The sequence below is a fragment of the Equus asinus genome, chromosome 24 (assembly GCF_041296235.1).
Source record: "Equus asinus isolate D_3611 breed Donkey chromosome 24, EquAss-T2T_v2, whole genome shotgun sequence".
Lineage (NCBI taxonomy): Eukaryota > Metazoa > Chordata > Mammalia > Perissodactyla > Equidae > Equus > Equus asinus.
Window position 1 is genome coordinate 68,954,730 of NC_091813.1, and position 117,336 is coordinate 69,072,065.

The 117,336-nt window shown below is 48.4% G+C and overlaps 1 protein-coding gene and 2 long non-coding RNA genes across 6 annotated transcripts; 2 read left to right on the top strand and 1 right to left on the bottom strand.

Moving 5' to 3' along the window:
• Positions 1-6,323: 6,323 nt before the first annotated feature.
• Positions 6,324-19,902, bottom strand: LOC139041819 (uncharacterized). Of its 2 annotated transcripts, none has more exons than XR_011497792.1 (3): positions 19,805-19,902; positions 19,592-19,717; positions 6,324-19,507 (listed from the first exon to the last, which is right to left on the bottom strand). It is a non-coding gene; the product is annotated as an uncharacterized lncRNA (long non-coding RNA). The 2 variants fall into 2 exon arrangements; XR_011497793.1 differs by having other exon boundaries at positions 6,324-17,703; positions 18,844-19,717.
• A 9,764-nt stretch (positions 19,903-29,666) lies between these two features.
• TNFAIP3 (TNF alpha induced protein 3) lies at positions 29,667-44,081 on the top strand. Of its 3 annotated transcripts, none has more exons than XM_044754638.2 (9): positions 29,667-29,870; positions 32,601-32,909; positions 36,157-36,347; positions 36,978-37,125; positions 37,274-37,444; positions 38,237-38,417; positions 39,527-40,446; positions 40,989-41,185; positions 42,081-44,081. In XM_044754638.2, exons 2-9 carry the CDS (start codon positions 32,615-32,617, stop codon positions 42,360-42,362), a joined length of 2,385 nt encoding a protein of 794 aa, XP_044610573.2. In that variant the 5' UTR covers positions 29,667-29,870; positions 32,601-32,614; the 3' UTR covers positions 42,363-44,081. The 3 variants fall into 3 exon arrangements, with proteins under 3 accessions (XP_044610573.2, XP_014720097.2, XP_014720096.2); XM_014864611.3 differs by having other exon boundaries at positions 29,740-29,870; positions 40,989-41,170; XM_014864610.3 differs by lacking the exon at positions 29,667-29,870 and adding an exon at positions 30,107-30,219.
• A 1,167-nt stretch (positions 44,082-45,248) lies between these two features.
• On the top strand, positions 45,249-46,697 carry LOC139041786 (uncharacterized). Its single transcript, XR_011497704.1, has 2 exons — positions 45,249-46,055; positions 46,497-46,697. It is a non-coding gene; the product is annotated as an uncharacterized lncRNA (long non-coding RNA).
• The last annotated feature ends 70,639 nt before the right edge of the window (positions 46,698-117,336 follow it).

A 117,336-nucleotide genomic window follows, 5' to 3' on the forward strand; every position in this document is an offset into this window, starting at 1 on the left:
CACACCCGGACGAAGCCGGTGACGATTGCTCACCTCCACCAGGCCGAAGAACAGACCTCAGTGGTTCCTGTCTCCATTCCTAACCCTGCCCTCTTATTAGCTGACTCCTAGCCATTCAGCCCAAGGAGCACAGAGGGGATAATGTCTGCACAGGCTCTGGAGTCTGGGACACGGGGAGCCTCAACCAGCTGCCGGGCCGCAGAGCGTCGCTGAGACAGACACAGGAACTGCTGAGAGCTCCCCTCCAGCTCACGTGCGCCATCCTTGGTTGGACCCTCAATTCTCTCCTGTAATTATTTCATTTTTCCTTACTTAACTCGCTACCCTAAGCCCCCAACAGTGTTTCAGAACCTCCTTCCAAAGCCTCACTTTTCTCCTGCCTGAAACAAGGATAACCGTAGCATCTGCCTCGTCAGGTGTTTCGAGTGTTAAATGAAATAATGGACACAAGGCCCTAAGATGTGGTTTTGTAAGAACCTGACAAACGCTGCTATTATTCCTGTATCGTGTGTGTGTTGTTATATATGTATTACTTATGCTGTTGTTCTTTATCATGTATATGTTATTATATGTTATGTATGCTGTTATTATTATGTAAAGTTAATAATAATAAAATAACAAAATAGTAATTGTATTATTTTCTACTCAGAGTCAAGAAACATTTTTTTAGTGCCAACTATAAGCCTGCTATGGTGACAGGCACTGGCATTTTAGGACATTAACCAGACACAGTGTTTGTTCATCCACAGGGAGAGCAGTGTGGACTGCTTTAGAGTTGACATGATACTTTGATATAAACGCTCGCAAGACCCCAGCTCTCTCCCTCCCACCCCCGTCTCCTGGCCTTTTCCTTCCTTCCTGAGATCGAGGCAGGTCTACAGAAGCCCTTTGGTGTTCCCCTTCACCCCTGAATTTCTCCGCGTCGTCGAGGCTCTTGCTGTCCTCTTGTCACACAGACCCCATCCGCCCGGCTCCTCGGCCTGCCGCCCTGCCCAGTGTGGTGCTCCCCCCACGCCCTCTGAGTGCTGTAGCCCGCAGGTTTTAAATTGGGCCTTTGCTCTTGAAGAAATTAGAACAGAGCTGAAGCAACAGGAAAAAAAAAAAAGAAAGAAAGAAAGAAAAAAAACAACCTGCAAGATAGTTCATAACAAGTGCTGTATGAGTCATTCAGGAAAAAAAGTGCCACAGCCCTCAGCAGAAAAGAACCGCTGAGCTCCACTGACAAAGCACCATTCCCGACAGGAGCAAAGTGGCCTCCCCAAAACCTGGTAATCATATTAATAACACTTTAACATCTCACAGTCTTTACAACGTCACAGAAATTGTTTCCTTTAAGCCATTTAACTCAGTGAGGAAGGTTGAGAAACATTCTGCCCCGTTTACCAAGGAGGAACTGAGGCCGAGAGCCAGGCGGGCAGCTGCAGATGCAGCAGGCAGGACCCGGGCTCTCCAGAGCCCCTGCCCGCTTTTCCTCCTGGGGGTTGACATCTGTCCGTACGTGCCAGCACTAGGCTAGGAACTTAGCGCTGTTTTCCCACTTGGCCTTCACACCCTGGAAGGTAAGCCTCTCACCTGCATGTTAGACAGGAGGATAACCTTCGAGGAGGGGTTGGGGGAGCAGGAGCCTGTTAAGTAACTGGCACCAAGTCCCACTGCCGGGAAGCCACGAGCTGGTGTACAAACCAGGCTCACAAACCCAGGTTCCGAGTCTTCGACCACTGTACTCCTCGTGGGTAATGACTTTTGCTTGTGAGAACAAAAGATAACACAAAGCATGAGGACTAAGTCTGGAACAGGTGGCAGTGGCAGCAGCTGAAAATAGACAGGACAGCCCTGGTTAGGCAGGTTGTCCGTCCCAAGACCGGCCGGGTGCAGGATGGGGAGGAGAAGCCCCTCCCCCTAATGGCCGGAAATACTCAGCTACTTTCATAAACACGAATCCCTAAGTGACTTAGGAAAGGAAAGTGGTTTAGTTAGATTATCCCTCCATTTGTATGCTCTCTGTGATCACACGAGACCCTCTCCTAGACACTGCAGTGACCAAGGTGTGTGGCAGGGGCCTGTATGTCCATTCGGACCTGTCACTCATGTAGATGATCCCTAACAAATGACCTGATGGTTTATGTTTTTCAAATAAATTCAATTCTTTACGTTACATTAGACATCTTTAAAAAGCACCTTAATTAATTTGAAGCACAGGGTGTTAGCAAAAATCTCATTCAAAGAAAAACTGTAAGGATGTTATGAACTGGTTTAAAGAATATGTATTCAACAAAATATATAAAGATAACAATGCTCAATACAGTGTAGGAAAGCTTATGGCAAATACTTGATATGGCAGCCTTTTTGGAATTTCAAGTTTAGAAATAGTTCAATGGGTTGGATCTCAAAACTCCACAGCACGACTAAATAAATTTCTACTGGGTGTGCTGTACTTTTATGAGGATTTCTTCCTTTTTCTCCCTTTGTGTGTTCAGGCCGACCTGGGTGATGACTATGACTCAGACGATAGATTGACTAGTTGTGGTTTGAAGGGTATGCTTCAGAATTCTAATCTCTTTTGTCACAGACCATCCCTGGGGATTCCAAAATGTTACTAGCCTTAAAGGAACTCCCCTTCCTCAATGACCACAGCTCCCAACAAGAAATGAGCAACTTCTGGTAGTGAAAACGGGACATATAACTAAGAGTAAAACCAAGTGAAGAAAACTCTCTCTGAAACGCACTATTTACCATATTAGGAAAAGATGCATGGGAGACAGACTCAAGCTTCATAAGAAGTAAACTGGATTAATTCTATGAAAACCTTATTAACCAAAGATTTTTGTATTATTACTTTTCACCAATATTGCAATTCTCCAATATTGGAGAGGAGGAAAGAGAGGATAAATTATGACTGATTACCCCACTTTTTGAGATCAGACACAGAGAAAGCCATCATTCCTGGGCATTATTTAATCAAATTCAAGTCTGACCAACATTTACAAATACCTACCACATGCCCCCTGTGTTAACAGGTCCTGGGGAGTGAGCAATGCTAGCTCTGTGCCTCCAGGAAGCTCCTGTCTGTGGAGGAGTTCATCCTACGTTCACACAGCTTTGGACACCTATGATCAGAGCTGTTAGGGTCTTCAAGCTGCTAAGCACCTTGCTCCATCCTCGGAATGAATCAGTGAGAGGACCAGCAACACTTGGAGTCCAGTGCTTCCTCACGGCAGACTTCCATTTGTGGTTTCATACTTGCTTTTCTTAATCCATTTCAGGTAGGGACATATTCGTGTGTTAATAATACTATACGTACAATGCATGTATCCCTGAAAATACAACATACTTGTTTTCAACCCAGAACCGTAACTCTCAAAAAGTAGGAGACAGATTTAGATCAAAAAGGAGCCTGTCTAAAAATCAAGAGGGCACTAGTCAGAAAATCATCAGAGGGCCAAAGTTTTGGTTGATTCAGGCTGAAGTTCTCCGGGTGTGCCTTAGCGTCAAAACACAGAACGCACAGACTGAGACAGTTCACGGGTCTGTGCAAAGTGTTCTAGAAAGAGTACATCTTTTATAAAATGCTTGAACTTTTCAGATTCAAACTTCCCAAGTGGAAGAGGAATTAGGGACTTTTTTAAGGGACCGAATGACTCAGCTTGACTATCCGACTTCATTCCATGAGTGTTTAAAAAGCAAATAAACAAAACAAGACACGCACACAAAAACCTGCCTGGTTGTGTAGTTAGGTAATACACTGAAAACTTTCATGGAGTTTGTAAATCTGTAAATTATATCAAGTAGTGGCATGTGGAATATGATACCGAATTTTCTATTTCCTTTAACTCCCCCACAGTGACAAGCAGTCTCACTCCCATCACAGACACTCACACTGTGCATGTGCTCATGAATGGAAGAAAGGATGAATGAATGAATCAACCATGGCCTCTGTAGGCGCAGAGGTATGTGTGGGTACACGGGCCGGAGGGTTTGTGGACTTCACCTTCCAAATTCCCCCTCGGAAATTACAGTGAGCCAGCTCAATGCTCTGGCTGCTTATGAGAATCACCAGGGGCCAAGCATCAGAGGGGCCCGTTCCCAGCGCTTTGTGCTGGCGAGCCTGATTCCAGAGGAGGCCAGGAGTCTCCTCTGCTGACAAGAAGGCCCTGCCGATTCTCGCTACCAAGAGAGATAGGAAATCCCGGACCAATGGAGCCACGCTGCTCTGTTTACAATATTGTGTTTGTCCGGTGGAGGTTCTGTCTTTATTCTGGGCAATCCCGACGGCTTTTTAGGCCCCATTCTAAACCTTCCTACATCTTCCTCTCTGGGCGTCTCTTCTGCTCCCCTAGATGACTGCCCGGTCCCCATCTACATCCCTAGCCTGACTCTCCAGTGGTTCCTCATGGTCAGAGTAATACACGCTCATTTCAAGAACTTCTAAAACCTTGGAGAAAGGAAGCAATTTTATCATTTTAATGGACTTCAGGAAAATTTAGAAAAAAGAAACCAAAAACTTGAGGAACTGAAAATGTTTGAGGCCTGAGTCAGGGAATATACCAAAGGAACAGACCCCAAAATCTGTTGTTGACACTTCCTCCAGACTCACTTATAAATTACTTGCACACTTCTACTTCAGAGGAGGCTATTTTCTGCTGTGACCGAAGTTTTCGGGTGCTGTGGATGGCATTCACGTACTCTGAGCATGGCTGGAGGGATGTGTGAGTGTGTTCCTCCCACCAACACGGGACCATGTGAAGGAGTGCACTCGTTCCTTCATTATCACTCACTCGATAATTCACCAAATGCAAGTGCCTGCTCTGTGCCACGAGTGATTCTGTGAGCCAAAGACCAGCAAGAGGTCATCCTCACCCTAACTCACAGTTAACTGGAAAAACAGACACATAATCAAGTAACTACGCTACAATATGATAATAACATTCAAGGTGTACGTAAGATGCTATGAAAACAGGAAAATGCATTGTGGGTATGGGGGTCGCCTTTAGGGAGGAGCTGATAATTTTTTTTTGCAGTTTTGTATCACTAAGTCTGTCTTTAATTGTATAAACAATGTAACATTATTAAGGAGGACGTTTTGTCACCACTTTGCATGTTAACAACTTTCCTTTTCCTTTGTTTCCATCCAGTCTTTGTCCCTGTGATCTGAAAAAGCGCACATATGTATGTGCATATGAAGTGCATATGTGTGTTAGACCATATGAAATATACACACAACATGTATTGGTAAAATACATATTCACATTTATGTGTATATTAGAATATACACATTAGAAAGTTGAAATCTTAACATCTACAATTGTGTATTCCAAAATCTTGCATACATTTGACTGATGGAAACCTGAAATATGTTTTCCTATAAAAACAAAATTATTAAAAGTTGTTAGCTTTCCTGGAATAGCCTATTAATACACAACACTCTATTGCTATACTGTCATAGTTGTATGGTGATAGAGTAATTGGGTAGTAATTAGAAAAATATATTGTTTTTCTAATAAATTTTTCTGGTAAAAAAGAGAACAATAAAATTATTTTAAAATATTCTTTAAATGTATTCCAAATGCTCATCCTTGGGGCAGGAATTTATTAGATAGCCCGTGGCTGGGTAAGGGAGAGATGTCAACCAGATGCTGGTGGGATGGGCAGTTCTGTTCCCTCTGATAACATGACAGCTGGGGGCGTGAGCAGCTGAGCCCAGAGCTGGTGGAAGAGAGAGGAGAGCAGCTTGCTTCCTAATTTGGAGACGGAGGGTCTCCCCTGTGATAGGGGCAAAGATGAGCAAATACAGATTGAGGTCGACCTGGGCTAAGTGGGAAACTAGCCTCCTGAAAAGCTGGGCCTGTGCGCAGCAGAGCGGAGAGAACAAGCAGGCCAGCGGGCAGGTCCCCGCTCCAGACGGCTGGCTGGCATGAAAATGTTTGCCCTGCCTGCTGGCATCTACAGCAGGAAAAAACAGAATGACTGATGCAAGGCGTCCCCCATACTCTGGATCGGGGACCTGGGACCCTGGAACCTACTGATCATGGAATACCGTCGCCCCACAGCACTTTGGCTGGACAGGAATCGTCATTGCTGTGGTGGCCCCAGGCATCTGAGGAAGGGCACCCACGGAGGCCACGAGGGATGGCCAGCCTTCCCACCTCATTGCTACGTATATCATAAGCATGTATCAGGTGTCTTTGAGGTAGTTGCAAATTTGATATCTCAATAGAGGTTACATCTATAGATATGTACTTTGGATGTGTTTTCAGAGATATTTGTGTACAAGTCAACTTCATTGAAGACCAAAGCTTTAAGATAATTAAATTAAAAGGCATCTCTTTATTCCACAAATGTCCTACTATACCAGTTCAACCGTGAATCAAAAAATATATGTAGGCATATATGACGAATAATCCATTTGTCTAGAGCATAGCGTAAGTGAAGAAAGCAGGTGGAAAGTTAGGTTGGGACTATGCTGTAGATGGACACGAAGCTTTGCTAGAGAAGCCTGTGAATTGATTTGGTAGGCAATAAAAGGAATTTCGAATTAGACTTTTATAAAATTATAATACTAAGTCATGATCACAGTACCAAATTCAAACAATAGACTTTCTTACTGATCCTTCCAAAAGCTTTCTGTACCATCACAGTCTTTGAGCAGAGGCTCCAGGTGATCAGAACTGGTGTTTCAGGAAGATCGCTTCAGAGGTGACGTGACGGCTGGGTTACCAAGGAAAAGAGACGACGGAGGTAAAGTCAAAGATGTCACCATAGGAGAACTGACGGGGCTCGGTAACTGCTCAGTGGCGTGCCATGGAGTGAGGAGCGCTGACTCCCAGGATGCAAGTCCACGTTGAGGGGGCGCTGTGCTCCCGTTGGCTGGAACATGGAAGCCCCGAAGAGGGAAGTTTATAGATTTGTTTTTGAATCGTGGTGAATTCGGGGTTCAGTGAAACCCTCACTTGGAAATACATAGCAGGCCAACCTGGAGCTCAGGACGAGGCTGAGGACAGAGAATAAGGCTTGCAGCTCATGCTGGAGATCACAGGTGAAGTCTCTGGGATGGGCTGTGCAGCGTTCCAAAAGACCACTTCCCAGAGGACAAACGAGAAGCGAGTGAAGGAAGAGGAGCCGGAGCGGGAGTGACCAGAGGGTAGGAGGAAAGCCAGGGTAGCACGTTCTCCAGACACCAGTAACAGAGAGAATGTCAAGGAAGGTTCATCAAGTGCCACAGAAATGTCGGGGCCATGGGGCTTGGTAATAAAGAGGTCATTGGCACACTTGGAAACAGCAATTTCAGTAGAGCAACGGGTTAAAAGAACATGGGACATCCAGCATTCAGAGGAGTTTGACAGTGAAGACAGACAGACTCACTTACTGGTTTATTCAGTTGCTTATTCACTCATCCATCAATCGATCCAACAGATAAATAAAATAAACTGCTTCTGCACAGCCACAGTGCTAGACGTGGGGAGAGGTTTCTCTCAGGGAGCTTACATTCTAGTGGGACAAAAGTGAGTTAGCAGAAAAATAAAATAACACTGCTGTGATGAGTGCAATTAAGAAAATAATTAAGGGGCTGGCTCCGTGGCCGAGTGGTTAAGTTTGCGCGCTCCACTGCAGGTGGCCCAGTGTTTCGTTGGTTCGAATCCTGGGCGCGGACATGGCACTGCTCATCAGACCACGCTGAGGCAGCGTCCCACATGCCACAACTAGAAGAACCCACAACGAAGAATACACAACTATGTACCGGGGGGCTTTGGGGAGAAAAAGGAAAAAATAAAATCTTTAAAAAAATAAAAATAAATAAAAAAATAAAAGAAAAGAAAATAATTAAGTATGAGCCAGCCCTGATGGCCTAGCGGGTAAAGTTCACACACACTCTGCTTGAGGGGCCCATGTTCAGTTCCCGGCGCAGAACCACACCCCTCCGTCAGTAGCCATGCTGCGGCCTCGGCTCACGTAGAAGGACCGACAACTAGAATACACAGCTATGTGCTGGGCTTTGGGAAGGGAAAAAGAGAAAGAGAGGAAGATTGGCAACAAATGTTAGCTCAGAGCGAATCTTTCCCACCAAAAATAAAAATAAAATAAAATAAATAAATAAATAAACAAAGTAAATGGGAGTGTGGGGTCAGGGATGGGTGTGGAGGATGATTGGCGAAGAGTTGAGGGAGATGGGCTTGTTTTGTTTTAATAGGAGAGACAGAGGCCATTTGTAGGCTAGAAGGAAAAGTCAAGGTAGAAAAAGAAACCAAAAGTGGAAGGTAGGGGAGCAGTAACTTATGGGGCAAGAACAGGAGAAACGGGGCTGAGTTAGATGCGGGGCACCAGCTGACATGAACCTTGGAAAGGATCAGGGGCAGGCTTGAGGAGACAGGGGGCATAAAGATTTTTCTCTGGCAAGAAGGGAGCAGAAGGAGACTGAAGGGTCCCAAATGGGAAGTCACTGTCAATCAGGTAGACCAGACAATCTTTTGCCCAGATATCGGTCCAGTCTGGTGACCTTCTCTGAGCTGCCACTGCAGGTCAGGAGCCGTGCAGGCACCAAGCGTGAGAAGCAGAGTGATAACAGCTGCTGTCTTCAAAGGGCTTGTGACCATGGTGAAGAAGGGGGAGCTGGAAACAACTGCTGCTCCAAAGAAGAATCACTGCTCTGACAGAAGGACGCCCAGGGGCGTGGGGGCGTGGGGGCAGAAAAGATCAGGACCACCATGCAGGAGGGCGAGAAGGCGACGCGGCAAAGGCTTCCGTAACTTGTGAGCTGAATCTCTAAAGATATCCAGCGTCTAGGAAGTACGTGGGTGGAGAAAGACACTCCCCACAGAGGAGCCGGGCACCCGGAGGTCCACCACAGCAGGTGGGTGAGAGGAAGGAGGCCGATCGAATGGACACAGGGTGAGGCCAAGGGTGGGAGACGGCAGGAGAGGGAGGAGGCGCACCTGAACAGAAAGGTCGGGAGGTAGGCGAGGCCAGCCCCAGCCGGCCCTCTGTGTCTGCAAGCAGGTTGGACTTCCTCCTACAGGTAACGGGAGTCGTTGGATAGTTTAAAGAAAGCAATGACTAGGCTGGATTTCGTGTCTGAAGAATGTGGAAGAATGATTGGAAGAATTCCAGATAGAAGCAGGAAAACCAATTACGACAAGGAAAGCGATGACACTCTGGGTCTGACGAGCAGCTATCGGGAAAGAGAGAGGCTCAGAGGGCAAGTCAGTGGTACTGGTCCACTGTCTGAAAGCGAGAGGGAGGACAGGAGCCCAGAGGAGTCCCGGGTTCCTGGCACAGGAGCCCGAGAACGGTGCCAGTCCCTGAGATAGCAAGCTGATGTGGTGGACAGCAGGCTTGAGGGTTAGGACGATAAAGTCTGAAAGCTTGAAAGTGGTGTTTGGGAGGAAGGAAATAAGCAATCAACCGAAAATGGTTATCAAGCGTCATAAGGATCAGGTTGAAGCTGGCAGCACGGATCAGCAGCAAAGTCACCTGAGTTTCCCGGGAAAGCACAAGAGAGGAGCAGAGAAAACAGACTTACCGTTACTCTTCACTGAGCTATGGGAATCTGAGAGTGACGGAAGGCCAAGCAGAAGGAGAGCTGTCAGACACTAATGAGGGTTCAGTGAAAAGTGGACGAACTTGAGCTCGGTGCTGGGGTACACGCCAAGCCAGAGAAGAGCCTAGTGAACCAAGGGGGTGGGAACAGAGGAGGCAAGGTCTGCAAGGTCACACAGCACTTCAGTGGAGAAGAGGGCTGAGCGGCTGTGGTCAGAGCGGACCACGGGGAATTTCACATTTGGGATAATACAGGGGAGCACTTTCAGTCGACCTTGGATTCTAAGGTGTGCCCATGCACAGCGGCAGATCTGCACTGAAGAGATGCAGACAGTGTGAGGATTTGACATTGGAGGACAATGAGAAGGGATGCTGAAGTCACTGTGACTCTTGGCAGGGGTGGGGGAGGGCGCTCTTTGGGGAAGATGGAGAGCGTTGTGGACGCCCTTGTGGTTTGCAAGGCTGGCGCCATCGGCCTCCTCCAGGCGGGTCTCTCCGTTCGGTGCAGCCTGCCTGCGCTCCAGCCCAGCTGGCTGCCTTTCAGTTCCTTGAATGCTCCGGACTCTGCTTCACCTCAGGGTGGCCACAAGTGGAATTTCCTTTTCTTAGAATTTCTAACTCCCTTCAGTTCCTACTCTCCCTTCCTCCAGTCCAATCAGATTTTGTTTTGAATGTCACTTCCCCTGAGAGACTTTCCCCAAATCCTCAGGCCGCAAGTCTGCGTTAGAGCCCTCTGCTGACTTCTCTGTAGCACCTACTTCTCCTGGGCTCCCACCGCCATCGTAGCTCGCTGTTGCCGTAATCATTTGCTTACAGCCAGTCTCTCGATGGACAAGCTTTCTGAGTGCAAACACCTTACCTGCCTTGTCTACCAACAAATTGTGTTGTTTAGACATAGAGTACCCACTTTTGTATTTTTACCTACTCTTGGTCCAGAAGGACTGGAAGTGGCACCACACAATTGTATAAAATATTGAAACAATATTGCATGAGATAAATTTGAAATATTCGATAAAATCTCTAAGTGAATGCGAAGGTAAATGGTTTGTTGGGTAGCAAAGTAGCTAACCTCCAAACTAAGACCCGCCGCATATAAAGCACAGGAAGCTTCTACCAGACAACTGCCCGCCATCTCTCTCAGAGCACGCACTGCCAAATCCGTTTCCTTCAACCACGTTTCCATCACGGCACTTCCCTGCTTCAAGTTTCGCAGGCTCCTTTCCCTTCTCTGACAAAGCCAGCGTCCTCTGGTGACTGCAGTGGCCTCTCCAATGTCACCAAGACTCGTCTTGTTTCTGCCCAAGCCAAGCACATTTTTCACTCTCCCATTAACTTGCTGGGCTCATTTCCCACCTTTGTGACTTCACTTCCCTATCCTGGAAGGCCCTCAACTTTCCCCAGAACCCACTGGACATTGTCCCTGTCTTTGAAGACCTGGCTCCACTCTCAGTTCCTCCATGGAGCTTCAAGCTCTAGCCATTTCTTATCTTGTTGCTCTATCCTCCTTTGAATTCCTACAGCATTTGATAATTTGAACCACAAAATTGTACTTAATCCTACGCTGTCCTGGATTGCTCAGGACAAACTCTCGGGAGTCACACACATCTCAATGTCTCCTACTAGATGATAAATTCTTAACCAAAGGCAACCAACAATTTAAAAGAACCTCTATTCCCTTTGAGTCCCAGACTGTGAGGGTGGTCAGGTTGTCTATTTAATGTGTCCGAACACGTGCAGAAATCATTTTACCTCAAGAATTTGTTTTCAAATTTAAAATTTTTTAGAAAATACATTTTAGCAACCCTTTTTCTGTTTTTGTTTGTTGGTTTTGGTTTAAGCAAGTACTCATTAATGGGCTATGTGGGGTTGAATTATGAACAATCTCCTTCTAGAACACGAAATCAACACTTTGCCACCAGCCGTAAGAATCTATCCGGTCACTTGCTACACGTGAGGTGGTATTTATGAGTGAGGCTGGGCAGGGGACAGGAATCCCCAGTATTCCACATATTTTTCTAATTGATTGCACTGACTCTCATAACATATTAAGAAATTTCTGTAAAGCATTTTTAAAGCAATTCAGGACTTTTTCTATGACTCTCATTTAACAAAACAACTCTTTCCGATGATTTTCTTGGCTGCACATTCCATAGAAATTAGGCAAGCTCTGCCTTTGAGCCCCTAAAGGCATATTTCTTATAAAACAAATAGATCCCAATAAAAAAAGTCTCTGAGTATTAAATCAATAAAAAAGGAAACTGAATGGAAAACTACATCACAGATGCCAGTTCTGTGTCTGCATGAAGTCATTGTATTAATGACTACCATATTAATAAAAATACTATTAACATATATCATATTAATAATATTAATTAGGTGTAGGCTAGAATCCAAGACGTATCTGTTACTCTGTTGGCAATAACGCAGAGGCTCTTAGTCACTAAGGGTTCCTCGGACTCTGAGATTGTTTTGCTTGACTGGGAAAGCTGTCACTGATCACGGTCAAGGCTTGCGAATAGAGATATTTTTATATGCCATAAAGATATGCAGTTCATATATTATTCTTTATCCTTCAAAAAAGGTAATATAACATTTCTAGTTTCAGTGCTCCTCTTGCAAATAAAAAAAAAAGTGGTAAAGGCAATTCTGGAATATCCTGGAAATCTGACGTCATTGATGAGGAAGCTACCAAATATGGGCACACACACTGAGAGAATTTTCCAGTGCAAATTCTCTGAGGTATACAGAGTTGGGAATACCCTTATTAAAAATTACTTTTCCAAACTCAATTTTAAAACATCTATTTGATTGTTAGAATATAACTGATGGGAAAACAATAGCCACGATATGGGAAATCACCCGAAGTTTTCTCTAGACTCATAGGATCCATGTAGTCAGAGGCACTAATTTCGGGAGACCTGGTTCAAGTGGCATTTCTTTCTGACCCATAATGAGCATCTTTCTGTTTCATATTGCCTGTGCACAGTCCACCTGTGAGGCCAGGGTCGTCACCGACACAGATACGTGTGCCAGCCCACCTGCTTCTCAAAATGATGCTACATCAAGATGCAGAATACGGACTGACATTTAACCTCGCACCCACCGCCAGCTGAGTGGCAAGGGAGGGACTCTGGCTCCAGTGGTTAGTGCCTTGAACTACAGAGACAAGAAGAACTGTTTCCATTTCCATATGAGTCAGATGACTGTCTGTCATGACCAAGCAGCACAAAAGAACTGCAAATCCCCAGGGCCCCATCTGCTCCCTGGGAGAAGGCCCCGCCCCATGGTCCCCATGCCAGCCACGCTAACTTTATCCAGAGATCCTAGAGATCCTGGAGTGAAACTTGGTGCGTTGATGAAGAGCAGGGATGCTGGAGGCCGGCTGTGCTGCCACTTAGAGAAAGGGGGGCCTTGGGCGTGTTGCTGACCCTCTCTCTGCCCCTGTTTGCTTCTCTGTCGAATGGGCATGACACTAGTGCCCACTTCGTGCAGTGATGGTGGGGATTAAATAGATCACGGCTTATAAGACGCTAGGACATGACCAAGCACATGCCAAGTGCTGCAAGTGTCAGCTGTTAATTGTGATTATTAATCGGTACCAGCCCCACCTGCAGTCCTCTTGCGTGTTCCACGTCCTCAGCAGACATTTTCCCGGGAGCCCGACACCCAGTTCGCCCCCCTCTATCTGACTGTGCTTAGTTTTCACTTCCTCAGAGCATTTTCCTCCAAACTGGAGGATGGCCTACACCCACAGTGTGATGATCAGCAAAGTCTCTCTCGTGACCTTGGAGCTGGCCAGCCCGAAGGTCACACTGGGTTCCCGTGGGCTCCCGCTCTTATATCCCATTTCCATCATCATGCTCACAGCGCCACTCATCCCTGTGACACCTGCCACAAGTCACTGAAGCTCTATGTGCATCGGCTCATTTCTCTTTGTCTTCACAATAACCCTGTGAGGTAGGCACTCTCTCCGGTCCCACTTTGCACTGGGGGAAAATAAGGCAGACGATAATAGAGGGTTTCCCCACACCACCTCTCCGAACGTGCCGAAGCCTGTCAGAGAGGCGGCTCCGACGTGAAGGCCAGCTTGCCCCTGGCTCAGCCCCTGTCTGCCAGCGTCCTGGTTCCCCGCCATCTCACAAAACCTCAGACCCCGGGCCATCCTCTTAGGTAAGTTCCTCCTGCCGTGACGCCAAGGCCACTGAATTTCTAGACTGACTGGGAGTCAGGAAACAAGCTTTGTTAAATGGTTGAAAACAAATCAAAAGAAAAATAATGCGTTGTGATAGGTGAAAATTATATGAAATTCAAGTTTCAGTGTTTATAATAAATTTTTTAAAGGACTCAGAAATGTCTATTTCTTTTTTTTTTTTTAAGATTTATTTTTCCTTCTTCTCCCTAAAGTGGTACATAGTTGTATATATTTTTTAGTTGTGGATCCTTCTAGTTCTGGCATGTGGGACGCTGCCTCAGCGTGGCTCAATGAATGGCGCTAGGTCCGCACACAGGATCTAAACCTGTGAAACTTGGCCTTGGGCCCGGCCCATTTATAATGAATTTTATTGGACACAGCCACACTCTTCTGTTATGTATCGTGTGTGGCGGCTTTCGCGCTATGATGGCAGTTGAGTAGATGTCACAAGGACCATCTAGCCCACTGAGCTGAAAATATTTGCTATCTGGCCAACCCCTCTCCAGGCTCTTGATGCTCACTCGCGGCTCAGACTCTAATGCATCAGCGTCACCTGGGAGCTCACCAGAAGAGCAGAGTCTCAGGCTCTATCTCAGAATCCGAGCCAGAATCTGCATTTTAACAAGGCGACCGTCTGTACACTAGAGTCTGAGCAGCATGGTCCAGGGACGTTTGGAGAAAGAGGGTGGATTCTGGGCCGGACATTTCCTCTCTGCATAGCCTCAGCGGCAACATTGAACTCAGTCCTCAGGTTTCTCGTCTGTAAAGTGGAGCCAGTATCATCTACCTTTAAGGACTACTTGGAGGAACAGAGATTCTGTCTACAGTGGACCTGTCCCAGAACCAGTCCCAAAACAAGAGTTTAATAAACTGAAATGATCTTGCTCAGAAGATTGTGAACCCTGGACATCTGGGGCTTGTGACTTCCTAAGAAGAGCCTACCATCTGAGCTCCGTGGAAACTGGCAAAACTTTCCAGTTTGATGAAAAGCGAGGACCATTTCAGCGTGTGCTATGGCCTGAATGTTTGTGTTACCCCAGGTTCATATGCTAAAACCTGCCCCCTGCGTGATGGTATCAGAGGGGGCCCTTTGGAAGGTAAGTAGGTCCTGAGGGCAGAACCCTCATGAATGGGATTAGAGCCCTCATAAAAGAGGGCCCAGACAGCTCCCTTGACAGACATCTACCACCCAGGCCCTCACGCGACACCGACTCCGCCAGCGCCCTGATATCACGCTTCCAGCCTCCACAATGGTGAGAAATAACTTTCTGCTGCTTATAAGCCATCAATCTTTGGTATTTTTGTTATAGCTGCCCAAAAGGGCTAAGACAGTGTGTTTGATCAAAAGTGAAGATTTAACAATAAAGTAGAGGTGTCCAGAATGAGTAAGGAGCCCCTGCCTGCCCATCGCCCTCCTCCCTCCCCGGCCCTGACCCACCTGCAGGTTCAGCCCAGCCCTGGGCTCTGGGCTAACCACGTCCTTAGTCATCCCGTGTTCAGGTGACTCAGCATCGTCAGCCCCACTCAGAGACCTGCTCGCACCACGTGTCCTGCATTGAGAGACTGAATGCTTGCCTTGTGCCTCATATATTCACTCAACAAACACTTAGTTGAGTGTCTCCTGTGTGCCAAGCAGAGGGCCTCCTGAAGACAGTACAGCAATGAGCAAGACAGACATATAGTTCCCAGAACAGGTCTCGCCCATCGCCCCAGTGAGTTGGCCCTTTCCTGGAGTATCTCCCTTGCTAAAACACCAAATGCTCCACCTCCTCCCAGACCAAGTCCAGATTGCTCTCCCCGGTTCTTCTAGGAGTGCAGTCCCCTGACACCTAGTCCGCCAGCCTCTCCTGCCAGTGCTGTGACTATGTGGGTCTCATGTACCCCTGTTCCTAGATGCCAGGCCTTTCCCCCATTGGCCCTGCCTGATGCTGACCTTCCAGACGCCGCCCCACTCGTCCAGCGGGGGCTCCCAGTTCCCTGGCCCTCCACACCTGGCTGGATCCTCCTCTGACAGGGCACCCCTTTGTGTGTGTTGGTGACAATCCCTTATCCCTCACCACCGTGACCCCCCCAGCCTGGGTGGAAACAAGCCCGAGCGATGCATCGATGGAAACTCTGAAAGGTGCTCGGGCTGCGTTCGTTCACCTTTTTCAATCACGGGATAGTCCTCATGCTCTGTGACTCATGCTGAAGAGCCTTGCGTGTCCCCCTCCCTGGGAATCAGTTTCCCCTGATTCACTGGCCACATGCTTTTTTCCCTGGGGAGGAAGTAATTTTCTGGATCGCCTTTCACATTTGCTGGAATATTTCTCAGAAGTTGGACAGGCTACCTGGGAAAGGCCAAAAGGAGGTGTGACGCAAACAAGTTTTCTATCAAGTGAAGACATGAAAACATTAAGACCAGTAATTGAAAAGAATATCCTTCAGCATTGTTGCTATGGCACATTCAGATCACACGAAAATATAAATCTTGTTCCCTGAAAGCAAACGCAGCTGAAAAGACAGGAAATTTCTTCCCCAGGAATTGTCACCCTCAGAGGAAGCGTAATTTTGTTAACAAAAGGAATACTTACACCAATAACAGCAGCACGACAGCCTCAGACTCATCCTGTCCCCAGTGAAGGAGTGTGCTCTGACACGCAGTCAAAGAGCATTTCCGTTTATTTTACAGTTGATTGTGTTCAACTCATCCAGAATCTGCTAAATTAAGCCTCGTGGTTAACAGCACAGACTTTGGAGACGAGCAAATCTTCAAGAGCAGTTTTGCCAGTTTCTAGATCTGTGATGTGATGTTATTTTACTTGTAAATTGGGATGATGGTATCCACTCGAGAGGACTGAATAGAATAAAACGGTTGGCTCCGTTCCGAGCACACAGCGAGTGTGCTGTGAGGCGTGTGAGATACACAGACACGGGCACTGAGCATCGGGAGACGACCCTCCAGACTCTCCATTTGGTCGACAGCTGAGCTATCTTGACCAAACGCCTTCTATCCTACGGAGGGAGATGCTCTGCCTTAAAACAGAAATAAAATGGCTTTTGAATCTCTGCATCCAGCCATAGAGCTTCCTCCCGCCCCCAGCTGTGGAGAGAGGCCCGAAATTCACGTCCACCCCGTCGCCTCTTCGGGCTGCTAAGCGCTCCCCGGGCAGGCAGGGCAGCCATGGTCTGTTCCATGCTCACGTCCAACAAGGACTGATAGCTGCCCCGGGGACTTCTGGTCGCCCTGCCGGCCCTCACGGAGGTGAGCAGAGCCCAGGACGAGGGGCCAAGATAGGAAAGTATTTCTGTTTCAGGGCAGAACCGAGTATGAGTCACAGCCAGGGAAGTTTCAGATTATCAAGAGACTGTTTATCTTATTGGATTAGTCACACACATGCCAAGATATGGCAATAAAATGTACATTCGTCATAGGTTGCATTTCTTGAGCACGGGTAAGGGCCAGCGCTGTACATTATCCACATCTGATTGTTATAGTAACACTTCGAGGCAGGCACCATTATTTCTCCTCCTCAGGTTCTCTCCACTCCATGGCATGCGTATGCACAAACTTCTACTGCGGGACGTCAAACAGTGGAATGGAAAGATGTACCATAATCTTGAACACAAAAGTTCAACATCATAAATATATAGTCTTCCTAAAAAATTATAAATTTAATGCACTTTCCCCCCAAAAAAACTAATCAATTTTGTTGGAGGGGAGGAGCTAGATAAGTGGATTCTCATATGAAAAATAAACAAGCAAGATAGGCCAGGAGAATCCTTGAAAAACTAGAAAATAGATACTCTCTCAGATATTAAAGTATAAGGTTCTAATTATTAAAACAACATTTTTGTTTGCATAAGGACAAAAACATCAGTAAAAGAGTATGGAAAGTCCAGCAATATGTTAAATAAGCACAGAAATTTAGGATGTGACCAGGTCAGTTGGAGAATGATGTATTGTTCAGTAAACGGCACTGGAACAACCAGGTGGCCATCTGGAAAAATAAAATAAAGTAAAATAAAATTAGCTCCCTACTTCACAGCTTATAATAAAATAAAAGCCAGATGGATCAAGTTTTGAAATGTAAAAAATGAAGTCACAATATATTCAGAAGAAAAATTGGGAGATTTTAATTTCAGAGTGAGAAAGACCTTTCTAAATATGATAAACACCCAGAAGCCGGGGCCGGCCCAGTGGGGCAGTGGCTTAGTTTGCACCTTCCCCTTTGGCGGCCCAGGGTTCGCTGATTCAGATCCGGGGTATGGACCTACACACCGCTTGTCAAGCCATGCTGTGGCAGGCATCCCACATATAAAGTAGAGGAAGATGGGCATGGATGTTAGTTCAGGGCCGGTCTTCCTCAGCAAAAAGAGGAGGATTGGCAGCCGATGTTAGCTCAGGGCTGATCTTCCTCAAAAAGAAAAAACAAAAAAAAAACCCCAGAAGGCATAAAATAATTTTTAAAATTCTGCTTGGAAAACTAAACAAAGTTAAAAACAAATGAGTATACGTGTGTGTGTGTATTTGAGATTCATACAACAAAGGACTAATTTCCAGGTACATAAAGAGTTCTTATACTCCAATAAGGAAAAGACCAACACCCTAGAGAAAATGCGCAAAAGACTTGGGAAAGGAGAATAAAAACAGTTGTCTAAAAATGAAAGGATGCCCACCCTTACTCACACCAAGAGCAATGCACATAAAGCTACAGTGAGAGGCCATTTTCAGCTAACGAAGTTAACAAAGCTTTCCAGGAGGAAACAGCACATCAGGCACAGCTGGTGAGAGAATGGAGACATGACCACAAGGGAGACCCTAACTACCCAACTGTCTGATACAGAGATTTTCTCACCCAGGAATTCTGCTTACAAGAGTCTGTCTTACAGGGACATCTTCCCATGTGTGCAATTACCCTCCCACATTGCAGCATTGCTGCCCAGAGCAAAAGACTGGAAGAAGCCTAAAGGACCATCCACAGTTAAACAATGGCTCAGCTATAGAATGGCCTGCTGGGTAGCCACTAAAAAAGCAGTAAAGTAGATGGCATGTGCCGGTACAGAACAGCCTCAAGATATTTTAAGTGAAAAACTAGGTAAGCCCGAGAAAAGAGGCTTCGAGAAATTGAGTAACTCACCTAAGATAACCTTGCAATTAAGTAGGGTGTTGGTGCCAGGACTCAACTCTTTCTGAGTACACAGCCTGCTTGACTGGGCACGCGATATCGAACCTGAAGTGAGTTCACTCACCTGCTGCACAGCAAGCCAATCTCTGACACGGGGTGTGGTGGAAGAAAGTAGGACTTTATTACTGCACAGCGCTGAGCAAGGAGAGACGGCAGCTAACGCTGAAATCCCAAACTCCCCGAAAAGCTAAAAGGAAGGGTTTTTATTTGGGGTTTTAGGTAGGGGACGGGGAGCATACGGCCTTGCTGGTAGGACTTTCCCACCAGCCTGTCTTTGGCCTTGAGACTACTTGCAGAGAGGAGGGAGCCCATGACCTTGCTGGTCAGCAGCTTTCCCACCAGCCGGTATCTCTCTGTGGGGAGGAGATAATGAATCCAGGTGCTTGCCCTTGACAGTGTCTGTCTCCATGGAGGACAGTGGATTCTGGAGCCAGGAAGCCAGGGAGTAAGCAGGGAAAGAGTGCTTTGGTTTTACCCTCATATATGCTGGGTTTAATGTAGGGAAACTCTTATCAGCGTCGGTATCACAGGGGCACTGCTGTTCTGTGCTGCAGAAAAGCCACATTGCTGATGAGGCAGCGAAGTCAATGGACTCATCTTCTGGGACTCTGTAGACCTATTATTTCATTGGGCAGTTCTTCAAGGAGCAAGGGGGCAGGGAGTGGAATAGGGGATGACTGCAAGACTTTGAACCACTTACCAACTGTTTCTTGAGCAATTGACTAAAGCTTTCCCTTAACATCTGTCAGACGTGTCAGCACCAGCAGGAAAGGTATTGCTTATGGATTCCTCTCTGGGTGTCCGAGCAGACCTGAAGCTGAGAGATCTAGCATTGGGAAACACAAAGATTTGCCCTCTAACCCCTCGGCTCCTTGGAAAGCATTTTGTACCCTGAAGAAAGCCAGGTACTTACGGCAAAACTTTCCTGTTCTGAAGGGGAAAGCAAAGGAGGGCATTAGCAGTTGTTGAAAGGCATGTGGCAACATTGCAGTTCAGTTCAGCAGAGGAAATGAAGGCAGAGCTCTTATCTAATTAAAACAGCTCGGGGACAGAACGTGGGCAAAGTTTAATTACCTAACTTGGCGTTTGGCCCAGAGAAGAAAGCTTAGTATTTCTTTTCTTGCACAAACTGTCAGGAAACCTCAAATTATAGTGCTTGCTTTAGAGCTGCAGGGAATTCTTCGTCCCTAAATCCCTTGGTGCTTGACACACATGAATTACTTTGCCCTTGGGAGGCTTCCCACAAAAAGAAATCACTCGTTTTTCTACAGATGGGGAAACAAAACTTGGTTCTGAAGACTTTACCCAACAATCTGAGGGCCTCACCACTGGTATCTCGTTTAACTCCCAGGTTCTAGTCCCCTGGGATTAGTCTTCACTGAATTAACCAAGTAGAAGAAACCCTGATTAGCACAAATGCGTTGGCATGTCCTAGAGATCCTCGGGGTTGGCTGTTGTTGTTAGTGGGCTTGTTTCTGTGGTAGCAGGTGTGGAATGTGGTCTAGTGGGCAGCCAGGAAACCTGGGTTTATTTCTGGTCTGCTGTTAACCTGTTCTGTGCCCCTGGGCATGTCAATTTACCTCCCTCAGGCTTGGTTTTGTCATCTGTAAAGTGAGGAAATTTGTGTTAAATCAGATAAACTCTTACCAAGAACTGCAATCTATAAAGCAGATGGAGCAAAGCCAGCCTGGTGGAATTACACAAGAGGCCATGGGGGCCCGTCCTTCCTCACTCATCCCTCACGGCCTCGAGGATGACCTTCCTTCATTTCCAAAGAACTCTGGGGTTCCTGGGTACAGGAAGATGTTGGTCAAAAGGTACGAACTTTCAGTTATAAGATGAGCAAGTGCTGAGGATCTCGTGTACAGCGTGGTGCCTGTACTGGGGCAAGGAGCAGGGGAAAATGAGGAGATGCTGGCCAGAAGGACGAACCTGCTGTTATACAGGATGAGTAAGTCTAGAGATTAATGAACAGCATGACGACTGTAGTCAGTAATCGGCCCTGGACACTAGAAGTTTGCTGAAAGAGCAGATTTCAGGTGCGGTGACCACACACACACTAGACAGTAACTGAGGAGATGGGCAAGTGAAGCAGCTTGACTGTGGTAACCCCTGACTGTGCGTGTGTCTACCAAAGCACACTGTACACTCAAACACACACACTGTAGTGACCCCTGACTGTGCGTGTGTCTACCAAAGCACAGTGTACACTCAAACACACACACTGTAGTGACCCCTGACTGTGCGTGTGTCTACCAAAGCACACTGTACACTCAAACACACACACTGTAGTGACCCCTGACTGTGCGTACATCTACCAAAGCACACTGTACACTCAAACACACACACTGTGGTGACCCCTGACTGTGCGTGTGTCTACCAAAGCACACTGTACACTCAAACACACACAACTCTTACGTTCTGAAAAAGTCAGTTATCATGTGGACAAGAAGTCAATTCATTTACGTAAAAGCAATTAATCCTGAAAAAACACATTCGGAAATTAAAAATAAGAGTATTTAAACTAAAATTGGTTTACTGTTCTATTTTTTAATGAATCAAAAAGTTAAAATATTTTATTGAAAAATAATAATATTATATTGGATACTTGAAATCTGCCAGGAGAGTAGATCATAAATGTTCTCACCACACACACATACACACACACAAGACGGTAACTCTGTGAGATGACGGATGTGTGCATTAGCTTGGTGTGGTCATATTCCACAATGTGTACAAATATCATATCACCCCACCATATACCTTAAATATATACAATTTCTATTTGTCAATTATACCTCAATAAAGCTTGGGGAAATATTTATTAAAACATTCCCAAAAATAAAAAGAAAAGGACACCAAGAGTCATGTGGTTTCTGAAGCCGCATCACAGGCTAACATTCACTAGTTCTGTAAATCTATATTCTGTAATTCTATAAAGACCCAAGTAAATGAATAAAAGAATTCTTGAACCCACTTGCAAAATAAAGGCAATATTCTTCCCCAATAATATGAAAACAACCACGAAACACCTGTTGTATCTTTGAGTAATTCCAAGCAAACTTTGGAATAAAAAGATTCATCCTGTCACTAAAATGAACAAACAACAATAACTAGCATGACTACGTGCCCGTCAGTGTTCTAAGCCCCTCACATGTGTTGATGTATTTGGTCCTCCTAATGACCCTGGGTCCTGCGATTATCTCCATTTTCCCACTGCAGAACTGGATGCAGAGGAGTGAAATAACTTGCCAGTTCAGTTAGCTAGTGAGCGGCAGAGCAGAGCTTTCAACCCAGCCGTGTGAGTCAGACCTCGTCCTTGGATTTCTGTACTCAGTGTAAGCCCCTGGAATATTAATTCACATACAATGTTCCTGATGGAACCAAAGAAGGGTAAAATGTTGGAGTTAGAATGATTCTTAGGAACCACTGTATTCCAAATCTTTCATTTTATAAATGAGACCAAGTTAAGAAGGGAAAACATAATCTCTTGGCCCAGCTGAAAGTTTCACCATTTTTCCTAAAGTTTCTCCAAATGATTTCTATCAGAATTTGGAACTTAAAGACTTAAATTTCTTTGAAAACTAAAACAAGTATTAACTCAGAAAACATCAGACAAACAGAAGTTTTAAGGCTTAGAGTAAATGATCCTTAGCTTAGGCGGTTGTTTACATTTTGTCGTGGTGAGTTTTCCATTCAAATCTTCTGATTTAGCTCCAGAAAGGCACTTCAAAACAGCAGCATCCAGAGTTCTGCCTGGATAGTTCAGTTATCACAGAGAAATCACAATAGTTAGGGAATAAGACATAACAGGTTGTACGTTTCTAAGAGATTACAGTTAAAATGCCCAGGGCCAAGAATTTTTCAGCCACCCAAGCAGTACAAAAATTTTCCTGAAGTTCAAAGGCAGAAATGTATATATGAATTAAGTCCTTTCATTAAAAAGATTTGTTTTAGCCTCAAATCCCACATTTGTTCAAGTTCGAATGCTTGACGTCACTGAGAACCCACCAAAGAATGACCGTTTGGTTCAACATAGCAGCCAAGAACCAACCACGAGAGTCTCCAGAATCAAGACATTTCTTTTTAAGAGTTCATGTCAGAGCTGAAATGCAGCAAGTTGAAGTCTGGAGACTCCTTCTGTAGGACACTGTGCAAGCCGCTTGTTTCAGGAGAAAAGTACACCTCATTCTGGAGATAAAGCATGAGGCCTATCTAGCCAACTTCTCTAGGAGTGAGCACGTCTGAAGACAGATTTGGCAGGTTTATTTCAAGTGTGAAAACCCAGCCAGCCTCTGAAACACATATTGAAAATACGGCAATTGCAAAATTTTCTTCTAAGTGTCTAATGCCCTCTAATGAAAACTAGACACCAACAAACTAAATACTTAGGAATTTATGAGAACAGAATCATTTCAGAACACAACAGCCTTTTTTCACTGACATAAACAAAAGACTAATATTTCTTTATATGATAAGCGCATTTACAAATGAATTTTTAAAAACTAAACTGCACAAACATTTTAAAAATTCTGAACATTCACATGGGAAAATAGTCAACCTCACTGTAGTCAACAGAATAACAGACAAGTGCAAACACACACAATAAATGTACCGGGCCAGGTGAATGCTTGTCTGCCCTGCTCATGTTTATTTGTTCAAATAAGCAGGAAAACAACTGGCTGGTCCATCTTGGGGACACACACTCTTATTTAGATCCGAGCTATTTTCTTCTTTAATGAGTTAAGTTTTACTTAGAGACGCTTGGTAGAACGTTGGGGGACTTAAAATTAAAAAGGGGCACCTCTTCTTTTCTGGTCTTCTTTATTCCCTAACCTATGCAAAAAGATAAATCACTTACTAGGATTAACCCAACAGGCTCAGTGAACTGAAATGAAAAACTGAGCCAAACCGAAAGAGCAGGCCCTGTAAACTGAACCGATGTGTTTGGACTCCCAAAACACTGTATTTCTTTAATTTTATGACACCCTTTTTTTTAACATTTAAGAATTTTTGACATAGTGATTAGTTTAAAAATTCATGTAAAAAAGACTTGAATGCCAGGGAGCGAAGTGGTTTGGTGTCATTGACTGTACTTTCACAAGCTTAGAACCATAATTAGAAAGGCCTCTGCATTCATTCACTCAATTAGCTATTCGTCTGACAAATTATTGTGTATTGAGTACCTACCATGTGCCAGGCACACTTGTGGGCACAAGGAAGACACAGACAAAAAGTGGGCAAAGACCCTGATCTCATGGAGTTTCATTCTAGTGAGGAAAAATAGATAGTAAAAAATTCGACCAATAAATAATTTCCAATTGTGATCAATGCTGCAAAGAAAATAAGACAGAAAGAGCAGGAAAGGAGGTACACAGGGAGGCTTCTCAGATTAAATGACATGAGAGCAGAAAGGTGGGGGCTGAGCAGTTGGGAGGGTAGTCCCTGCAGAGAAAACAGCAAGTGCAAAAGCCCTGAGGCAGGCAGGCTTGAGCTCAGTGTAGGGGAGGAAAGACTTTACCTGTTCCTCCTAGATTCAGTAGCTGGGTCTATGAAATAAACTGACAACAGACAGATTAACAGGAGAAAATATTTTCAAATGTATTAATAATCTTCAATGTTCCATGCGTGGGGGCATCACAGGAAAAGAGTGAATACCCACAAAAGTGGTGAGATCTGACAGCTTATGTAGAGATTTGAGTCTTAACAGGGGAAGGGGAGGAGGATGTGGGCAGTTAAGGGGAGAATAATTGTTTTTAGGAAAGAAAGTGGGCCCTTGGAAGAATAGACGGGGGGTATGATAGCTTGTGATAAGTTTGTCTGGTGGTGGTGTCAACCTCTAGTCGTCTCTCCTGTGACAAGAGTCCATCTCCCTGGTAGACGATGCTCCCGGGCAGGGGACCTATGACCCCAGAGCTCATTTCACAGGATCTGTCTTTGGGGAGAGAAGAGGAGTTCACAGAAAGCCTCTCTCGCATTTGCTGTTTTTCAAGTGCTTTCAGCTCACAATAATCAATGTACAAGAGCACCTCTTGGGGTGACGTGCCCTGAACGTCTTCCACTGTCACCACCCACATTGGAGTTTTACAATTCTTCGGGGTGACTGGCCGTGGACACTGTGCACGGCGTGCTCTGACAGGCTGTTTTCAGCTCCTCTTCTGGTCCTTGTAGAACTTTGGGACTGACCACGGATTATACTCCTTCAGACCTCTCTGGAGGTCAGCTGGAAACCCACAGTCCTTCCAGATGCTCTGGTCAGCGACGGGTGCCTATCCCGGCTGAAAGAGGAATTTGGCACGGTCAAGCCCCTGCTCTCGAGGCTGGTCTGTGTCTCCATCACACACGCACGCAGCTTTCTCTCTATGCAGGGACATCTCCTGTAATGTCCCAAAGGTCCCCGGTTCCTGCTTTACCAGAAACGATGGAAGAGCAGTCATTTCTCTCAGGACGAGCACTTGCTTCCGTTAGTACATGTCTATGAGCTTCTGTTCCGGGTTCTTCTCTTTTAGCACTAAGTCAGCATGGTAATGGATCTCTTAAAGGTATTTTATTCAACTAACAGGAATCCAAATTTAAGCTAAATCAGCTAATTTAAGCTAAGTTGAGCTAGAAACACAAATAACACAACAGGCGTGAGTTTTGCTGATGAAGTTCAGGATACCCCCCCCAGACAAACTTGTCACAGCTGTCATATCTCCCATCTATTCTTCCAAGGGCCCACTCATCTTTCCTAAAAATCAATTACTCTCCCCTAAATTGCCTACATCCCCTTCCCGTATTAAGACTCAAATCTCTGCGTAAGCTGTCAGGTCTCACCGCCTTCATGGGTGTTCGCTCTTTTTCTGGGATGCCCCCATGCATGGAACATTGAAGATTAACACATTTGTATACCATGTCTCCTGTTAATCCGCCTGTTGTCAGTTTATTTCATAGATCCAGCTATTGAACCTGGGAGGGACAGGGAAAGTCTTCCCTCCCCTACACAGGGAGGAAGAGGAGTGTCACTACGTCAATAAACATAGGCACTGTCAGTGAGTAACAGAAAGAACACGTACATATGTAACATGATGAGGTAGCGTCCCCCGCCCACCACGTTATTAAAGCCGTGGTGTGTCTTACAAATGTGGACTCTCAGAATCATGGGAATTTACCTCCTTCTTCTCCAGATGCTCCGGCATGGGGAATTCCCACCACAAAGCTTTAGGAAGCTCTGCCTTCAATGGGAATGTTTCTAAAGAAATGTCACACAATAATACATTGCAATCTTTTTTTGAAAATGAACATGAATTACCTTATTAGATTAGTCTAATAAGATTACCCTTTTAGTCCCAGAAAACAGGCTCCTGAGAGAATGAACGCTGAAGTCCTTTTTATGGAGATGGGGGCAGGGAGGGAGTGGAGGCAAGATTCTGGGCACTGCAAACTGGACTGAGGGAAATGAGGGGCAAAGGAAGAGAACAGGGAGCGCGGGAGGCAGGTGCTCGCCATGGCTGCACTATTGCACATACCAGGAGTAAGGCATTTCAGGGAACATCCAGCTGACTGCACCCCAGCTGGTTCCCAGTAACACCCATTTCGGATTTTCTTGTCAGTGTTCACATTTGGTCTCTAATGGCAGCCTCCACAGAAACAGAAATGAAACCAAAGACTGAATATTTATATTCATGAGGTAAAACAAAATTACTTTGCCAAGTGTTTCAGTCAAGTGTTGACAGGAAATTAAACCAGAATTCATGGGGGAATGAATTTTCTAAGTTTTAGATTTCAGGCAAAGTGAGTTATGAGGAGCTGTTCTTGGCATGAAACCAACTCCCTTCCTTCCAGTAGAGGGTCTCTGTTCCTGTTACAAGTGACTCGCTGGGCTTCTTCAGTGAAGTCCCTTCTCCATGGAGGTCTTGGCTTCTCCATTCACCCCAGATAAGACCTGTAAAGCATCTGAGCTCCTGGATAAGAAGCAGCATTTCAGGACAATTCGGTATTGGTGTGATGATGAAATCAATGACATCATTATCCCAGTTCTCCGGGTACAGCCCATGAAGAGCTTCCATTGTCTTCTCACAACAGGCCCTTACAGTGGCCTTCAAAGCACAGACATTACTCTTCAGTTATCTCAAAGCTCAGCCAAGGGTTATGAAAGGTTGAAGCAGGATTCAGAGCTACCCTGAAATAGCTAACCACCATGCTTACAGAATAAGGCTGTTTCAAAGTACATTTCATACAGACCTTCCACGGCAACAGAGCACAATGCTGGCGCAAGGGGAACAACTGAACAATGGACACGAAATGTCCAATTGCAGTTGGCCCGATGATGCCAGGCCCTGGAATTCACACACTCTCAGAAATGCACCGTGGCCGTTTCTTGGTTAAGAAAATGTGAGCTGGGGTTTGAGCTGAGCCAGCTGCAGGTCCCCTTCCCGACTGCCACATCTGCCTCTCTGATGCGTTTCTCCTGCTCCCGCTGTCTTGGGGGGCACCCCCTCTTCATGGTGAGGTATAAGCAGACAGGCTGCAGGCATAGCCCCACGGACCAGCCCATTCCAGGAGGAATTCCAGTACAATTCCACTCCCTGTACATGCTTCACAACGTGTGAGCGCTGCCACCACAGCGAGAAGGACACAGGACTCGGGAACTCTCCAAAACACTCCATGTGGTCACCTTTCCTTAATGAGGAAACAGGTTTTGCCTCCTACGTGTCCACCAGAAGTTAATAAATATTGCTTCCTCTTCGCAGAGTTCTGCTCATCTTGATAGGGTCTACTGCAGAAGCTAACCTCCCCTGCGAGGCTCTGCACACTCTCTGCCTCCGTGGTTTCAATTCATTCCACAGATCTCCCCAACTTTCCACCTCCTCTCCCATAAGGAGCCTCACCTTCTACACTCTCCCTTCCTCTTCCACTCTTCCCTCCTATTTGCCACGAAGAAAATTCTTATTGTCTTGCCCATGCGTTAAGTATGAGAAATGGAAAAGCCAAGTGTGCAGCCCAACAGAGCCCTGGCGGAGAAGGTGGAAAGGACAGTGAAAACCAGGAGGGGCAGGACAGTGTGCTCCTCACAGAGATCATCACTCCAGTAGCAGAATTACAGGAAACAGGAGTGGAGCAAAAGTGAGGCTACAGACCCCTCTGGCATCTGACTCCATTCCCATGTCACAAATGCTAGCAGGCAGAATGGCCCGGCATCCACCTCCTGACAATCAGAGGTGGCAGATGCAAGCACAGTCTTCCAGGCTTGTCACTCATACTTAGTGCATTCCCAGACCATCAAACCAGGGAGCAGGTGTAAACCATAAAAGGGGCATTGGGAGCTACAGGAAGGGCTGAGGGGCCAGAGCCAGACAGAGATGAGAGAGCAGACAAGTCTTGTTTGTGAAGAGCATGAGGGGAGCGTGACCTGAGAACTGTGGATGCTCTTTCACACACACCATCTTATATCATCTCAACTGGCCCGGGAAGTGTCCTGAGGGTAGCCCCAAGGCCTGTGTGGCTCCCAAGCCCATGTCTGCCCCTGCCCAGGCCCACGGGTAGCTAAGTGCTGTCTGTTTGTGAGGCTGGGGACCAGGGTACAAACAGGGCCCCGAGACTTTACATCTTATGGGATCTTTTCTGAGAGTAAGGGTTTAATAGTCAAGACAACAGTGTGGGCTTTGGATAGGACAGCCCAGTGCCAATTGTGGCTCTGCTACTTATCCTTTATGTAGACTTTGGGCAAATGGCTTAAGCTTCTGAAACTTAATTTCTTCTGCTGCAAAGTGGAGTTGTGAGGTTTAAATGGCAGAACACATTGCAATCAGCCCAGAGCCTGGCATACAGTGTGGACTTGATAAACATTATTATTATATTACTAGCTAGACTACCCATTGTTTGAGAGTGCAGCTGGAAACTCTGGGGAAGGAGAAAAGGAGAAATATCCAGGAGGTCGAATTGGAAAAAATTCCAGCCATCGGTTTGCAAGGACCAGCACCAGCCTTGGGCCCTCGCCAGTACTGGCTCTCTGCCCTCAGTTCCCTTCTGCCTACAAAGCGCCCCCGCCGCCGGCGCCGGCTCTGTAGGCCTGTCCCGGGAGAGGAGCAGAGCTTTCCAGTTCTGAACCTGAGACGCGCGGCCCGGCAGTGCGCGCAGGCCCACGAGGGGACCACGGCTCAGAGGACTCCGGTCTGGGTCTTGTCCAGCCTTCCGGGCACTGCGCCCAGGCGGCCCGGCGCATGGGGGGACAGGCCGCCCCGAGCCCCAGCCCGCCCCGCCCGGGGGTTTTCAGGGTTTTCTGTGTCTACGATTTCCCTCCGTGTTCTCCGAGTTGATGATTTTCTGCAGAAAAACGGCTGAGAAAAAGAACCGATTTCATTTCCAGTTCCCATCACCGCGATTTCCACATGGATGTGACGTGGGGCCGGGCTTCCGAAATGCCGGGTGACTCACTGGGACACCCCGGCGGGGGCGGGGCGGAGGGGCGGGGCCAGGCCTGGAGGACAGAGCCGAGGCGGAGGCGGGGCCGGGGCGGAGGCGGGGCCGGGGGCGGGGCCAGGCAGGGCGGAGGCGGGGCCGGGCCGAGGGGCGGGGCCAGGCAGGGCGGAGGCGGGGCCGGGCAGGGGCGGGGCCAGGCAGGGCGGAGGCGGGGCCGGGACGAGGGGCGGGGCCAGGCAGGGCGGAGGCGGGGCCGGGGTGGAGGGGCGGGGCCGGGCGGAGGCGGGGCCGGCGGCGCGCTCGCGGCTCCCGGGCTCCCCCGGCTCGGCCCGGCGCGCTGCTCCTCCGCACGCTGCGCCCCCTGGCGGCCGTGGGCCGGGCGGAGCTGGCCGGCGGCGTCACGTGCCTGGAAAGTCCCGGTGGAAATCCCCGCGGCGCGGCGGTAAAACAGAAAGGGAAAAGGAGAAGCGGCAGTCTGCCGCCCGGCGCCCCGAGAGCCGCCAGCGTGCAGGGCGCCGCCTCCGCCCGCCCCGCGCCCCAGCCCGCCGCCCGGCCCCGGCCCCGGCCCGGCCGCACAGGTAAGCGCCCGCCGCGGGACAGCCGCCCTGCAGCGCCGGCGCGGGCGCTCGGCCTCGCTGCCGCCCCCCTCCCGGGCCCCTCCCGACGGCGCGCACCCGCCTTGGGGGTCGCGGTCCTGAGCGGGGGGCGCGTCCGCTCCCGGCCCGCCGTCCGCGTCCTGCACCCCGGTCCGGGCAGGCGCCTGTTGGGGGAAGAAGGACACCTGCTCTGTGTGCAGTCTCCAAGCCGCTGACGCTTTCCTTGGCAAGCCGGGCTGCTCCAGGGTCTCCGGGCAGCGTTTGCGGCGTCCTCTGGACCACAGCCTCTATTATGGAGCAGCCGCTTACTGCTCCCTTCTCGTAGTCTAAGGTGCTGCTTTGATCTTTGCAATTCTTTGTGCAATCTTTGAATTTTTGGAGGGATACTTTCCAAAACTTCGATAAGGTATTTGTTGATAGTGTCAGTGAGGTAACAGAAATGGAAAAGAAGCGTAAGGGTAACATTGTGTCTTTCCCTGTAAGGACCTTGTAATCATAGGTCAGGGACATTTGTTGTTTAATCCTAAGTGTGCAGAAGTCCAAGACTTGGGAGTTTGGGCAAGGAGGCGATTCTGCAAGCTGTGCAGGGCTGCACCTGTGGGTGACATGACACTGGACTGTGGAACATTGACGTTTGCGTGGCTTGCATATAGGTTTACAGCTCTCAATATTTGAGATCTTTGCTGAAAGATCTTTGGGTCAGAAGAGAATAATAGAAGAGTCAGAAAAGCAGAAAGAGGCAGCACTTAGCTGGTTTCAGATTGTCCTACTCCATCTGTTTCCACCCGAGAGCGGCCGGCGCTGCAGCCGCAGGTGTGCTGTTGTGGGACTAGGAGGGGGCAGGTGGTGGAAGACCTGGCTTCTAGGCAAAGCTCCGCCTCTGGACGGGTCAGGACCTGGGCAGGACCTATGCTTCTGTTGCCTTAGCTGCAGACTAAGGTGGTCGAGAGATTTCAGGACGGGGAATGAGGTCGTCTTTGATTTTTAGCGGCAGCCTCCAGAGCAGCCCTCAGCCTTCTGTAGCTGGTCGGGCAGAGCTTGCTGAGTGATGGAATGACATCGTGAGAGAACTCTTGCCATGCCACAGACGGGAGGTGTGCTGATGTTTTTGTTCCTTCATCGTGTCGGTGGTCCTGCTGTAATTTTGCCTACTTGCACCTGCAGGGAATTCTGACATCACAGGAGAGATTACATCTGACCCAGAGAATGACTTCTCCCAGGCCTCACCTGGCAAGCAGATTAGGAATCCCGATCCAAAACAGAAAACTCCTCAGAAGCAGCCTCAGGTCATCTTGTCCCTCTCGCCTTTGAGTGGTCCACAGGCATTTAAACCACCTCATCAATGGCTTTAAGAGAGCCTATACCCACCAGGAGTGGATTCCCTAAAATCCAGATTTCTTCTCCCACTTACATAGGTTTAAGGTCTGTCTCAACTAGGATCCTGCCCTGGCAAACGGTATGATGGAGGAGTGGGATTGATAATCACTGTGAAACTTCCTAGGGAGTGTCTTCATGCTCTGAAACCACCTTTGTCTTCATTTTGGAAATTAGGATGTGCGGCAAGGCACCCTACAAAGGGCTGGTGAATGAGAGCTGCTCTCCACACAGCTCCACCCTGCAAAGACCCCACGTTGCATCAGCTCACTTCATTCCACTCTTGGCATGGGTTGTAGATGCTGGTTTTGGGCCCCTCCTCTTGCACTTCTCCTGAGTGGCTGCTGGCTGGAACTTCTTTCCTTGTCTGCTTCCACACTTCCATTTCCTTCCACCAGTCAGTTAGGCTTGAAGATTCCAGGGTGAAGACAGGGTGGGAAATGCATCTCAGTGTTGGTACCTGGAGGAGGAGGAGAAGTCTGGTTGGCAGCTGAGCTGAAATCATTGGGCTCCAGTGTCTGCTCTTGGAAGTGTAGAACTTATTATTCTGTTACTGTTATTATTCTGTTTCTTATTCTGATGTTGTAAAGGTCAGTGGAGAGGTTCTGAAAGACTCCTGTTGGTTTGCTCTTAAAATTGCAAAGCATCTTGCTGGAAATAGGCTTTCTCATTGGTCATAAAACATTCAGTTTAACTCTTTATAAACATTATAATAAATTTTATGAATCAACGCTTTATAAATATTTCTCTTTGGGGCTAAAGAGGAAACTGATCAGCAGCCTGGGTGACAGCACAAAATTGCAGGATTTTTCACAAAATGTTTACTGTCATATCATGGGAGTAGGTGCTTAAAAGGGAGAAATCAAGACTTTGCAGAAGAGCTAGGTTTGCTTGGGAAGGGTATTAGGGGAGGAGCCACGGCCTTGCCTGCTCCCTCATGCCTGTAACCAGCACTCAGCGCCCCTGAGGTCCGGTGGCAATCCCTCAGGCTGTCAGCATGAGATGGGAGCCTGAGTCAGCCAGGAGGTGCAGCATCTGCTGCTGGCAGACGGGCTCAGCTCCCTGATGAACGTTACTGAAAACGCGGGTTATCCCCCTCCTCTTCAGTACCCGCTCTCCGCCTTCCTTCTCTTGTTTAGACTAATCTTTAAAAGTGATGTAACTTAAAACACTCCAGTGTGAGTTAATCTTTGGGGCCAGCTAGTATCCTGGGAGTAGAGGTGACTAAGATCTTTGCCTACAGATTAGTATAATGACAAGCTCAAGCACTGGGGTTTCCTGCACCAGGTACTAGGGAGCAGGGTCAGAGTGGCTGACGGAATGGGTTTCCCCCTCCAGGTGCCGTGATCACAATGGCTGAGCATGTCCTTCCTCAGGCTCTGTATCTGAGCAACATGCGGAAAGCTGTGAAGATAAGAGAGCGGACTCCAGAAGACCTTTTCAAACCTACCAATGGAATCATTCATCATTTTAAGTCCATGCACCGATACACCCTGGAAATGTTCAGAACTTGCCAGTTTTGTCCCCAGTTTCGGGAGATCATCCACAGAGCTCTCATCGACAGAAACATCCAGGCCTCCCTGGAAAGCCAGAAGAAGCTCAACTGGTGTCGAGAAGTCAGGAAGCTTGTGGCACTGAAAACGAACGGTGAGATTCGCTGATGTCTGGGGGGCTCCTGTCGTGCGGCACCTGCTCATTCAGTTTTAATGGCATTGCCCCAGCTCCAGTCTCCTCTGATCCCTAGACACCATAGCATGGAAACTATATGGGGCATGTGATAAAAGCAAGCTGGCTTCCTGAATATTTTTATTAAGGATGCTTTGTAGTTGTGTGTGTTAGAGAGCAGAGCACACTGAGGCTTGGGGATTGCGTTTCTAAACACTTTGCTTCCCCCACCCCCGTTAGGTGACTTATGTATCTAATTCTTGCAGCTGTTTAATCATCTGTGAAATACCCTTTCCTGGCCGGTAATGGAAATATTAAAAGGCTTTAGGTTCAAAAGGAAAGCCTGGTGTGAAAACTGGTATTACTGTTGTCCCCACTGTCAGTAGGAAACACTTGTGGTAATGACATTACACTTGCTGAATTGGTGGCATTTTATGGGTTAACCAGTGCTTGGCTGTTGAGGGCGCGAGGGTCGCAGCAGCGTTCTGTCGTCTGTGGTCCCGTGATATGACACGGGAAGGTATTTCAGATTTTAGTGCAGGTGTCAGCCTTCTATGTCAAGGTTTTTAGGGGTTCCCAGCCCTGAACTTCTTGCTGTCTGTGCCTGTCTGCCTCTTGGCCCTTTATTACTAGTCTCTGTTTCCTGCTGTAAGCTGTACTGTTTTGTTTTTTAATTATTTCCTTTGAGGGAGAATGTGTACATCATAGAAGCATCCAAGCATGCTGTTTCTCGCAGCTACAGAATGCTACATTGTAACGTAGCTATTACCAGGAGCAGCTAGACTGTCCGCCTTCAACTGAGTGCTCCTTGTCTGGGAAAGAGCAGGAAGCTCAGGTCCTCTGCCAACGGCGGTCCTAAACCTTCCTGACCGAAATGACACGTCCACGCGCAGACGATGACTTGATGAGAATGTTAACTGAGATGCGTGTTAACTTTGGCCACGTCTGACTCTCGTGACTTGGAGTGACTGGGATATGTTTTTCGCTTTGCTTTGAGGAGTCTCGTGTATCACCCCAACATCTTGCCTGTATTTTCAGAGCGTAGATTCTTAGAAACATCAGTAGAGAGAAAACTGGGTGGCTAGTGTTTACACAGTTCTTGGCATTAAATCAGTTGATGCACAGAAGTAGGTAATTAGGTTAAGTCATCATCAAGAGGTTTATATTCTTGACAGTTTGTGATTTTAACTCTCTCTCGTTTTCTTACAAAAAGAGATGGGGTCGACTTTGGGAGACTTGGAAACAGATTCTGCCAAATAGAAATGTGGTAGAACGAGGAAAACCTTCTTATCATGAACAGAATTAGTTGACATTTTAAGTTCACTTTGCTCTATTTCCTTAAGAGAAGAAATGGACATAAGTAGTAAACACTTGTTTTGCAAAGATAAGTCATTTAAATCAACAAAGATTCACCTTACAGATAAAACTACAAAAGCCAGTGCCTTTTGATAACATTTTCTGGGAAGTAGGGATTTTAGGCTCAGAATGCTTTTATTTCTCCACTTTCAAGAAAATTCCTTAAAATTCTGGAAAAGGAAGAAAAGCTGTTTAGGGGAGGGGAGAAAGCAAATGGCTTTTCCTCTCTGATTTTTATTAGCACCTGTTTCTTTTTTTAAGCCCTCCCCCACAGGAGGGTTCAACAGAGTCAGTGGTCTGTTTGGGGAGGGGGTGATTCACAAGTTTGCATTTGAGGATATGAGACTGCGGTGAATGAGGAAGGGAGTAGGTGGCACAGAATTGAAACTTCATGCGAAAAATTCCAGCGTCTATTGGCTGCAGCAATTTCACTTGTATAATGAGTGGCTTATTCCAGACCGCCCTGACCACACCCACTTGGAAAGTCCAGGGTGCACTTGGCAGTTTAAATGTCTACACACCAGAACAAAAAGTACAATAGCTGTTGCTCAATTGCTAGTCAAATAACTTAGCGCTGGGGAATTCCAGATGTTACTTAGGGAATTTTGTTCTGGTGCATCTCAATCAAGAACTGAAAGTAAGCAGAAGAAGAAGAAGGAAGGCCTTATCTGTGCTCTAGATTTTGCAAAGGGGAAATTTCAGCAGAACACGGTCATTGCCACACGGCTTGAGCCATCTTCACTGTTTGTTCGTTTGGATACTTATTTAGCCAGTGTTTCTAAGTGTGTAAATTGAAGGCATACTGTCTGTGGATATACATTTGAGGGGTTTTCTTTGTTGTTTTGGTTTTTCTTACGGTTTGACTATAACGAAAACTTGATAACATTTCACATAGCTTTTATTGCCCTACTTACAGAGCAGTGTAAGAAAACAGGTGAACCTTTCTTTATAAAACCAGCTGTGCACCTGCCAAAGGAGATTGATTTAACTTTTTTAATTAAAATTCCCCCCAAATTTTTATTGTTTGGAGGTTGTAAAAAATGCCATCTCTTGAATGTGGATCTTAACCTGTGAAAGTAACAAATTAATAGAATAAAATTAGATCTCTTTCTCAGAATGCTCAAAATTCTTAAAGTGCTAGCCCTAGACACTGGATTTGTGCCAGTGTAGACACCCAGGCTCTCCTTAACTTTTAGAAAGGGCTATGCAGCTGTTAGCCAGCAGGTTCACGTGAGGCGTTTCTGGGGGCCGTGGCAGGTAGGCAGCAGGTAATTAGTTTGCAGCTCTCACTGTCACTTCACAACCAGGAGAGGACATTCCAAGGCCCCAACGGCAGCAGGGGACGGTCCAGCCGTTTATCACGAAGTCACAGCCAGACCATCCCTGTCCAGCAAACGGGCAGGCCAGCCTCCTGGCTTGCAATGGGTGCCCGCTGTGGTCTCCTAGAGTTAGAGAGTCAGTGCAGAGTTGTGGCCAGGACATGGAAGAGCAATGGAAAGGGACAGCCTTGAGAGATGGTAACCCGAAGGCCTCATGTCACACAGGGACAGAATCCTCAGAGAGGTTTAGGAATGGCCCCCAAGGCCACTCACGCAGTCAGGGCAAAGCCAGGCTGGAGCCGCGTCCCACAGGATCAGGCCCTGGTCTCCGGCTCTGTTGCTCTCAGTCACTGAAAATGAGAGGAAAAGGATGCTTTTCTTCCTTAAAGCTGACATCAGCTTGTGAGCTGTTGTCATTTGGCCCCTGACTGAGAAATGCGCCACCTGCATCGCCCACCCGCCCCACTCAGCCACGAGCACAGCAGGGCCGGGTTGGTTCTGACCCGCCCCTAGGCCCTTGTTGCGGCTGCCTGACGTCCTTGCTCTGTCCGCAGGTGACGGGAACTGCCTCATGCACGCCGCCTCCCAGTACATGTGGGGCATCCCGGATACGGACCTGGTGCTGAGGAAGGCGCTGTTCAGCACCCTCAAGGAAACCGACACACGCAACTTCAAATTCCGCTGGCAGCTGGAGTCCCTGAAGTCTCAGGAGTTCGTGGAAACGGGGCTTTGCTACGATACCCGGGTACGTGTTCTTTCCTGTTTGGCATCTGTCGACTGGGCTCCATGGGGACACGGGACCCTCAGGCCGGCCCTACTGTCAGGAGCACGTAATGGGCCAGGTCACGTGCGCTCGGCCGAGCCCAGCACGGTCCACAAAGGACACCAAAACCTCCTGTCGCAGGAGCCCGAGGCTCCTGTCAGCCGGGCGGGCGGGTGCAGCTCCTGGCTGTGGCCATGCACATGGCCGGGTCCCTCTGATCCTGGCCCTCCCTGCGCCTCCTTGGTTCTTTGGTCCGATCATCCTCTGCTTGTTTCCTGAGCCTGCCACTCATGCTCAGGCGCCAGCCTCCCCGGTCTCGGTCACAAGCTGGGAATTTTGTGCTCATTTGGACAAGGGGCTCCAGTGTTATGCCTCATCAGGGATTTTTCTGAAGGCAGGTGCTGTCCCCATCCTCCCCCATTTCTCAGTCTGCCTTGTAGTGGAAAAAGTAAAGGAAAAAAACCAAAATGAGGAAAAAAGGGTGATCATTTGAATGATGATTTCCAGAAAGGGGAAGAGTAAGCTGAGTTAAATAAATGAATAATTACAGGTGGAGTCAGAATGATTTTTGACGCAGAATCCCTTCAGTCATCTTTTTCCATCTCCCCTCAGAACTGGACCGAGGAGTGGGACACCCTCGTCCGAATGGCGTCCGCGGACACCCCGGGGGCCCGAGGTGGCCTGCAGTACAGTTCCCTGGAGGAAATACACATATTTGTCCTTTGCAACATCCTCAGAAGGCCCATCATTGTCATCTCAGGTGAGAGACCACCCCGTGTATTTAAGTGCGTTCCCGCTTTGATGTCCTAACTCCTGGGAAGAACCCAGAGCACCACAGTTACAGGCCAAGTCGAATTTGATGGGAGTCACCTGAGGGCCTTATTTGTTCTTTCTCTTTCCTTAAACAGACAAAATGCTGAGAAGTTTGGACTCGGGCTCCAATTTCGCTCCCTTGAAAGTGGGCGGGATTTACTTGCCTCTCCACTGGCCGGCCCAGGAGTGCTGCCGATACCCCGTCGTCCTTGGCTACGACAGCCACCACTTCGTGCCCCTGGTGACCCTCAAGGACAGCGGGCCAGGTGAGAAACTGACACTCGATTCCCTTTGTGACTGCTGGCAGACAGCGTGCACCCTGCTCCCTGGGAGCGTCAGGCTTCACTCTTGCTCCTGGTTGAAATGGGCTCCCTGAGCCTCCGTTGTTGAAACTCAGGGTTCTGCCATGTGCATGGTTAGCGGCATTAATGCCACAGCAGTGATTGAAGCCCCTGCCTTTCCGTGTAGGGCGTGGGCAGCCCCTCAGCACATAGTTACAGGTAGAGGTGCGCCTGTAGCATCACCATGACGTTTCTGTAACACACGACACTTGGCACACAGAGCGCAGCCTGGCACCGAGGAATGCAGCTTAGCTGCTGTGGGGACAGCTAACTGTGCAGTTGAGTCCATCAAGTGCGTTATTTTGTTTCATGGCGTCCTCACAGCATCCCAATGGGCTGTAAGCCTTGGTAGCCTCAGGTCACAGGGGAAGCACTTGCAGCTCAGAGAAGTTAAACAACTTGCTGATGTCACAGAGCTTGATAGTGGCAAAGTCAGGATTCGAACTCAGGTCCATCTGATCCTGAAGTGTGGAGATTTAACCAATGAGATCCGCCCCCTCCAGGCAGCTGAATACTCTGTGAGCTTCCTGGAAACTGCATTGTCTGCTAGAGTCAGTGCACTCTCCTTCCACGGCTGGGCGTGTAGCCAGAGCGTGCTTTTCCACCCCATGCTTGCACCCTTTCTGTGCCTGCAGAATTTCACCATTACCCCTCTGTGGCCTCACACACAGTTTCGTTCAGTAGAATCATATTTCGCTTGTGTTATTTTTCCCTCAGAAATCCGAGCCGTTCCCCTTGTTAACAGAGAGCGAGGAAGATTTGAAGACTTAAAAGTTCACTTCTTGACGGATCCTGAGAACGAGATGAAGGACAAGCTGCTGAAAGAGTATCTGACAGTGATGGAGATCCCGGTGCAGGGCTGGGACCATGGCACCACCCACCTGATCAACGCTGCCAAGTAAGGGTTTCCCCCCGCTCCGTCCTCGGCGTCCGGCTCCTGCTTCAGCCGCATGAGCTGCTCCCGCCGGGGCCTTGACAGCGAGCAGCTCTGGAGCCGGTTTCCCCCGATGGGAAACACACGGAGAGGCTTGTGTGCGGGCGGAGGCTCACCTCAGGCCTGCTGACTTTGGTGTCAGATGGGAACAAGTGCTGGTTCGGAATGATCTCCCTGCACATCTGGAGGCTCAGACTCAGAATTAAGAGTGTGTTTACATCAGAGATAGTAGTTTTTTTTTTTTAATTGCCCTGGTCTTAGATCAGCAAGTGAAAATTCTTGGAAACAAAAGCCTTTCTCTCTTGGCTTCTTGGCGAGGACAGACGGACAGACACATCAGACACAGACTGGGTTGCAGAATGTGTGTATGTGGCAGCTGTATGATTTTGCCACATGGAAAGTGGGGGAGAGACCCAGAGTACCTGGTGTGCAGGTGTCCAGACTTTAAACGCCAGCTTTATGATAGAGACACCTGTTTCTTAGAACTTGAAAGGCATGAGAGGTGACCACAAAGGCGTCAGGGAATTGGTTTCTCAGAGTGGAGATTCACAAATTACGGGGTGTCTGAAGTCAGCAACACCTCCAGGAGTGTCCGCCTCTCGGTCGCTGTCAGCTCTAACAGAGATCAGGCACAGGTTTAAGAGGAATGACAGCAAAATGCAGAACACAGAGTTCCAGGGTAGTTTGTACCATAAAGCAGACAAGCCCCAAATGAGTTCACTGAGTCGTGTTTTACTAAGAGTTTGATCTCTGAGATGTTAGAAAGTGAGTGGCTTTTTGAAAGAGGAGACAGGAATTCAGAGTGGAGGCAGCCCCAGAGTGGCCCTTTCTTTGGAATTATCTGTGACTTGGGTGGACCCAGACGGATTAAATATGGTGGTGATTCTCAGGATAATGATGTCTCAGCGGCCCTGGGCCGCCGCTTTCCTGTGGGCCTGCGTCTCAGGGAGCCGTCATCAAGCCGTCTCTGTATCCAGATTCTGAGAGTCCGCACTGTGAGCTGAGGATGAGAGTCATTGTGTGTGTCTGAGTCAGTGTCTGTGTCACCTCACGTTCTCCCTCGTGGTCCTCAGGTTGGATGAAGCGAACTTGCCCGCAGAAATCAACCTGGTGGACGACTACTTTGAGCTGGTCCAGCACGAGTACAAGAAGTGGCAGGAGAGCAGCGAGCACGTGCGGAGAGAGGCGCCCGCCCAGAGCGCTCTGCAGCCTTCGCTTCCGCACCTTTCCCTCATGGACGACAAGTGCGAGACGCCCAACTGCCCATTCTTCATGTCGGTGAACACACAGCCCCTGTGCCACGAGTGCTCAGAGCGGAGGCGCAGGGGCCCGAACAAGCCCCTGAAGCTGAGCTCCCGGCCGGGCCCTGAGGCGCTGCCCGGCGTGGCTCTGGGGGCCTCCCGCGGTGAGGCCTGCGAGCCCCCGGCCTGGAGCCCCGAGGAGCCGGCTGGGGGCCCCCGCTCGGCCCCACCTACGGCCCCCAGCCTGTTCCTGTTCAGCGAGACCACGGCCATGAAGTGCCGGAGCCCCGGCTGCCCCTTCACGCTGAACGTGCAGCACAACGGCTTCTGTGAGCGCTGCCACAACGCCCGGCAGCTCGGCGCGGGCCCCGCCACCGAGAGCGCCAGGCGCCTGGACCCTGGGCAGTGCCGCGCCTGCCTCCAGGACGTCACCAGGACCTTCAACGGCATCTGCAGTGCTTGCTTCAAAAGGACTACAGCAGAGCCGCCCTCCGACCTCGCCTCTGGAGCCCCCTCTTCCTGCCATCAGCGCTCCAAGTCAGACCCCTCGCAGCTTGTCCAGAGTCTCTCCCCACATTCTTGCCGCAGGCTGGGGAACGAGGCCCCCGCCGGCTGCCTATCTCAGGCCGCTCGGACCCCTGGGGACAGGACGGCCACAAGCAAGTGCAGAAAAGCTGGCTGCATGTACTTTGGGACTCCAGAAAACAAGGGCTTTTGCACCCTGTGCTTTATCGAGTACAGAGAAAACAAACGTGAGTGAACCAGTGATTGGCTTCCTACCCCCGTCTCAGACCCCTGCCTGGGAGGCATGTGTTCCCTAACCTCCAACACAGAGCCCCTCTAGGTGGTGGGGTAGGATGTGGCCTGCACAGAGGGACAGTCACAGTGGCTCTGCCAGCCACACACAGAAGCAAAAGGCAGAGAATGCCACGTTCCGGACGCTAGAGAGCCTGTGGGTGGAGTTCACAGACCTGTTTGCATAAGGTTGTCCGGTGTTGCCTTTTTAGGGTACAGCTCAGACTAGACTTTTTTGAACTCTGATATATAAGAGAAACTCCAAATCTGAGCAGCAGTAGTTGGAGAGAGGGCTGTCTGTGCTGACCTTGCGAGAAAACACGGGGGTTTTAGAAACCTCTGGTCCTAGAGCAGGAGGGAACGCTTGGCCCCTGTTCCGGTCCTGGGATGAGCAGTGCAGCTGTGTAATCTCTGTTTGGACCTGTCCACGGCCCCAGTGTCAGCGTCTGTCCGCCTAGGGACCCACCTGTGGTTCTGATCAGCCTCAACTCTCTTCTAGGTTTCGTCGCTGCCTCGGGGAAAGCCGGCCCCACAGCCTCCAGGTTCCAGAATGCCGTCCCCTGCCTGGGGAGGGAGTGTGGCGCCCTGGGGAGCACCGTGTTTGAAGGATACTGTCAGAAGTGTTTCATTGAGGCCCAGAGCCAGAGGTTTCATGAAGCCAAGAGGACGGAAGAGCAGCTGGTGAGACACTTTGAGGTACTTGCCCCCCGCCCGGTGCCCTCGCTGGAGCGGTTCCTTCCCATGGTGACGCGCAGACTTCACTCCCTGCCGAGCCCCGGGAGGAACGGGAGGAGTCGCTGTGGCCCCGGGTTGGAAGGGCAGCACCTGCTGTTAGTTTTGTGCCCTAAGTATGGTTTAGAATCCATTTTAAAAAGTGAGTAAAATCTGCCATAGGGGCCAGCCGGATGGTGTAGTGGTTAAGTTCATGCACTCTGCTTTGGTGGCCTGGGGTTCGTGGATTCAGATCCCAGGCATGGACCTAGCACCAATCATCAAGCTACACTTTGGCAGCATCCCACATACAAAATAGAGGAAGATGGACACAGATGTTAGCTCAGGGCCAATCTTCCTTACCAAAAAAATAATAAAAAGTATAAAAATAAAATAAAATCAGCCATTCAATAAAACCACTCAATGCCTCCAGAAAGCCAGATGGCGATCAGAGATTGTTGGATTGGTAGGAGAAGCACAGAACTACTCGTGTGCTTATCACGAGGAGACAGGGGAGCCAGAGTGTCCGAGCCCCTCCGCTGAGTGGTGTACACAGAAGGCACACCTTGGTTAATAGGTGCCTCCCGCCCTGTTGTCCACAGAAAATGGGGTCTGTTGAACAGGACAGCTTCCTACTGACCCACATGGAAGGGGCGGGCTGCGCATGGCCCTCAGGGGACCGGTGGTTCCTCGGCCTCCCTGGGGCTGGGTCTGCCTCTGGGATGGGGAGGCGGCGTCCTTGGGGAGCAGCTGTTCACAGACCGCACCAGGGGCTCTGGGTCCCCTGGTCGTCCGAACTCTCTGTGGGGTCCCTGCCATTGTGTGAGGTCATGTCGTACCCGAGACTCATGGTGACGGTGCCCTCTGCTCTTTCCACCAGAGGTCGAGCCAGCGCAGGGACGTGCCCCGGGCCGCCCAGAGCGCGGCCAGGCCTGAGTGCGCCCGCACCTCCTGCAAGAACATCCTGGCCTGCCGCAGCGAGGAACTCTGCATGGAGTGCCAACACCTCAGCCAGCTTGTGCCAGCTGCCCGGCGCAGTGAGCCAGCGCCCGAGGAGCCCCCCAAGCAGCGCTGCCGTGCACCCGCCTGCGACCACTTCGGCAACGCCAAGTGCAGCGGCTACTGCAACGAGTGCTTTCAGTTCAAGCAGATGTACGGCTGACCGGTGGGCAGGCCGGCCCCATGGCCGCAGCACAGCACTCCCCGCAGCAGGGCCCCGCGTGTCTCTGAGCGGGGAGGAAAGATAAGCACTCGGCTGTGACAGGAATGGTCCCAGGTGGCCTGGGAGCGGCGCCCATGACTGGCGGCAGATGGCGTGGGGTCTGCCCCGGGCACCTCCCGCCAGCCAGAAGGCCAGGGACTCGGTGGGCTTCAAATGCACGCCAGGACTGCCTCGTCGTGGTCTGGTGGGCTGGGAGGCCAGAGCTGTGGCACCTGCCCTCCGTCGGACGTTCTCCGAGCCGTGAGGCTGCATTCCTGGCCCGGAGCCTCCGAGGGAGCTCAGAAGCTCAGGGAAAATGGACACGTGCAGAGTGTCAGCAGTTAATGGCTTTTTCCTCCCTGCCTCGTCCCTGTGCCCCCGACAGACATGGCCAGAGCAGAACCATCCGGGGGCTGTGAGTCTGAGGCTGCTGAGACAGAGTTCGTTCACACTGAAAAACGAACCAGCTGCTTTTGACAAAATGCACCTTTTAGAAGTCAGACTGTTCCAGTGGGGAGCCTGCCACTCGTGGCCGTCGCTGTCTTCTCTTCTGAAGAGGGTGGCTTGGACTGAGGTGTGCACATCCTGGTGTCCCCTTGTGTGGCAGATGCGGCAGTTTTTCTTATGATGGTAAATGCTGCCCTAGGAGTTGAAACAGGAGAATGAATAATAATAACGTGTTTTCTGGTTGTTGTGGGGGCACGGCTCATCAAGTTTTCACGAACTCAGATGACTGTTTTGTTGTGTGTTTATAACTCACTTTATTTATTTTATTGCAAATATCAAAGTTATTTAAATGAAGCTGTTCCTTCTTCCCTGGGGAAGGCTCTCTGGTGTCTTCCGGAGGTAACACCCTCGCCCAGGTCGTGTTCCGACTGCAGCAGGCGTTGGCCCCCTCGATGCCTTTTGGGGCCTTCCCTGGGGGAGGACGGATTGTCACCTACACCCAGAAAATCTCCTGCTTCCTCTGACTGAGGCTTCGGCAGAGCGCTTCCCAGCTGCCCTCTGGGAAAGTGTTCTCACAGAATGTGGATGCCTCTGAGTATCTACCTCCGTAGAGAGAAGACCAGGAAGGAGCAGGTCCCAGGGGCAGACTTGGCCCTCGGTGAGGTCTGGGGTGCTGGGAAGAGACTCCAGTCCAGTGACATCCCCGCACTGGGACCACAAAACCCCATCACCACAAGTAAGAGGAGCCCTCTCTGCCCTTGGCCTGCAGATTGTCAGTGTGCTTTGTGTTCCTGTCGTCCTTGTTCTGGAACAAAAAGGAGGGAAACACATTGTCCCCAGAGGCGAAGGCCACCCCCATCGGGTCTGGACAGGGACCTGAATGTGTGCCATCTGCCACTCGCAGCCTTCCTGCCTGCCTGACATGCTTCCTCCTGGAGTCCATCTCCCTCACATTCTTTGTAATTTCTTTTGGAAGATCCCAAATAAACTCTAGCATTTTCTCTAGTTCTTTTAAATATGATATTTTAATATTTTGTGTGTATTGATATTTTCATTCTTAATGTGAAAAACTGGAATTATTTATACTTATTATAGAAAACATTTGAAATTTGCACATTTAGTTGTCCTTAATAAACTGCTATGTACTCTGTTTCTTGGTTTCTCCAAGTTTTCCTAAATAAGTATAACTTCTCACAAAAGCTAACGTTAAAAAATAAATTATTTAAGAACAAATTTTGATGTGTTCTATTTACAAATGATGAAAGAAAAAGACAGGCTTTCATGTTAAGACCTCGCCTCCCCAACAGCTTTATTTCAAGGTGTCCCTGGGCAGGGGATGCATTCCTATCCCGGGGGTGGTCAGAGGACTCTGTGGAAAGAACTGTGTGAGGGCCAGCGCCTGGTCAACAGCGGGGACGCCGAGGCCGAGATGGGAGGGAGGGATCGGCCTGCCAGTGTGGGATCCATGAGTGGCTGGTCCCTGTGCCCCCAAGGCTCCTGCCCTCAGCCCTGATAAAGTGCCCAAAGGAGAAGCAAGGGAGAAGCAGAGAGAGGCAGGAGAGAGGGGGAGAGGGGAGGGTGGGAGGATTCCCAGGTCAGACCTGGCAGCGCCAGTGTCCTGGGAAATTATAAAATGACGTATTCTCCCCTGAGAGAAACGTGCCCCCAGGGTTGGTCCAGCAGGACGGTGTGGCTCACGGAATCTTTCTTTCAAGTTCCCCGGGAGACTGGTCATCAGCCAGAGTTCAGAACCACACTTCTAAACGATTATTTATAATCTCGTTAACTTACCGTGGGAAATTTCAACATAGAACAAAGTGGAAAAGAGTATGATGACACGCCCCCATCCACCATCCAGTTTCAACAGTTATCAACACTTTCTGAATTTGTTTCATCTATCACCCCTCTGGCTTTTTCTGGATTGTTTCAAAACAAATCCCAGAGATGTTGTCCTTCCCCCCGCAGAAACTGCAGGCGCACATCCCCAGCTGATGCGAATATGTCCTTTTCACATCACCACCACTATTACACCTAGCTAAATTATTAATGCCGTCCGATCCGAGTGTGTATTCTAAGTTCTCACAAGAGAACAGAGCCCTGGGGCTTTTGGTTGCTAACGTTTCCTAAGGCTTTTGTTCTGTGACATTCCCTTTTAACTTTCCATGCTATTAATTTGCTGGGGCGACTAGGCCATTTGTTCTGTAGAAGAGCCCACATTCTGGGTTTGCTGATTGCTTTCTTGTGGTGTCACTTAGCTTGTTTTTTCCTGCTTCTCGTTAGATTCTGGTTCACTTAGGCAAGACTCGTCTGCAGGTGTGTGCCCACTGCCTCCCTCCCCTAGGAGCTCACCCACAAACCCTCAAAGGGACCCCCTCTCTCTCCTCCCTTCTGCCTGCCCTCTCTCACCCCCCATTAAAAATACAGTGCTTGCATCAGCATGATGAACAGAAGCATTTGACCATAAGTCATCAGCATTTCTAAAATAGGAAGTGACTTATAATTAGCAAGTTACCTCTGACTCAGAAGACAGGCACAGAGACAGGGAGATGCCGCCGGTGGGAGGACAGCCAGGGCCCAGGAGAGCAGGGCTCCCGTCTGGAGGACGGGGCCCTGTGAAGCCTGCACACGATTTTACATTGAGGGGTGTATGTTATTTTTCTGAAGAGGGCCCAATCGGTCGCTTTCTTCAGAGTCTCAGAGAAATTGATGACTTTCCAAAAAGGCAAAGAATGCAGGCAAAAGAGGGCGGAACCGTGAGACTTGGTGGGAACCGGCTGTGCCTCGGCCTGCCCTTCACTCCCGGGGCTGCAGGATGTTGCCTTCACCCCACAGGGGTGTGACCCCACCTCATCCAAAAGGACCTCGTCAGACCTCATCCCTGCCCTCTTCCTCCCACGCCTGGGGGGGCGGGGGGGGGGGGGCGTTATCGTCCTCCTACCACCTCTGGACTTCTCTCCTCCTACATCCGAACTTCCAAAATGCCTCTCAAATGCACGCCTTCCCTGTGCCTGTGCTGAGCCGGGCCCCAGGCTCCTCCTGTCCGTCCCCCTCAGTCCCCCTCTGCTGTGCCCTGTTTCCCGTGCCTGTTGACGCTCTCCTCTAGTTAAACTCCCAATGGCTTTCAGCTGCTCCCAGAGCTCGGAGCAACAACCAGGAGACGCAGGAGAAGAATGGGCAACCTCTGAGCTCCTCGTGCCGGTGCTTGATGTACGAATCTCGGGTGGAGTTCTCCCTTTGGGACCAGGGGTCACCGTCACCGGCGGTCCTGAAGTGACTGAGTTGCTGGGCTCAGAGGGGGCAGTGTGGCATCTGGCTTACCCCTGTTAGACGATGTTGCTGCCGAAGCCGATGTAGCTGTGCAATCTACAAACTCTCATCTGCACTCTTGAAGCCAAATTCCCCAGTCTGTTTACAAATTATCCAAACGAAGAATTTCAGGAGATTTTGAACCCGTTTGTTGGAAATATCAACATATCTTCACACCTTGCCAACTAACTGACATCAAAGAAGATTGGGAGTTGCTAGCTGAGTTTCAACAAAAACCTTTGCAGAGTTGATAGCTGAGAACAAAACGTAATTCATTGTGACTGAGGAGGCACCGTGACTTTTTCTTTCTGTCCATCTTCTCTTCTTTTCTGTCTCTTGCAGGTGTCTTTTCCAGCTCTGACGTCACTAACATCAAGGATCATGATACAGCAAACTTAGAATCAGACATGGAATGGCTTTATCACAAAGTGACAGATGATGATTTTTTTAAATATAATGAAGCATATTTATTAATTTTATTGTTCCTTATTGAGAGCAAAAGATGCTTTCACCATTAATAAAAATAATTATTTTAAAATATTACTTAATTCATCATTATCGCAGTTTTAAAATTCCTATATTTTGTGATTATTGTTTTATAAAATAGTATATTTTAGTTGATTTAAAATAATATATATTGTGAGTGCATGCTCAAAAGTGTTTTTAAAGATGATATGAGATCAAAAGCTTTTGAAGTCCAGTTTCCAACACGCTGTGCGATGCTCTTCACAACTGGAAGCCACTCAAGTGCCCGTGCTCGTCTCTGCCACTGTATTATGTGTATATATAAATATTTCATGGCCTTCTGTGTTCTTCCAGACTCTCTAGAATAGGGCACATTGTTGTCTCAAGATACTTTAAACTCTTAAAAATTATTGAGGGCCCCAGAGAGCTTTTGTTTATGTGTGTTATATCTATTTGTATTTACCATTTTAGAAATTGAAACTAAAAAAATTCAAAGCACAGAGCACAAGCAGACATTCCATTAGCTTCCAGAACGATGACATCATTACATGTCACAGAGCTTCTGGAAAACTCCACCGTACACACATGAGAGAGGGAGCAAGAAAGGCAGACACCCCCTTAGTGTTGTTATGAACGTGTTTTCTGCCCTTGTGGAGTCCCTGACAAAGTCCTAAGGACCCCCGAGGTCTCCAGACCGCACCCTAAGAACCTCTGCTCTAGAACAATGATTCTGAGCCAAGGGCTCCCGTCACCGCAACACATCTGCAGTGTGTTTGAGAACCCCATGTCTGTGCCCTGCCTCTGGCCGGGAACTCAGTGCAGATTCGACTGCACAGCCCTGGTAGAGAAGATCTTCTCTAGACAATGGACTCGTGCTAGGGTTTTTTGGTGAGGAAGGTTGGCCCTGAGCTAACATCTGTGCCAATCTTCCTCCATTTTGTTTGTTTTTGTTTTCTGGGTTTTTTAAATTTACTTTTTGTTGATCTTTTAATTCTTTTTTTATTGTAGTAACATTGGTTTATAACATTATATAAATTTCAGATGTACATCATTATATTTCAATGTCTGTGTAGATTACATCACGTTCACCACCGGAAGACTAGTTACCATCCATCACCACACCCATGTGCCTAATCACCCCTTTTGCCCTCCTCCCTCCCCCTTCCCCTCTTGTAACCAGTCCAGTCTCTGTTGGTATGTGTTTGTCGTTGTTTTTGTCTTCTCCTTAAGAGTGAGATCATACGGTATTTGACTTTCTCCCTCTGACTTACTTCACTCATCATACACCCTCAAGGTCCATCCATGTTGTCACAAATGGCCAGATTTCATCATTTCTTATGGCTGAGTAGTATTCCATTGTGTATATATACCACATCTTCTTTATCCATTCGTCCCTTGATGGGCACCTAGGTTGCTTCCAAGTCTTGGCTATTGTGAATAATGCTGCAGTGATCATAGGGGTGCAAGTATCTTTATGCCTTTGCATTTTCATGTTCTTTGGATAAATACCCAGCAGTGGGATAGCTGGATCATGTGGTAGATCTATCCTTAATTTTCTGAGGAATCTCCATACTGCTTTCCATAGTGGCTGCACCAGTTTGCACTCCCACCAGCAGTGTACAAGGGTTCCCTTCTCCACATCCTCTCCAACACTTGTTGTTTCCTGTCTTGTTAACTATAGCCATTCTGACCGGAGTGAGGTGATATCTCATTATAGTTTTGATTTGCACTCCTTGATAGTTAATGATGTTGAACGTCTTTCCATGTGCCTATTGGCTATCTGTATATCTTCTTTGGAGAAATCTCTGTTCAGATCTATAGCCCATTTTTTCACTTGGTTGATAGTTTTTTTGTTGTTGAGATGCATGAGTTCTTTACGTATTTTAGATATTAACCCCTTGTCAGATATATTGTTTGCAAATATCTTCTCCCAGTTGTTAGGTTGTCTTTTCATTTTGTTGATGGTTTCCTTTGCTGTGCAGAAGCTTTTTAGTTTGATGTGGTCCCATTTGTTTATTTTTTACTATTGTTTCCCCTGCCTGGTCAGACCCAGTACTTGAAAATATGCTGCCAAGATCGATGTCAAAGAGCGTGTTGCCTATGTTTTGTTCTAGAAGTTTCATGGTTTGGGGTCTTACATTCAAGTCTTAAATCCATTTTGAGTTAATTTTTGTGTATGATGTGAGATAATGGTCTACTTCATTCTTTTGCATGTGGCTGTCCAGTTTTCCCAACACCATTTATTGAAGAGACTCCCCTTTCTCCATTGTATGCTCTTGGCTCCCTTGTCAAATATTAGCTGTCCGTAGATGTGTGGGTTTATTTCTGGGTTCTTGATTCTGTTCCATTGATCTGTATGTCTGTTTTTGTGCCAGTACCATGCTGCTTTGGTTACTATAGCTTTGTAGTATATTTTGAAATCAGGGAGTGTGATACCTCCAGCTGTGTTCTTTTTTCTCAGGATTCCTTTGGCTATTCTGGGTCTTTTGTGGTTCCATATAAATATTTATTAGGCTTCTTTGTTCTATTTTTGTGAAAAATGTTGTTGGAACTTTGGTAGGGATTGCATTGAATCCATAGCCTGCTTTATCCTCCTCCATTTTGTATGTGGGATGCTACCACAGCGTGGCTTGATGAGTGTCGTGTAGGTCTGTGCCTGGGATCCAAACCCACGAGCCCTGGGCCACTGAAGTGGAGTGTGCGAATTCAACCACTATGCCCAGGGCCAGCCTCTGGACTCATGCTTTTTTGACTGTGTGTCCCTGCCAGTAAAACTTTTTGAGCATGTACTCCCATTATATGTGTATTCCAGGTATTCCAGGTCTGAGTAAGTGTACTTCCATCCCAAAAACACTAAAGATCAAATCTGATTGTCAGAGAATTGGCTACGGATGTAGTAACATAAGCATAGGTTCCAAACCATTGGGTAAAGAGAGGAGTAGACTATAAAGTATTATTTAATACAAATGAAAATGAAATAAAATGAGACAGGAAAATTTTTAAATAAAAAAAATGTTTTCCTTATAAAAATAATAAAGGAGAGGGAAAGACGGGTTAGAGTCTGCTCCTTGGGAATCTCCAGCTCCTCCAGGCTCCCTGGCCGGCGGTCAGATGGCTCCTAGCCTGGACCACTGCACCAGCTTGGCACCTGCTCTCTGGCCCTTAATTATGACCCCTACGGTGCAGCCAGTGGGATCTTCTTAAATCCCCTCTACTCATGCTCCTTCCGTGGGACCCGTGGATTACCCTGGGCCTGGAGGATTTCAGGGATAAGGGCTTGGATGAAGCGCAGGGTCCCTGAACTCTGAGTGAATTTCAGTGAACCACAGGATTGGTTTTTATGGCCTTCTGTGGACTTTCAGTGAAGTCCAAGCTCCTTAGTGTGGCCCCCGAGGCCCTTTGTGATGTGGGCCCATGGCTCTCTGCATCCGTGCACACACATGTGGAAACCAGGTGTGCCACAAGCCCACAGCCCAAAGCCTGTCCCTGCCATTCCCACTGCCCGAACAGCCTTATCTCCAGCCAACTCTTATGCAGCCCTCAGGACGCAACCCAAGAGTCCCCTAATCCAGGAACACCTTCTGTCTCACCCTCTTCAGTCTGAGTCAGCTGCTTTTCCTGGGTGTCCCATTAAACTCCATCACTTTCTGTCACTATTTTGTAAATACTGGTTAATTTGTCTGTCATCAATGTGCATTTTCTAAAGCAGAGAAATTTTCTTTTTCTGTGTGCTTAACCCCATGTCTGACACAGTTTAGACTTTCTCTGGAAGCAAATGTGGAGACAGTGCGTGAAGTCTAACGTGTTTATTAGGGATCAGAATTTCATGTTGCCTAGGGCCAGCCCCCTCTACCTCCAACCATGGGCTGAAAAATGAAGAGTATTTGTGTAAATTGTCTTGTGGCGATCACCACTAACAAATCTCAATGAGAAGGCGTGTCCCCATTGACTGAACCCAACAAGCGTGTCAATGCTAATTTGCATGGTGTGCAAATATTTTTGTGATTTCTTAAGAGGTCTAACTTCTTTATAAAGAGGCTTTCTTTGCATAGAATTCCTTAGTCAAGGTAGTGCTATAAATACAAATCAACTAGTTGACCCACACAAAATAAGTCTGGAGTTAAAGATTAACACTTTGAAGAGCTCCTTTTATTTCTACTCAGGATATATATTTCTTGGCTTGCTCCAAAATATCTCATCCTCTCCCCACTCAAATTTGTTCTCTGTGCACTTTTTAAACAACGTTTATTGAGTGCCTTCTGTTATTGCAAGCACTGGGGTACAAAGAGGAGCAAGATACATCCCTTTCTACAAGAGCTCCAATCCAGAGAAAGAAACCAAGATGAAAACCAAAGGTACAACACCATGGGAAAGGGCTGTAGTCTGCCAAAATCAGGTCAGGAAAAAAACACCACTCTAAAAATTCTAAGCAGGGAGTGATTTAATGTGGGAAATGTGATGCTAACAAAACTGACAGAATCGCTGCGGGAGAGCAGCTCAGGAAAAGTCGCTGTTGACTCTCAAAGAGTAGGAAAATGAAGAACTGTGTTTCATTCGTCTCCCTCTCTACCTACAGCAGTCACCAGGGGAGATGGTTTCTCTTTTTCTTTTGCTTTTCAATCTCTGGAGAGTTCCTTGCAGAGGGGCACTCTAAACAAGGTCCTTGCTAGCAAAGACCCTACACGGAAGGAGAGCTTGGAAGGGCTGGCCAAGATGGTAGCAATAACACTGCCCATACGCTGTGTATTTCGGGATAACCTCCCTCCTATGAAACACCCACGCCAGCCTGGATCTGAGAAAAACCACAGAGAGCTCTCCCGCAGATAGATCTGTGACTGGGAAGAACCATATTCTCATGGGGGGGCTGGTCCCATACACAAGAGACCAGGAGAAATGTCAAGGATGTTTCTCAAAGCTCCTTTACATGCCCTGGTTTTATCCTACTAACTGTATACTCTGTGATATTTACACCTTTGAGTAATCATTGGGTGTTAAAGTGTGGTCCTGGGAGGCCTCAGATGCTAAGCTTTCACACTGGAACGTTGGCTGCCTCCCGAGATGAGTTGAAGGTCAATTCGAAGAGGAGGTTAGTCATCTCCAGCCCCCATCAAGTGGAAAGAACACTGAAATCAGACAAAGGTCTGTGTTCAAGTCCTAAAGAGGCTATTTATTAACTTAAAGCCAATTTCCTCCTCAGTGGAGGAAAATTAAACAAGCCGCCACTCCTACCTCAGAGAGTTATTTTAAGGTTTAAAACCTAGAATGGGAAAATACACGTGAAGACATTTTGGTAAACTACGAATGCTGTGAAGGTCAGAACCCAAGAAGGCTCACCTGAAGGGTCTGCTAGGACCTTGGCTCAGGGCAGACGAGGAGAGGGGAGGGCGCCAGAACACATGGGACTGCCGGGATGTAGAACTGGATCCGAGGATGGGTGGCCAGACTTTCAAGTTACAGCATCCAAAGGGATATAGTCAACTTGATATGACATCACTATCTAGGAGGTCCAATTTGGGGCAAAACAGGACTGTCCACCTGTCTTGGAATGACATCTCAACAGCAGATTGAAATCCAGGCCGCGTCTTAGCACAGAGAAGGCAATCAGTATATTTTTGTTGACTTGACCAACTGACTAACAAAATAAATGAATAAATATCTGGCAACAGGAAAGCACGTTGTCAAGGCCTCAGATAAGCTGAGTACAGTTCGTGACCTGGCTCCGGGCCGGTATGGGGAACTTCAGTCAGGATAAGCTGCCCAGTGCAGGCCTGGAGGAAGGGAAAGGATGCAGCTCAGGGGCTGATGATGACAGAGCACCCGCCGCCCCCCAGCACCAAGGCTGGGCTCCAACGCAAATTCATGATGCCCCTCTGGGTGGGGTTGGGGCACCTGATGCCCATCCAGGCTTGCTCAGGCCAGCTGGGTCAGGATGAGGAAGGAGCTAAGAATGAAGTGCAGGTGCCCGAAGCTTAACAGGAAGTGAAAATAGACATTAATGTATTATTGTGGAGATTTTAGACTTTAACTACTCATCTAAAAAAAATGAAAATTTTTCTTTGGGACCCAGGGGAGTTTAATATGGATTTATTAGCTTAAAATACAACTACTAAAATTCCTTTTTTTGAAGAATATTTAATGGCCCAGGGAAATGCTAATGAAGTAGCAAAAATAGATAAAATAGTGTTTGCTGCAATGATGGTAATCCTGTGTGTGTGTCTGTAGATGAAGAGCGGGCTGGACATATCCTGCAAAAGCTGACCAGAAGTTCCAGGAGGAAATAGGCCAAAATGTGTTTAGCAGTCATTTAGGAGCGCTTCCTGGACAATAATGCTATAAATTATTTTTCTTCTTTTCTTTATAATTTTGGGTATTTTTATGATTTCTAGTAATGAATGTACATTACTTTTGTAATCTTTAAGAAAACTTTTCTTAAAACCTATTCTTCATGTTAGTCCTACAATTCGTAGAGAAAGAACACTGCACAGCCCATTCTGTGAATTCAACATGAGCTTGCTGCCAAAAGTAGACAAGAATAGAGGGAGGAAGGAAAATTATAGGCCTGACACAACCACGGGTGCAGGCACACAAACGCCAAACAGACCGTCAGCAAACCGAATCTGACTGTTACAGAAAGGAATACGGCACGAGCTAGCTGGATTATCCTAGATTAACGATTTGTGACAAATAATACAGTGCAGTACCGCACAAGGCCACACACATTTTCAGTGGAACAGCACAGAGAGGCCAATAAATGGGTGTAAAATGACATCTCAGTTGTCCCGGTTCGCATTCCCTTGATCCCCAGGAGGGCTGAGCACCCCTTCATAAGACACGTACGTGGAAATCTGCTACCTGACGGGGTGACACAGCTGAGCTCAGGGAAAGGAAGAAATCATTAATAAATGCAGTTAGAAAACTGGTTACAATTATGGACAAAGCTGAAGTTGGAGTCCGAGCCCAGACCACACACACAACCACCTCTAGATAGAACAAGGACTTACGTGCCAAAGTCAAAACTTTAAATCTCTAAGAAGAAAATATAGGTGAATATTTTTCTGACCTGAGGATAGAAAAGAATTTCTTAAACAAGACCAAATATGCTCTCCAAAGGAAAAGAAAAGATTGCTAAATGTGATAAAGAGCACACCCCCCTCCAGCTCCTCCTTCCAAAGTCGTGAGCCCAGACCCCACCATGTTCAACAAAACAAAAGTGCCTTTGGGACCATCACACGTCCTTCAAAAGCGGCGCTGAAGTTCTAAATGGCAGCAGAGTTGGGCACCGTTTCCGTTTTTCAGTGCAGTGCTAAATCACGAGAATTCCTTGTCCATTGACCCAGTTCCATGGAAGCCTGTGGGAAGGCATCAAGCACACCGGGGCTGAGTCTCAGTTTCCTTCTTCAAGCACGTGCTAACCTCGGTAAGAGAAGGTTGGTGCCAGTTTCCTTCATAAGGTGGGAATGCCTCATTGAAGCGAGACTTGAGGAGAGTCTCTATTCGGGTAAGTCACAGGCATGTCCCCCGCACCTCCCGTGAAACGCGTGGATGACTGGGTCGTAGCAATCCGTCACATCCAAAGCCGACACAGAGCTCTTCCAAAGGACTGGGAGGGAAGAGACCTCTTACTGCTGCTCTGGACACTGAGGCAAACACCTTTCAACCCCAGATCGCACCCTATTCCTTTGTGCGTGAGCAGCCTTCAGGCACTTTCTGGAATGTTCTATCATGTGCTGGAGAATAATAATAGTGAATTTCGAGGCTCCCAAAGAGTCATGTTTTGAGGACCTGTCGTTCTCTGCTTGGGTAGACAACCACCCCACGTGGCTGTCCGTACAGCTGTACTGTCCCGGGAACACGTCACCCTCCCAGGTTAGGGAGCCCTGTGGGGCTTCAGCGCACAGTGTTGGTGTTACTCGGTGGTCTGGGAGAGTTCACACTGCCTGCTGGTGGGAAGCTCAACCCCTAGAAGCAGGTCTCCAGTGGATGTCATCCTGAGGGTGTCCATGGAGGACTGGAAGACGAGTCGGCGGGACATCTCAGAGCCCAGCCCCCCCACGGGGGACAGGATCTCCTCGGGATGTGTGCGTTGCTTTAGGTAAGTCTTTTGGGTTTTGAAAACCCACAAGGCAGAAGAGGGGACTGGAAATTGAATTTATTATTAAACTCTTACCTAAGAAATGTGTAGGGCAGGAAAGTCAGCACGGTGCCCTGGGGTTCCCATCCGGTCTGTGATCACTGGGGCACTTCCCAGGGGGCTCAGGTGCCGCAGACGCCCGGCAGGGCCACAGCGGAAAAGCTCTGGCCACCGGCCCTGTGCCCACAGCGTGGGCTGGCCAAGTCCACAGCTCCTCCATCACCAGGCCTCCCCCAGCCACGGGCCACAACCCCAAGCCTATTGCATCATGGCTGCAGTCACGCGTGACGGTCAGACTGCTGGAAAGAGACAGCAGAGGGGATGGCAGAGTCTGAGGGGCATCATTTATAGTAAAACATTGCTCCTTTGGTTGGGAGCACAACGAGTCATAGCTGGTGGTAATCGCCACAGCCACATTTAGTACTGATTTGATTTCTACGTTTCTAGAGAGTGTTTCCTGTTCGGGTTTTTTTTGTTTTCTTTTTTTTAAGCAGCCCCAAAGATACTTAAAGTTTTGGCTGAGGGCGGGTGAAGGGGGCGTGGAGTATGCGAGTCACTTTTGTTCCAGTGTTAATTTTCAAAAACTCCGGATGTCTAATACTGAAAGCCAGTCCCCAGCTCGAAGAGTCGCAGAGCCCGCTGCCGGCCCCTCCTCGGCGGGAGGGGAGGGAAGGAAAGTCTGCCTCACGAATGCTAATTCACTACTGTGATTTCTCTCTCTGTGCTCAGGGGGCTGGGGCGGGGGTGGCAAGGTGAGTGGGCGGTCAGGAAATGTGGCATTTGTCTTGGTTCCTTGCGATTGGAGGAAATTCTTCTTTGGGTTCAGAAGTTTCAGCCATGTAACTTTTTTTGAGTCCTTTGAAGCTGTCAGGAGAAGCCACCCCAAGCCCACCCCTCTGGGGCCATACAACCAGTTTGCTTTGACACAACTTTAGGCCGTGATGCCCCCAGATGGAGTGCCCACGCCAAACCTTAAGCTCCCAGGTGCCAGCCTGCCCGCCCGTGCATCCCTGAGTAATCGAGGGCTCCTCTCAGCCTCCGTCTTCCCCTCTATCTTCTTCGGATGGGAGCGGACGTCAGGATGAACGACCTTCACTCCTGCTGCCTGGCGATCCACAGGAACTAAGGCGTAATCCAGCCTGATGTGACGGACGAAATGCGAGGGACAAGCGAATGTCCCCACAAACTGGCTGTCGGAAAGTCTGGGGGACGTGCACCAAGTACTTTGAGTTATTTGGATAAAATATATTCCTCAAATTTGGAAGCAATATTATAAACAATGCAGCACTAATTTACGATAACCTCAGTATATGTTATTTCAAAAGACTGATTGTAATTCCTATTCCTGTTTATTTTTAAACAACTCTTCACTATTGTAGTATGATCTGTCAATAATAATAACAAAACCACATATATTGCCTGCTTAGTATATGGCCGTCCATGAGCTGGGCTTTAAAAAAATCTCATTTAACCCTAACAATACTTGAGGAGTTCCACCTTATCCCCATCAGACAAACAAGAGAGCTGAGGGTCAGAAATGTCACAGCCACGTCTGAAAATGCTGCTTTCTGTCTCAAAAGCCCGTGCTACTCTAAGAGGAATGTTTAGACTGCTCAAACCAGCTCTAATAAAGTTTTCTCTCATTTTCAATGTTTTTATTCTTTAGCAAAAAATTGTAAATAAATATTTAATACAAAAAGCATATTTTTAACATATGTACAAGGCCTACAGAATAGTAATAAATGAACACATGTATACCCTCCACTTGGCGACGCTGCCGTCCCATGTACCCTGCCCCAGGCCTCTTCTCCATCGTTCCCGAGACGTGGGGTTCCATGCGTGGAGGGAGCCAGAGCCCCAGCAGGAAAGCGGGTCTCTTGAGAAGAGGCTGTGGGTTTCCTTCTGGGTTCATGATGCCTTTGTTTTTCTTCCCAGTTTTACCACAGAGGCGTTTATCCCCAAACAATGTATTTTCTTTGCCCACGAAATTTGAACTTCATATAATTGTTCTTTAGTGACTTGCTCTTTTCATTCAAAATGACCCACGCTGATAAGAAAGGTGTGTTGTTCTTCATTTTCACTGCTCCGTAGTATTAAGCTGTGTGAATTAACCACATTGATTTATCCATTCTCACTTGTCTGCATTTGTGTTGTTTCTGGTTTTTGCTATTAGGAAGAAAAATGAACATTCCCGTCAATCTCCTATGCACATGTGTGGAAACCTCCCATGGGTGTCTATCCAGGGGCAAAGCTGGCAGGTCGGAGGGAATTGAATATTCAATCTCACACAATGATGCCAATCATTTTTTTAAATATTTTTTTAAAAAAATTTTGCACTTACACCTAGAGTATTTGAGATGTTCCGTTTTCCACATTCTCACCAACAGTGATGCTGTCAAAGGAGCATTTGATTTTTGCCAATCTGGCAGGTGTGAAATGGCCTTTCACTCTGAAGTTGGCACAAATTTCCTTGATTACTAATGAGTTTGAAATTCTTTTCATATATTTATGGGTCATTTGGGTTTCTTCTTCTGTGACAGGTCTGCTCATATTTTTTGCTCATTTTTCTATTGTTTGCCATTTTCTTATTAATTCGTAGGCTATAATTTCTTGTTAATTTGTAGCCTGCCTTTATATATTCTCATTACTATTTTTTCATTAGACATATATTTTGCAGATATCTTCTCCAAATTTTTGGCCGGATTTTCACCAAGAGAAGCCAGACCACGTGGGTTCAATAATTAAAATGTTACAACATCCTCTATAACATTCTTGCTCCTCTTTTGAGAAAGGTATTTCTACGTACGTCATGTTCTTTATTGCTTTTGTGACTGCTGTCTTTTTAAAAAATTTTGGTTACTTTTTCTGACTTGTATGCTAGTATATAAAAAACAAGTGACTTTTAGGTACAAATTTTGTGTTTTAGTAAATTATCTATAGTTTCTTTTGGATTCTCCATGAACAAAATTTTATCACCTAAAGTGTGATTTTCAAGTTGTGTGTGTGTGTGCACATGTGTCTGTAGAGGTACATTAAAGACTAAAAAGGCAGCTGTTATTCTGTCACCTTAACAGACAAAAATTAATTTCACTTTTTATATATTTATTTCATTCTTTGTCCATGTAGATAAATTTTCTATAGTATAAATTTTGATGTGTTTGCTCTTTTTTTTTTTTAAAGATTGGCACCTGAGCTAACATCTGTTGCCAGTCTTTTTTTCCTTCTTCTCCCCAAAGCCCCCTAGTATATAGTTGTATATTGTAGTTGTGGGTCCTTCTAGTTGTGGCATGTGGGTCACCACCTCACTGTGGCCTGATGAGCGGTGCCAGGTCTGCACCCGGGATCTGAACAGGCAAAATTCTGGGCCGCCAAAGCAGAGTGCGCAAACTTAACCACTCGGCCACGGGGCTAGCCCCATGTTTGCTCATTTTTAAGTAATATCTATTAGTTACAGAAAACTTAGAAAATAGGCATAACAAGAAAATCAAAATCACTCATAATTCTATCACACAATTTAATTAAATTCAACAATATAGGTTTTCATAACTTACTATGTGTCCAAATGCAGTTATTTATTCCCTATCTTCAAGGATTTTGCTTCCTGGTGAATAACTTCTATAAACTTTTTTTGTTATACTCATTCAATCTTTTTCTAATAATAAATACATATTTTTGACATGAATGAGGTCATATCACATGTGCAATTATGTAACCTATTTTTTCAAACAATATATGTAACCATTTTTTCACTTTAAAAATTCTTATGCAAAATTCTTTTGATGAATGTACAGTATATTCCATTGCATATATGTATTACAATTATTTTAATTATTTTAACTTGTTGCTTACAGAATGTGTTCAATTTTTTGCTACTATAATAGTTGCAACTTTCCATCATTCCATGATGATTTCCTTAGGAAGAATTTCTGGGAGTGAAATGCAAAATTCTAAGTTTTTAAAAAAATAGTACTGCCAATTCACCTTCCAGAGAGTTTGTTCTGAACTTTCACTAACTGTGTCTGATCCATTCTATAGTCTCTCTCTCTCTCTCACACACACACCCCAGAACTCTAGACATGAATCATTAAATGGAACCAAAAAACTTCCTAAACGTTTTACTAAAACTACCCGGGAAAACTTTTTGCAAAATTACCCACCCTAGAAATGGTTGTGCTTGCTCCCACTGAGTTAAAAAAAAGAAAAAGTGTATTCTCTGGGCACTTTTCAACAAGCTCACTGAAGTGTAAAACGTTATTTTTCTTTCTAAGATGGAGAGAAGCTTTTCACCTAATTCATCGTGTCTGCTGGGATTCCTTCGCGCGTCTGCTGCTTTGTTCCTAAACACAAGCATGACAGGCTCCGTGCTGTCTGTGGTCGCACAGGGGATTTTGGAAACAGTTTTAGCTCTGGGCATACCCTGAACGTGGGCAGCGCCCACGCACCGTCACTCAGCCACTCTTACCCTTTGGGAAGTCCTGATGCCCTCATGAGGAGGTGACTTTTTTCTGCTTTACTTTACCACTCTCGGCTCAGTGGGGGGTTTCCTTCCATCCCAGCCGGACTCCAGCTCCCTCTGTTTCAACAGGCAGTGCTGTATGGAGAAGGCCTGTTCTGGAATATTGGTTCTCACCTCTGGCTCCACATTAAAATCACTTAGGGAGTTTTTAAAAATACCCATGTCTGAGCCCTACCCTGAGATTCAGACTTAATTTGTCAGAAGTGTCAGCCCCGTCGCTGGTGTTCTGGTGTGGATCTGGCCCTCACCATTCGAGGTCGACAAATGGCCTCTGCAGAGAAGAACGAAGCCAAAAAAGGGAAAGAACCTGAATGGGAGACAGGACACTCATGGAGCAGGAGCGAAAGACTCTCCCTCCTTGTAGTAAAACAGGACTTTAAGGGAGAAGAAGATTAAATCAGGTTGGTTTAGGAAAATTAGATTATGTAAGAATTTCATCATTCATCATTGTGTTTGGTGCATCCATTTCAGCGCAGTAATCTGCTTAATAAATCATGCATATCTTCAAAAGGTATAACCTCATGATTTATGACTTCTCATTTTCCTTCAGAGAAAGGAGGGAAGGGTAGCCCTTTGGGAGAGAAGGACCCGAGAAAATGTGCACGGCATAGAGAGGCCTAAGGCAAAACGCGCGAGAGAGCCCCAGCGTTCACACCTGGGACAGTGGACAGACAGCAGGCCTGCAGGCCGGGACGTCACCAAACATGGTCAGTGAGAAGTCAGTGGGAGAAAAAGAGGAAGGGCCATGGGAAAGGAAGAGGAGGCATGTGGAACGCCAGGGCTGGGGCTCCCCTCGGACAGAAAGAGGAGGCAAAGAGAGGAAACCAAGACTACGGCCTCCGTCTGCTCACGCCCTCCCACTCGAAGGGCAAGCGGGTCTCACAGGAAAGTAACTCCACCCAGCTCTCAAACAAGACTGCCGCTCCTGAGACGTCCCAGACAGAGAGGCCCCAAGCTTCCTCAGGGATCTGCTCATCTTACAGCCTATTTCCCTCGATCCTTCTCTTCTTTCATAACATTTCACAAGCTAGAAATAAACACAGGTCACCCATCTCCTCTTACACAGCGTTAGCTTATATTTAGGTGTCTTTCATGTAACTTCCATCCGCCGCAGTTCACGTGGTAAAAGAAGATGTGTGTTCAGGGGCAGGGTCGAGGGGAGAAAATCTTGCTTCCACCAGCTGGCCTCTTTCTCAGCCTTCTCTCTGCACTTAGAAGGCCCGTCCTGGCACTTACAGGAAGACCCAGGTCTCCACTATGTTGTGAGAGGCTGCAGGTGTCACTCCCAGCATTCACGGGGCGGCTGCGTGGCGGTTACGCTGCCAGGCCATGCGTCCTCAAGCCTCAGGTGCTGTCTCCAACTTGTGTCTTTGCTTCATGGTCATAAGATTCTGTCCTCCATTCAGCATCTCAAGCAGGAATCAGGGGCACGGGAAAGTTTCTGTCCTTTTAATCAGAAAGCAAAATATCTTTCCCAAAAGTCCCAAATCGACTTAATGCCTTTTTCACCAGAAACGGGTCAAAAGGCCACCCTGGCTTCCGAAGGAGTGTGGGAAAGAGACCGTGTGGCCGTTCAGCTTCCGTGCGGGAAGACAGAGAGGGAGCTTGAGGACGGCCTCAGTGGAGCCAAACCACAGGGCTTTCGGTCCCCATCCTCCCAGCTGGGGTCCCCTCTGCGCTCCCTCCTCCTTCAGGCCTTCGAGTACTATTTCCAAAGTACATTCCTTTCGCAGAAACACAGGCCCGTGGAATTTCCACCCATTAAAATAAAGCCCAGCACATCCATGTGTATTTTTAAGTACTATTTTTTGTAATACCCATGCTGTTTCCTTTACCTAACACGGCTTCCAGGTCCCTTGTCCCTTCCTTGGTGTCTACCACCTTGAAAACTCCTGGCTTCCCGTGTGGCGCAACTGTAGCTATTCTGGCAACCTCAAACACGTCCCGTGAGGATTACTTACTGCTTTCATCGGTTAAGCTACATATCCACAAATTCTCCAACTTCTTCAAAATCTCCCTCTACCCCAGTAATCTTATTCTTTTTAGCAACAGGGAGTTTTCTATTCCTATTTTATTTTCCTATAAGTACATCAAGCTCAGTTGTTTTTGTTCATAAAAAGTGCCCTTTATGGCTCTCAATGCTTGCTGCCCTCCAGGGGTTGGAAGGCTGGAAACGGGCCGTGTGCCCCTTCCCGGTTCCCACGTCTCGGTCATGTATGTTATGGGCTCCACCATGGACCCCACAGCGCCAGCACGCCATGCTCACCTCCCGACCTCCTGAGCCTGGCGGAACCTAGGACGCAAGGGGGACCTCCGCGTAGGCACTGGACCAACGCTGGTTGAGTGGAAACGAAGCGGGAAGATCTGAAACGCCATCTGGCTACCTGCCCCTCAGCTGTTTGCAGCCGATGCGCCCGGACCAGGAGCCGGCCTGTAGAGCAAGTCCCTCCCCGCTCCACAGGCCACCGTCTCTCCAGGCGGCTCATCATTGGAAAACTCCCCTCCCGTCAAGGCAGATAGGAAAATAAGCAGATTCTGGAAATGAGTGAACGTGAGGATCGACAGCTGAAGTCCACTCCTTTTTGGCGTCTCCGCGGCTGCTTTGGGCTGGGGAAGCAGCCTCACGCTACAGGACAGGACCAGCGGCAGGTGGGACGGGGGAGTCTGTGAGGGAAACAGCGGGATCCCAGAGCCAAGCTGTCTCTCTTTGCTCTTCCTCAGTGGTGGCTGCCCTTTCATTTTAGTTCATTTCCTATTTAGAGGCTATTCCCAGGCAGGCCCGGGGGCTCCCTAACGAGCTTGTCCAGCGAGCACAGTTGCTTCCTTTGTTGTCAGCCTGCCCTGTCCTCGTTATTTTAACTCTCTGTTAATTGAACTCTTTGAAATCAGTTGGCCTCTATCCAGAAGCAGTCATGTGTTTATCCGATTAGCCGCATCCACCCTTGTGATCGCCCCTCCATGTGCCTCCTCGGCGGCTGTGTTCCCAGGGTCCCCCTGCAGCGGGTCATTTAGTGCAAGTGAGCCATCTCCCCAGTTAGAAAGTGGACTTCTTGAGAAAAAGCTGTGCTGTGTTCTGTAGTCTTTGGAGGTCTCTCTCCTTGACAATATTGTTCCCCCACTAACGTGCTCACCACTCTACTGATGGATGCAAGTGATGGTCCCACAACTGATTTAACCTGACCCATTATAGACCAGTCCTGACCTGTAAAGACACTCAGGGCAGCATAAACTCACTTGTATTCTTGGTGAACTCGTATGATGATCATATAATAATGCACGTTGTGAATGCTGAGGATACTAACAGCCTTTAGAACACTGAGATGTGTATACCTTGGGTCAGATGATTATGACATGCACTTCTTGAGTGTGTACTCTGTTGGATATTGAGGATGACCACACAAGAATCGAAAGCACTGTTTGAGATTTCATGTAATAATTGGGTCCCTTTTTGCTTCTTTGTTCTCTCTCTCTCTCTCTTTATTATTTTTTTTATTTTTATTTTTTGGTGAGGAAGATTGGCCCTGAGCTAAGATCTGTTGCCAATCTTCATCTTTTTTTCTTTTCTCCCCAAGGCCCCAGTACATAGTTGTATATCCTAGTTGTGGATCATTCTAGTTCTTCTATGTGGGACACCGCCTCAGCACAGCTTGATGAGTGGTGTGTAGGTCTGTGCCTAGGGTCCAAACCCGTGAAGCCCAGGCAACTGAAGAGGAGTGCACAAACTTAACCACTTGGCCACAGGGCCGGCCCCTCCTTCTTTGTTCTGGATGTGTTCCCTGTCACCACTGCAGTGCTTATGAATGTGCTGGACCATGTGAACAGTAAGACCATACACCAGGAGTTGAGACAGTCAAGGGGCAGGGGATCTTCCACCAGTGTAGCTTCTTTACTGGGGTCCTGTAGATAATTCAGTGTCCCCTAAGTAAAATGTATATCATCCTGAGAAAAACATATTAGCCATCAGAGGAGCCAAAATTGGAGGGGCGGTTAAGCAGTCACCAAGCTGGAGGTTTTACACACAGGTTTTACACACAGGAAGAGGCGGGGCAAGAGATAAGATGGTATCTTTGTAAGAGGCTCCTCAGACAGACGACTTCTGCGTGATGCGTTCAACACCCTTTCCCAGCCCCCTCCCCCATGCCAGCCCCGACTCTAGAGGCTGGAGAAGCTAAGAGCCACCAGTCACACCTCCCTACTGTGAGATGCAAAGGGAGTCTGTGAGAGGGCTCTGCCCCTTTCCCAACCAAAGGAATAGACGTGGCTGATTCTTTCTGCCTCGGGGGTGGATGTGGCGACTTGCCTGGCCATCTCTCCATCACGAGCCTACAAGCACGAGGACAAGGGGGCAGCCACCTGAAAACCATGGACCGCAAAGCCAGAGAGCCAGTGTCTTTGCTGCTGCCGGCCTGGATGCCTTGTCTCCAGGATCCCATTAGGCGATAGATTTAATCAGAGTATATCTATTATTGAAACATGCCTCCTTCAGGACTTTCCCTGGGGTCAGCCCCGGTCTGTATGGGGTCCTTCTGGCCCATTTAGTTGCAGATACAGGGCCTATTTGTAAAAGTCAAGCCCTGTATTTCTGTTAACACCGCCGTGGGTCTCAATATTCTATTTCCCTTTAAGATAGCTATTTATTTTCAAAATAAATTCTACTCCAAAACGGATATGGATTTTTGGAAGTGGAGGATAGACTTTGCAAAACCTTTCCAAAAAGCATCTGCATTTTCCTTTGAAAAGGAGCACAGTGTTGTGGAAAGACTATGGTTTTGGGAGTCAGACCCAAGACACTCCCAAATTAAAATTTTCCCTCTGTCTCTTAGCACATAATGAAATCAGCAACAGCTAATTCTCCTGGGCTTCCGTTTCCTTCAGTTCAGAGTGGGGAAAGCACCAATCTGGAAAAGTCATTATGAGGATTAAAAATAAAGTCCATGAAGTGTCTGGTACACCAGGAACAAGCATGAAATGAATCTGGACACAGATCTCACACTTCTTACAAAAATTAACTCAAAACAGATCACAGATCTAGACATAAAACCCAAAACTATCAAACTTCTACAAGAAAACACAGGAGAAACGTAGGCAACCTGAGGCCGAGTGCAACGCTCCACACGTCTTCATCTTGGGCTCCCATGCTCTAAATGTAAGCAGACGCCACCGGAAACAAATCGTCTCTGCTGGGGATTTTCATTTCACAGTTTTGGCCTTGGCACGACAATAGGCTGGGGACAAATCCCGGTCTGGCATTATTTGAAAGCTGGGAAGCTGACCCATCTCTGCTTTTGGAAATTTCTGCCCAAACTGGTCCAAATAAAGCTGAAGCCCCACGGCCAGACTAGGGACATGATGCCCACCTTGTTCCTCTTGCCTTTGGAAACACACACAGGAGCCAAGAGCGGCAAATTCCTTTGCCAAAAGATCGTTTTCAGCCTAGTTTTTTGTTTTGTTTTGTTTAAATAATCACTTAAGACATTTTGATACATCATGGTGTTTTCTTCCCAAGAAAAAGTTTTCAGATTAGTAAGATTTTTCTTCACTAGTCTCAGTCTTAGCCACTAAGCTTCAATCAAAGGGTCTGGAGAAAAGCAAGAGACCCTGCTGTTTATTTGTTAGGCTAAAAGGGGATTTCGCGTGTGTACCCTAATTGGGTCGGTCCCCTGTGACTACCTTATTGAAGTTTGAAAGCTGGTGGTTTCCAGGAGACGTTCTAAACTTGATTTGCCTGTATGAGTTTTATTAGGTACCAGCCAAAAGGTTTTATTTATTTGTTTATTTATGTGAAGAATGAGGGATTTGGGCTCGGCCCCGGTCCAGGGGAATTCACGGTTCAATGAACTAAAGCCCGGACAGGCCTCGTGCTTCCCCGCTCCGCTTCTCCGGATTCCTGATCAAAGGAAACAGGCCTCCTAAGAAGGAACTTCAACTGAATCATTCCTTTTCGCCAAAACTGGTTTGGGGAGGGAGACAGGAAAGGGTGGGCAGAGGGTCAAGAGGAACTCGTACGAGGTGGGCGCCAAGTGGATCCGCCCTCAGAGAAGACCCCGGTTCTGTGCTGCCCGCAGGCCCACCCCCAAGGCTGCAGAGCGTCCATGGGTGTGAAAGGGCTGGTTGTTCAGAGTCTTGAGGGTTATGGGTTGTTACTTGGCCCACGCCGGGCAACACATCCCAGGCTGCACAGCCACCCATGTATTCTTCACCCAATTTATTGTGTGTGTGCGCGCGCGAAAGGCTGGGCTCTCCACAGCGCGGGGCCTGGACGATCCTCACCCTGAAAAAACCCGTAGCATCAGTCGTCTCAGTCACTGACGCCCACTCAGAGATTTCGGCAGACAAGGCAAGCCGCCAACTGCGGCGGAGCCTCAGAACCACCGGTGGGAAGGCTGACAGTAGGCCACCCGCCTCCTGCTCCAGCTCTTCCTGATCAGATCCCCAGGGGTCTGAGGCTCGAGTTCAACGGCAGCTGGAGGCTGGAAGCCGAGGGCGTGCAGGCTGGGTGAGAGCATGGCTACCAATGTCACCCGCGTGCCATCGTTTGGACACCTGGTGAGAACGGAGGCCCAGCCACGGCCTGTCCCTGTGAGGACACCCACAGAGAACAAAGTGTCCTTTCTCCCTCCTTCACCTTGACAGCCAGCGCCTTGAACTTTCCTGTCCTACGTCCTGCTCTCTGTAAAGCTATTGTCACAGTCAGCCTCCTGTTTGTGCTTCATAAATTAATCCATGAAGGCAGTAGATGTCTTATTTCATTCTCCAAGTCCCTAGTTCAGCTACTCAGACAGAACCTAAACAAATATTTTAAAGTATGCATTTTTTTTTTTTTGGTGAGAAAGAGTGGCCCTGAACTAAAATCTGTTGCCAATCTTCTTATCTTCTTCTCCCCAAAGCCTCAGTGCACAGTTGTATATCCCGGTTGTAAGTTCTTCTGGTTCTTCTAGTGGGATGCAGCCACTTCATGGCTGGATGAGTGGTGCATAGATCCGTGCCCAGGATCCGAACTGGCGAACCCTGGGCCACCGAAGTGGAGCATGTGAACTTAACCACTCAGCTATGGGCCAGCCCCACAGATATTTTAAAAAGCGATGAAAGTTTGAGATTCCTGAGGGATCTGAAATAATCTCGTATGGGAAAAAGTAGTTCTCATGATAGCTCATGTGTAGGAAACCTGGGGAAGACATTTCAAAAGGCGACTTTTTAGGGAGAAGCTGAGCACATTTAGAATTCAAAAGTTCCTTCTTTGTAAACAGGCATTTTATGTGAAAAAAGGTTTAAATGTTCATTTTAAAAGACCCACTTAAAACTGAACTATAGAAATGGCACATTAAGCAGCTCCCTTTGGCCTGAACTAGGAAGAACCGGGTGTGCCACCTCTCAGGGCAGGTGGATACAGCGGCTTAAAATGTGCTGCTCTTGGCCCAGCCCCAATGTGCACTATGACTTCTGGGGTTCATGACCCATGATGCATGCACAGCTTCCTGACGCTGTGGTTCTGCTACTAAATGAGCCTATGTGACTTTGGGGATATTAACCAATTTGTTTGTTCATTCATTCACGTACTTACAAAGTGCCTGTTATATGCTAGAAGGTGTGTCAACAGAAGGGGATGCAGCCATAATTGAAGCAGAGAGACCGGGCCTTTGCCTGGGGGAGACATGAAACAAGGCATTGAACAGCTGCATGCCGAAACACGGCCCACGAGGAGGATGGAGCGGGGTGCAGACGGAGGGTCGAACAGGTGTGTGCAGGGACACTGCCTATAATGAGGACGGAGCGTGGTGCAGACGGAGGGTCGAACAGGTGCCTGCAGAAACACGCCCACAATGAGGACAGGAGCCAGGCACAGACAGGGGGTCGGGGAGGACGTCTCATGGTGATTAAACTGAGGCCTAAAGGATGATGAGGACTCAGACAGATGGTGAGGAAGAGGGTACCAGACAGTGACCACACAGATGTGAAGGCTGGTGCTCCTGGGAAAGGGTTTGGGCCTCTCAAGGAGGGAAACAATGGCCCAGGGGCCCCAAGGCCATCTGCGGGAATAAGAGAAGACAGGGGAGCCAGCGCGCTGGTGACCTGCCCCCAGGGAGCAGTCGGGGGCGGTTGGGGTGCGGGGCTCGATTTCCTCCCTGGAGAAGTCTTCCTTTGAACGAGACATACAGGTGGCCTCAGGGGTGGCAGGAGGGTGGCCGGCTGGGGGGTGAACGGGCCGGGTGTCCACAGGACTCTGGACAGTTAGGTTTCTTAGGATGAAGACTGGTCCAGGCGCTGACGCCCTCCGTAAGCCAAGAGGAGTGGGCAGGAGGGCTGCGGTCCCCCCCTCAGCCCCTGGAGCCCCTGGGGTCTTCGCTGCGAGCAGTAACAACAGGCTCTGCTTTCTCAACTTTTTCAACACAGAGGAAGATGGGCTGGATTCAAAACCGGACGGCCCGGGTCCGAGTTCTGCCCTGTGACGTGGGTCTTCTCGTCTGTGAATTACACGACAGCCACCAGACGGCTTGCGGAGTTGGGATGGACGGCCGCCCCCCTGGGAAGTACAGCAGAATTTTTAGGGCATGATTTGCAGCCCTCCTCGCACATGAGAATCGGCTGAATTTGGTCTGGGTCGGGCCAAGCCCTGGAATTTTCTGAGAGGTCCCCGGTGACTCTGATGGGCAGCATGTGGGGACCTGCTCAAGGGAAGCAGGTGTCGTCTGAGAAGCGCAGTCAGTATTCACCACCAAAACACGTGCCTCCTTTTCCTGTTCTGTTCACTGAAACTGCCCTGGCGCCCAGAACATCTGACATATGGCAGGCACTCAAAAAACTGTTTCGGGCAGTATCACGAGTATAAAGCAGATCAGAGCACCGCCCCAGGGACAGAAATAAAGTCAAAATTGTCACAGAATTTCCTAGTCGATTGCTGAATTCTCTGGTCATTCCTGCCACAGAACCGTGGGTGACCCTGGAGCCCTGAGCACAATTCTAAACTATTAAGGAGGGTTTGCGTCCCCATCACGAACCTCCTTCAGAAAGCCCCCCACACATGGGCACAGGCATGTGGCCTCCATCCCACCAGGGGTCTGCGTTCAGGGAATTTCTCTCCATCACACCCCTGGGGGCGGAGGGCTCCTTCCCTCGCTGCTCCCACTGCTCCTTCAAGTTGTCTGGCCCCTCAGCAGTCACCACGTCTGTCAGTCTGTCTCCTCCCTTCACACAGAGTTCCCTCAAGCAGAGAGTCTGTATTTTCCTTGTAATTTTCCAGCAGCCACTGACAATGACAGTGATCATGATGATGATGTCCCTGGCATCGAAATAATATTTTATCATTTAATGGGTGAATTTTATTCTGTCTGGGACACATCAGGGGTTTTCCTGCACAGCATTTCCCTTCCAAGAGAGAAAGAACCAGACTAAACCACAGAGGCCAGAAATTCACTTAGTGGCCAGTGAGTGGTGGGATAATTTCGATATTTATACTTTCCCGGGACAAAAATAAGAGGGGAGGAGTGAAAGAAAGCTTTGGTGGGCTGGCCCCTGAGGCCTGGCTGGTGGGCTCAGGGTCCTGGCCTTTTCCCAGCCAGCTCTGGGGGGACAGGAGAGCTCTGACGGGGTCAGGGGGCTGCACACCCCTCCACCGGGTGGTCTCCTGGAAATAAACGGAGAATGAGGACTTGTGCACTCAGTGTCCCGCCTTCCCATGGACCCGCTGAGTGACATTCCGTAAGCCACTCAGCCACTCCGTGGGTTGATCTTTATCCATAAAAGGAATGGCTAAAAGCTGTTCTTTACCCACAGTGTCGCAGTGACAATAAACACTAGGCAGCATGTGTAAAACCTCCTTACAGTGGAAGCCTTGCCTGCTGAAAGAGTGACACAGACAGCAGGGCCGAGCGCACACTGTGTCAGTCACCAGGCCCGGCGTGTGCCACACGCTGGTGGGCCAAGCCCTGGAGCACAGCCGCAGGTCTAGCACAGGCCAGGAGGAGTGTCGGTGAGGCGGCCCAGGTTGCCTGTCGGTTCATCGTACATGGTGCTGTCAGCACAGACGCCAGGCCCAGGGAAAGGAGAACTTCCCCCGCCCCCCGCCCCACCCGGAGCCCCAGCTGTAAGGCAACAGTCAGAGCCTTTTGGAAACGCGGAGCTCCCGCCCTGGTGGCAGTTGGGCTGCACTGTGGATGCCAGCAGGGGGCTGAGGACCCCGAGGCTGGCCTCGCGCTGGAGGCATCCGCCTGTCCTTGTCCTTTGCGGCTGTCTCTCCACATGACCTAGCCCCTAACTCTTCCTCCCCAGCCCTCCTGATGAAATCCTGATTGCCCGTAGCCACGAACACCCAAGAACTCCTCCCCTTCAGAGGAGCGTCCCGGACAATTGAGCCTGGAGCTGACCCCCCACCCTGGCCCACCCGCTCAAGCCCCGAAACAGTCCTCTCTCCTCCGGGTTAGAAGCCCTGTGGCGTCTTTCATGCCTGGATTCCAGAGAAGGCTCATGGTGACCTGTTCCCTCGTCTTCCTTCCCGGCTCTCGGGCCTCGGTTCTGTCTTTACAGCAAGGAGGGCCGGGATGGGGAGACCCTCGTGTTTCTTATTTTCTGACTTCCTTCCAGTCAGTAGGAAAAGGGCACATTTCCTCCTCTTCTGGCTGTTGTCGCCATTTAGATGGGTCTGAGCCTTGCTGGGAGGTGAGAAATCTCCCCTTCGGCCCTTCTCCTGCCGGGGCGCTGTGAGTTGCACTGACGGGAGACGGCTAACAGGAGGAAGACAAGCAGGAGGTTATTAAGCTGTGCATCGCCCCGGCCAGTGGAAGCACAGTGAGAGCGGCTCACAGGTGGTTAGCCCTGGGTCCACGTGCCTAACTCGGCAGGGAAGGGACGGGGAGAAAGGACACCAAAGGCTTTGGGGGATAAAGGAGAACAGATGGAGATGGAAGTGTGGGAGACGCCCCCTGCGTGAGGTGCTGACTGCTCTCCTGGGAGAGACTGGAGCGGCTCCTCGGGACTCACGACAACTGAGCTCACCTGGGACGCTCTGCGTTTGGCAGATAAACAATTTCAGGAACTCCAACGCCTCCAGCTCAGAAGAATTCTACGTCAAAGTGTCATATTTGGGGGGTGGCATATCCTCCTCCCCGTCAACCTTCTGCACCGGATTACTAGACTTTGTGTCGTAGGTCTGACTTTTAGGACTAAACCTGTCTTGGACCCTGCAGGGCAGGCAGGGCCTAAGATGAGACAGTGAAGCCCTTGTCTCAACTGCAGAATTTAAGGATTTAGATTTAAGGGTCATAATTTAAGAATTAAGGCCCAAAATTCAGTCGCCAAGGTAGATATTTTAATCAAGATTTTAAAAAATAAAAATGAATGCTAAAAATCCATGATGAGCAAAGTACGAAAATTCAGATTGCACTAAGATCAGCATTACTGAACACCGGCGTTGGCCTCAGGGATCTGTTTCTGAGCCGGACTTTGCTGTCGGCTTCACTGTCTGGGTGCCCCCCTCCCGTGGGGGTTTCCGAGGCCTCCTCGAGAGTCCCCCGGGCTCCTCCCTTCCTTCACCTGCTTCTGTCCGGTGCTCCAGCAGCAGCCGGCTGGCTCGCCATCCCCGGGCGCAGAGCCAAGACCTGCACACTCTCACGTCAGGCCGGTCTCACAGTCCCCACAGGTACCCATAAAGCAGGTCCTGGCTCGGAGTAAAATTGCTGGGCTGGGAAAAAAGTAGGGGCGCGGGGCCCCAGCTCCAGAGAGGGAATTGCCTCAGAGCTTCAGTGCTCTCGTCTGCTTCCATGGATGTCGGTGCCCATCTCTAGATCAGGGCGGTCGGCCAGGAGAGGACTCGGACACCCCACACCTCTCTTTACCCTGATCTGCCATGGCTGGCTGCCCTCCCCTGTGGGTGCTGCAACACCACTGGAGTCAACACAGGAGGGGACTTACGAGGCTTCATTAAAATGCACCTAAATTCCCATTCTCTCATCCCAGAAGCTCCTTACTAGGTTGGCTCGTCAACCTCCTGGAGTGCACCTTGGAAAGGGGTAAGACAGATGACAGGCGAGTTTCCACGAGGGCCTGGAGTCGCAGGGAACGGCCGGGCCCTCGTTGGAGGTTGGCAGGCTTGTTGCTGCGTCGCTGCTGCTGGTTCCCAGCTTCCCTGCATGGGGGAGGCAGTCTGACGTTCACCCGGAAAGGCTGCCCTGCGGGGATGTTCCTGTTTATCCTGCAAATGATTAGTGAGTTAGCACTTGTTCTAACAGAAGATTCGCTGTAGAGCGTTCTGCAGAAACGTGGACGGAAGGACCCCAAAGCAGAGGGAACTGGTCACTTCCAGTGGACGGTGCTCAGTAAGGAGACATTTTAAAATACCCGATGGAAAACTCTAACCACCAACCCACGAGCCTGGTGTCACTGCTCCGAGGGGGGCACAGGAAGTGAGGGGCCTTCTTTAGCTTCCTTCCACTTCTCACACGGAGGCAAAGAACCCACTTCTGTGAGTGCTCAGGGTGCAGCGAGAAAGAGACCCGTGTCCGGCCTCATCCCGTCACCTCCACGCTGGGCAGCTGAGAGGCCCGTTAGGGTCGCCCAGACAGTCGTTTGCAGGGAAGATAGGACAAAATGGAAACCGGATGGAGCAGACCCCGTACCTCCCCAAATCCAAAATTACATCCACAGTGATGTGCGGTCTGTCTGCCCCTTGCCCTGCTGGCAACCCGAACACCCCCCTGCTGGACTCTGTATGAGCCGCTGTCTGGGCCTCCACGCAAAGCCCAGCTCTGAAAGCCAGCCCTTCCTTAGGGGCCATGGCATTGTAGACGGATTACTATCATTGTTACCATTTTCTCCTTAAAATAGCAAGTTTATTTTTACTTTTTAAGCAAAAATGCTCATAACAGAATTTATTTTCCTTGATTCTGTGGAATGATATTCTAGTTACACAGAGGTCCCTGTGGCCGGCTGGCTCCAGAGCAGCAGAGCGGAGCCCCCACCCTACCCAGAACCACCGCCCTGCATCAGGTCCGGGACGTCTCCTGGTAAAAACCATCAAATAGAAAATCTGAAAAGCACAGAGAAGCCTGAAAAAGAAAAAAAGTCCCTCATCACTTCGCGACTCCCAGCATTTTCACTAAAACATATTTTTGTCAACGCCGTGGATGTTTCATACACTTCAAGAAAACATCTTGATTCCAAATGGAACCTTGGGGTAAATTAGGCCAAAAAATATTGAGGACTTGTGCCCTCTTGCAGATGGACTTTCACAGTCATGGGGGGGGGGGCGGGGGGGCAGGCTGCTAAATATAACAAACTTCCCAAAAAGGCAATCTCAAATCTAACTGAAGGCAGACTATTTTTGACAGTGGAAATCCCCTCTTCACCACATAACTCGGTGGTCAGCCGTCTAAGAATTCAGCTCCTGCACGGGGATGGGAAGAGCTCGTCCTTCGGTGAATGCACAGTCACTCCTCTTCCTTCCTGCCACCCTGGTCAGGAACAAGGCCTGCCAGTTGAACGTGGCACCTGCTGCCCTGTGGGAGCCTAGCCCCGCATGCCGGGCCGTCCCACCTAAAGGGACGTCCCTGGGCTCAACCTTCACTTCAGTTCTGCACCAGCTCCTGGGCTTCTGCCAACACTGCTCCACGCAACAGCTGGTCGTTGCTTTAAATGAAAAAAGAAAGCTTGTATTTTGGAAAATACACTTCATATGTGTCTCTGACCTTTAACACAGCCTGAAGGAGAAATTTTAAATATAGGAGAGATATCGGCCGCTTTATGAAGAAAGCCAAGCTTGTCCACGTCCTTACACTCTCCATGCAAGTCCCTCCCCACGTTCAGTTTGAGTGGGGCTGTGTTTAGGGGCTCGTTACCCTGCCCCTGCCCGGGACCAGTCAGCCTTCGTGTGCTCCAGGCAGCATCCTCTGAGAGCCCAGTTTCCAGACGGACCCCAACCACCCACAGCAGAGCACCTCGCTCGGCCTCCACGCATGGCTTCCCAGTGACAATGGACAAGGACAGGGTCCCCATCCCAGCAAAGTGCTCCTGTCACCTACTTCCAGGCAATTTTTTTTAACTTTATTATTTTTTTTAGAGCAGTGTTAGGTTTACAACAAAATTGAGAGGAATTTACAGCAATTTCCCGTATACCTTCCGGGCAATGTTGAGACAGCTTTTCTTCATTTGTTTTCACTGCTAAGCCCTGACACAATGTAATAACATCTCAAAAGCCCCTAAGTGTTAAGAGAAAATAACTAAGATCACATTTTACATAACTGGAGATGGGACCTTCCACTGCTTACCACACTTGTCGTTATAATTCCTTACTTTTTAACGTGCTTTGTATTCCCGTCGTTGTGTTAGATGGACTTTCTGATTATTCAGCCGAGGACTGAGAAACACAGCAGAAGTGAGGTGGCCCCAGAAGGGGGAGCAGATGCAGCCTCTCAGTCTACACTGTGTACTTTCAAAAATTAACCTTTTTTTCTGATTATGTAGATAACTCATGTTTACTTTGGAAATTTTAGAAAATATTGAAAAGCATCAAGAAGAGAATAAAATTACCAATAGAGATCATCTCCCCAAAATTGTCACTCTGAACACTTTGGGAAATATCCTCCTGGCATCGTTGTCTGAGCCTATAAACCCACATTGCCACCCCCCCACCCCCCTAGTTAGGATCGTGCCAGACATACTGTTTGATGACATAGGTTTCTCACTTACTATATTGTAAACATTTTCCTATTATTAATTTTATTCATCTGCTGTTTTGTTTGTCATTATAAAAACCCAGAGAAATAGCCAAAGCAGTTCTTAGCTCCTTTTACAGATCGGGAGAATGAGGCGCAGAAGCAACCGCACTCCAGTCAAGGAGCAGCTTGCGTGGGTCTCCGGACTGCCTGCACAGGGCTCTTCTGCACAAAACAAAGGGCGGAAAAGCACAAAGTGAATGTTTTCGTTTTTTGGATCTTTTTGCTGAGGAAGATTCGCCCTGAGCTAACATCTGTGCCAATCTTCCTCTATTTTGAATGTGAGCTCCCGCTACAGCTTGGCCACCAATGAGTGGTGTAGGTCCTCTCCTGGGCTCCGAACCCTGTCTGTCAAACTGGAGCTCACTGAACTTAACCTCTAGGCCACTGGGCTGGCCCCACAGTGAAGTATTGTTGATATTCCTTTCCAAAGGCTAGAGGCATTAATGATAGGTAGTTACTACCATGACTTCTTGGAGAAGTGAAAGCTGTATAATAGATTATAGTTAAAATAACTATAATTATAATAGTTATAGCTATAATGATACTAATGTACAAGTGAGAGAAAATACAATGTTTTCAGGAATTTAGAGATATTTGGGAAATATTTGTAAAGATGTGGAATTCTCATTCATTGCTGATGCACGCCCACTTTGAAAAAATGGTAAAACATAACTAACATCCAGCAATCCTAACACTGAGCATTTCCAATCCTAGACGCACACCTCAGAGCAGAGCGAGGCTGAACAGAATGTGGTCCGCAGCCCAGCTCTGGTCTTTCTCTATGAAGTTCTATTGAAACACAGCCACGTCCATTTGTCTATGCATTGTGGAGAGCTGCTTTTGCACTGCAGCAACGTAATTAAATAATAGCGAGGGAGACCCGAAGACCTGCAAATCCTAAAGCATTCTGGCGTTTACAGAAAAAGCATGCTGCCTCCAGCCTTAGAGGAAAAATGCATATAATCACAAACGGACACACTCGAGAATGTTTATAGCAATTTTATATACAATTGCCAAAAACCGAAACCCATCCAAATGTCTACCAATAGTAGAATGAGTAACTGTTGGTGTATTTTTACAATAGAATACAACACAATAACAAATAGAAAAAAACCATTGCTACCTACAACACGACATGGATGTGTCTGGCAAACATAACGTTGAGTGAAAGAAACTGGAAACAAGAGAATATCTACAAAATTATTCTTCTATATAAAGTCCAAAAACACTCAAAAACTAGTCTATGGTGACAGAAGTCAGAGTAGTGGCTTCCTGGTGCAGTTATTGCCTGGAAGGAGGCATAGGAGGGGCTTCTGGGGTGCTGGGAATCCTGTGTATCTTATTCAGGGCGGTGGTCAAATGAGTGCACCCATATTTTAAAGTTCCTCAAACTCTACACTTAAAAGAACTCATACAACTCAATAGTGAAAAACAAACTACCCAATTAAACAGTGGGCAGAAGATCTGAATGGACATTTTTCCAAAGAAGACATCCGAATGGCCAACAGGTACATGAAAAGATGCTCAACATCACTGACCATCAGGTAAATGCAAACCCAAACCACAGTGATATCACCCCACACCTGTTAGAACGGCTATTATCAAAAAGGCAAGAGATAACAAGTGTTGGTGAGGATGTGGAGGAAAGAGAACCCTTGTGCACTGTTGGTGGGATTGTAAATTGGTGCAGCCACTATGGAAAACAGTATGGAGGATCCTCAGAAAACTAATACAACTACCATATGATCCAGCAATTCCACTTCTGGGTATTTATCCAAAGAAAACAAAAACACTAATTTGAAAAGATATCTGGACTCTCACGTTCATTGCCACATTGTTTACAATAGCCAAGATATGGAAGCAACCTCAGTGTCCATTGATGGATAAGTGGATAAAGAAAATGTGGTGTGTGTGTGTATGCGTGTGTGAATGGAATATTATTCAGCCATAAAAAAGAATGAAATTTTGCCATTTGCAACAATAAGGATGGACCTCAAGGGCATTGTGCTAAGTGAAATAAGTCAGACAGAGAAAGACAAATACCATAAGATCTCGCTTCATGTAGAATTTAAAAAAACAAGCTCATAGATACAGAGAACAGACTGGTGGTTGCCAGAGGCAAGGGATTAGGGGGTTTGGGGGTGGGAAAAATGGGTGAAGAGGGTCAAAAAGTACAAACTTCCAGCTATAAAATAAATAAGTCCTGGGGATGTAACGCACAGCATGGCGACTATAGTTGACAATACTGTACTGTATACTTGAAAGTTGCTAAGAGAGTAGATCTCAAAAGTTCTCATTATAAGAAAAAAAATTTGTAACTGTATGAGTTGACTTTGTTAACTAGACTTATTGTGGTCATCATTTTGCAATGTCTACATCGAATCATGTTGTACACCTGAAACTAATATGCATGTCAATTAGACCTCAATTGAAAAATAAAATTTAAAAATGAGAAAAACTCATCGAACTCTAAACTTATGTTAAACCCCCCCAAAAAATTTTAGAAAAGGAGTATGAGAAATTGTGAGAAGATCTAGTAAAAGGAATAAAGAAAGAAATCCAGTATGATTTTGTGAGATGTGAAGTTTCCCGCTATCTTATGAGCGAGGTCTCTGATGGGACGGAACAGAGTGACAGCATTTTTGTTAGTAAATCAATGCAACATGAACGCAGTGAAAGATTATATGAGGAAGAGATCATTTTCTTGGACTTGCAGATGTTCCCCACTGAACGATCCGAAGGGCCCAGAGTCTCCTCCAGGCAGAATCTCTGGGCTGAGAGGCTGCGTAGGAGGACCCTGGGGCGGGCAGAAGAGGAGAAAAAGCGCACAGGGAGGAGGGACGGGGTCACTGATGCCATTTGAGCTGATGTCGCTCAGGGCGGATCTGTTGGGACTGATGGGGGATTTTATGGAAAAAATAAAGAAATCATTTCCCCAAATCTCTGGACTCTGTGAGCAGCACGACAGACCAAAAGTAAGACGATCTTTCTGATAATTGATGGCAACGCACTCTCTCAGAGGTTATGGACGTGGGTCCCCTTGATTAATGTATGAAAGGAAATCAGCAGAAGGGAGATTGTCAACCTTGGGAGAGAAAGGAGCGAACTCCATCCACTCTTTCATCAGCTTCTTTTGTTTTAATTGAAATGTGGTTGACATGTAACATTGTGTAAGTTCGGGGTGTACAACCCGTCGATCTGATACCTTTGTATATCGCAACCCTATTACCACGGTAGCTCAGCTGTACCTCCATCACGTTACAGAATTGTCATTTGTTTTTTGTGGTGGGAATAATTAGAATCTAGTCCCTTAGCAAATCTGATGTTTATAATACATTGTCACTTGTATTCACTATACTGTGCATTAGATCTGCAGGACCTATTTACCACTTATACCAAGTTTGTGCCCTTAAACAAGTCCCTTATTACCCCAGCCCCAGCCCTGGTAACACCATTTTACTCTCTGTTTTTACAAGTACGGCTTTTTATATTTGTACTCGACCATTTCTTTATATTTTCTGTTTATGTGTATTTATATGTGCACTGGCTGTCTCCTATACCTGGAACTTTCTTTCCCTGCACATCCGAATGGCCACACCCTCACTTCCTTCAAGTCTTTGCTCAAAATTCTTTCTCAGTTCAGACCCTCACAGACTCCTCATGTAAATCTACAGCCCACACTCCCATCTCAGTATTGCATGTCGTCCTCACTCTGCTGCATTTTTTTCCATTGTACATGTCACTTTCTTATATACTATGCAATTGACATTTATTATGCCTATTGTCTGTCTCTCTATCAAGAAACTGGGAACTTGATGAGAGTTTATGGGGAGATTTATTTCCATCTTGTTCACTTCTGCATCCCCGACATAGGGTAGGCATGCAATAAAAATCTATTTCCTGAATAAGTGAATGAAGATGGGCAACCCTCCTTTCTGACACTGGTATTTAGAATTGCTGTGGTCCATAGGGGCTTTCCAGAAAGATTTCAGTAATTTGTCTGGCAACTAGTGCGATAGGAGCATGCTTATTTTCTCCTATTTTTATCAGGATTGCTTGTTACCACTCCTTTTTTATTATTATTATTATTATTATTCTCCTCAAAGCCCCCAGTACACAGTTGTATATTCTACTTGTGGCTTCTTCTGGTTGGGCTATGTGGGACGCCACCTCAGCATGGCCTGATGAGCAGTGCCATGTCCGTACCTGGGATCCAAACCCATGAAACCCTGGGCCACCAAAGCAGAGCGTGCGGACTTAACCAGTCAGCCAGGGGGTTGGTCCCCATTAGCAGTCTTTTTAATTGTGGGCTGTTTTTCAGATGCAAGTACACTTCATTGGGCTTTTAAATTTCATACGTTTACTAATTATTTACATTTTCACTTCTAGAAATTGCCTGTTTATGTCATTTGGCCACTTATATTTTGGATTGTCTTTTTTTTTTTTAGCTTAAGGGACTCCTTTATAAAATAACTTAATCCTGTACCTATCAGACAGAGTCTAAATATTTTATTCCATTCTCTCTTTGTCTTTTAAACATTTGACTTGAAGCATTTAGATACTTTTCTGTTCAAAGAAATGTAAGGGTAGGAATGTTCCCTTTTATTATCTAGATGAAACAAAAGATGTTTATTTTATAGCCAATCTTTATGATGCCTTTTTCCAGGAAAGGATTATTTTCAGGGATCAAGGTTCTTAATCAAATTGCAGTTGTAGTTAACAGCCAGGACAGGAAACCATCAGCAGATGACTTTGCACAAAGTTTTGCCTTTCAGGAAAAGGGAAAAAGAAAGATAATTACTAGCTAGGTTTGAATTATCTGACCTATAGCAGAACTTTCCGTAAGTCAGTGAGAAGAAGCAAAGTTTGTTGTTTCCTTTGTATTCAATAAAAGAGAAAACCCAATTAGTGCTCAGGATAAGCAAGCCATGACTGTGAGTAAAGAAGAATAATTCTATAAAGTAATCTCTTCCATTTGTACAATGATTTAGAGTTTCAATGTATTTTTTTTTTTAAGATTTTATTTTTTCCTTTTTCTTCCCAAAGCCCCCCGGTACATAGTTGTGTATTCTTCGTTGTGGGTCCTTCTAGTTGTGGCATGTGGGACGCTGCCTCAGCGTGGTCTGATGAGCAGTGCCATGTCCGCGCCCAGGATTCGAACTAACGAAACACTGGGCCGCCTGCAGCGGAGCGCACGAACTTAACCACTCGGCCACGGGGCCAGCCCCAGTTTCGATGTATTTTTATATGAATTATCTGATTTGATCCTCGAAAACAAAACTATTTTACAGAAAAGTAAACCAGAAGCTCAGAAAAACTAATTCTGGTGACCAGAATCCCATGTTGATTCCATAAAAAGCCCGTTTCCACAGCTCCTGTGGAGGGTCTCTTGGTCAACTGAGTTATTTAAAGTTTTAATAAATCAAAATGTTTTTAAAAATGATATTAGAATATTAAGTTGAACAGATTGGACCTAAAAATAGATTATTTCTCCTTTTTGTTCTAATAAAAACTTTAAGTTCTTGTGTGTCTCCTCCCAACTCAGAAGAACACCCACATCCAGCTGGTGCCCGTCCTCACACCGGGTGAGTGTGCACAACTCACAGGGCACAGGTCAAGAGTGTCAGGAGAAAGGACTGGCAAATCTTACGGTATTGTTTTACAAAATCTTAAGTTTTGAAGACCTTCTTTAGGTGTAACACATTCCTCTTGGGTTCATAGGTTGAAGAGATTTTTTTTTAAAGATGCAAAAGCATATCAACAACTTTTAGATAAGAAGCAGTGCATTTTTATTTTAAAGTTTATGAGATTACAAAGTGAAGCCTATAAATGCATCTGAAAACTCTCAAATCATATTAAAACACAGGAGGCAGCCCTCCTTTACGCACTTCTACTTTCTTCTGAGGGACGTCACAGTAAGACCAGAATGGAGCCCACAGGAGGCGTGCTCCATTCCCCCTCCCCTCAGGACCGCTCCTGGTGGGATGTTAGCACCCGCCCTGCGCCCAGATGTCTGAGGCGGACTCGCTGACACTGCCTGAACACGCTGCTCCCTCCCTCCATCACTGGGCTGAGTCCGAGGCCGCCCGCCTCTTCCTCAGGCAGCTGGCCCTGCCATTCTCAGGTAATCCCGCTGGGCGACAGTTTGCATCTTTTATGCCATCTGTTTCCAAACCCTGTTTTCTCCGGCCCAGCTGGGTCGCCCGCTCTGTTCGACCTTTCCTACCCTTGCTCCTCAGAATTTGATTGCTGTTTGTTTCAGAGTTTGGTTCCATTATCTCGAGTAATGAACTCAGCAGAGGCCCCAACTTTCCCCTGATTTCAAATAATTCTGGCCTTGGGCATTTCCTTAGTATTCAGCCTGACACATGAGAAGACCGCAGTCTGCCAAAGGAGAAAGCAGGCCAGCAGGACTGTGTGACAACACAAACGCCGCTGACGAGGCTGCAGACCAGCCCTTGTCAGCACCGCCTCATGCCAACAAAGGAGGCCTTGGGGCTGTCTGAGGGGAAAGTTCAGAGACTTGTGGTGTTTATCTTGTGCCATAAGTGAGGGTGGGACTTTTTTGGCCTGAAACCACAGGGGACTTGCTCACAGGGATTTTGCTCCAGAATATCCATTTTTCTACCAGTAACCTCCTGCCAACTAAATAAAAATAAAGGCATGCAGAATTTCTCAGGATGTCTAAAATAGTCTTCTTTTTGAACAACTTGTTCTCCTTCTAGAGAAAATGTGTTAACCCATATATTTCTGAATTATAGCTTAATTCAATACAGGTCCAGGGCAGCAGACATTTCTTTTGGGGTGATAGCACGGCAAGAATGTTGAAAATAATACTGCAGTCGAAACACCAACTTTAGAGCATGTAGCTTTACAGCTTTCCTCAGACTCAGTCCCCTGGGACGCCAAAGGCAGGGACCACGTGTGCTCAGTTTCCTCTCCTCAGATCTGCCCGGGACCTGCAGCCAGCGCCATTGTTGGAATATTCAACCACAGGCCCTTGTGCTTTATCAATGTGAAGAACAGAATTCTTGCATTAAGCAAAAAGAGTAAAGGAATTTATACCTTTATCTCTCCTCGCCATCTACTTCCCTCCCAATATTCATTACTGACCTTTTCTTTTTCATTTAACGAGCCCATGATTTTCCCCTTCTTCTCACTATCCTTTCTTGCCTTATGCAAAACAAAAAAAACCACAACTCTAGTATCTCCATTTCAGGGGGGATTTTCCCAGTGGTCTCCCCACGTCCCCCATCCCACCCACCCTGAGTCTGGTCATCGTTTCAGGCTGGCTGCTGTGGTGTAGACGAAGTGAAAACAGAATTCAAGAGGCTTGTGTATGATTTCTATCCTACCGGAGACTGACTCCGCTGTAAACCCTCTGATAACTTCCCGGTGGTTGTCCCGAGAATGTAGGCTATTAGGAGACCTGGAGAAGCAGGGGAATGGCCTTTCTCTCGTCCTCTTCACTGAAACGGAGTATAACCTTGGCATTGCTGCTGCCACGTGCTCACCAATAAGTCAGTTTTACAACCGAGACTCCTTCGTGGTTTAGGGGGCTCCGCCCACACCTTCTCTAAACCCTATTTTAGAAAAGGGGACCATAGGGGAAACCGGGTGGTAACGCCCCCTCCCCTCCTCTTCCAGAAGCTGCCCATGTACCATCTCTAGAAACCTCAGGCAAGTCTGAGAAAACCCTGCCCAGGTCACAAAGGCTCTTATAGGTCAGACCAGGACAGAAATTTCCAGTCACTTTTCGGACTGTTTGGGCTGAAACAAAATCACTAACAAATATCAGATCATCCTCACGATTCCTTCACTTTCACAACTGCACCCTCCTCTCCTGAATGAAAAGAAATGAGCCCGGGTCTCCAGACATGAGGACATGAGGAGCCAGGACCCCTCGGTAGACTTCGCGAAGAGGCTGCAGGAACCAAGGAGATGCAGTGCCCAGTACTGAGAGGCCTCTCTTTGGGCCACAAGAAGAATATTGAAATTAGTAGCTGATTCTACAGAGAGGATGCTCACCTACCTTCACATTCAGAAGACTTGGGGAAAGAAGTGCTCTATTTAATTACTCGCTAGACTATCGCCTATTAATTAGAATATTGGTTTGGCTGCAGTAACAATGAGACTCAAAATAACATTAGCTTTAAAAACACACTTCTTCTCTCCCTGACATCCAAGTGCAGCTCGCTGGTCCCGGCTGGCGCGGCGGCCCCACGACCCCGAGGCTCTTCTTCTTCTTGTTGCTCTTTCATCCTCAACAACTGGTTTCCATCTGAAGGCCCACCTGGCTGATTCGGCTCCGTTCCCAGCCAGAGGAAGAAGGACGCAGCGTGGCGCCCTCCCTCTGAGAGCACACAGCACCCCCACAGTCCACGGCCAGAACCCAGTCCGTGGCTGCACCGACCTGTAAGGAAGGCTGTGCCGTAAAGACTGTAGCAGGGTGGCCACATGCCCTTCTTAAAGGAGAGAATGGATTGGAGGGCGGCTGTTAATTTCCGCCACAACCTGTTGTCGGAGGATTAGAATATAGTATCTTCCATCAATAAAGAGTGGTTCTGATGTTGGCTTCCAATCCCTTCTCATGAAGGCGTTCGTGAGAAACGCCACCTGGAGTTACTCCACTTTCGTTGTTAGGACTCCAGACATTCTTCCCCATGCTCCCCGCGGCCCACGTGTTTTACAAGCTGAACTGGTCAAAAAGGCAAAGTCGTGTCTTTACATATTCTTCATGCACTTTTATACCAAATGCAGATACTTTCTAATCTCTCGGCCTGAACTAAATGTTCAGTTTAGGTAAGACTTCACGAGTCACAGTTCTCTGGGTGCTGATGGTCCTGCTCTGATTTAAGAGCCACACCATGTGTAACCTTGAAGGAGCCTATTCGGAGGGATGCAAATTTGCGGGGCTAGTCAGATTTCTCTGCATCAAATCTCAGCTCAACCTCTTCTTAATTGCCTGCCCTCAGACGAGTTACTTTACCGTTCTGAACTATGAATTTTTCAGTTTTAAGTAGGGAGCTGGAAACACCTCCCTCAAAGTTATTGTAAGGCTTGAACGATCTGCCGCATGATGAGATGAGTGTCTGCCTCAGTGTCTGCTCCACGGCAGATGCCCAGGACAGTTGTTTTTCTGCTTGACTTCTCTACACGCTTCGTGACATTCCTGCCGTCGCCCTTCATCGAGAAATGACCTCCCTCTCACTCTCCGCTCTGTGTCACGAGGAGTTGAAGACAACCCTGCCTCTTTGGTGACCCGAGCACCGCTTTAAAGTAGCGTGGGGCCTGAAGACTCCTCTCCCAGAGTGCAGAAGACATTTGCTCCGGGAAAGCAAGCCTTGCCACTCCCCCACCCCGTCCTTCCCAAGTGGTTACACGAGAGCTGGACTCTTCCATTTAACTGTTTCATGCCAACCCGTGTACAAGTTCAGTGTGCTCCAGCAAGATAATAACTACTTACCAATTTATGTCATTTCTAGAACTAAAAGGAATTTCAGGCAGCTTATAAAGATACATCTGGTAGAGTAAGATTAAAAACATGAAAGACAAAATTAGAAAAATGAAACAAATGGAAAACAAAAAATGGAGCCGGGAGTGAAACAGGCACTCAATGCTCACGGCAGGCGCCCGGACACTGCCTCTGCCATTGACAAACGTAGTGTGTTCTCCTGCTGGGACCATAACAAAATGCCACAAACTGGGTGGCTTGAACAAGAGAACATTGTTGTCTCGTGGTTCTGAGATGGAGGTGTTGGGGGTCAGTCCCCTCTGAGGCTGCGAGGAGCATCTGTCTGTTCCAGCCTCTCTCCTTGGCTCACGGATGGCGCCTTCTCATTCAGGGGGTGTTCTCCCTGCATGTGTGCAAATTCCCCTTTATGGTAAGGACATCGGTCGCCCCAGATCAGGGCCCACCCTAACGACCTCACTTCCCCTGGATTACCTCTATGAAGACCTGTCTCCAAACGTCACACTCTGAAGCCCTGGGAGTTAGGCCTTCAACATAGATGTTTCGAGGGACGCAATTCAACCCCGACATGTTGCTTCTGATGGAACAAACTTGGAGCTTGTTGTTTTGTTTTATTTTGTGTTTTACGACTTTTTTAATTTTTCAGACTCTTGCTTCAGGATTTGACGTGTCTTCGGAAGAGCATCGAGGGCTAGAGAGAGAGCCCAGCATTTGGGCTCGGGGGTCGGTAGGACACTGCTGGGAGGAAAGATGCAGCTCGGGGCCTCCTGGCTGTGGGGCCATTTTCAGAGCCCAGTCCACGGCTCTGCACTCCTCCTCTACCACCTGCGTAAGCAACGCTTCCTGCCACATGTCCCGAGGCTCTCTGGAACTTGTGACCACCTCTGTGTTCTAGAAGCTTCCTAGCAGTCTCGCTGAGCGCAGCATTCTGTCACAGTATCTGCAGAGTTTGGGTAAATGCCCTTCCACCACTGGGAGAACGTCAGTCAAGAATCTGCCTGGAAACCCAGAAGACAGAAGAGGGTTTTGCCTTTTTAAATTGTCCTGATGAAAATAGTAAGACTCCAAATCCAACGTTTGTGGCAGTGACGCCTCGACATGTCCTGACAGTCAGGGAAGGTGTGACCCTCACAGTTCTAGAGCTGGAACGCCTCAATGCCTCCTCCCTCATCTCCGGGAGAGAGAACAGGGGCCCAGAAAGACGAAGGCTCCTGGCTCCCAGTCTGGTCATCTGTTCATCTGCCTCTTTGTTGTTGTCAAACCCAAATATGACTGCTTCAGAGACCAGCCACGGACGGGCCCTGAGAACACAGTGCAGGGGCCTCTACACGAAAGCCTGAGGCCGTGTGTGTTTCTGAACTCAAAAGCCACCTGGAGGCCAGCCCGGTGATGCGGCATCTAGGTTCGTGCGCTCTGCTCGTGCAGCCTGGATCCCAGGCAGAGACCGACACACCGCTCATCAAGCCGTGCGGTAGAGGCGTCCCGCATATAAAGTGGAGGAAGACGGGCACAGGCGTCAGCTCAGGGCCAATCTTCCTCACAAAAAAAGGCGTTTGGCCTTCGGGAAGGCAATTCAGTGCCCCTACCACAAACCCCATAACCTCCCCAGTGGGGTTGGAGTAGCACCTTCCAATCATGCACAATACTAATTCTGCAGCCGAGTGCGTGAATGTTCACACTGGGTGTGAAAATGAGGATCATCCATGGCTTCATGACACTTCGTGGGTCAGGCTTTGCCTCCAACGTGAGTTGAGAAAACTTGCCATGTTCAGAGTTTTGAGCCTCTCTGGCCTCAGGACTGGGGATGAGGATGGCAGCCCTCCTTCCTCCCCGAGAGAGGGTCTCAGCTTGCCGGTGCAGAGGACCACTTGGGCTGCCCCAGCCCAGAAGCCCCGAGTCAGACTCTTTCGGGAGTGGCCTGGGAATCGAAATTTTTGACAAACAACCCAGATGACGCTCACACAGAGAGCTGGGAAATGCACCTCAAGAAAGGCTGCCTTGAGCACAGTGTCAGCTCAGGAAACAGGCAGAACGTCGCCCGGCTGTTTTTATCTCGTGCCTCTCCCGACATCTCCCTGGGGCATCCATTTGACCCTGCACTCAAGTTGCACAGAATTTTTCCGTGATATTTGACGGGAAGTGAGTGTCCAAAGGGTGTACATTTGCAAATAATAATTGAAGGAACAGGAGAGACAAACACTGTCAGGTGAGGGGGAGAAAACCACTGTTCCAATAACTAGAACAGTCAGGCACCAGATGACGCCACACGATTCATTCGTTGTTCACTGAGCACCTACGGCAGGTCAGACGCTGTGCAGGCATTTCCGCCATCACACAGTTCGGTACCAAGTAACGCTATTGTATTCATTTAATTCCCCTTCTCCTCCTAACACCTTCTCTAGTGACTGACTTTCGGGGGGGTGGGCCTCAGTCACTGGAGCGTTTTGAGCGCCCCATGCTGCGGCTCCGTGAGCTGGGGCACCCGGAGATTAAGCAGTGGCCCAGTGCTCCTCGACGCAGGTGTGAACCCTGATCCACCGGCTGGCCCTGCGGGTCGTGCTGATGGAGGTCGTTCGTTTGTTCGTAGGCGGGCTTGTGGCCTGGCGGGGAGCATTAGGCTAATCTGTGGGGTTGAGAAGGATTTGGTGTTAAATAGGTTAACACCCAGGGAAAGTCTCTAATTAGGCTGCACCTGCTAGAGAGGAGGAGGTGACCTTCCTTGGAGCCCGGGCTCCGGATGGAAGCCCCAACGTGGCTGTTGCTGCCTCTCCACCTTGGCAATAGGTGATGAGCTGGCGTAGGGGCCCAGAACACCCCAAAAGTGCCTCAGGGCCTCTGGGCTTAGCATCCCATCTGGTGCTTAGTCCTTGCTGGCCACTTGCTCACCTGCCCATCCATCTCCTCTTCTCCAGGCATCTTCTCTACAACACCCCTTTGCTCCCTACATTCCCTCCTTTGTTTTGTTGCCCGTGCTCAGGCTCCTCCTCCTCTTCAGAGGGTCTGTTTCCTGGTGCTTCTCTTTGTCTGCGCTCACACATGGAGACTGGTTATCTCTGCAGAGGCTTCTGCGTTGACGTCTGATTGGAGCAGCATCTCTGTAGGTGGGAGTGGAGGCAAGAAGGAGATGTTCATCTTTAGATATATGGGCACCACGTGGGAACATAGATGCTATTCGTAGACCCGGATTCTATGGGGATGGAACCTTGAGTAAATGGAGGCAGCAGAGGGTGTCAGGGGAAGGGGGAACATTTGTGGAGGTGGACATGGCTGTGACCGTGGGCAGACCCACGAGAAGACTGGAACAGAGACTCCTCTTGCCAGCGTCAGCCCCACAGGAGCAGGGACCTCCTCTATTTTGTTCTCTGGAGCCTCCGCAGGGACTTCAACAGGGCCCAACACACAGCAAGCACCCAGTGTTTGGTGAAAGAATGAATGCTATTGTGGTGGTGGTTTCTGCTGCCTAAAACAGTGCCCTACACTATCTAGAACTCTGTAAGCTGTAGAGTGCTTCTTAGTCAACAAATATTTGGGAACACCTGTGGTGCCAGAAGCAGGCTGGAGAAGTAGGATGAGTCCCCTAAAGGCAGCCTTGACTGTGGGACGAGCAGTTCTGAGCTGGAAGAAGTTCTTGCAGGGGCGGAGCTGTCTCTGTACCGGACTTGCAGGTCTTTTCCCAGCTGTGGCATCAGTGATCCAGGCCCAGCTCCTACTGACCAGGTGACCGGGGCCATATTCTCTTCTCCCATATCTGGATCCTGCTCCCCTGCCTGACTCGTAAGTTGTAAATATCAGGGATCCTCATGTGCAAACCCGACGTGCCTTCTGTGTGTGTGTGTGTTTTCTCCTCCAGGCCATCGGCTCTAACACCACGTCTGTGCAGACAACCCCATATTTTTATCTCCAGCCTGACTCCTCAGCCAGATTTGTGTGTCCAGCTGGCCAACCGACCTCTTCATTCACATGCCTGCTCTGTTTTGTTTAAACATGGTCACAGTATGGCTTTTGATTTCAGGTCTCATTTCTCTTTCTCTAAATCAGCTTCTACCCAGTCCTGCCAGCTCAGTCACTGGCCCTGCCATTCGCCCGGCTGCGTAGGCTAGAAACTTCTCTTGGGTCCTCCTTTTCCTCACCTTCTGCCACATCCACCAGCAGGTTGTGAAGACTCTGGGTCAGAAAAGGCCCCTCATCTATTCACTTGTCTGCACCTCCACTTGCTCCCCCAGTCCCATCGCCTCCTCACTGACTGGCCTGTAGGCGCCCATCTGGTCTCCCAGGTTTCCATCTTACACCCTCTAAGCCTTCGCCACCTTGAAGCCAGAGTGATGGTTTAAATTTTAACTTAGATTGGTCTTTTCGCTCTCTGTGTAAGTCTCTTCCGCCTTCCTCTTGCATCAGAATAAGCCCCAGCTCATCGCCGTGGTGCACAGGGGGTCCCTCCTGCGCCCCTCCCACCTCACTTCCCTCTGCCCCCAGGCCTCCTTTGCTCAAGCCCCACCAGTCTTTGTCTCTGACACATGCTGGCTCCCGCTGGTTCTGGGGCCCCTGCACTCTCCCCTCAGCCCTTCCATGGGTGAAGGCCTTCCCATCCTCACATCTCAGCTCAAACCTCACCTCGTTGGAGCTGCCTTCTTTCACTATTCTATCCAAAGGCCCCCACCCCTTACTCCCCCTACAAGAGTCTACTGTTCACAAGACTTCCCAGTCCATCAGTATCGTGTTGTTGACTCGGTTATCCCACTCGGATGTGAGTTCCCTTAGGTCAAGGAGCCTGTCTTCTCTCTGGCGACTCTCGAGCTCTTGGAAAAGCACCTGGAACAGAAGAGGCGTTTGGTGAACATTTGCCGAAGGAATGGAGGAGCCCCTGTGGGTCTCCCTTTCTTGTTCTGTGACCTAAAGATAAAAATACACCCTGCTTCGCAGAGTTGTTATGAGGATTAAAGGAGAAAACACTGAGAGATCAATAAACGTTGGCCACCATTTTTCTTACCAAGAAGGCTGCTCTTCCATGTCACCACCACCAGTCATAGCAGTAGAACCACGTTCCTTTCAGTAACCCTACAAGGTAGTTAAAATTAACTACAAGTTACAGAGAAGGAAATGAGGGTCAGAAATGTAAATCGCCTACTTAAAATCACTCAGCTAGGACGCAGTAGAGCTTGAATTTTAAGAGAGAAGAGTCGGAAATAACGACAGCTCTGCAGGCTGAGTGATGGAGGGAGGCATTTCCCATGGCACAGATACGTTGTAGGCAGAGGGGGCTCTGGAGGGAAGACGCGTTATGCTGAGGGGAGAGCTGGACGTCCAGGGTGCGATGCTTGACGGACTGCTGCAGGTTCAGAACTTTCACTCAGATGACAGGTCAAGAGCTTGAGATTTGAGCATCAAAAAATATAACCTTGCCATTGTGATCACAACACCTGTCTGGAAAGCTGTACAGATGTAGTCGGTCAGCAGAAACACGCACACAGGGTCCTCGAGGCCAAAGACGGTGCTTACCCTCAGAGGCCTCTCCCGCCCTCTAATCCACTCAGATTTTCTATCGTTAGGTCCTTCTTCGCAGGACCAGTGTCCATTTGGGAGGCTCACTGTGGGGTCCTCAGTCACCCTCAGGACCCTAAAGTAGGTCTTCACTGTCTGACATAGGATCGTGCTGGGGTGATGCGAATTTTTCAGAATAGAACAACAAAAACGCTTTCTCTTCTTATATCGATGCCTCTAAAAAGAGCTAAAATTTATACAGGACTTATCACGTGCCAGGCACTAGTCTAAGCACTTCACACATATTAACTGATTAGCTCCTGATAACAACCCCATGAGGTAGGTGCTACCATTTTCTTTATTTTACAGTGGAAATGGAGACCACGAGTGGCCAGGAGCCTGTCTGATGTCACCAAGCCACTTAGGAGGGCTGGGCTCCAGCCCGGGAAGCAGGGTTTTAGCATCGTTGTTCTGAACCAATAGGCTCAGTCTCCTCATCTCTGCAAAGAAGCATCTTCCACCAGAGGTGAGGAGGAGAAAGAAGAGCCGGCCCAGTGGTGCAGCGGTTAAGTGCGCACATTCTGCTTTGGCGGCCCGGGGTTCACTGGTTCGGATCCCGGGTGTGGACATGGCACCGCTTGGCACACCATGCTGTGGTAGGTGTCCCACATATAAAGTAGAGGAAGATGGGCACGGATGTTAGCTCAGGGCCAGTCTTCCTCAGCAAAAAAGAGGAGGACTGGCAGTAGTTAGCTCAGGGCTAATCTTCCTCAAAAAAAAAAAAAGAAGAAGAAGAGCTAGAGGGAAAGCTGCCACAAAAATGTGGGTGTGATCCCAAGCCCTTGAAAAGAGGGTGGGAGGGGGAAGAGAAACCCAGGCGGTTGAGGAGAGAGCCTGACTCGGCTCAGATTGGGGTAAGGAGAAGTGGCTGACGAGTAAGGAGGACACGGATGACGTTGTGTCCTGCAGTCCAGCGCTTCCAGGAGGAGGGGGTCAACACTATCAAAAGCCTCTTAAATTGGGGAATAAAATTAGGGTCTTAAAGCTTAGAGAAATGTTTTAACAGAGCAGAGAATTTAGGAGCCAGATTATTAGGGAAATGCACACTATGCGTAAGCTGAAGGTACAGAGGGTCCCGTCCACACACTCGGGAGCAAACGGACGTTGACCAGGGGGTGGTTGCTAGTGAACCCACAGGGAATGGCAGGATTGGCTCCACTTGGGAGACCCACAGATGTTGGAAGGCGGAAGGCACAAGCAGAAGGGGTGTGGGAGGATGAGACGCGGAAGCGGCGGGTCACAGCCCCGCAAGCCCCTTCCACGTTGAGCCGAGACTGAGGCGAACTAGGAAGCAGTTCTTAAACGCGGATGCATCAGGGAATCACCTGGGCTTTAAACATAGTCGATGCCCCGACTTCCCCTCCAGAACTCCGGATTTAGTGGGTCTGGGGGTTCCTGGGCATCAACATAGGTAATACTCCCTGATTCTAACACAGCCCAGTTAGAGAATCGCCGCTCTAGGACCCAGAGACTATCGCTTCTTTAAGTGTAAAAATAAGAACAAAGAAAAAGATGTAAAGATAGGTCATCTGAATGGAAGACAAGTTCAATTGAAGACACTCACATTTGCGGGCTTGGATCATCTTGGTAAACAAATTTTTAAATAAATGGCTTGATCATCTGTGGAGAAGGAATGAGGGAGTTTAAAGACAGACCTCGAATAGCCCCTGAGAGGAGAGAGGACACTGAAGAGGCTCCCCAGTGGAGCTGTGATAGGCACCGTGGAGGGGCGTTGCCAGAGAATTCATTGAGCCAGGACTTCCCACTGACTGGTCCTCTCCCAGCTGTGCCTCCTAGACTGACGAGACGTAGAGGAAGCTGATGGGGACCGTCCACGGCTGGGTTGGGCTCAGGAGGGTCAGAGAGGGAGCCAATGACCACGGAGTCCAGGGCTGTGCTCTGGTTGGTTAGAAACCAAGTTGAGTAGATTTGGAGAGCAAGAGAGAAGACTAGTAAGGAAATTTTGGTTAGAGAAAGCAACATTCACAACCGAGATCCCAAATGGGAAATAATCCTTTGGGGTCTGTAACCCATAGGGCACACAAAAAAATATTAAAAATATGAGTACCATGTTACCTCTAAAGTTGAATGAAGTTTGGTGAAAGGAACGGTAGACACAAATCCTCAGATCAATCACTAGGCGTAGTTTAGAAACAACTGTGAGGTTTCAGGCAAGTCTCCCTGGAGACCTGCAGGGCTCAGTGTCCTCGTGAATGCTGCGGAGGGCTTACCTGGATGACCTCCAGGACCCGTGTACCTGGATCACTACATCAGCTCGCTAGGCTGCTTAGCCACATACATCATCAACCTATAAAAGTATTCTTTCTTAGCATGAGTTTCTTCCTGTGACTTTCCCCCCCAAAAACATTTTATTCGATGCCTTCTCTCGCCTCCATACCCCCATCCCCCAATGGCTGCAGCAATCTTGATATTAGAAAGAGGCACCTTGAGGGGAAGAACCTCAACGTTCCCATTTGTTTTCTAGCATTAAACTAGCAAAAGAATTTACCGGCAATCTGCTTAAAGAGATAGAGCCTTATTAAAACCAAAAACAAGTGTCTCATGAGAAAGCTCTGTGTGCTGAAGCAGAGCTCCTCATTTCTGTCAGCCAGAAGTGGTCCTCACCTACATTGTCATGCAACTTAACCAAATCAGGTATCACATTATCATTACAAGTTTCACAATTTGTACGCTGGAGTCTTCTTTTCTTTTCTTTTACCGAAAAGTTGAGTTTAAGGTAAAACTTCAACCTGCAGAGCCAGCTGGCTCATCTAGCACCTTGTCAGCTGAACTGCTTGTTTCATTATAAATGAAACTAACTTTTGCTCTTAATTCTCCCTCCTGCTCTCCTCTGCCCTACTCTTCCCTACTTCCTGGAAACGCCATTCAGGTCAGAGTTCTTAGATGCAGCATGAGATGTTGCCCTTCCAGACCAGGTGCTGCAGCATCTGGGCTGTGCCGTACTGTGGCCGCCGGGTTTAGACACAGATTCGCGAGTGAGCAGAGGCTGATGACAGAATCTCCTCTATAACGCAGGCTCTGGAGAAATCTTGAATTGTTTCATTACCAGTGAGCTTGGTTATAAAAGTAGAAACTATACATATATACACACACCCTACCTATTTGCAAATGAAATCTACTGGAGTGCAAAGGAAATCATATTTAAAAGTTGTGTCATTTCCAGCACCAGTGATAACAATGATTTATACTGTTCGGTGCTCTTCCACCCTCGCTTGCTGTGTGTTCTTCATCGTAACCCCAGAACTCCGCACGAGGTGGTTGGACATTCACTCACTCACTCATTCAGTCAACTATCCTCTCTCATGAGCTGGCAAAGGCCAAACCACCCTTCAAGCCAAACGGACAGGTAGTTTGAGGAAAGGCCAAGCGTCTGCAGAGCTGATTGCGTCCTGGGACTCAGACGGTCAAGAAGTGATGCCCAAGGGACTCAGGAGGCTCCACCACAGTTTATGCAAACGAGTCGCACTAGAGAGAGCAGCGCAAGACTTACAGAAACCTGCCGGCTGGACGAGGGCGTGGCTCTAAAGAGCCGGGCGCCCAGGTGGGACCACCTGGCACCATGACTGGCAGGCTGCTGGAGCAGCACATTCCTGTCTGTCAGGGAGAAGGGCCCATGTTTAGCATCAAAAAGTCTTGGGGACCCCCCCAGGCTAACTGTCCTCTTTGCATCTGTTAATTGAGGAATACATAATGATAAAAATCAACTAAGAGTCACTGGAGCTTGGAAACGCGGTTACGCTCGATAATTCCAGCAGGCCTAGGCCAGTTTTCAGTGTGTTGCCTCTCAGTTCTGAGGTCCCCCCGTAGCTGCACTGCACATGGGGACGGGCCATGAGGCGTTTGTCGTCCACGGTGAGCGGAGCGGAGCGTAAGCCTCCTTGCTGAGGGCAGGCAGTGAACAACGTCGCAGGAGGAGGAAGCTCCTCGTCGGCTCTGCTGGGCTCCGTTCCACTGCTTCTTGTTCCTGCTGCATGACAGGTCAGCAGGGCCATGCGTGGGGCCGTCCAGCAGGGCCCTGCCCCTGCCACACGCCACACGCGCAGAGGCACAACCACTTTCCAGCCCAGCCCGGGCCGTGACCCCCTCGCACAGCCCTCCAAGCAGGGCTCCATGCCCCAGGCCTCGCACACACACAGGTGGCCTGGCTCCCTCCATATGCCCGCACCAGCCCCAGCTTGCCTGTGCCGGGAGGATTGTCCCCACGGCCCTCCCCACGCGTCCAGCGAGCTCTCCAGGTCTTGAGCTGACTGTGTCAGTCTGGGCTGTTAGAAGACTCGGATGGAGGCTCAAACAACAGAGGTTTGTTTCTCACGGCTCTGGGGGCTGGACTTCCGCGGGTGCCCGCCGGCCAGCCTCGGTGACGAACTTCTTCCCAGTTTACAGACGGTGGTCCTCCTGCAGGGAGGAGAGCGGGGGAGGAAGGGCTGGCTCTCTTCCTCTTCTCGCCAGGACACTAACCCCACAGTGGGGGCCCCGCCTCAGGACCTAATTACCTGCCCAAACCCTGCAAACGCCGTCACATTCCCGCTGCCACGGACGAATCTGGGGGACACAGCATTAGGCTCACACCGGCACCTCCAGGACTCCCTCACACGCCCACCCACCGCCTGTGTGCCGAGCGCCTGCTCGTCCAGTGACGGTGGACACTGGTCCCGGCAAACAGCGGGAGAGAGGGAGCCCCTCCTCCCAAGTCGTCCTCCGTGAGGATCTTCCTCAGCCTGGGAGACCCTTTAAAGTCTCTTCACACCTTTGTGGTTCCTCTTCTGTCGTAGTTTAATAATTCTTCATGTCAAACTTCCCCTGCTTTCCATTACTGTGTGGTTTCCGTCTCTGTGTTGAACCAAGACAGAGACGAGTTCATCTGGAAAAGCAGCGGCACATGTGTGAGTGAGATGCTGCTCCTCAGACAGTGTGTGGAATGGGAAAGCATCCTCGAACCCTGCAGCTGCTGCCCGCAGCCTTCCAGGCGTCCACAGCGACCGCGCTGGGAGACCCTGGGCCAGAACCAGACAGGTTGGCAGGAACAAGAGCGGATCCCCGACGTGGGAGTGGAGCCAAGGGGGAACACAACAAACAGCCTGGGGGTCGGGGTGGAGCGTCGCAGCAGTGCTGGTGCTGGGTGCTCGGCCCTGCCTCCTCCTCTTGCTGCAGAACCTACGAAGGCCACAGAGACGGAGTCTGTCTCGGATTGAAGAGGTGGGGAGATGAGGGGATGGCAAACCCAGTAGTGAAGAGCTGAGAAAGGCTGGGAAGCCAGCACAGAGCCGACACCAGCGTGCGTTGAGCACCTGTTTGACGGGTGAGGCTGTGAGGCAGGGGGACGCAGGTGGGCTGCTCAGGAGCATTGCTTCACAAGCGGAGTGTGCATGACTGGAAAATTCCTAACCAGGATTCCTCAGTGTCACACACTGATCCTATCAGGCTTCCGATCAAGGGGAGGACAGAAGCTTTCCGCCATTTCCTTTGTTCTGGAGCAGATGAACCAGCATGGAAAGCATCTGTTTTCATTGGGAGATGTTGATGGCTGTAGGAGGATAGGATTTTAGGGAATATTTTAAATTTCTCTGTGGTTTTCCACCTAATTGGGGTGTTTTTTAAGCCATTCCTTGAGTCAATTTTGGTAGTTTATAATTCCTGCAAAAAAAAGTATTGATTTCATCTAAATATTCAATTTATGTGCTTAATGTTGTAATTAGCATGAGTTGCTAAGTACCCTTTATATTTGTGGTCCAAATCCATTTCTCACACCAAATAATGTTATTGTGTTTCCTCCTCTTCACGGCCACAGAGGCCAGGGATTTTCCTGTTTAATACTCTTCACAGAACAGCTCTGTATTTGCCAAGCCAATTCTAGTCCACTGCTTCCATATTTTTTTTTTTAATTTGATAGGAGGAGAGTTAAGGAGCTCTCAGGTGCAAAGACTGGGTTAATCATACCCTTTCTGCTTTATGACCCGTTATTACAACTATTCTGTACAGAGTCTCTATTTTAATTACCTTATTTTTTCACTTTACTGGATCCCCCACTCCCATTCCTGTCCCCACAGTAGGCTTCTTCCAGTTCTTGGATCAGTGTGTATTCTAGAGAAATAGAATATCTTTTTTTATTTATTTCACCCGATTCTGTGATTTCAAAATCTATCCATGTTGTATGCTTGTGTTAGTTTCTCATTGCTGCTATAACAAATTACCTCAAATTTAGCAGCTTAAAACAGCAAGAAGTTACTATCTATGGTTCTGGAGATCAGAAGTCCAAAATCAGTCTCAACCACCACCTAAAGTCTCTGGTCTGAAGTCAAGGTGTTGCCAGGGCTGGTTCTTTCGGAGGCTTTGAGAGGAGAATTTGTGTTCCTGACTTTTTCAGCTCCTCGACACGCCTGCGTTCCCGGCTCATGACTCCTTGCTCGTTTCTCCCCAGCCTCTGGCTTGCTTCAAGACACGTCCTACCACTGTGATCCTGTTTACTAAGGGTCTACCACATGCTGCTGTTTTGAACATGGGGAATACAACAGTTAACAGAGTCAACAAGGTCCACACTCAAGTGGAGCTTTTGAGTGAGAGAGGCTTCAATAAAGAAAATGAACAGGGGCTGGCCCGATGGTGTAGTGGTTAAGTTCACGCGCACTACTTCTGCTGCCCGGGGTTTGCCAGTTCAGATCCTGGGTGTGGACCCACACACAGCTCATCAAGCTGTGCTGTGGTGGCACCCACATATAAAAAATAGAGGAATATTGGCACATATGTTAGCTCAGGGACAATCTTCCTCACCAAAAAATAGAAGAAAACAAAAAAAATCAGACAAATAAATAAGGTAATTTTAATACAGGTATTTCCCAGGAAGAAGAGAAAACATGGTGGGATTTGAGCCAAGAATTTCCCTGATAAGAAGAAGCCATCGTGGATGGAGGTCATCCAGAAGGGCACTTGGGTGGAGCCACAGCCAATGCAAATGAACCCAACAAGACTCTTCTCTTTTTGATCCAAAATGCAACAAAAATGAGGCTTGTTAGAGTGGACCACTGTAAAGGAGGAAAACTTGTTCCATAGACCTGTTCACAAAAACACCACTTGAACAGGATTGACCAAGACACTGTTCCGTCGTGATGAGAGAGGCAACAGGGAGAAGGAAACTTTTTGCAGGAAGGCTAATTCTTGGAAAATAAAAATGTTTGTGTATTTCTTTTTTTCTTGGGAGGGAGAACAAGTTCAGATACCCAAGGATAGATTTCTCAACAGGTAACAACCATTTTGCAGGGGAGTCAGAGAAGGTTTACATGGCCCCCAGCTCTCAACACACAAATTCAAATATCCCAATAAAGCATGTTTCTTCCACACCCAAAATTCTCGTCCAGCTAAGGGCTTTTCTACTTAGTTCTCCCCCTCCAATCTCCAGACCATTGGTTCTAGCTTTCACGTTCCAGGATCTTTCCCCAGGCAAGTAGTCTGTCTTCTATTTCTTACCAGAACAATTTATTTCCACGCAATCCAACATTCTCTTAACTCATGTGCTCATGTGGACCCTCAGCCAAAGCAAGGGCCCTTCAGACACTAGGGCCGCCCGTCAGAAGGCAGTGAGGAGGTATGAAGTAGACCAGAGCCCTTTTACGATTGTGTCTCCAGTTGTGCTTTGCTGTTCTACCATTTCCAATAACAATTGGTTCTTTGTGTGGTTGAGATTTTAGAAGCTACATAACCCGCAGGTGCTACAATAACTTCATGGTACGACAAGCGTCTGTATCTATTTGTTGATTGAACTGGTTCTGAGCTGATTCATTTTGCCTTCCCTTCACTGACCTCATAAATTACTCTGTTGCAAATATAGTTTGTCTTGTGGTGCTTCCTGATGTCTTATTTTTAAAGACAACTAGTCTAAAGATAAAATGGAATAGAAGACCATATTTACAGTAGCATCTAAAAAGATGAAATACCTAGGAAAACAACAAAAAATGTGCAACTTTATAGGAGGAAAACTTTAAGGCCCTTCTGAAGAACCTAACAATAGACTTTGAAGGGGTTCAGAGGATGCCACCCCAAAACACGCCACTCTGACATAAGGATTATTCTGGGCTGAAGACAATTGAGAAGAAGCAGACGCAAGAACGCTCTCTGCCTCCCCTCCTCTGCCAGGAAGGGCAGGACAATTCTTAATCACCAGAAACAATGTGGACTCTTATCAGCCCAGAGAATCCACATCACAAACCCACTAACCAGCCCTTGTCCTCCGTTAGTTTCACCTGCCGTTTACCTTCTCCCGGTTTGCCACCCCTAGAAGCCTAAAGCTCCTTCCCTCTGTCTTGTCACTTCCGAAGGAATCGTCGTCTTTTGCTAAGACACCCTGTAAGCTGCTGTTCCAATCACCCCTTTCAGTTACTCGTCTCTGAGTTCCTCCATGTTACATTTTCTCTTGTTACTCTGTCTTCTGTCAGTCTGATTCTCAGGGCCCCCTGCAGAACCCATCAGGGTAGAGACGACAAGTTTCTCCTCCCCTACAACTTTGATGAATATCAGGACATATCTTGGATATCATGGATAGGACGACTCGATAACAAAAAGGGATCAGTTCTCCCAAAACTAACTTCTAAATATGGCATTATCCCAATAAAAATAATGCCATAAAGCTCATGTGGAAAAATAAAATTTAAATAGCTAGAAAAACAGTAAGGAATACGGGCAGATTCAGTTTACCAGAGATTCAAACATACCACAGAGTCGTGGTAATTAAACGCTTGGTGTGGTTCATGAATAGAAAGACCAGTGGAATAGGATAAAAAGTTCAAAAATAGACACAGATACATTCAGAAATTTGGCATATGCTAAAGATGACATCTATATCAATAGAATAAAGATGGATATTTAGACTAATGGGACAGCTGACTGTCCACTTAAAGAAAAGATGAAATTCGATCTATACCTCACATCATACATCAGGATAAGCTTTTAATTATATCAAATATTTAGAAGTAAAAATAAATAAGTAAATACATAAATAAATAAAATTGTAGAAAAAAATATGGATGAATTCCTTGCTTACCTTGGAGCAGGGAAAGCCCAACTGAAAATTCAGAAGTCGTAAAACTAAAGAAGGTAAATTAAATTACATAATTTAAAAAATTCATTGGCATGGCAAATATACCATAAACAAAGTAGATGATAAAATAATAAACTGGGGAAAAATTGCAAATCATATCAATGACAAATACTGTTCTCTTGAATAGTTTGTGAACTCCTAAAGAGCTCCCAAGAATTAAGTAGATTAGGAATAATTCAACAGAAAAATGGGCAAAGCACAGGAACAGACATTTCACAGAAAAAGAAATACTCGTGGCCAAATAGAGCACAAATCAATCTGAGAAATACAAACTAAAACTACATTACTTCACCATAAAGGAGAATTTAGTCCAGCCCCTGTGGAGGGGACCTGGCAATACCTGCCAGGATTACGGGGTCAGTGACCCTTCGACCCACAATCCCACATCTGGGCATCTCCACTGTGGCAGCATCTGCACACACAGGAAATGATTGTGCACAAGCCTACTTACTAGGGCGGAGCTCGGACGGGTCCCTCATAAACACGGCACGTTTACGTAGCTCATACTATGCAGTTGCAAAAAGTAACGAGGCTGTTTTCTGTGCCAACAGATAAAGTTCAGACTGTCCTGTTAAGCAGAGAAAACACCCTACAAAACAGTGCAGATCTTACGCTACGTTTTCTGTAATAAAAGGAGGAGCGTGGCTGAGAATACCCTCTGTTCTTGTCTATTTGCATTTGCGTGAAGAAACATTGAAAAGATAAATGAGCAAGACACTAATACACGGAGCAGGAGTGAGTGCGGACAGAACAGATGCAGACAGACGTGGAGCGCGGCTTCGCGTGCCCTTCCGTAGCATATTCCATCTTGAGCCGTGTCAATGTGTGACCGACTTGGGAAAGCGCTGGGTTCTTTCAAACGACTGTGTTCCGTTGCACGTAAGACAAACAGCATGGCCCTGAGCCCAGCAGGACAGTTCTGCCCCCACATTTTACAACATGACAGCCTCAGCTGTTTCTCTCTGTGGCATGGGTCCCGGGGGTGTTTACGTTTCCTCTGAAAGCAGCCCCCTCCGCACACACCCACACCTTCACACTGCGCCCCCGTCACCTCCACCACGTCCCCACCGAGTCCACGAGGGCCTGTGCCTGCCGGCCTTCCACGAGCTCTGATCCTGGCGTGTCCATCCCCAGGTTCGTGTTCAGGTTGCACCAGGCTGAACCCAAAGCATTACGGGCCATCACCCTCATATGTCCAGGATACAACAAAGAGGGAAGTAAAATCAAGCTTCACTGCTCCCAAAATATTTCAACAATGGCTTAGAATAAACTGTGATGTGAGTGTTGTCACTGACTTTCTTCTGTCTCCTTTTTAGGGCCCACCTGCCACAGCGTGTGCCTTCTCCATCAGGGCGCTCCACTCCCACCTGGCACCAGAGCCTTCCTGTCACCCATCATTAACTAGAAGAGCTCCCACATAAGGCAGCTGCTCATTTGTTCTCTCCTTACCTTATTCCAGACGTCTCCTTAGGAAGCTGGTCAGTACTACTTTCGACTTTTTTATGGAACCTGAGGCCGAGAGAAGTAAGTAAATTCCCAAGTTAATATCCCAGAAGAGCCAGGACTGAAGTCCAGGTGTGCCTCGTCCCCGAGCAGCCTCACCCGCCTGACCCCCACACACATCATCCCCAACCCTCCTTGTGGAGCAAAGAGGGCCACATTCTCTTACCTGTCCAGGGCTCTTGAGGATCTATTGCTGTGGAATCAACCTGATAAGTGGAATGTGCTCTAGTGACGATGGCTGACATAGCTTCACCAATAGTCTATCCCACTAGGTAAGGTTCGTAGGCTGTACAGAGCTGTACGCTGGCCGCTGAGCAGAAGGCCTCATTTCACCACTATTTCAATCTTCAACACATTTTTAGGACGCAGGCCTTATTATTGCCCTCCTTTTATAGATGGAGACATCTAGGCTTCGAGGTCGAACGCTCCCAGGTTACAGTTAGGAAGCCCCAGAGCCCAGAGGAAACCCCAGCATGTTTTGAGCCTGGGTGCTTAGCCATCCTACAACCTGCGTCCCTCGCTCATACCTCCAAAGACACTTGTGCCTGAAGAAAACAATCTTGCACAACACAGCTTTGACCACAAGAAACAAATCTGTATGAGGGACCTTCTGACCTCCAGCTGGGAGACATGCTGGTGTGTGAAGGAGCCTTCCCAGTACTTTTCTAGGATTTGCAAACATGCACACCTCCTCTGCTCATGGGCTAGTCTTGGTTCCTCTGAAATCAGGCCCACGCCGAGATCCTGTGGTGAATCAGAATAAGACCTTCTTTCTCCCTGAGTCTCAAGGGAGTGATGGTGTACGTCCCAAGGAAATCATATCCAGACAAGTTTCATCCCCATGAAATCCAATCAGGTGGCAGCTTCCAGGGCCAGCTCGTCAGCTTTTTCAGCCCCAAACCATTTCTCCCAGCTCCAACTTTCTAGATGTAATTTTCCCTCTTGTCAGAGAGGAGAGGTAGAAATAACCCCAGGCAAGCATTTTCTCAAGAGTATTCCAGAGAACTCTGAGTCCATAAGATGCCCTGCCTCCTCCCCAAAGTGTGAGTTAAATAGCTTGGGAAGAACGTCTAACGGAATGCCAGCACACATGACTTCATCTTTGCAGAATTCACCCACTCTTACCCACATAAGAAAAGAAGAGGATGGTGGGGAAATCCTTTACGTCCTCTATTTCTCTTCTCCCGTTTCAAACTAGACTTGGTCTCCACCGTCAAGGGAAGAGAGACATCACCACTGAAAGGCAGGAAGAAGCAAAAACACTAATTCTTTGCCATCGTGATTCTGAAGGCCCAGCTATATTGTCCAAGGTAGGTCCCCTCCTTGCAGGCAACTACTGCTACTCGAAGGGTCATTTTGACTGTATACTATCTTTGCCTTTTTTGTCTCTTTAGAACAGGCCATTGTCCCATTCCTGTAAGTACAGTTTCATCGGATCACAGACATACTCACTGTTTACACTCCATCTAAGCTGCTTTCCCGCTGCAACAATAGAGTTGAGTAGTTGGGACGGACGCCATATGGCCACGAAGCCAAAAATATTTATATCTGGCCCTTTACCAAAAAAAGTTGGTCACCCCCACCAGACATGACCCCACTCTAGTGGTTAAGCATTTGATGCTGGAGTCAAAGCAAGAATTGCAGTTAGAATCAGGGCCACGGCATTGCGGGCTGTGCCCTTAGCCCCTGCTAACCTCAGCTCTTCATCACAGCACAAGGTCGACAAGAATAGCACCCTCGTTGGGCTGTGAGGACGCAGGAAACTACTGTTTGTAAAGCAGAAACTCACTTGAAAGAAGCGGATCCTCAAGAGGAGTTAGCAGTCACTGGCAATACTATAATTGGTATTGTTACTGACGTTTTATTAACATTTGCAGGCATGTTAGTATAATTAAGAACCGAGGAAGAATTTTAGGAATAGAGAATTTTACTCTATTTACTCTATCATTTCCCAAACTTCCATGACCAGAAAACGCCTTTTTGTGCTCTCCAGGGCCCCCAGAGACACTGCCCTGAGTGGGCCTCCTCCAGGCCTCTCCTCCTTCTCCTCACCTCCTTTATCTCTTGCCCCCACTATTTTTCCTTCTGAGGTTCAGATCTTCTTGAAAAGTGCTCAGTGTCTCCTCACCCCTCATTTCCAACAAAGGGCACTTGTCCCGAGGCTCACCCCCCAGGGATCCGACTCCCGGCTGACTGAGAGCCAGGCCGTGCGACAGGTGAGTTAGTCCTTGCTACCCTATCAGCGTCTGACTATGCTGCCTTGCTGCATCCCCCTGGGCCTTCTAGACACGTAATGCCTTTCCTAGAGGAATCATCCTCATCAGCTGGGAGCCTCAGGCCTCGGAGCAGCAGCTAAGAAAGAGACAAACGGGCAAGGGGCCATTCGGCACGCTTCCCCTCACAGAGCGCGTCAGTCTCCAGGTGGGACTCGTCGAGGGCAGTGACTGAAGGGGACTTGGGCGTTGGCTGTGGTGGGGCAGGTGGGCAGACACCTGGAAGCACACACCCAGCCCCACGCGGATGCTAAGGACACTGGGCCAAGCCATCCTGAATTGGATCACGGGCTTCGTCACTACCCACGTGCTTCTCTCTGAGCATCACACGCTGTCTTGCTCCCTTCAAGTGGCCACCACACCCACACGTCCACTTCGTGACATGGGAACAAATCGTGCTTCCATGTCTGTGCTCCTCTGCCAGGCAGCTCCCTCCCTCAGAGCAAGCGTTACGTTGCACACGTCTCACCATGCCACGATGTCTCCACGAGCAGACCCCAGCGGGGGCCTTTGGTAGGAGGGAGATGAGGGGAATGGGAGGGAGGGAGGGATCTTCACCAGCTTTGGGACTCTCTCCTCTCTGAGTCTACCTTACTTGAGGCTTCCCTTGACCTGGTTTGTTTCTTGGCTGGCTGGGAGGGGATTAGATGTGAGACGACGTCTGACACAGATGATATAAATAAAGGCCAATTTAAGGTTCTTGGACTCGACCAGAAGCTTGCAAGGATGAAGCCTTGGAAGGGACCAGAGATCTGAGATGCAATGCAGCCATTGTTTCCAGCGCCGATCAGCCCTCGGCGCTCCAGCCCTGAGGACCCCTGATCCAAGCGGGGTTTCCTTCTGGGAACGTGGACCTTCGGTGGTGATCTCAGGTGCAGACATTTCACAGGTGAGGAAACCAGCACTCAGAGTGGAGGTGAAGTAGCTGCCCCAGTTCCCGCAGTTAGTGAAGTGGCAGATCTTGGATTCAAGCTCAGATCTGTTAGACTCCAAAGCCTCTTCTGTGTCTGCCACACTCACCAGCTCTTAAAAAGATGCTTTTGGCCACCGCTGCGAGGTAGTCAGGTTCTTTCTTCTCCTCAGAAGCTGACTTTGACAACACAGGTGCTCCTTCAAATGTCTGTGATAGGGAACCGGAGCACGGCCGCTCCTCTGGGGAATTGGACACTTTATTTTTTTTTATTTTTTTTTAAAGATTTTATTTTTTTCCTTTTTCTCCCCAAAGCCCCCCAGTACATAGTTGTGTAGTCTTCGTTGTGGGTCCTTCTAGTTGTGGCATGTGGGACGCTGCCTCAGCATGGTTTGATGAGCAGTGCCGTGTCCACGCCCAGGATTCGAACCAATGAAACACTGGGCCGCCTGCAGCGGAGCGCGCGAACTTAACCACTCGGCCACGGGGCCAGCCCCTGGACACTTTATTTTGATCTTGCACTTCTTGTGACATGCACTGCTCTGGAATAAACAAAGAGAATGGGCGTCCCGCCCATCTGCATCAGAACACTTTGTGGGTCACTTCTCCATGTCCCTGCGCCCGTGCAGGATGGAGAGTCCTTTGAAGCAGAGATCCTCTCCTGTGCACCTGGAGCTTACAGCTCCCAAAGCATAGCCCGGGCTGTGTTTTCTTGCCTCCTCTTCTACAGGTGAGAAGGTGCACTATTTCTATTCACCTGCTAAAAATTCCTCTTACATTTCCCTGTTGGATGGGCCTCGCCTAGAGTGTTTAAATCCCACAGTCTGAATGAGGAACTACGATATGAAGAGAAGAAGAGGACACGACACTAATTAGCTCATTGGATCAGTAAACTTTATCAAACCCCAGTTTTGTGCTGGAGACAGAGAGAGGAACAAGCTTTGTGCCCAAGCTTGATTTGCTCAGAGGATACAAAGGTGAGTAAATAATAATTAAACAATACTGAGAGAAACTACTATGGGGAAGCACAAACAGTGCCATGGTCATTAAAATAGATTGTGTGTGCTCAGGGTAGCAACACTTCCTTTGGAGTGTGGACAGACAGTCGGGAATAGATGTACTTCCTAAGATGTGTGGATGGACAGTCAGGGATGGATGTACTTCCTAGGATGTGTGGATGGACAGTCAGGGATGGATGTACTTCCTAGGACATGTGGATGGACAGTCAGGGATGGATGTACTTCCTAGGACATGTGGATGGACAGTCAGGGATGGATGTACTTCCTAGGATGTGTGGATGGACAGTCAGGGATGGATGTACTTCCTAGGACATGTGGATGGACAGTCAGGGATGGATGTACTTCCTAGGACATGTGGATGGACAGTCAGGGATGGATGTACTTCCTAGGACATGTGGATGGACAGTCAGGGATGGATGTACTTCCTAGGATGTGTGGATGGACAGTCAGGGATGGATGTACTTCCTAAGATGTGTGGATGGACAGTCAGGGATGGATGTACTTCCTAGGACATGTGGATGGACAGTCAGGGATGGATGTACTTCCTAGGACATGTGGATGGACAGTCAGGGATGGATGTACTTCCTAGGATGTGTGGATGGACAGTCAGGGATGGATGTACTTCCTAGGATGTGTGGATGGACAGTCAGGGATGGATGTACTTCCTAGGATGTGTGGATGGACAGTCAGGGATGGATGTACTTCCTAGGACATGTGGATGGACAGTCAGGGATGGATGTACTTCCTAGGACGTGTGGATGGACAGTCAGGGATGGATGTACTTCCTAGGATGTGTGGATGGACAGTCAGGGATGGATGTACTTCCTAGGATGTGTGGATGGACAGTCAGGGATGGATGTACTTCCTAAGATGTGTGGATGGACAGTCAGGGATGGATGTACTTCCTAGGACATGTGGATGGACAGTCAGGGATGGATGTACTTCCTAGGATGTGTGGATGGACAGTCAGGGATGGATGTACTTCCTAGGATGTGTGGATGGACAGTCAGGGATGGATGTACTTCCTAGGATGTGTGGATGGACAGTCAGGGATGGATGTACTTCCTAGGATGTGTGGATGGACAGTCAGGGATGGATGTACTTCCTAGGATGTGTGGATGGACAGTCAGGGATGGATGTACTTCCTAGGATGTGTGGATGGACAGTCAGGGATGGATGTACTTCCTAGGATGTGTGGATGGACAGTCAGGGATGGATGTACTTCCTAGGACATGTGGATGGACAGTCAGGGATGGATGTACTTCCTAGGATGTGTGGATGGACAGTCAGGGATGGATGTACTTCCTAGGACATGTGGATGGACAGTCAGGGATGGATGTACTTCCTAGGATGTGTGGATGGACAGTCAGGGATGGATGTACTTCCTAAGATGTGTGGATGGACAGTCAGGGATGGATGTACTTCCTAGGACATGTGGATGGACAGTCAGGGATGGATGTACTTCCTAAGATGTGTGGATGGACAGTCAGGGATGGATGTACTTCCTAGGATGTGTGGATGGACAGTCAGGGATGGATGTACTTCCTAGGACATGTGGATGGACAGTCAGGGATGGATGTACTTCCTAGGACATGTGGATGGACAGTCAGGGATGGATGTACTTCCTAGGATGTGTGGATGGACAGTCAGGGATGGACGTACTTCCTAGGATGTGTGGATGGACAGTCAGGGATGGATGTACTTCCTAGGACATGTGGATGGACAGTCAGGGATGGATGTACTTCCTAGGATGTGTGGATGGACAGTCAGGGATGGATGTACTTCCTAGGACATGTGGATGGACAGTCAGGGATGGATGTACTTCCTAGGATGTGTGGATGGACAGTCAGGGATGGATGTACTTCCTAGGACATGTGGATGGACAGTCAGGGATGGATGTACTTCCTAGGACATGTGGATGGACAGTCAGGGATGGATGTACTTCCTAAGATGTGTGGATGGACAGTCAGGGATGGATGTACTTCCTAGGATGTGTGGACAGTCAGGGATGGATGTACTTCCTAGGATGTGTGGATGGACAGTCAGGGATGGATGTACTTCCTAGGATGTGTGGATGGACAGTCAGGGATGGATGTACTTCCTAGGACATGTGGATGGACAGTCAGGGATGGATGTACTTCCTAGGATGTGCAGATGGACATCAAGTATAGGTGTGCGGATCCTCTATTTCCAAGTATCCTTTTTCCTAAATTTGATATGCTTAAGAAGCTACCTTTGGTAAAAGTTTCATATTTTATCTTTTTAAAAATAAAAATATCCTTACATTATTATAAAAATCTGTATAGATACTGAAACGGGAATAGGGAAAAGGAGAAAAAGTAATTACATAAAATTCCTATTTGTTCAAGAAAAGATAGCTCATATATTTCTTTTCAAAGGATGATGATGGATGTCAAGTGATATGGTACTTATTTTCCATTGGATACATTTTGGAAAGCAATGTAACATTTTATTTTAATGGCCATTGTTCACAATACATAAGAAATTATATCCTTTTCCACTATTGAAGCTCATTATGAAAAATTTCAGACCCAGCTGAGGATACCCAATGCAGTGCCTGGTTTCTAAGATGACTTCAGAGAACCAAAGAAAAGAAGTTTGGAGGTCGGTGCTGGAGAAAGACGGAGACCTCCACTGGTCGCAGGATAGGCCACGGAGGGGAAGGAGCAGGCAGAGGGTGCTGGGGCAGGTGGTGACTCAGCAGTCTTGAAGGGCACGGCAGGGTGGGAGCAGCACAGGGTGGAGCGGGGAGAGCTTTCCTCAGGAGACCAGCATGTGCCAAGGCTCAGAGGCAAGAGAGAGCCTGGAGTTTGGGGACGAGACTATCATGGGGGCTTACACACAGGCAACAGTGAAAAACAAGACAAGAAAGGGTGGTGGAGACTCCCATGAAGAAAAAACAACCTCCCATGGCAACACCCACTGACTACTTCCCTCTGTCGCGATTCTGGGCTCAGAGAGGTGGTTGAAGCTGACTTGCGTCCAACAAACCTGGGATTGCACCCCAGCTCCACTCCTATCATCTTGAGAAGTAGGACGAAGGATTCTCAACGTCTTTGCTTCAGTATCTGTAAAAAGAAGAAAATTAAGAGTGCTTACGTCCTAGAGCTGTGTAAAAAGAAATGATATCCATCCAGAGCACTTAACACAGGGCCTGGTATATAAAAAGCACTAACAAATGTTGGCTATTTATATCATCATTTCTAATACTTAAATCTGATCCTCTCCCTCTCTACTTATGACCCTTGAGTTGTTTCCTTCTGCCTTCAGTATAAAAATCCAAACTTGCTAAGTTATCCGAAGCCCCACACCCACCTGTGTTTTAGTGGCAACACCTGCCCAGCCCCCTCTCCAGAAGTGAAATGAGATGTAATAAGGTAACACAAACACGAGCAGGCTCAACTACACGGACAATGCTGCTCTAAAAGGCTAGCGACCTCCCCTAAGGCCAGGGTGTCAGGGAATTGTCCCTGCACACAGCTCAGTCCCCATCTCTCTGCTGTCCCCGTCCCAGCTTTGTCCCCATCTCTCTGCTGTTCCCATCTTATGCAGGTGCCCCATATTTGGTGCCTGGAGATGACACATATTTGATGAACTCAGTTTAAAATCGTGCTCACAGAAGGCGACATGCTCCGATTCTGAAATGACCAGTCTTTTCTGAGGGATGCCCCGCACAGTGAAATAGAGAGAAGGAAGTTAATACATGATTTTGAAATATGTGGTTGGAATTGCCCCAATCACAATATCTTCTGCTTCCTTTCCTGATTTTTTTCTCTACTTTGTTTTACACTGTTTGAGGCAGACGTTTTCCTGGTAGGAGCAGGAGGCTGGGGAGGCCACCATCACCACCGGTCTCATCTTATCTTCCTTTTTCTTCTCTCTGCCTGGGAGGACGGCTGGAAGGCCTGGAACCGGGCTCAGGTCATTGCTGACACTGATCGCAGCTCTTTCTGCGTACGCTCTGGCCCAGGGTGCTTGTGTGTGTAGGAGGGGTCCTAGGAGGAAGGCAGCGGAGGTCGTCACCCAACCCCCACAAACTTCACATCTCCCCCTTGACACCCAGACTACGACACAAACGGAGAGGAGAGGACACGTTTCAGACACGTCTTCAGATCTAACGTAAAGGAGTTAATACATGATTAAATGAGACAGATGAGGAAAAGAGAAACCTAGGAAAATTCCCAGTCCTCTCTTGCTTAGGGACCAAGTGGATAGCTCTACCATCCGCTGAGACAGGAGTCAGGAGTTCCGTTTCTCACCTTACGTATTGGAGGGCCTCAACAGATAGGCAAATGGAGATGGGCAGTAGGCAGCTAGATAAAAAGGCCTGAAGAACAGGAGTGAGATCAGGGCTGGAGGTATAGATAACATGGTAATTAAAGCTGCTAGCCATGGATGGGCTTGCCCAGGCAGGGTGGACAGTGTTGAGAAAAGAAGACCAAAGACAGACCCCCAGGAAACTGCATCATTTAAAGATAAGAAGCCACAACAGAACTGACAGAGGGTTAGAATGAAAGCCAGAGAGAATATTATCTCAGCAACTAACAGAAGAATGATTTTGAAAAAGGAGGACATGGTTAACTGGGTCAAAAGTAAGAGATCACAAACAGGATCATTCATTCACTCAACAAACATCAAATATCTAACACGTCCAGGGACTGTTCTAGATGCTAGGGACAGAGGTAAATATGAAACCACGTTGCTCTCAGGGAACTTAGTTGATTGAAGAAGACAGAAAAGAAAATAGGTAATTACAATGTAAAATATGATGAATAAATGAAGGCGTCATGAGATGGCATGGGTGTGTCTGGGCCTTAGGGACAGCACCTTTGTGGAGTGACAAGGGCCAATACAAGCTTATGCAGACGTTACATTCAAGGAACTTGGTTCTGAGCAAATAAGAGACCTAGGGTGATAACTACAAATGGACATGGGATGAGGAGAGGTGTTATTATTTCTTCTTTTTGAGGAAGATTAGCACTAAGCTAACATCCACTGCCAACGCCCCTCTTTTTGCTAAGGAAGACTGGCCCTGAGCTAACATCTGTGCCCATCTTCCTCTACTTTTATGTGGGACACCTGCCACAGCATGGCTTGACAAGCAGTGTGTAGGTCCACACCCGGGATCCAAACTAGTGAACCCCGGGCCACCAAAGCCGAACATGTGAACTTAACTGCTGTGCCACCAGACCAGCCCTGAAAGCTGTTATTTTTGAAGACAGAAACAACTTGGGTGTATTTAGGAAAGGGAGAGATTGGAGAGCAGAAATAAAAAGGGATTCTCTGATCTATAAGTTCTGTTCACACACTGGGGGCAGTATGCGAGCATGAAAGGGACTAAGCAGGCGGTACTGGAATCCAGAGTACAGGTGGACATACTAGCCTTGTAAAGAAGGAAAGCATGTCTTTCCTAGAGATAGCTATCAAGAAGAGGATAGATAGAAGGAGAGAAGAATGGAAGGATGAATGGATCAAAGGATGGATGGATCAATCAAAGGAAGGAAGGAGGGATGGAGGGATGGAGGGATGGAGGGATGGAGGGATGGATGGATGGATGGTTGGATCAAAGGATGGATAGATCAAAGGAAGGAGGGATGGAGGCATAGATCAAAGGATGGATGAATGGATGGATGAAAGAGTGGATGGATGGATGGAAGGATGGATGGAAAGGTGGGTAGAAATACAGACAAACTTTAGAACCAAAATGATAGATTTTTAAGTACTAGAAATGATCAATTAGCAGATAGAATTATTAGTCTCATCGTTCCCTCCACTCATACAAAAAATAAATAGTGAGTAAAAGGATTCACTTGAATGAGCAACCTCAAAGGCCTTTCAAAGAATCTGGTAGACTTTGCTGGAAATACTTTAATCAGCAGCCTGACATGGGAACTGGGTTGTGGGGCTCTGCTGGGAAGTGCCTCGCTGCCGGGGCCCCAGTCCTCCAGAGGAGGGGGCTTTCTCGTACCAGCAGCCTTGAAGCACAAAGGTCACAGGCCTGAGGAAGCAGTATATCCATTTCCTCCCCACACATTTCCTCTGTGGCACGCACCCCCAGCCTTTTACCCCTACTGTTTCATCGAAACTCATCCCTTGAAGGTCACCAGTGACATCTGTATTGCTAATTCAAATGGCCTTTTCTTACACCCCGTTCCTATCACCCCCCATAGTCTATTGTTTATCAAAGTCATTTCAGTGATGGCTGACACAGTTGACCTCTTTTTGAAACTCTCTGGCTTCTATGACACTGCACTACTGTGATTTTTCCCCTCCTTGTGAGTACAGGGTAATTCCTAGAGGATGGAAAAGTAAAGCTGGCAGCATAATTCAGCGAAGGATGGTTTGTGTTCCTATTACAGACAAAGCTCTCGCGACGACCACAAGGATTAGCACAACCAGCCTCTCCGCTGATCTCCATTTGCCCCTGCCTCCAGCCACCTGCGGCTCCTGCCCCCCGGAACACTCAGGCACACACCTGCCTCTGCCATTTACTCTGTGTGGTGGGTTCCCCCATCCCACAGCCTCATGCTAACTCCTTCCCCTCAGCCACATGTGTTTCCTACGTTATCTGAGAACACTCGGTTCTGCTCTGAAAGACAAGAAAAACGGTGGGATGGATAAAGCTCCTAAGATGTGTCAGACATAGTAAGTATCCTACAAGATACGTTAAAGATAGACATAACGAGGGGATACATGACTTTAAAAGCATGGAATAATCAAGAGTGTAATTTCTACAAAGAAAGGGATGGAAGGAACAAGTAGTCAGGTCCTGATCATGCCACCTCCAGGTTGACAGCTATGCCACCTCAAACTGGCCACCCCTTGGTGACATTTGTTATGGTCCCCACTCTGGCTCTGCATGTGGTCCACCCAAGAGAACCAGAGAAAGCTCATAGCTGCTCAATGGGCTAATCCACGAGCCACGGCTGTTGGTCAGCAGTGCTTTGTGCTGAGTCTCCCTGAAGAGTGAGAGTGTGTGGCCGGGCCCCTTCTGTCTGCTGAGCCCTTGGGTTAGGTTCAAGCCTGGTCCTTATAACTTTGCCGCAGTGAGCGGGCTGGTGTGCATGTGTGCGTGAGAGAGAGAGAGAACATATTAACGTCACATGCCCTGGGATTCACAAGATGTGAGCCTTCCACCTGCTCGATCCTGACCTCTAGGGCGTTGGTCTAGACTGCTACTCACCTCTTGTGCTCCCAGGTGTCTGAGGTTGATTCAGCGATCCGTACGACTGGACGCTCGCTCACTCCGTGAGCTATTCCGTCCTGTAGCAGAGCAGCTTGCCCGGCACTTGGAGGCTCCCGTTGCATCAAGGTCATTTCCCACAAAAACCTCTTTCAAGTCTTCGTTTAAATGCATTCTCAGCGAGGCCAACCCTGCCACCCTGCTCAGAACGCAGTCGCTGTGGCCAGCCCCTCACTCTACTCTGCTGTCTTCGTCCTTAGCGGATGTCATTTCAAACGTATCCACTTTACTCACGTATTAGGTTCACCGCTTACTGTCCGAGTCTCCTTCTAGAATAGAAATCCTCTTGTTTTTCGTCGTTGTTCAGTGATGCCCACATTCCTAAAACGGTGCCTGGAACACAGAGGGCTCTCGGAAATATTTGTTGTGGTTGAGGTGTCACAAACAAGGCTCGAGTTAAGGAAATGGCATGAGTGCTGGCTTTACAGGTTGGCGCTCACGGTCTAAACGGTTATACAGTTTACAGACGTGAAAATCGCCATCAGCCCCAGCGCTGAGAACAGTGATGAAAGTTTAGCCTACACAACCGCTAGAAAAGGCAGACGACCACGGCCGCTCCGGCAGAGCAGACAGGAACGAAAGGAAGCCCTGACAACACCCTCGGGATATATGGAAATTGCCGAATGGAGGACTAGCCCTTGTCTCCCACTATAGAAGAATAGTCTTCTAGTGGACTATTAGAAGAAATAGATTTTTAATCAGTTTTAATAGATTAATTTAAAAAAAAACACTCCTTTTTAAGTTTAAGTGCAAATTCCACTGCTTATAGGTAGTTAAGTGAAGCAGGAGGAGGGTGTGGGGCAATGGGGCATGGCGTGGACTGTGACCCTTAAAGACAGCAGCCCCTCCAGCAAGAGCTGAGATAGAGGAATGAAGCCCAATGTGGCCACATTCAGCATGTTAGAAATACAGGTTCTTTTTGTTTGTTTGTTTGTTTCAAATTCTCAATTTTCACAATTCTGAGCTGAACCAAACAAAATCCGTTATTTGGCCTGCCATCGTCACTTCTGGGTTATATTCAAGGCCCTCTACTGTCGCTCCCAGTCCCCTTTCCAACCTGCCTTGCCTCCCTTTCTCAGCGTGGCTGTCCCACTCCTTTTAGGCATCTCTCCCCTGTTCTCTCAACACCCTCGGCAGTCCTGCTGCTCCTCAGAAGATTGTCCCTTTACAGAACGGAACTTGCCCCCACCCACCTTCTAATCCATCTCTCTAGTCCTCCATTCTCTAAAGACACGCAGATCAAGACCACAGCATCCCCAGTGTCTCAGCTCACTCTGGTCCACAGTGAGGTCTCTGGTAATTTTTACGGCTCTTGGACTAGATCATCTACCACCTGCGACATCAGACACCTTCCTGTGGACACTCACTGTCCCCCTCCTGTGGACACACATGTCCCCTCCTGTGGACACACGTCCCCCTCCTGTGGACACACGTCCCCCTCCTGTGGACACACATGCCCCCTCCTATGGACACACACGTCCCCTCCTGTGGACACACACGTCCCCTCCTGTGGACACTGTCCCCCTCCTGTGGACACACACGTCCCCTCCTGTGGACACACATGCACCCTCCTGTGGACACACATGCCCCCTCCTGTGGACACACACGTCCCCTCCTGTGGACACTGTCCCCCTCCTGTGGACACACACGCCCCCTCCTGTGGACACACACGCCCCCTCCTGTGGACACACATGCCCCCTCCTGTGGACACACACGTCCCCTCCTGTGGACACTGTCCCCCTCCTGTGGACACACGTCCCCTCCTGTGGACACACACGTCCCCTCCTGTGGACACACATGTCCCCCTCCTATGGACACACACGCCCCCTCCTGTGGACACACACGTCCCCTCCTGTGGACACACATGTCCCCCTCCTGTGGACACACACGCCCCCTCCTGTGGACACACATGCCCCCTCCTGTGGACACACACGTCCCCCTCCTATGGACACACATGCCCCCTCCTGTGGACACACATGCCCCCTCCTGTGGACACTGTCCCCCTCCTGTGGACACACACGTCCCCTCCTGTGGACACTGTCCCCCTCCTGTGGACACACACGTCCCCTCCTGTGGACACTGTCCCCCTCCTATGGACACACATGCCCCCTCCTGTGGACACACATGCCCCCTCCTGTGGACACACACGTCCCCTCCTGTGGACACACATGTCCCCCTCCTGTGGACACACACGTCCCCCTCCTATGGACACACATGCCCCCTCCTGTGGACACACACGTCCCCTCCTGTGGACACTGTCCCCCTCCTGTGGACACACACGTCCCCTCCTGTGGACACTGTCCCCCTCCTGTGGACACACATGCCCCCTCCTGTGGACACACGTCCCCTCCTATGGACACACATGCCCCCTCCTGTGGACACACATGTCCCCTCCTGTGGACACACACGTCCCCTCCTGTGGACACACACGTCCCCTCCTGTGGACACACATGCCCCCTCCTGTGGACACTGTCCCCCTCCTGTGGACACACACGCCCCCTCCTGTGGACACACACGTCCCCTCCTGTGGACACACACGTCCCCTCCTGTGGACACACACGTCCCCTCCTGTGGACACTGTCCCCCTCCTGTGGACACACACGTCCCCTCCTGTGGACACACACGTCCCCTCCTGTGGACACACACGCCCCCTCCTGTGGACACACACGTCCCCTCCTGTGGACACACACGTCCCCTCCTGTGGACACTGTCCCCCTCCTGTGGACACACATGCCCCCTCCTATGGACACACACGTCCCCTCCTGTGGACACACACGTCCCCTCCTGTGGACACACATGTCCCCCTCCTGTGGACACACATGTCCCCCTCCTGTGGACACACATGTCCCCCTCCTGTGGACACACACGCCCCCTCCTGTGGACACACATGTCCCCCTCCTGTGGACACACACGTCCCCTCCTGTGGACACTGTCCCCCTCCTGTGGACACACATGCCCCCTCCTATGGACACACACGTCCCCTCCTGTGGACACACACGCCCCCTCCTGTGGACACACATGTCCCCCTCCTGTGGACACACACGTCCCCTCCTGTGGACACACACGTCCCCTCCTGTGGACACACATGTCCCCCTCCTGTGGACACACATGTCCCCTCCTGTGGACACACATGTCCCCCTCCTGTGGACACACATGCCCCCTCCTGTGGACACACACGTCCCCTCCTGTGGACACACATGTCCCCCTCCTATGGACACACACGTCCCCTCCTGTGGACACACACGCCCCCTCCTGTGGACACACACGCCCCCTCCTGTGGACACACATGCCCCCTCCTGTGGACACACACGTCCCCCTCCTATGGACACACATGCCCCCTCCTGTGGACACACACGTCCCCTCCTGTGGACACTGTCCCCCTCCTGTGGACACACACGTCCCCTCCTGTGGACACACACGTCCCCTCCTGTGGACACACATGCCCCCTCCTGTGGACACACACGCCCCCTCCTGTGGACACACATGCCCCCTCCTGTGGACACACATGTCCCCTCCTGTGGACACACATGTCCCCCTCCTGTGGACACACATGTCCCCTCCTGTGGACACACATGTCCCCCTCCTGTGGACACACATGCCCCCTCCTGTGGACACACACGTCCCCTCCTGTGGACACACATGCCCCCTCCTGTGGACACACATGCCCCCTCCTGTGGACACACACCGTCCCCCCCACGGACACTCACTGCCCCCTACCTAGACTGTCAGCCTCTAGGGCTAGTGCTGGGCAGCACACCATCCTCGGGGCTGGAAGGGCAGGGTCTACCCTGGCCTCTGCCGGTTCCATTCATGTGACATTGAGCAAGTGACTCTGCTTCTTCACCTACAAAATGGAAATAATATTTCTTCATTGAAATCCTGTGACATTTAATGAGGATGAATAGAAAATGGACATTCTCAATGGACACAAAAGTGTCTGGCACGTAATAAGGATTCACCAGCTTTAGTTGTTTTCATTTCGCTAAAACCCTTCACTGTTCTGTATGTCCTACCACAACTAGCGTAGGTTTTCACTCGCAGAACGTTCACCATAAATACTTGTTGACTTGTTTCACGTGGAGAACGTTATCCTGGCTCTGATAAAGGCATTTGATGCCTGGATTTAATTCTTGGGAATCTCTAACAGAGATCTGAAGAGCACACTTTCTCTGATGATTTAATATGAGTTTTGCCCATGAACAGGATAGGAAGATCAACAAAACCTTCGGGATTTCCTTCATTCCTGTAGCTGGAATTTATCTAAAACAGTGGTTCCCAAATGGTGGGGGGCGGGGGGGGGCCAGTTTGTTCCTCAGGCGACTCTGCAATGTCTGGAGACATTTTTGGATGTCACAACTAGGGGGATGTTACAGGAATGTAGGGGGTTCAAGCAAGGACGTTAAATATCCTACACTGGCAAGGACAGTCCTTCACCCCCAATAAAGAATTATCTGACCCAAAATGTCATTAGTGCCAAGGTTGAAGGGCTGCCATCTAAAGAGGCCCAGTGCCGGAGGAGACCAGCGTTCCTGGATCGCTCCCCTTCCAGGGCTCTCTGCGACGCCAGCTTCAGCGGACAGCGGCGGGAACAAGGGGCCGGAAGCATCAACCGGAGGCCGAGGAAGGGTGGTGGTCAGCGGAGACTTGAAGGGCCGACCCTGGAAGAACTCTGCTCGGGTCGGGGACTTCCAGGAGCGCCAGGACGACCTCTCCAGTTCTCTCACATCGAGGCACGGCTGCCAGTGTGCGGCCCATCAGTCCCCTCCTCATAACGTCTCTGACTCCCCCCACAATTAACACAGAAGCCAGCGAGAACGACCTCTTGGAAGGATGCTGAAGAAAGTGAGTGTGGACCCAAGCTGGTCACTCTGTAACGCAGACAACCCTGTAAATGTGAATCCACTCTCATAGTTTCCCAGAGGCAGCTGTCTTCACAAGAAGGTCAAAGGTCTGCCCTATGCTCGCACCCCGGGCTGTGAGCAAATGTGGTCACGGCGCTGGTTTCCTCTCTCGGAAACTTCCTACATCAGCACTTGCTTGTTTTCTGTTCTTCGGCCGCGGACAATCCAGCTGAAGGTTTGTGAAGTTCTCTCTGCTCTCTGACGGTCCTCTCCCCCGCCTCCCTCCCACTTTCCTCTTTTCTTCCTTCCACACTCGATTCCCTCCTTGCTTTCCAGTTACAGGAAGGAGAACAGTTCTCCGCTGGGGTTCCCTTCTCGGCCTCGTCCTCCCCAGCTCTACAGAGACGTGGCGACGGCTGTTTTTGGTAACATCGTGCCGCCATCTTGTGGTGAGTGGAGATACGCAGCTGGTCGAAGTTCGGAAACTGAAACACCTGAAAAAGCGCAGCTCTGCAGGTGGGCCCTGGATGCTGGGACGATGCCTTCGCTTCCCGTTTAAGAGCCAGGCCCCAGGGGAGGCTCCCCCAAGCTCTGCCTGCCTCCTCCCTCCAAGGCCCGTGATCTCTCCCAGGAAGAAAATGAACTTGTTGTTCCCAAGCTGAGAGCAGAAAAGTCTGAGCGCAGGAAAAACCTATTCCGTGTGCCTGGGACGCGTCTTAGGCCTCTAGAAGGAATTCCTCAGGTGTTGAGTATTCAGAATTATGTCTTCTCAAGTGATCCCTGTAGATGCATTGACTAGTACAGGGGATTGGCACCACTGCCTTAACACAGAGGATCAGTACTACTGCGTGAACATGTTAGATCCACTGTGTTAACGGGGATCAAGTACCACATGAACATGTTAGATGCTCTGTATTGAGCGAGAGGATGACGACCAAATGAACGGGTGAGATCCACCGTATTAACATGCGGGACCAGGGCCACCGTGTAAACGTGTTAGATTCACTGTGTTAACACAGAGGACCCACTGTACTAACATGTTGGACCTACTGTCTTAATACAAGGGGTTAACAGTACTGTATCAACACATTAGATCTACTCTGCCAGCAGAGGGGCTTCTCCTGGTTAAATCATGATGTTGACGTCAACCTAGATGAATAACCAAAAGTCAAATACTTTGGGAGAGACAGAAAACAGCACAAAAATTTAGCGTGATATTTTTAAAGGTTCAAATCGTATTTTTTCAATGAAACAATACAAATGTCCACTTTGTTAGAGTGGCAGGGAGCTACACAATTGCAAAGTTGACGTTTAATGAGAGCTCTAAACAGTCTGGGCCCTCGCAAGACGCTGGGACCTCACAGTTGGCGGGTCCAAACGGACTTCATTTACCCCGTTCCCGTCACTAGCACCACACCTGGCACCACACACACACA

What these genes read in the sequence shown, in the direction of transcription:
- TNFAIP3 (XM_044754638.2), top strand. Translation starts at nt 32,615, where the DNA reads ATGGCTGAGCATGTCCTTCCTCAGGCTCTGTATCTGAGCAACATGCGG. An exon ending in TGTGGCACTGAAAACGAACG is followed by an intron (nt 32,910 to 36,156) that starts GTGAGATTCGCT and finishes CTCTGTCCGCAG; the next exon opens with GTGACGGGAACTGCCTCATG. An exon ending in AGCTGGTGAGACACTTTGAG is followed by an intron (nt 41,186 to 42,080) that starts GTACTTGCCCCC and finishes TCTTTCCACCAG; the next exon opens with AGGTCGAGCCAGCGCAGGGA.